Source organism: Pleuronectes platessa, chromosome 15 (assembly GCF_947347685.1).
Source record: "Pleuronectes platessa chromosome 15, fPlePla1.1, whole genome shotgun sequence".
Taxonomy (NCBI): domain Eukaryota; kingdom Metazoa; phylum Chordata; class Actinopteri; order Pleuronectiformes; family Pleuronectidae; genus Pleuronectes; species Pleuronectes platessa.
Genome location: NC_070640.1, coordinates 5,612,106 through 5,752,955, shown reverse-complemented (window position 1 = coordinate 5,752,955; position 140,850 = coordinate 5,612,106). Strand labels below are relative to the sequence as shown.

General features: G+C 42.3%; 13 protein-coding genes and 2 non-coding genes across 21 annotated transcripts; 4 read left to right on the top strand and 11 right to left on the bottom strand.

Moving 5' to 3' along the window:
- Positions 1 to 29,669: 29,669 nt before the first annotated feature.
- mettl27 (methyltransferase like 27) lies at positions 29,670 to 34,060 on the bottom strand. Of its 2 annotated transcripts, XM_053441338.1 has the most exons (7): positions 33,711 to 34,060; positions 32,152 to 32,206; positions 31,895 to 32,017; positions 31,589 to 31,717; positions 31,246 to 31,381; positions 30,695 to 30,790; positions 29,670 to 30,605 (listed from the first exon to the last, which is right to left on the bottom strand). In XM_053441338.1, the coding sequence occupies exons 3-7, from the start codon at positions 32,006 to 32,008 to the stop codon at positions 30,403 to 30,405; spliced, it is 678 nt and encodes a 225-aa protein (XP_053297313.1). In that variant the 5' UTR covers positions 32,009 to 32,017; positions 32,152 to 32,206; positions 33,711 to 34,060; the 3' UTR covers positions 29,670 to 30,402. The 2 variants fall into 2 exon arrangements, with proteins under 2 accessions (XP_053297313.1, XP_053297312.1); XM_053441337.1 differs by lacking the exon at positions 32,152 to 32,206 and having other exon boundaries at positions 33,711 to 34,058.
- On the top strand, positions 34,049 to 44,025 carry nf2b (NF2, moesin-ezrin-radixin like (MERLIN) tumor suppressor b). The gene is made up of 17 exons (XM_053441335.1): positions 34,049 to 34,397; positions 34,656 to 34,772; positions 35,959 to 36,084; positions 36,487 to 36,609; positions 36,736 to 36,819; positions 37,163 to 37,231; positions 37,346 to 37,428; positions 37,545 to 37,620; positions 37,720 to 37,857; positions 38,188 to 38,262; positions 38,351 to 38,464; positions 38,582 to 38,704; positions 38,805 to 39,022; positions 40,312 to 40,414; positions 40,620 to 40,750; positions 40,845 to 41,013; positions 41,861 to 44,025. The coding sequence occupies exons 2-17, from the start codon at positions 34,683 to 34,685 to the stop codon at positions 41,906 to 41,908; spliced, it is 1,770 nt and encodes a 589-aa protein (XP_053297310.1). The 5' UTR covers positions 34,049 to 34,397; positions 34,656 to 34,682; the 3' UTR covers positions 41,909 to 44,025.
- Positions 44,026 to 45,156: 1,131 nt separating this feature from the next.
- On the bottom strand, positions 45,157 to 49,749 carry LOC128456910 (uncharacterized). Its single transcript, XM_053441336.1, has 2 exons — positions 49,288 to 49,749; positions 45,157 to 46,790 (listed from the first exon to the last, which is right to left on the bottom strand). The coding sequence occupies exons 1-2, from the start codon at positions 49,747 to 49,749 to the stop codon at positions 45,786 to 45,788; spliced, it is 1,467 nt and encodes a 488-aa protein (XP_053297311.1). The 3' UTR covers positions 45,157 to 45,785.
- Positions 49,750 to 52,685: 2,936 nt separating this feature from the next.
- Positions 52,686 to 53,243, bottom strand: LOC128457369 (claudin-4). The gene has a single exon (XM_053442032.1). The coding sequence runs from the start codon at positions 53,241 to 53,243 to the stop codon at positions 52,686 to 52,688; it is 558 nt and encodes a 185-aa protein (XP_053298007.1).
- A 2,225-nt stretch (positions 53,244 to 55,468) lies between these two features.
- On the bottom strand, positions 55,469 to 63,295 carry LOC128457368 (uncharacterized). Its single transcript, XM_053442030.1, has 4 exons — positions 62,695 to 63,295; positions 60,401 to 60,968; positions 58,081 to 58,169; positions 55,469 to 56,210 (listed from the first exon to the last, which is right to left on the bottom strand). The coding sequence occupies exons 1-4, from the start codon at positions 63,168 to 63,170 to the stop codon at positions 55,469 to 55,471; spliced, it is 1,875 nt and encodes a 624-aa protein (XP_053298005.1). The 5' UTR covers positions 63,171 to 63,295.
- Positions 57,853 to 58,485, top strand: cldn29 (claudin 29). Its single transcript, XM_053441339.1, has one exon. It carries the CDS (start codon positions 57,853 to 57,855, stop codon positions 58,483 to 58,485), a length of 633 nt encoding a protein of 210 aa, XP_053297314.1.
- A 5,128-nt stretch (positions 63,296 to 68,423) lies between the features above and the next one.
- LOC128456908 (claudin-3-like) lies at positions 68,424 to 74,472 on the top strand. Its single transcript, XM_053441334.1, is given in 2 exon segments — positions 68,424 to 69,403; positions 72,715 to 74,472. Coding segments are annotated over 2 exon segments (1,149 nt in total). The 5' UTR covers positions 68,424 to 68,912; the 3' UTR covers positions 73,373 to 74,472.
- A 7,924-nt stretch (positions 74,473 to 82,396) lies between these two features.
- Positions 82,397 to 87,744, top strand: abhd11 (abhydrolase domain containing 11). The gene is made up of 6 exons (XM_053441725.1): positions 82,397 to 82,524; positions 83,804 to 83,939; positions 84,281 to 84,454; positions 84,587 to 84,757; positions 85,227 to 85,408; positions 85,547 to 87,744. The coding sequence occupies exons 1-6, from the start codon at positions 82,397 to 82,399 to the stop codon at positions 85,680 to 85,682; spliced, it is 927 nt and encodes a 308-aa protein (XP_053297700.1). The 3' UTR covers positions 85,683 to 87,744.
- On the bottom strand, positions 87,734 to 92,629 carry bicdl2l (bicaudal-D-related protein 2-like). The gene is made up of 6 exons (XM_053441724.1): positions 91,899 to 92,629; positions 91,466 to 91,585; positions 90,936 to 91,094; positions 90,285 to 90,376; positions 90,041 to 90,161; positions 87,734 to 88,672 (listed from the first exon to the last, which is right to left on the bottom strand). The coding sequence occupies exons 1-6, from the start codon at positions 92,445 to 92,447 to the stop codon at positions 88,322 to 88,324; spliced, it is 1,392 nt and encodes a 463-aa protein (XP_053297699.1). The 5' UTR covers positions 92,448 to 92,629; the 3' UTR covers positions 87,734 to 88,321.
- Positions 92,630 to 95,449: 2,820 nt separating this feature from the next.
- Positions 95,450 to 98,449, bottom strand: sumf2 (sulfatase modifying factor 2). Of its 6 annotated transcripts, none has more exons than XM_053441666.1 (9): positions 98,249 to 98,449; positions 98,016 to 98,193; positions 97,826 to 97,940; positions 96,900 to 96,944; positions 96,652 to 96,802; positions 96,486 to 96,541; positions 96,245 to 96,329; positions 95,928 to 96,069; positions 95,450 to 95,843 (listed from the first exon to the last, which is right to left on the bottom strand). In XM_053441666.1, the coding sequence occupies exons 1-9, from the start codon at positions 98,301 to 98,303 to the stop codon at positions 95,741 to 95,743; spliced, it is 930 nt and encodes a 309-aa protein (XP_053297641.1). In that variant the 5' UTR covers positions 98,304 to 98,449; the 3' UTR covers positions 95,450 to 95,740. The 6 variants fall into 6 exon arrangements, with proteins under 6 accessions (XP_053297641.1, XP_053297642.1, XP_053297643.1 ...); XM_053441667.1 differs by having other exon boundaries at positions 98,016 to 98,172; XM_053441668.1 differs by having other exon boundaries at positions 98,016 to 98,169.
- Positions 98,450 to 98,933: 484 nt separating this feature from the next.
- On the bottom strand, positions 98,934 to 105,263 carry cct6a (chaperonin containing TCP1, subunit 6A (zeta 1)). Its single transcript, XM_053441665.1, has 13 exons — positions 105,073 to 105,263; positions 104,382 to 104,445; positions 103,228 to 103,362; positions 102,915 to 103,088; positions 102,488 to 102,591; positions 102,108 to 102,378; positions 101,575 to 101,657; positions 100,934 to 101,030; positions 100,682 to 100,829; positions 99,964 to 100,097; positions 99,687 to 99,789; positions 99,426 to 99,498; positions 98,934 to 99,313 (listed from the first exon to the last, which is right to left on the bottom strand). The coding sequence occupies exons 1-13, from the start codon at positions 105,207 to 105,209 to the stop codon at positions 99,241 to 99,243; spliced, it is 1,596 nt and encodes a 531-aa protein (XP_053297640.1). The 5' UTR covers positions 105,210 to 105,263; the 3' UTR covers positions 98,934 to 99,240.
- On the bottom strand, positions 100,206 to 100,343 carry LOC128457674 (small nucleolar RNA SNORA22). Its single transcript, XR_008341959.1, has one exon. It is a non-coding gene; the product is annotated as a small nucleolar RNA SNORA22 (small nucleolar RNA).
- Positions 101,737 to 101,874, bottom strand: LOC128457673 (small nucleolar RNA SNORA22). The gene has a single exon (XR_008341958.1). It is a non-coding gene; the product is annotated as a small nucleolar RNA SNORA22 (small nucleolar RNA).
- Positions 105,264 to 106,236: 973 nt separating the features above from the next.
- Positions 106,237 to 114,151, bottom strand: LOC128457464 (protein NipSnap homolog 2). Its single transcript, XM_053442150.1, has 10 exons — positions 113,889 to 114,151; positions 112,315 to 112,442; positions 112,189 to 112,234; positions 111,984 to 112,078; positions 110,678 to 110,748; positions 109,887 to 110,027; positions 109,735 to 109,766; positions 109,137 to 109,231; positions 108,589 to 108,672; positions 106,237 to 107,500 (listed from the first exon to the last, which is right to left on the bottom strand). The coding sequence occupies exons 1-10, from the start codon at positions 113,978 to 113,980 to the stop codon at positions 107,436 to 107,438; spliced, it is 849 nt and encodes a 282-aa protein (XP_053298125.1). The 5' UTR covers positions 113,981 to 114,151; the 3' UTR covers positions 106,237 to 107,435.
- Positions 114,152 to 114,717: 566 nt separating this feature from the next.
- mrps17 (mitochondrial ribosomal protein S17) lies at positions 114,718 to 116,998 on the bottom strand. The gene is made up of 3 exons (XM_053441501.1): positions 116,893 to 116,998; positions 115,801 to 115,944; positions 114,718 to 115,223 (listed from the first exon to the last, which is right to left on the bottom strand). Exons 2-3 carry the CDS (start codon positions 115,921 to 115,923, stop codon positions 114,903 to 114,905), a joined length of 444 nt encoding a protein of 147 aa, XP_053297476.1. The 5' UTR covers positions 115,924 to 115,944; positions 116,893 to 116,998; the 3' UTR covers positions 114,718 to 114,902.
- Positions 116,999 to 140,850: the final 23,852 nt, after the last annotated feature.

Genomic DNA, 140,850 nt, shown 5'->3' with positions numbered 1-140,850 from the left:
CCTGCACGACAAGACAACGCAATCAAGCCGTATCTGCCAAATCAAACAAAACAGGTTGTTTACTAGATGACGCCGCCAACGATTCAGCATCAAAACGTGCAAAACTGTGCGATTCAGCCTCATCCCAGGAGTCTCTGATATGCACGATATCCGTTGGCTGATGGACGTCAAGATTAATCAAGTGATTCTCCGTCAGGGAGCTCTCGCCATGTCTTCCCCCATGTCCTGGATATGAGGCCGCTGCCGCCTGCCAGAAACAATGATAGATCCCAGCTGATCACTTGAATTAGTTCTGCAGGGAAACAGCAAGTCTCTGAATCGTCAAATCAACCACAAAAAACAACAACAGTCAAAATGGTTCAAAGAGAGATGAGTGTCGCCTCAAGAGGCAGCCACCAATAAACTGACTTCTGATCAGTTGTTTGTCTCACCCTGTGATACAGCTTGTTAATGCTTTGCTGATGCTGCTCAGTGTCACATTATTGGTGTCCTACTGAAGTCACCTTGGTTAAAGACAGGCAGGCAGCACACGGCTGTGATCTCTGCTGTCTCTCTCTCATCCATCAAGACTGTGTCTCTACTTCCTCAGCAGAGGCGCTGCACATCCTTACTGCTGCGCACCTTGACGCCTGTGCTGGAGGTCAACCTGGGTCAACCAGCTCGCTCCTTGGCAGGATGTCTGACCCCACCACCAGCTGCGTCGGTGGAACGGCTCTGGCAGAGGGAGGTGGACGCGTGTGGCCTTGATCTCGGCCACAAATTACGCTTTTGTCGGGCCAGAGTTGGAAACCTGTGCCATGCACGCCGCGCGCATCTGCAGCTGGACGCACAAGCATATACTACAAACGACAGCCACACAATCAAGTCCCCCACGTTGCAGTGAGATTAGGATGTCAAAGAACTCATGCGTGTGTTACCCCTCACCCCCCCAAACATGCTCACACACACACCATCCATTATGCGCACGTACATTCACCTCACCACCCACAGGCGGGTCTCCTCCAGGGAATCAGATGGTGCTTGTGTGAGAGAGGTGGCGGATTTGACCACTGTGCAGTAACTATGGAGTTTGGGAGGAACTGGGAAACAGAGTGAAAACAATGGGGCTGTATTCTGCAGCCGGTCCACATTGATCAGAACCAGTGTGTGCGCGCAGCGGAGACACCGAGCGTGATGTATGGTGGCGCGCTTTACTTCCCGCTGCGTGTTGAGACAATTATCCTGTAATTACACGCATGGCGCGCGTGTGATGGACCTATAATCACCTAATCACACCGATCAAACCCACAAGGCGCGCACCGACGCGCGGTAACGCACACGCGCAGCTGGAGGCAGGTTTTCCGGAGCAGTTGATGGAAACTAAATGTGGACAGACACGGGCATCATTATGTTGTCATGTTGTCACCCGCTGCAACAACACGGCCCATCAGCACACACACACACACACAGGTATATTTACACATAAGCACACGCACACGCATATTCACACGGATTACAACAGGTGCATTCGCCTGCGCGGCGGCGCTGCGGCCGTCGGCGGCACCGACAGACGCATGGGCGGTAATCACCTTTACCACCTTTTGCACGTCTGTCCAGAGGTGTCACACTCATCAACCGACGGGTGCGAGCCATTACCTGCCTGTGAAACTGACCGCTCCCCCGCTGTGAGATTCACCCCCGCTCCGTTACACCACCGGATCTGGCGGAGACGCTGAGGGTGCTGCGAATTGCCAAGATGGGTTTAGTCCGTTCGCATCCGTCCTGTGCGCCCGAGGAGTCCGTCCGACCGCCAAAGATGGACTCATTCAGTCTCTGTGCTGGACTTCACCCGTGCGTCAATGTGCTCCACACTTTTCAGACAGTTGCATCAAAAAATATCAACTGGTTAGACGAGGAGGAGGAGGAGGAGGAGGAGGTGGAGGAGGTGGAGGAAGAGGAGGAGGAGGATGGTGGTGGAGGTGATGAAGAGATTCTATCCGTATCAGCTGAAGTCCAGATCCACATGAATGGCCTCCCATCCGCTACATCTCATGTCTCATCGCCGTATCTTGAGGATTTGAGGTGTTGTTGAGATGGAGCAGTGTGGAGCCAAATCCTCGTCCAGACGCCACCCAGCCGCCCACGGGTCTGGGTCTGTAAGAACTGCTGCTGCTGCTGCTGGAGATGATGCTGCTGCTGTCTCTCGCTTCTTATGACAATGATAACAGGATTTAAATTCAGAGGAAGCTTTGAGCGTTCACACAGCGGAGGGATGGTGAGGGAAGAGGTCTCCTCTCCTGGTGCGCCCACCTCCGGTGCTTTAATTTCGGCTGCTGCCGTTGGCAGAGTGAACTCATGTACCGTGGACCATGCACGGCAGCGGAGGTGCGACTGTGTGGGTGAGCGCGAAATATGCGACGCTCAACGGGAGCTGCCCTCCTTGCAGGAGTGTGTGTGTGTGTGAGAGAGAGATGGAGTGAGAGAGAGAGAGAGAGAGAGAGAGAGAGAGAGAGAGAGAGAGAGAGAGAGAGAGAGAGAGAGAGAGAGGAGGAGGAGGAGGAGGATGTGAGGTCCGAGTAATTAAGGTCTCCAGGTTTCAACGGATCACTGAAGCCACAACAACTCCCTTGGGGAGTGTGTTTGTGTGTGTGTGTGTGTGCGTTTGTGTGTGGGCGGGTGTTTGTGTTTGTGTGTGTGATCCAGGTATTACTCATGTTGTGGGGACCTACATCTGTTCGATGTTCAGGTGAAGACATGTTGCAATATTAGGTTTAGGTTAAAGTTAGTCTTAGGTCAGCGTTTAGGTTAAGGTTAGGTTTGTGTGTGAGTGTCAGTGTGAGTGTGTGTTTGTGTGTGTGTGTTTATGTGTGTGTTTGTGTGTGTGTGTGTGTGTGTGTGGGTGTGTATGAGTGTGTGAGTGTGATTATTAAAGCCCATTCCTTACAGATTTCAGAGTCATCGATGACCAATCATGGTGCTCAGGAAATGACATCAGCCGCAGTACTTAAATGATGCAGAGCAAGTACCCCCCCCCCCCCTCTCTCTCCCCTCCCCTCCACCATCCCAAATTTCTTTTCAGCCTCTCTGTGGATTGAAGGAACTCAAACCTCTTTTTCCACCACTGTTGTCAGACGTCCTCTCCCCTCCTGTTAGCTCCTCACCAGGCTGCCAGTGGGTTTCCCTCTCTGATTAGAGAACCCCATCACTATCTCATTTACATTGCCCCCTTATAATTGCAGCCTACGTGTGAAGCACCAGTTATCCACCAGTGGGACCGCAGCAGCCCAATTGCAGTATTCGCCTTGATGTTGCTGCTGCGCCATTATAATTAAATGTGGTTGCAGCAACTTGGGCCTTTAACCACCCAGTCTAATCTGCTGATGTGAAGGGTTAACACACTGTGTGTGCGCCTGGGAGGTGTAACAGTGTGGTGTGCTACCATGCAGGCTACTGCCACTGGGAGCGGAGGCATCACTGAAAAGTAAAGATAACAGTCTTGAACGTTTCACCCTGGCGCTCTAACAGCATTGTATATTATCAAATGAGTCAAACCAAGGATTAGAGCAGACTTTCTTAATATTCATGAGAAACTTGGATCAATCTGAGAATCAAGGTTGTTAAATATGCAATTTAATGTTCTTATAAATCATGTCGGAGAGGAAGAGCGTCCTCTGACCACACGTGTGTCTCTGGTGCTGGATTTCTGGCGCTGTCCGTGGTGCTGAAGGCTTTTCTTCTGCAGAGGCAGGACAAACGAAGGTCAGCACAACTAGGATCTATTGATTCCTTGATATTACACTCAAAAGAACATGAATCTGCAACCCATTTGTTGATCAGTTATTAATTAAGTAACGTTTTAAACAAAACTATACCTTACATTTGCTGGTTCATTTATGGAATTCTCTATAAATGCTTCTCAGATGACAAAATAGGTTTGACCCAGATTTGATGCACACCAAACACTGTCATCCAGCCCACATACCATGTGGAATGATGGCACATGGGTGGTGTGATCCTGTTTGCAAGATCTGGGCCACAAGTGAGCCATAGCAATGGAGCATGTCGACAATAGGTGCGAAATTTGGCAGGAATTCGTTTTGTGCTATTTGGGCCTCGCCTGGAGCCAGACTAAATGTTTGCCAAAAAAGGCCCATATTGGTTTTGGCATATTTTGGCCACATTTGCGATTTAAAAGTCAAGGCAATATCAGGCTCCCATCCATTTTGTCTGGGCCACAAGAAGGGCAGAAGTGCTGCATCATTGCCTGAAATGGCCCACACCTGTCTGGGTGAGAGGCTTCGTGTGTAGTTTGCAATGCATGTAATGAAATTAAATGTGAAGACGGACACAGCTGTGTGGTGGGTATCTGGTGGTGAATTGAGCTCAAATTTCTCAGGTGTTGAGAAATCTAATTTATCAAGTTGCTTTTTGCTGCTGTGGGGGGTGTTGGTCACACTCGGGCTGCAAACACAGAATGTTTGCAGTTCATTCACGAGAAAAACACAATTATACAATAAGAATAAGAATAAGAATTATAATTATAACACAATATCAACAGCTTTTCTTTGTGTTTCCTTCAATACAAACCTCTCCGCTGAGTCAAAGAACTGATTCACTGTGTGCTGCCGTTCTCCGCTGAATACACTTCACCCTGGGTATTACATGGATTGTACATTCACAATCGGAACCTGCTAAGTGACCTGAGAGAATTGACGATCGGTAAAAAAACCTCCGTCTTCTCAAATACAAAGAGCGGAGTCGTGGGAGGAAGTGTAAACCATAAAATAGAGCCACAGGGACACGAATAACATGGACTCTGACCCCACAAAACAAATCAATACAGGGAGTCATGTCGACAATCAAAAGTGGCTGCTCCGGTTTTCCTCCCTGTAACGTTTGCTCTGTCAAACCATTTATTGCAACGCTAATAGAGATATGCTTTCATCCTGCCCCCTGAGCTTTAATCACTAAATCAATGAGCCTGGAGTGACAGAGTTAATACTCAGGATTTTTATAATTGGATTGTTGACAGAGAAGCGCACAGCAACATATAAGTGAAGGGCATGAGACACAGAGAGTTGAATCTGAACACCGGAACACCAAAAGACTCAAATTCATTCACGGGATAAATACAATTTTAAATAAATTAAACGATCCACGTTCAAATAGAGAGAGAAATATGTGGTAGAATATTGTGAAGCGGAAAGAGGCATAATGAGATTTATAGATTGAAAGAGTCTCTGTTGAGGTCACAGTGCGCAGCAGGTACATTAGCATTTCAAAGTTCATGTTCTGATATGGCAATTTATATCCTCCGTGAAAGGTGATGATAATGTGCTGTTTTAATAGCCTCCTTCCGGGTGGTGCATTTATCAAAATGAAAGGATCATCTTGAAGTTTGTGTTAAGATGATGAAACTCAAATTGGGGATGTAAGGAAATCAAGTGTAGTGTTCTGTATCAATACTGCAAAGATGAAGAAGACACTATCGCTCAGGGTACGTCGGATATTGAGTATAAATTCTGTATCCTTTGTAAAGTTACAGCTGGAAGAGAGGTGGTGCCTCGGTCACGTTTCCTGCTCCCTCGTGAAGTGGAAGCACCGGAGCCATGGGAACACGAGGAAGCCGATCACGGTCTCTGATCACGACCCTGCTGCGTAACGCATTCAACATCTCATCAAATCCAGCCTTATTTTCATTAGCATTTAAATATGGTCATCATGAATTCCACTCCACGTCCCTGCCGAGCTGATTCCAAGTCCCGCAGAAACGAAGGCTTTCGATGTGAGACAGAAAAACAGGATCCCGACAATCGCTGAAAATTGAATAAAGAGCAGGTTAATTCACATTCAGCCACGTGGCAGAGATTGTGAACAGGAGGAGACAGTAAAACAATCAGCAGGTGTGTTTGACATACAATGACTCAGTGCTCAGCGAGTGAGGCAGAGACCAAGTGAATAAGAAACAGACGGAGTGAAATCGGAGGAAAGCAGGTGAATGCTGGAGGTGAAAAATACATAAACATACATTGTGAGGTTCAAGAGTGCAAGGCCTGAATTTCCAACCCCCCTGTTATTCAATCACAACCACTCAAAGGTCAAGCAGCTAAACAATAAGCCTGGTACATGTGCGAAAAATATTTTTTAAAACTGTTTCCCCCCCCCCCCACACACACACACACACACACACACACACACACACACTAGTGAATATGTGTCCTGTATAATAGACAGTACCTTGAGGAGCTGGGGGGGAAATCTTAAAGTTCCTCTCAGGAAGGTTATATCTGCAACACCCAATGAATAATGCAACACTAGCTGGATTTAACACCAAGACCTTTGGAAAGAGTGTGTGTGTGTGTGTTTGTGTGTTTGTGTGTTTGTGTGCGTGTGTGTGTGTGTGTGTGTGTGTGAGAGAGAGAGAGTTATAAATTGGTCAGCTACTTGCATATGTGGTGACAATGTGGTCACATTGGATCAGAAGATGGAAGTTGTGAGTCATTTTACAAAAATAAATAAAATTGAGGCCATCATTAGTTAATTTGTGGTACATTTTTGCCAAAAATTAAAACATATTTTTAGAGCACTAAACTATTGGAAAATAAATGTCCAGGGGTGAGTTACATGTGGCAAAAATACAATTAAAATGTTCTGCGATGTTAATGAAATAATCATGAGCTTTGATGGGGCTGGAAATTAAACAAAGGGCAAGATAGTGAAAAGCTGTAGAAACTTTTGCAGATGTTTAAGATGTTTAACAGAACTTTCAGTACTTTTATCTGTGTTTTCTTGAGACAGATATGATCCTTTAAAAGCAGTGGAATCTGATCATCATACATTATGGAGAGTATTATATCAGTGGACAGTGGAAGACAGTGTAGTTTCTAAAAGAAGACGGTCAAAACTTCCTTCAGGAAATGAGTGTGTCCTCATTCCAGCTTGAATACAAATAGAATAAAGTATATTATATAAGGATTATACCGGGATATTTGTCATATTCAGAGACATCCTCTTTTATTCCGGTTCCAATCAGCTCCCTTATTTCATTTCCTTTTGAAAAAGTTTTGGAAAATAGAGAAATCGGTTTTATGGTCTCATTTTCAATGCTTCACACTTGAGTGTTTTAAGCTGAAAACTAAATGATATGACTGCGCTCTGATGAAATACATTAACGCTGGTTTTTAAAATTGGATTTCTTTTTACATTTATAGAAAATCTACATTCATGGCTCATAACACCACCGAACAGTCATGGAGCTTTCGGGGCCAGTGCTCGTGTATAGCCAGTCATTTGGAACATCTCTACGTCATTACATCTATACATATATTAAAAAAATTACTCTAATCAAAGGCGTTCTCTCACTACCAGCAACCACTGGGGAATGAGTCCCAGTCCCGTCTCCCATCACTGTTCTCAAGGCATCTTTTGAATTTCCAGGAGGAGGCACATCACCAAAACCTTGGAGTGAAATTGTTGTTAAGTATATTTGATGTAATAATTTTTACACTATAGTGCTGCACATTAAAAGTGTTTGGATGAGAAGGCTGCAGCGAGGACACAGGAAGTGCCTTGGAGAAACTCAGTGAGGCTTCACCTGCTCAGTGTTCGGAAGCCGTCAGCCGAGTCACTGTAGTAAAATGTGTCCGACAGCTTGTAACGACATAAGGTGTTTTAGCTTCAGTACAGTCTGTTGCCCCTGTTCTCTACAGACCATGACATTTAGAATTACTGCCATTAGCAACAGGTGCAGAACTGCTAACCGTTTAGCTTTGCACCGCGACCACCCTGACAACCTGCCGGTACCTGCTGGAGACATGATGGATGTCTTCTCAAAGTGTAACAGCACTCACTTCCATTTGGAGATTAGTTGGTGACTCATCATCTCCCAGAAATAGATTGATACACTCAGGAGCACAGACACACACACACACACACACACACACACACACAAGAATGCATGCACATGAACACTGTATTCCAATATATCATACTTGTCAGTCAGTGTCAGTGTCATTATGGATGTGACAGATCCAAAGAGCCATCTTAATATCCACTGCAAATTTAATTATCTAGCGGCGGTTTGGTAAATTTAAAGCTCATTTTATGCTCAAGTCTCAGAACGGTCAACAGGAGACGTTAAACCCTGAGAGAATTGAATATTCACTGAGTTTCGGGAAAAGTCTGAGTGCGATATTTTGGTGTAAACGTGATTTCAGAATCTCCCTCTAACCGAGATATAAATATAAGCATGAAAACACTTAATTGTAATGCATAGGATATCATCTATAGGAGCCTTATTTCGAATACTCGATATCAGCTGAACCTCAGCAGACACACACACACACACACACACACACATACACACACCCACACTCAGACAGCATGAATAAATCTCACACCTTGGTAGGTTTAAGCTGCTCTACACTGCTTTCTCTTCTGAGCCAGGCAGCTGCCAGTCCATCATCCCTCCAGACACCTCCATTGAGCAGCAGCAGTTTCTCTCTTATCTTGTCTGGTTCCAAATGGTTTGAGTTCGAATCGGGCTGAATTTATATCCAACAGGCACACGGTGCGTGGACAGAGTCAGCAAACTGATGAAAAACACTTCACCCGACGGATTCAAGTGTCTGTGAATTCTCTGTGTATCTTTGTGTACAACTGTATGAAAAGCGACAGAGGAGGCACACAACCGAGCCTGATTAGATTTAGGCTGTGGAAAAGGGTAAATACAAAATCAAAGCGAGATGCGAAAAAATGAATAACTAAACGCATCAGCGAGATGAGCTCAAGTTGAGAGGGCAGCGGTGTTATCAGCAAGTGTACGAGTGGGGGTTCTTTAAAGTCCAGCACCACAAACAAATACACAAGTAAAAGTCATCACATAGACTTTATTTCCTGCAGACTTCAAACCCTTGTCTTACCCTAATGCAAACCAATTACCTCATCCTAACTCTAACCTTAAACTAAACCCAAAGTTAAACCAGCTCCTTCAAACTTGTCTTCTAACCCTAACCTAATAATGTAATGATGACGTTATGGGGACTTGTTTTTTGTCCCCGCAAGGAAGACAAGTCCCCATAATGTGACTGTGTAAACAGATTGAGGTCCCCACATCATGAGTAATACCTGGACTACACACACACATATTCTTACACTTCTGTATAAGTGAGGACTCTCATTGGCATAATGCATTCCCTAGCCCCTTACCCTAACCTTAACTATCACACCAAATTCCCTTAACTTACTCCTAATTTCACCTCTAACCCTAAAAGCCAGTCTAAACCCTCATTCAGCCCAAAGAATGTCCTCAGTCTGTAAGTCCTGTGCTCAAATGGTCCTCACAAAGATATAAGTACACACGCACACACACTCCCCACATGCTGGTAACGGACCCAAATGAGGTTTAATTAAAACACGATTCAATTAGTTTTAATTCATGATATGGAAATGCTGCTGACGCTCTCCGAGAAAGTCTGAGGGATCAAATTAACAGGATTACAAGTTCATCCGAGCTCCAAACTTCATGACTCACAAAGTAAACAAAAGATTCCCAGTAAACAATGGTGTGCGATTAGAGCTGGCCACAAACAAACCTCTGCCTATCTGCACAAAATAAAGCATCAGGCTAATCGGACGCATTGAACAATTACAATAAAATGGATTTTTGTATTGTTTACCAAAAGATATTTGTTGTTTATTTGTGTATTAATTTGTTGTTATTCTGAAAATCAACTGCATCTCAACAGAAAAACCCTTTGTTCTAAAACTGATGATTCCTATCATATGAAAACACAATGTCAACAAATGTGTAGTTGCAGCGGCCTTTATCACTATATCATTTTTTTGTATAGCCCCGTGTATGATAGACTAAATCAATGAAATGTATGAAATGTTTATTCTGCCAATATACTTTTATTGCAGGGACATTCTCATGTGACAGGATCTACAGGTTAAACAAAATGTATAAAGCAGCTTTGTGCCAGAGGCCTTTTATTTCAACAGATACATATCACAGAACGACTGCCCGGACAAGATTGTACTTTATCTCAGACATTCAGATCTGTCCTCTGCAGCTCCGAGTCCTTTGGGTTGAATATAAATGGGCAATACATTTTGTCTTCATCGCCACAGCTCCTGCAGCCGCACGTCACAGCGTCTGGAGACTATCCCAGGTGAAGAGCATCCCCTGCAGCTAATAATTCCCTTGTCAATAATGCATGAAGTCACATAAATCACAATGCGTCTGTTTATCTGGCCTCTTCAAGGTCGTTCCTCCTCTTCCTCGCCTTCATCTTCTCATCTATTTCTCATCCTCCACCCGGTGTTTCTTCCCCGCCGTGGCTGTCAGAGCATTACCCCTCATCACCCGTTCATTCCAGCGCCTCCTAATGTCTCCCAACTCATACTCAATCATATGAATAAGTGATGACCATCTTGGCGTGATTGTAAGTTAGTTTGTTTACTCGGAGACAAGCTCAGGCTGCAGAGAATCAAACAATCTCTGCTCTGCTGAAGGGCAATATTGTGCACACTGCACACCCGCAAACGCACACACATGCGCTCCATTGTATACACACACGCACACAATGCACGCACGCAACAGTGCAGCTACACCCCCTGAATCCCTGCTGAGCCATCACAAGTCACGGCTCTCTAAAATTAAATAACATAAAATCAGGTTACAGGGAATGAAACATCGCGGAGGAGCAGGAGGAGGAGAGGATGGAAGGATTGTGTAGGGACAGTGAGGAGGACGAGAGCAGCGATTTAGATTAAAGGTGAAAGAAAGGTCGTGGAGAGAAGGACGGGAGACAAGGGGGGGGGGGGGTAAAGTTAGGGAGCGAAGACAGGAGACGAGCAGGTTGAAGTAAACAAACAACAGCCGGGCCAGGAGGAGCGTATGTGTGCGTGTGTGTGTGTGTGTGTGTGTGTGTTTGTGTGTGTGTGTGTGTGTGCCTCTGTGTGACCCTGTGCAGCATATCGTCGTCTTTTGTAAAACCAAAAATAAAACCCCCTGAATGGAACATGCTTTTTGTGGTGCTCCTTCATGTGCTGCCAGCTCATCAGACTCAAGCGACAGGAATATTCAACTCAGCTACCATGGGGATTACCATGGCAACATACTATTAGCTTTCTGAGTCACTTTGCCCATTGGACCAAAGTCGGGGCTGAAACCGAATCTAATTCCTATGACAACGTTACCGAGCGTTCTGCAGTGAACGCTGCACCTCAGACAGGAAGCGTTCGTTTCATCAACTTTCTCTCCGAAGGGGCCACGACAACACGGCTGTCGCAAAGCAGAGAATGTTTTTGCAGCCGCACCAGTGCCCTCCAGATTTCCCTGAGTAATGCTCATCCTCTCAGGCTATGAAGTGTCCTATAAAGTCCCGGCTACAGCAGGTGAATAGAACCCCCCGGTGTTTCCTCAGGTATTAATATCCCCCCTGGGACGGAGCACTAAACTGCAGACGGAGGCAGACGGCCATGGAGGGGATCCTAATCTGAACTCGGGCAGTAAATCAACCCCTGATCGAGGCCCAAGGAGGTTGAGACCAGAGAGAGTGATGGGACCCCTCCACCTCCAGCCACCCGTCGACCCCCCCCCCCCATCAATTTGCCCCTTTTCCAACCACTTTCCTACACATGCACACCTCCTCCGCAAGTCTCCTCACGCTCCTCATCTCAACCCAGTGCACATGCCTTGGATTTCATTTAATTCCTTTACCTCAACTCTCCCTCCATCAACCCATTTTTCGCACTCCATCATAGGCAGTTGCAGTTCCCGTCTTCTGTGTCTCCCCCGATGCCTCCCTCATCCTCTCCTCTCTCACCTCCTGCTGGCAAACTCCCCGGAGATGCGGAAAAGGAGGTCAGCTTTGTCACAACATAGGTTCACATTTCATTGCCACAGCGTGGGGGCTGCCAGCATGCGGGATTGATGGTTTTCGGGGTTTTCCGCTGGCGAGGGATGAATACAATGGAAGCCAATGATAGCAGGTAGGAAGTAAAGAAGGGTGAGATTCAAATGTACAGTTTGTGGGAGATTAACTTCAGCAACAGCAAGAAACACCAGATCTCAACATAAAGACAAGGCAGAGGGGAAAGTCTTACAGACGCCTGAGGGGGAAACTTCACCTTTCTCACTAAAATGCAAAGCCCAGTAAAAAAATGTGTTGCTTAAAGCGTAATCTTACTTAATTCGCTCACTCTCTGATTCATGTCTTTCGATTTACAAAATCTAAAAGCAGCTTTAACAGATGTTTTCTGCCAACTTGTAGGAAGAAAAACGACTTCATTTACATTTTACTGACATATTAGCTCCCCAACCCTATAATAATAAGATAATTTATTCATATGTTTCTGGGTCTGCTCTATGCTTTAGCTGTGCGTGTCATCATGTCCCTGCTTATATTTAAACATGAAACTCTTTCATTTAATGTTCTGCCCGCGTTGACCAGGAGACTATATCCCAGTGGGACCCTCGTGTTTAATTAAAGGATGCATTTTTAAAAAGTGTTTTTATCCATCTGATGGATTTCAATCAAATATTTAGACTCTTTCAGCTCCGCTTTGGTCCCGACTCATGAGGGAAATATCTTCCTCTTTACATCTAAATGCACCGAGATGTTCCTCGACCGGCTGTAATCTTGCTTGTTTGTTGTTTGGTGCTGGAACAGATGCAGACTGAAAACAAGAATGATAAGGGTGCGTGAATAAGTGAGTGAATTAGCCGGCTTAAAAACCAAAACAAAGAACTGAAAGAGGATAAAACGCTCCGCAAAGCTGCATAAGAATACACAATTTGACCCATATTCACTATAAAATATAGTTTAACGCAGCTTAAAGAATTAAAAACACTTAATTAAGCCTCACTATACTCTGAGACGCTGACATCCGCTGTTGAAGTCATTGAGCTGCGTGTCACAAGTGTTTGTATATTTCCTCCCTGGTGCTTTGTTTCATATCCTTTTTTGATGTTTACTCAAACAGTGTCTCTTTGAACTGAATTGAAGGAGGCAGAGATAATGAACAAGTTGTAGGTGGTGTGTGATTCATTAATACTAATGAGTAAAGCATAGATCGGCAGCATCAAGAGGGAGATGAGACGCACACACGCACGCACAGACACACACACACACACACACACACACGGACGCACACAGGATTCAGAGAGTAACTGAATCTTGTTTGAACTGGAGCAATGGGCAAAGGTCTCTATCGGATGCCAGTTTAATGCCCGATAATAAACTCGCCAGTCTATTTGTCAGTGATGCCCTCATCACCCCACTTTAATTGTTCTCTTCCCAAACAACTAACACACGCCTCTTCCGCCTGCGTCTCATCACAGCAGCAATAACGTCTGACCACCAAGTCTGGTCACCACATCTGTTTGTATTGTCGTGTTCACAGTGAAATTAAGTAAAAGTAAAAAAATGTAAAAGTGGATGTCTGTGTTGACATTGAACTTTGCCTCCTCCTACACGTGACCATCTGTCAGCAGCTGGTGAGGGATAAACAACCATACATGTACCAGCCCCTCTACAGATGCTCACATACACTCGGATTCTCCTGTTACATGCAATTAAATACACATGAAGTGACAGATTTGTGTCCTTCTGTCTTAGAGAAGATAATGAAATGCACCTAAATTACTTGGCCAGTCAATTAACTTTTCTTTTTTTCTTTTTTTTGCTGGAACCAGATGTCAAACCTCCCCATTAGCACATGGGAACGGAAAGAGGAGCGAGCCTCATGTTGTCTATACGTGCGCTGGATGCAGATGACAAAGACTGTGGCACATCAACAGGATGAGGTGAAGGTGGTCAGGGACAGGCTCACCTTGAGGCTGGACAGCCAATCAGAGAGCAGGATGTGTGTTGCAACAGCTCCACAATAACACCTCTAAACAAACCAGCACATCATACATGAACTTCACACACTCACATGTACAAAAACACACACACACACACACCACAAATACACACACACAGACAAACAGCTGGTGTCCCTTTGTTTCTTTTATTCAGTCAGTAAAAAAGCTCTGAGAAGCTCAGCTAGAAACACGGCAAATGAGAAGACTGAGAGTACCGATCGATTTCCTGCAACTTTCAACGTGTGTGTGTCTGTATGTGTGTGTGTCTGTGTGTGTGTGTGTGTGTGTGTGTGTGTGTGTGACTGACGGTACGTATTCATGTCTGCTCGCACAGTATTGATTCTGCAACGGGACGATCAAAGACATGCGGGAAGAAAGATTTCTGGAGAGCAATTAAAGGCCAGTTTGTGTCACTCAGTGGGTCCACAAGGAGCTTCACCCTCTTGCTGAACGTTATCTCCGTTTCTTTAATATTCAATCGCTCTTTTCATGTGGGGCCGACACAGGGAGAACATGAAAGACGGCTCGGATGAATGACACGATGAGGGGCAAGAGCGAGAGAGCGAGACATCAATCACTTTTTCTTTTTTTTTTCTAAGGCTTAAATGGATGATGGGAGACAGAGGAGACGTCCGCACGTTTTTTTCTGCAATTACAATGTCAATGGTGCTGTGAATGGAAATAATGAGTATTGTGTAAACTCGTTTTTTCATTTCCTCCGTCTTTGTCTGCTTATTAACTTCATCATGAAAGGGAGAGTGTGAGTCAGCGATATAATGGGATCTGAATTTGGTGGAAACGATAAGCGTGTGGATTGAGATTTGGGAAATATAAAACAAGGCCCGGCTGAACGTGTCTCTGTGCATGTGTGGTTGTTTGTGAATTTGTATGTTTGCCCTCTGCCCGTTTGTGTGTGTGTGTGTGTGTGTGTGTGTGTACACATAATGTGATTCAGGACCACATCAGCAGAAGGTCGGAGGGATGAAGGGCGTACTTAATATGGAGAGGTGCTCTTCATTAACATGAGAGCAAACTGTGAAGGAACAAGAGCACCTCTAGGTGTAACTCTCCTTACAGGCAATTTCACTCACTCATATTTAATCTTGTACATTCGTGTTATACGTTAGTGAGCAGAGAATAGAGCTGGAATAGTTGGAGTTTCCACAGTGTGTGGCACAAGTTGTGATAAGTGGCTCACAGGTTTCACTGTTCACCGCAGCGTTTCCAAGCTGCTTAATGAGGGATGTGCCCGAGGTGGATTATTAGGCTCAGCACACAGCACAAATAATTCATACTGTTAAATAATCTGTGAGGACTCCATACCTGGGTAACTTGGTTGAAATGCAGCTAACGAGCCTGAAAGACTTGACACATTTCACGTTGTTAATTTGGTCATAAACCATGGTGGTGTAGTGGTGTGTTGACCAGTTCATATATTCTGTCCCGATTCTGGAAATAAGTGACAGAAAAACCAACAGATAATTTTAAGGGGATGTTATGTCTGCCGAGGAGGTTTGGTTTTCACCCCTTCTCTTTTACTTTTACTTAAGCCAAACTCCTGCAAAGACTAACACTAGACTTGGTGGAAGTTAGTGTTAAAGGGACGGTTCACCCAAAAGTAACTGCAGCCAGTTCTCCCAGGAGCCGCAACAGTAAGTAGGAGGAAAAGGCAAATAAAGAAAAAACATGGTGTAAATGATGCGGTTTCGAGTTGTAATTTTTCCTGTTGTTTTTTTACGTTGGAAGTTGGAGTCACCAGTTATTTCAATTTTATTAGATTTGGCTGAAACTGGAATCAAACACTTCACCCACCTCGCCATCGACATAGTGGTGGGTGGATAATGAGGGAATTTTTCATTTTTGGGTGAACTATCCCGTTAAGGGTCAGGGAAGAACTCATTAAATGTTGGAGCAGCTCCAGGATGTTTTTCGAATGCACTTTCTTTTACATTGTAGGTCTTCTCAGAGAATAGTTCATAGATCGTGATGAAATAAATCCAACATTCTTAGGGGACTGATATTTTTGAGTGTGTGCACCAGATCCAGTGCATTTAAATGTGGTTTCATAAAGGGTCTGTTGGGACTTGGCGGAGGTATGCACTCGACTCTGTGACGTTCTAATTTAAATTACAATGGCGACTATGACCAGTTGCCTAGTGAATCAGTCCTCAATAAGGATTCCTTCACCAAGGCTCAACAGCCCCTTTAAATTCTGCCCTAGATCTCTCATGTTTGTTTGGACATAGTTCTAATTATTGGAGATACATATAAACTGTTGATTCCCTTCTGAATCCACATGATCTCAGCTACATATTGGTGGGAGTCACAGGTTTGTAGCATACAGCAAGTGAAAAGAATCTCATCCTCATAGATGTCTGTCCCCAACATGTGCCTGATGTGTTTCACCAAGATTCACGAAATAAAAACATGTAAAAAAAAAGGCTGCATCTCTGAATGTTAAAGTGATAAAAAGTTAAACTGGGCCTTGATGTAATGGGTTCTTTCTCAGCCCATGTCCCATCCTTGCACCAAGTTCTGTTGAGATCCATTTTGTAGATTTTGTGTAATCCTGCTGACAAACAAACAAACCAATGGAAGATGGTGAAAATTGAACCTCCGTGGTGGAGGTCATCATAAAACAAGTAATGAGAACAATTTGTCCAGTCGCAGCAATATCTTGGGAAGGTCATGCAGCCACTTTCTCAGCTGAGTTTGGTCGAATTGTTGCATCTGCCGTGAGGAGACCGGGGACCGGCGGAGATCATCGTGTAATTGAAATGTCACCGATTCAATCTCTGCACAAAGTAACCAACTTGCTCTGAAGTCATGAGTCCTGTCAAAGTTCACTTTAATATGACACTTAACTCTTGTTTTAAAACGGGCAAGAGCATCTGCTGTGGCTGTGAGGAAGGAACAATGGTATTTCTCAAAAGGGGGATTCGACTCGACAGTGTGTTGACGTCGTGTTTGCAGATTCAAAGTATTTAACAGACAAATAAGCCACAACTGGGGGTTTAGACTGAAACCAGTGAACAGCTTGTCAGAATATTCTCTTCGACACACAACACAAATCTACAAGCTCGCACACACACATAGACAAACACCTTTACAAACTCATACTCACACACACACACAGACATACATGCACTCGCCAGAGGCAGTGTTTGCTAATTACTGACAGGAGGGGTCTCAAGGGGACGAGGAAAAAGAGAAGTGCCCCTCGGACCTGTTGTGCCCTCCAGCGTTGTTGGACCTGCGGTTCTCCCACTTAATCACCATTGCTGCCAGCTGCTCACGTGACCAGGGAGGAAGTAGGCCATAGCAGAGGAGCAAGAGAAACCGCTGGAGTGTGCATGGAGGTGTGTGTGTGTTTGTGAGAGAGAGAGAGAGAGAGAGAGAGAGAGAGAGAGAGAGAGAGAGAGAGAGAGAGAGAGAGAGAGAGAGAGAGAGAGAGAGAGAGGGGGGAAAACACATATTAGCATACTTACACTTAAAACCCTAATATCTAAATATACATACACTAACAAGAAGACTGCCAAATCTCAGATGATGAAATGAACAGCCTGAGGATTTTGGAGGTTGAGCCAAAACAAACACACACACACACACACACACACACACACACACACACACAGTTGCATCTATTAAAATCTGCAACTTGGAGAATTTTATCGTTCTATACAAATAAATATAAGTCTATATTGAATCCTCTAACATCACAAATACAAACAAAGATAAAAAAACTAAAACAAGGACAGATCCATCACACACTTTCGCCTCTCACAACAGATCTGTGCTTTGTTGTTCTGTGCAACATATGTCACTTTGCTCTTACCTCTGCTGACTCATCTCCTTCAAATTGTTCTTTGCTTCTGCTCAATCAGGTTTTCTGGCTAAACAACTGGGACTCTGACTCCCAGGTAGCAAAGGTGGAGCTAATGGAGTCGCTCCTTAATGGGATTGGATGAGATTATGTGAACATTATCATTTATAAACCGTTTAACAGGTTAAAGAATAGTAACTGTTGTTGGCCGTGGAATCAAAGGTGGCATTTCATCTTGTATGGTTCATTGTTCACCAACTATTAGCCGCCTTTCGCCCATTAGACGTCCAATCAATCGTTTTACTCTTGTCATCAAGATAGAGTGCTCCACTTAAAAGCTTCATCGCCCAACGTGGGGCTCGAACGCACGACCCTGAGATTAAGACTCTCATTCTCTACCGAACTGAGCTAGCCAGGCCACTTTCATCAGAAAGATCAGATCTCACAAGAAAGTTGTTTTTAGCTATAAGTATCTGTCTTTCATCAACAGAAGATATTAACCCATGCCCTAAACATCTTTGACCACATGTTGCGGTAACTGAGCTAGCAGGACTACTCAGCATACGTCTTTGTCCACATGAGCAAGAACATCCTTACCATGCTCTGGGAAAACGTCCAATGTGTTACAGTGTTTACTCTTAGCATCACTACTTCACTAGGATAGAATGCTCCTCTTAAAAATGTCATTGCCCAACATGGGGCTCGAACCCACGGCCCTGAGATTAAGAGTCTCATGCTCTACCGTACTGAGCTAGCCGAGCTTCTTCCATCAAAAAGAAATGCTCACAGGACACATTTCCAATTATAAATATCCATCATCAACCAACAGAAAATCAATACCCAAACAATTCTAGAAAGACCTTTTACAAAATCACTATGTTTACCAGACAAAATGATTCTCAGATGGCATCAGTAAACATGTGATGAACTGAAATTGAGATTCCTCATCATCTCGTGGTGCGACAGTATCCTGTCCGATTGATCCATCGCCAAATCAACACTGTCACCTCATGTTGATGAGCTGCATTACAGAAAAACAGGAGGACTCAACCTTCACATGCAGAAGGCTTCCCATACAGATGAGAATCGATCTAATAATATTTGTTAAATAGATCACAAGCGCACACAGAGAGAGAGAGAGAGAGAGAGAGAGAGAGAGAGAGAGAGAGAGAGAGAGAGATCACCATTTACCAAGTTAAGTGAAGTCGGTTAATTCCGAACATGCCCTGAGGGCTACTTTCAAAGAGTGACCTGCAGTTCACAGATACTATAAAGTTTTTTGAGAAATCGATGTTGGGGGGGGGTCTAGAACAACAGGGGTGCCCAAACATTAATTCACAAACACACACAAAGACAATCACGCACACAAGTTGGATCAATATCTTGTTTGACATCGCCTTCACCAGATCTGCGGAGCAAAGCAAAAACGCCGTGTGACACTCCAATCGCTGAGAGGTGACAGCGACTGTGATCACGAGCTTATGGAGGAAAATTTTCGAAAATGTCCCTAAAAATATGATGCCACAGCAAAGTGTTTGTTCAAATAGACAGGAAACTAATGCAAAGGATCAGACAAAGCTCATATGTGTGTGTGGGTGCGGGTGTGATTCCATTGTTTTCCATCATTCGAGATTTAATTGTCGCATCCTCTTTGTCCTCTGCAATGTTTTGATGACAGAATCAGTGCCACCAGCTGCTTATCTCAACGCTCTCAACTCCAAACATTTGCATAATTGTGTGTAGCAATGGGTGGAAACTTGTCTTCATTTGCATTTTCTTCTGACCATTCTCAGAAAATCTGCCACAATGAGAAGGAGCTATGCCTCTAGAAGAAGACGCCCCACACGGCGCCACTGGATGAAAGTCCAACATATGGGAACAACTTTTACAGCAACTTCTTCTCCATGGCGTTGACCCACAGACCGTGCGCACTCTTCAGGGCACAACTACAAACAAGTAGGAATCATGTTTGATTCCATATCTGTGAACTTGTAGCAAGAAGTCTATCAGGCATGCAGTGAATGGGAAGCTGCCAGTGCTCCGTGTTTCTCCAGATGGTTATTGGAACTAGCTTCAGGGAAACACCTTGAGAGGCGTCGGAGAAGAAGAAGAAGAAGAAGAAGAAGAAGAAGAAGAAGAAGAAGAAGAAGAAGGTCAAACATGTGAGACTGACCACTTAAAAAATATTGGTTTTGCCTGAACCCAGTTTTAGTTACACATCACGAGGAGCAGTGTCAAAGTGACACAACATTTCTAAGATAACTGACATCACAAAAGAATGAATCGCTCACGACAGTACAACTGCAGCTATGACTGTCTCCTGAATTCTCCTCATCAGCATGAAATTGTCCCCACATTTACAAATTTATTGCGAAAATATAATAATTGCAAACTTAATCCCATTCACTTCAATTCCACTACTGAGTCAAACTAAAACTTTTGGTTATGATATATTTCAACAGCGTAATGGATAAAACGTGTTTCGGAAGACAAATCCTCTGTAACTGAATAAAGCCCACACAGAATACCTGTATTGCAGAATGATTGGATTTTGAGAGGCTGATTGGCTTGATTCAATTTGTGCAGGGGGTTTCCCAGACGGCTGCTGTGCTGCAGCCGACACCGATGGTGACTGATCACAAAGAAAGGCCTTTTTACAACACAGTGTCTCGAGGCACCGGCACGTGTGAAGCTTTGGGGAGAAAAAAGTTGGGTTTTAATGTGTGTGGGCCTGTGTGTGCGTGTGTGTATATATTTGTGTGTGCAGGCCTGTGTGTGTGTGTGTAGTAGCCCGGCTCTCAGCGCTTTTTTTTCCCTCCCCAGTGTTGCATGGATTTGCATCTCATTGACAAAGTAACGCGGCAACAGAAGCCACTTTCTTTTGCGAGTTGCACCAAAAAGCCTCGGTAACGACCCGTTTGAACCAAAATAAAAGCATCTCTACCCCCGGTTATTCTCACTGCGTCAAGTCAAATGGAAAGAATAAACCGTGATAGATGAAGTTCTCATTTTTCTGGCTGGTTTGTCCCTTCCCAGGCAACACAGTGTTTGTAACAAAAGAAGTAGCCATAAATAGATCTCTCTCTCTCCGCAAAGAAAGGAGCATATGGATAAAACACAAACACACAGCTACACTCACTTTTAAAATAAAAGCTCTAGAATGTGTCAGACTGCATCTGTCACCTCTTCCGTGCAGTCAACTGTGGCCAGATGCTAACAGATTAGGGAGGCCCTGACCTTGGCAGGTAGACTAATGGTTTCACATACAGATACACAGGTACAGTATATACAGGGTGAGCACACATACCCTTAAACATGTGTGTGTGTGTGCTTGGGTATACACATCTAAAGAGGCAACCATCCTCGGCTCAGCGGCTGATCAGGCATTGATTGATCAATCACCATCCATTCATCAATTATCTATATTGCTTTTTACTGTAAAGGTCAAGGAGCTGGGCTGTAGCCAATCCCAGCTGATATTGGACGAGAGGCGTGCTACAGCCTGGACAGGTCGTCAGCCCACCACAGGGCCCACGTACAGACACAAACAACCATTCACATTCACACCACTGGTGAATTTAGAGTGACTGACTGACCTTACCCCAATCTGCATGTCCTTGGACTGTGGGAGGAAGGTGGAGCAAATGCAGAAAACTCACTCAGGCAAGATGTAAACTCTACACCCGGGACAAACTGGAGGTGAAACCAGGAACCTTTTTGGGAATCAGCAACAAAGAATACATCTCTGTATCATACCATCAAACTGAATAGAGTTGTTCTGCAGATCACGGCTGCACACATAGGTTGGTCTGAGGGTAACTTCTAAGGGAGGTCATTTTAAACTTGGTCCGTCACCTTCAATTCATCACATGAAACACTAAATGTCATTGAGTATTTAGTTTTCACAGATAACCACAGAAACGCTAAGGAGGGCAGAGATCTTTTTGGTCGAGTTTGACAAATAAAACTGAGCATGATAACTTTAAGGAATTTAAAGGCTAAACGTGAACTGACAGATCATTCTGAGAACACATCTGAATCAGGTGCTTCTGCAGTGCACACCTGCTGAGAACTGGCCTTCCAGCATGTGTCAGGTCGAATGCTGCAAAACAAGAATGAATGAAATCATTTCAGTAATGAGGTGCATTCTCTGGATGGTGTAAAGGTTACATCATGCATTATAGGAAAGTAAAGAGATTTAAAGAAAAGGTGTATTTCCGGGCGGCACAGTGGACAAGTGGTTGGCAATCTGCCTGCCAACCAGGGTCTTTCTGTGGAGTTTCATGTTTTCCTTGTGTCTGTGCGGGTTCTTTCCAGGTAGTCCAGTTCTCTCCCACAGTCCAAAGGCATGCATATTTGGTTAACATGTGACCATGAACGTGGATTGTTGTTGTTGGCCCTGCGATGTGCTGGTGGCCTGTCCAGCCTGTATTCTGCTCCTCGCCAAATGTCAGCTGGGATTGGCTCCACTCCCCCTGCATGCTTCAAAGAATAAGCAGTATGGAGGATGGATGGTCTTTCTTTCCCACACATGGATGAGAAGTTTATGTATTAAGTGTGGAGCTGGAGCCAGAAAAGCTAAAACAAATCTAACAAAGCAAAACAGCAAACTTCCTGGAGGCTTCCCAGTGAGGCACAGTCACCAGTGCTTTGCTGAGTGATGGGACAAACTGCAGCTCCAGGATGTAACACCACAATAAAGTCATGAATTGTTTTGGCATTGCTGCTTGTGTGTGTGTGTGTGTAATTATGTCAGGCTCCATCTCCCAGTGATTCTGTGAAGTGGTTTCCTTGTAGAGAAAAGCTCTCATTGTGTATTCACACTCACTGAGCCGAAACACAACTGAACGGTGGATATTACCCATGATCCCCGGCTTCCTGAACCAGGACAGCTGCAGCTGTAACAAATCCACCAAACTCTGTTAAGAATTCTTCATATCTTAAAAGTTTATTTTCCTTGCTGAATATTAGAGATTGAATATGGAAGTTACATAGAGCCAGAACAGACATTCAGGGTGAGGAGTGGGAATGAAAAGAGGAAACATCTCTCTATTTCTTGAAAATGTATTTTTCAAAATGTGTGGATCCCTATAGCACTGAGCTATTTACCCAGAGCTAGATTTGATTTGTGAGTGTGTATATAATATGAGCCCTGAATCAGTCAACACTAATGTCATCATCATTGTGGAAGAAGAATGATCTTTTTCTTCCTCCTTATTTAGGAGACAAACATGACAAAGTGAAGTTATACGTTTACAGTTTTAGGGGATTTTGTTTCTTGATTTATTTGGACCAGAAATAAAGCCAAAGCAAACACAAAATATAAGTCAGAGATTAAGTGTGAGACATTTGGGTGAAATATTGGCCCAACAACCTTAACTGGATGAGCATGAATGAGGACAAGTCTGCCGAGGCCTTTTCCTATTGTTCTTTAAAGCAAAGCCCAATTGCTGTAAGAGTAGATCACAGGATTACATTCAGCTCTGTCTCAGTTTCTCTCTGAGGCATTCATTCATTCCCTGCCAAGTTCACCAGAGTGATACCGAGCAGGGAAGCGTCTCGCTTTCAGCTGCAGCCGAACAGTTAGCCATGGAAGGATCAATATCTCAGAAGAAGCAAGACGTTGTGTCGATCCCTAGGTACCAGGTACTTTGCTTCTTCCCAAGGCACAATTCTGTTGGAATAAAAATGTCCTCGTCCGGTGTTGTGTAAACGCAAATATATTGAGACCCCTTATTTTAGTGGATGACAACCCCTGACACCACACTGTCCCTCCTCCTCCACATGCCGTGCACTCATGGAAAGAATTGGGTTTGCACTCTTGCTTTTTGCTGAGATGAGGCCTCCAGCATCCAATTATTTCAGTCCTTTAAATGCAGTCACAGCAAAACCCCTTTCAAATGCCTATTCTCTCTCTCTCTCTCTGGGTGTAGGATGTGATTTCATGTCTTTGTAGCCGCCCCCCCTCCAGTCAGCGTGGATTCGGATGCAATTCATAATTTCTGAATGTACCCCTGCCCCATCTATATGACACTAATCTGAGTGCCAGATGGCATGGGGACAGTTCACAGCGGAAACAGGTGGGAGAAACTCTCTCTCAGTTTCCTGATTTAAACAGGTAGCAAACTCATCTCCTGGCGGAAAGGATTTTTTGCTGAATAATACTCTCATAATTCTGATACTCCTGTGGTTGCTGGACATCCCGCTGTGATGAGTCCCTGTGAGGAAAGCCCCCCCCATTTACTTATCTTCCTCACCCCTCTTTTGTGTGTAATAATAATCTCGGCTGAGCGGCTCCATCATTGCCACTGAGACAGTTAATGCAGGAGAAAGGCCCTTTAAGTGATTCTCTAAATGGGGGATGCGGTTCTCACCCATTCTGCTTTCTCTGCCTCTGTCCTTTTTTATATATTTATATTTACTGCACCACTGCTCCTCTTTGTTTTGTGTCTGCTAATGTGTTAGAGTTTAGAGATTCCATTAGCCTGCTGCATTCATATTAAAAACAGTCCAGGCACTATCAGCCAATCACTGAAGCGAGTTGAACATAGATGTGAGGTATGATGGTAGTTTTCTGAACAGGGCTTTAGAATTAGAAAGAAACCGATGCTCATTGTGTCTCTAAGAACAGACCAACAAACCCTATCATCCAGGAAACAGTTGTGAGTATAGCAGCCATCAGCAGTGATAAACCTCCGGGCCGAGGTCCAAATAGAAAGAAATCATGTCTGTGAATTATATCCCTACAGTCAAGAAGTGGTCGGAAAGCTGATTCAACACTCCTGCTCCAGCTTATCAAAGAGAATTCGATCTTCTGGTGCTCTCACTTTGGTTTGATGTAGGTGCCCCCTGCAGGTATCTCATGCCTCGGCCCCCAAACACAGTTGAGATAAGCAGATTTTCTCCAAAATAAAGAAAAATATGCATGAAATATGCTTTTAAGTGTCAGTTGAAGATTAATAAGAGAATGCTGCAATGCATATGAGGAGATACGCAGTTTGTCAATGACTGACGGAACAAGATCAACAACATAGTCTCGTCCATTGTAACTGGCATTAATCCAGACTGGATTACAAAACCAGTAAGAGGCATTATTTCTAAACGCTCTGCTGCTTCCTATTAGTTATCAGTTAGCCGCATTACACAAAAGCTAGTGGAAGGATTACCGTGAAATTAAGTGTAAGGATGTGGTGTTGGATCAGGGAAAAACCCATTACATTTTTGTGCGGCTCTGGATAAATGCTTCTCAACATGGCGAGATAGAGCATCAACCCTGGCAGAGCTCTGCACTCTCAGAGCACCCTTTTAGTTTCCAGCTGTGTTTGTCTGTTTGTTATTCAGCAGGACCACACAAAAACAAACCAATTATCAAATTATGTGGGGGGGTCGGCCATGACCTGTGGAAGAGCCCATTGGATTTTGGATGGATCCGGATAAAGAGGCATGAGGCACATGTTTTCAGCACCTATACCATGACCTGGATGACTGAGAAGCTCCACAGACATGTCGTTACTATCTCCTCTATTGTGCAAAGGGTCCATGTGGAACAAACACTCTGAACTATGCCTGGTGAGAGAGAAAGGTGGAAAAAACCCATGATGTGTACAGAGACACTTAAGAAAAGGGGACTTCTTGACATGGATGGGCCGAATGGATGCCAGAACGGTTGTGTTGCTGCAGCCATGCTGGGACTCTAAAGGGAAAGATAACTTTGTTTGGTTTGCAGATGATGAAACTGTGGCCTGGGCATCGTCTCAGCATTGTTGCCCAGGATGTGATAGAGGGGGGGAAGTGCAGTGGCTAATGGAGAACACATTACAACAGGTACCTGTGGTGTGCAGATAATGGATGGGCTGAAGGAGTCAGGCCACAGCAGAGGATACAAACATCGTGCTGTGAAGACCAAGCTTCTTACAGGGAGCCATTAACATCTGGATAGACAGGGGCAGGTGGACGGTCAAGTTCACCCACAACCTTAAGTTTGCCCCCAAACTGAAGACCTTCCTGTGCTGCTACCTGGGGGGTTGTCTGCACCAGGGTTTTTACTTTTCACAGACTTCAGACTTGGTTTTACCCAAAGGCTGAATCCATTATTCAGGGTGTGCAGAGCGCCACGTTGCTGCAGCCATACGTGGACGTTTTGGGGTGAGACTCCCCACAGTGGGGGCACAGCCGCCTTGTGTGATGAATCAATGGCCTTGGAACTTCCTCTGCGTTGACTGAATTAAAGCTGCGAATTAATTATCAGGCTTTGGGGGGCAATAATACCTAATTACACTCTATCAGTGGTGTGAGAAAAAAAAGGTGCAATTAGTTCATCTCAGCTCATCTTGCTACTGCACTTCAAGGAATTCATTTCACAGCAATGCAGCTTGGAAATTATAAAACCATAACCATTGTGTTTTAAATCTTTTATATTATTACTGTGTCTTCGCTTCCTTTCCTTTTCTACTTATAAGATGGATCTAGATGGACAACCTGCCAAGTGAAAAAAAAACATTTATGTTGCAACTGTAGTTAAAGTGATAAAGATAAAGATAAAGATAAAGATAAAGATAAGATAAAGATAAAGTAGCTTTATTGTCAATTTCTTCACATGTTCAAGACATACAAGGAATCGATAGGACCTTTCCCACTCTCCCACGATGAAACATATAAAGTGCACAGGCACAACAGATAAGACAAGACATTTCCTAATACTAAGTAAATGACATGAACAATATAAAAATGACATGAACAATATAATTAAAGAGAGACATTTAAAGTGTGTAAACTGTAAATCAGTAACATTCACATCAAGAGAAGAGTCTTTGGCCCAAACCGAAATATCACAGCAGCTGTTGGATGGATTGCCATGAAATATTGGACAGACTCTCCCGTTTCCCAGATGATGGGTCATTATAATTCGTCTGCCAAAGTGCGGCCTCAAGAGATACTCAGAAATACAAAGTATGCAAAGCTGAAAGAGCAAAAAATGTGTGTGGAAAATACCTGAAAGGAGGGTATTGAAAGTCTGCGGGCAAAAGAGAAAGTAGAGCCCAGTTTTTCCACTTCAGTGACACCCACACAACTCCAGAGCCCCTCTTCCTCCATTTGTTCCAGGCTCGTGCTCCGAGGTAGCTTTGTATTCCAGATTGTTATGGCCACGTCTGCATATCATAAAAACAAAGCACTACCCCCCCGGAGCAGGAGCGAAAGGAATTTTCTTCAGAACTTAATTTTAATCCTGCGGTGGAAACGCAGAGGTTCCTTGTTCCTGAGGAAAGATTCTGCAGTGGAAATGCAGCTATTGTCACCTGCACTGTGCAGCTGTGCACGTGTTACTACATTTTCTCACTTGTGCTGAGTAAACACCAGTGTGTCAAACTGGTTATCTGACACCTAACAACACACTCTATACAGTCGCCTTAATTTCTGCACCAAATCTGTCAAGGTTGTTTGTTGTAAAACTGCTGAAGACACATATTAATCTTCAGTGGTTTTACAACTATGTCCAGAGTAGATAGAATAGAATAGAAAGCCATTGACAATGTATTATAACCAAATGTATAGTAACACTCCACCTGGTGCATAAGGAACACAAGATATAACACCTTTCATACCACGGATAAATGATAACATAATAACATAATTATAAAGTGCCATTTATCCTCTTATCCTAAAGTGCATAGATCGCACGTGATTATTGCGCAGTCCACAATATAAGAGCCCCGAGCCGCCATCTTTGAAGTACTCTCACAAACACAAACCTCTTGATAATACAACTTGACAACACAGATGTCATCATAGACACACAGACCCTCATTATTCAGAGTCATTATTTCCTAGGCTATTTATTCCTTTTCTTTTTATCAGAACATGACCAACTACAGGACCAATCAAAATCAGAACATGACCAACCAACTTGTGCTCCAGCTGTCATGCTACCTGCTTTGGCTCCAGCCCTGCACCTCAAACCACATCCGGCACCGCAGGTACTTCACCATCACCAGTAAAATGTGAGGAGATGCTGTTTGCTGCTCGACTTGCTGCGCTGGATATTCCAGACACATCCTATCCGGAGCAGGAGTAACAGAGCACAGTGGTTCATAAAACAGTCTCCTGACTCGACTGGAGATGCTAATGAGCAAACCTGGTCGTGTTTCACAGGCTGTGTGGAGGAACTTTTATTTCTACTCGATCGGGGAGTCCCGGAATGATCATTCCCTGCCCAGGTGTCACAGAAGGACGCTTTATCACCAACTGCAGCCGCACTGTGAACTGATGCAACCCCTTCTTTTACGGTTTCACCATCCCGACATTATTCCTTCCTTCTGCCGAGACAAGCAGAGAGAGTCAGCTGAATATCTGTTTGAAACTGAAGAATGGTGGCTGCTCACAACTGACATTTATATATCTCCCAAGAGAGACATTTTAAATATAATGACATTAAAGAATTATGAGCCATTTCCTCTAAATGGTTTAGTTTAACCTTTTTTTTCTATTAAGAAAATAAAATCTGGGACAAACAATCTTGGGCTAAAGGGGCAGAGGAGATAATAAGATTCGGTTGTACGATTAAATAAAACATGTTTAAACCTTATGTTTCATATATGACATAATATCATAACCAGATTTTACAGAATAGAATAGAACGTATTATTCCAGACGCCAAAATAAGAGAATTGGATTTCTATCCCTGGATAAAAAGCGGGGATCTGCATCACAGAATATGAGGTAAGCCTGGAGAGATAAAGACGTGAAACAAAACAAATCTTATACACTATTTGAAAAGGGCCCTTCCATTCAGCAAAGTTCCCAGACAGTCAAAGTCCAGAGCTGGAAACCGTCCATGGTTATCTGAGGGAAGTAAAGTTCAACCAAAACATTTCAAAGACCCATCAACTCCTCGATGATGAAAGATCTGGAGAGTTTTAACTGTCAGAAAAGGAGGTGGAGGAGTCCGAGGAATTTGAGGTTAGAGAAGGAGTGAGAGGTCTGATGGGAATCAACACGAGGTGGAACTATGAGAGCCCTGAGGCGAGGTCTGTAAAATCTGCTGAAGGAAACTCGGAGGACGATCTACCCAGCGGATATAACTGGAGCGTTGGAGCATCATCTTCAAAGAGTCTTTACCAGAAAAACCCAAGAACGTTCCGATGCAGGGAAACATGGTGAAGCAGGTTAGAAGCGTCCAGCTGCTGAATCTGGAGCAGATTCCCACAAAGAGGTCGATTTAACGCAACTTATTCTATAGATTCTGAAGTCTAACTTTGTTCACCCTGCGTTTACATCTGCGTTTGTTTGTTTGATTGTTTGATTGGTTGATTGTTAGCAGGATTAAGCAGAAACTAGTCAACCTTTTTCCATGACATTTTGTAGAGAGGTGGGACGTGACCCCATGAGGAAGACATTAAATCTGGGTGCAGTTCTGAAACAGGGAATGAATCCAGGACATTTTTTTATTTTGTTTGAACATTGCGAGATTTTGAGTTTTTCAACACTTCTCAGAGGATAATTCATGGATGTTAATGAAAAATGAGACTCGTTTAAGGGACTGATATTAATGACAGTTATTTGCCGCAGATCCAAATTAAATATCTGAATCTAGTGAATTTAAATGTCTTTTTATAAGGGGACTACTGGGCCTTCTTTGGTGGAGGTATACACTCTATTGAGTCCCATTTTAGTTTTATTTATAAAAAAGTTAAGGATTTTTATTTCACCTTTTTTAGCCTGTTTATGTGCTGCTGCATATTTACATCAAAATATTTGATCATGTCTTAAAACAATAAAACCCTGAAAAAGACAAAAGCGGCTGCCACACCTGTATAAATATCGACGCTTTAAAATAGAATATAATAATGTATAAATAGCTTTTAATAAAAACAAGAGGGCTATGATTTAAGTGACACTCAACCTGAATCTCTGTGCATGAATCATATTCACAATCATTAACCAGTTGCTTGATTAATACACTGCAGATATTAAAACATTAAAGACGAAGCGTACACATAAATTATATTTTCATTTATTACACACGTCCAAGCAATTGATCTCAATTAGTAAGACTTCTCTGCATATCTGCAAACACCAGTTTCACTGCAACAAGCTCATTCAGGTAACATGGATATTGTTAAACATAACAACTGAGACAAATCTACAGGAGGCTCCTTTCTGGGGCAACATCCTCATTCTCTGATATTTATGGCTGCACGTTTGTAGATTACATTATCTGGCCGTTCTCTTTTTTATTAAACCGCAGTGTCTACGTGCAAAGACCTATTATGGTAATAAGACAAAGGAGGTAATTTGAAGGCTGGAGTCAGATACTGTGCCTCGGTTTAACACCTAGTTAATTGAGCTTACTGGTATATTACAGAAGATCTTAATAACGTTTCTGATATACGGAGGTCATTTCTGAATCACCTTGCTCAGCCCATTCTGAACCAGACCAGCTACAACATCTTTACTGTCCTGTCCACTTCTCTCATAGAGAGTTTGTGCTGGTGGTGCAGGAATGTGTTACGTTATGGGAAATCCTGATGAAAAATATGTTTAAAGGATAATAATCATGAAGTTTCACATCCTCAGGTTTGGGTCTAAAAAAAAAATATTGTAATACATGCGTTTGGGTGAAATTCATTATTTCATTATTGGAATATTTGGTATCTTTGTGAGTAATTTAATTTTGTACTGGACTGTTAAGAACTCATACAGTGTTGTAGAATGTTTGCTGGGTACTGTGTTAGATTTTCTTATAGAGGTACACAACACCAGATACGTAGCGCCCCTCCTTCTCTGACACAGACCTCTCCCAGTCTTTCACCTCAATCACCTCCACACAAATCCACAGCCCCTCTTCTTCCATCTGCTTCAGCTCGCGGTCCAGGGCGCCTTTGTATTCCAGATTGTCAATGTTGCTTCTGGTCGTCATGCAAACGTAGCCACCTAGTGGACGCAGGCGAAAGTGCAGCGGTGCTGTTGAGGGATTCAAACTCAACAGGAGATACTGACACAACAAAAAACTAAAATCTCACCTGGTTTAGTGGCTTTGCAGAGATCTCTGACCACAGCCACGGGGGCGTGACCACCACAGAGCGCTCCAACCATCAGAACCGCATCAAATGAATCCGCTGGACGAGGAGCAGAGAAGCGGAAGAAGAGCTCATTAAGAGATAAACATATTTAAAATGTTGTGTCTTTATATACTGAAAATGCTAAAGACTGAAATTAAATATGGGTTTTCCCCCCAAAACAACTGAAGTCGATAAGATAGACTCTGCCCAATAAACTACGGCAGGCTGGGACCGGAGCTTCCTTTAAATCAAAGCTTAAATCAGAATTGTATCGTACTTCATTTCACCTATTTTACTTAATTATAGTTTTCTTTGTTGTATTGTGAGGCCATGCTTAAATTTCTGTCACATATTTAGAGTTTTTGTTATTTTTCCAGTGATATATAAATAAAGATATAATAATAATAACAATAATAACAAAAACACACCACAAAAACTGGATGAAACCACCTTTTCCTGTATTTAATCACAGTGGTCAACGAACCATGTGGATTAATGCACCATTAAATTACCCCAGTGGACCGGCAGTGGCTCGTCGCCCAGCAGTGACTGCTTCAGCTCCTGGTACAAACCAGTCCCTCTGGCCAACTCCAGCATCGTCTCGCTTCCATCAACACCCACAAATCCTCCAAATCCATGTTTCTTCAACTGTAAGACAGAGACTGCTTGTTATTTTATCACACAGGTCAATTGAACATGGAAACTGAAACAAATTACAACAAGACAGAAACGGTCTGAATTAAAAGTTTTGATCCGAACAGTTATAATACAAAAAAAGACAATGATGTCCTTGTAGAATATCGTATAATGTATTTCTGTGTCAAGACTAGTTTGTTCTCAGTCTAGTGAGTTTACCTGCTTGGCCACTAGTCCTGTCCCACAGGCCACATCCAACAAGACAGCTTTTTCCCGGTCACCGCTGAAATGCTTGGAGATGCTGTCTGCTGCGAGGGTCGGTGCACGGTATTCAAGAACAGCCACATCCTACAAAGAAATATGTTTGAATTGAGAACTGAGGCTTTGAGTGCACAGGAGAAAAGTAAACATGAAGTACATGGATATTTTGGATGGAAGTTTTTTTTTCTCTTAGCCTTGTTTTCAACCATCACCATTGCCAATATTTTGTGCATATCAAATTGTATGTTTCCTCAGTCATCTCACTTTGTCATAGTTCTCTGCCCAGGAGCTGTAGAAGTCCACCTCGTATGCAGCGTTATCATGAGCGGATAAGACGACTGCTTTCACGTCTTCGAATGTGTTGCTGCCAGCCGACATCTCGTAAAACTGTTCAACGGACAAAAGAAAAGAGCAATCGGCAAAATAATCAAGTTATAAAGCAATATGACAACAGGTATCAGAATCAGATATCACTTATCAAAGAGTGTACTGTTTGATGGCGAATGAAAATTACAGCTCACTTTGCTTCTTTCGTCTCCTACGTTCGTTTTGTGATGTCATGTTTTTGCCAAACAACTACAAAGAGATGCAAGACATATGAGTTTGGTACGACACAATCTGAACACAGATAGAAAGAAATATTAACCATAAACGCAAAGTGAGCACAAATAAGCTCAAAACGATCACAAAGAGAATCAGGGAAACAACCACAGAGTCTCGAAATAAGTAAATATTTGAAACAAAAGTAGCAAAGTCATTACTGAAAGGTCTGCAGAAATGAAAACAACTCAAATTGATGGAAAACATCCACAAAAAGACTTAAAATGAGTCCAGACATGAAACAAGTAAAAATACACATCAAAGGAAAAAGAGGAGGAGTAGTGTGATGGAAATAGGGAAATACAAGAGGCTGGAACACCAAATTTGTCTTTGTGTATTTAATAAAGGCTTTCTGCAGAGAGGATCCACACGGAGAGTCACAGGGATCTCAGGGTGAAGATGCAGGATAGTCAAATGCAAGGATCTTATATAGGAGGACTAGGGCTGTCTCTCAAAACCAGTTCACACTGTTTCTGTAGGTGCAGGTTGAGAGAGGAATCTACAGGCAACTGATCTACATATGTTTCATTTGGAGACAAGCAGTCATACATTCAGTTCTTTGGAGAGTAAATAAGTGATAAAATGGGTGTGACAGTTTTCAGGTCCTACACAGTTCAGACCATAAAACAGCTCAGGTCATTGAGTATATGGACAGGTTTTATATGTATGTAGATATAGGTCATACAACTTACTTTTCAACTACAACATAGGTTTCAACCACACTTAGTTATTTTTCACTACAGTAGAAAGAAACAACTAAAAAGATGCAAAACAAGTTTTAAAGAATGAAGTCACAAACTGCTCCTATGTAGATTAGGTTCTCGTGTGTGTGCTCAGGTGCAGGACCTCTCATGATGCATCCATGTGCCAAACTAAACAACAACTCTGACCTTCTCCTTATTTGTTCTGGCAAATCAAATGACTTTGTTTGAATTGTTCCACTAACCTTCACATTGATCTAATATCCAAACTATATAAAGTCCTTCAAAGACGATGAGAATAAACAGGTGAAAATGGTCAAGTTCAGTTTTCTTTATGTATTGCAACGAAGTTATTAGTAAACTATTACAACTTATTGAAAAACCTCACAACCGTGAACGACTAGTAAATCAGGGCTGTGGGGTTTTATTCACACATTCATATATTTCTATATTTCTTATATAATTATGGTATCTATTATTAGCTTACTGGTGCCTATTTTTAACTCCTGAAGGTATATTAGCAATTTCCCCATTGTGGGACTTCTAAAGGATTATCTTAACTTGTCTTATCTTAAAACAGCATTCAAGCACACAACTAACAGATTAATAGTAAAAAGTGAAGAAGCGCGAGTAGCTTAAAAAACAAGATTCTATCAGAAGTGGCACATGCAGTTTGATCTGATCTTGTCTGAGCTGTCACATGGTTTTGAAATCAACAGGCAGCTGCACGTGAGGCGACAGGAAGCCTCGTGCAGGAGGTAAATAGTCCCGAGTGTTACCTTCAGGAGCTGCTTCTGTCTTCTGGAGATTTCAAAACACAAGATGACAGGGAGACGATGCACGCAGGAAAAAAAAGTCCCAAAATTCCTGCAGACCAGGAAGCGTGGATTCAGGATTCACTGTTCCCTCGGTTCAGACTGTCAGGGAACTGATCTGCTTCTTCTGTCTTTCCTAACAACTTGCGCTCCTGTCAGACATGTCGTTTCCTGCAGCTGCATTCACGGCCATCACACTTGTTATCTTTAATAATATATAAAACTCGTTAAAGAGCAACATTTCCTGAAGTTACGGACGCAGCGTCCAAATTCACGCACATGCGCAGTCGCCGCTTCCCAGGCTGCAGTTCCTGTTCCCACCTGCAGGGTCAAAACAAAAAGTCTCCTGGAAAGTCCTGCGGAGCTAACAAGCTAAAACCCCCCCGTTGCCGACCGACCTGGGGACATTGTCTCCGTGTCTCTGTGTGAGGAAAAAGGTTTTAACGCACAGTGTCGGTTCGCTCGGCGGGTTCCAACATGGAGAATCCCAAGTTACGCGCTTTCTACAACTTGTTTTGGTGCGTTTTCGTAGCCTAGCCGCGAAGCTAGCACCCGTTAGCTTAGCATCGCTCTGCCCCCCCAACAACAGAAAAGCAGCCCAGCCTCATCCGAGCCTCGTTGGACGGCAGAAGTTTCCCACTTTACTCCCTGGTAACTGGCCTCATGCGCTTTTTCTACTTATATTAAAATACACCTTGAGTTGAACAAAGAATGAACTTATGTTTCTGTATTTATTCGTGTTGCCTGGTGGGTGATGTCCACCATCCACTGACATGTCCCTGTGAGGACAGACGCTCCCTCCTGAAGTTTAAAACTGTCAACATGTGATTTATCAGCAGCCTCCACCTCTGTTCTGGTTCGATGTTGTGTTTGTATTCCCTGAAAAGCATTGTTGATATTTCTCCACAGGTTTATTTGGACAGCTAAACCCTCAAAATGTCAATCCTGGGTTTAAAGAAGAAACAGCCCAAGACTTTCAAAGTCAAAGTTATCACCATGGACGCCGAGATGGAGTTCAGCTGTGAGGTGAGGATATATGATAGGAAACGATCACCTGTCTGTGTGTGGTCGATCATTTCCATATCCAGATCAATAAATAAACACATATCGTTGGAGTCATTAAAGTTTATTTTATAGAGCACCTTTCATAGAACAGACTCACAAAGTGTTTCACAAAACTCTGAAAAGAGCTGTTAAAAAACATTTAGAGCCCAAACAAAACTAAATCCATGGCACCAGACATAACAATGTGAACCAAAGGCAAGTTTGAATGTCCTGAAATGTCCTACACATTTAATAATATAACAGCACTGTGCACGGGTTCTAGGCACTAAGACTAAAGTGAGAGCTCTTTCATAGTTTGTACCTCCGCCAAAGAAGTGTCCACCCATCTGTCTGCTTGTTGGTTTGGTTATAAGCAAGTTTACACAAAAACAACACTGCAGATTACCACGAAACATGTTGAAAAGATGCAGCACGAGTGTGGGAGGAAACTATCAATATCACTGTAGATCCAGGAATTTGTATCACCCTTTTTAACTATTCAATATGGTTTCTGACCGAATTCCCCGAGCATATTGAGGGGCAGCTTGACACAGCTCTGCTATAATAACTTTTTATAGCACATCATTCCCACACGGCTGGGCTTCTGTATCTTGCCCAAGGGCACTTAGGCATGTGGAGCCACAGATTGGACCACTCACCCTCCGGTTAGTGGACAGCCAGCTCTCCCACAGAGGCCTTGTTTCCATGTCCAGATCAATGTATAACTATATTATGTGCATGCATTTGTAAGATTGGAACCATTTATTGGTCCACATTAAGTTTGGAATGTCCTGCACATTTGATGATATGAACAGCACAGTGCAAAGGTTTTAGGCATTTAAACTGAAGTGAGGCTTCTTGTGTAGTTTTGGTTGCAGAAGTCTTCCTTCACAAAAGCCACAATATATCTCATACGATGTGCAAAACACAGTGTGTCTGCCTTCCCCCTGTATTTACTGTACGATTTTGACTAAGGTGTAATCACTGTTCATGTTGATAGTGAGGACTTCACTCCCCCAACCAGCACCCTGCAGGAAAACTCAGTCATTTGAAGTTTACGTTGAAAGTGACATTCTTTTTGTTTGAGTTATTAGTAGAAACAAGTCAACACGTTACCTTCCAGCCTTTCAACTCACTGGTCTCTTTGCTGCTCTCTGTTTTGTTTCAGGTGAAGTGGAAAGGTAAAGACTTGTTCGACCTGGTGTGTCGCACTGTCGGGTTGAGGGAGACCTGGTTCTTTGGACTCAGATACACAGTGAAGGACACGTACGCCTGGCTGAAACCAGACAAACGGGTGAGTAGTAATTTTGGATTCTAGGACTGTAACTGAAGATTGTTTTTCATAATCATTGAAATCCATGGATAATTTTTCTAATCCAACAATGAATCCGTTTAAACTATAAAATGCCTCTAATATTTTCCCAGGTTAAAAGCCGACATCTTCGAAATGTTTTGTTCAATGCTTGTCAGTTTACAATGCTGAGCAGCCAGAGGGGGGTAATCTTATTTAATTGATCTCTTGAATTATGGATCAATTGTCAGTAAATCAAGTAATTGTTCTGCGTGATGCTCATATTTAATTCCAGATACTGATCAGGACATGAAATTCTGGCTTTTGTGAGACTGTAGCCTAATAAAAAATACATTCTTATTTCCCTTTGATCTACCGCCGCTTTTTGTTTATTTGTTCATCAAGGTCTTGGACCAGGAGGTTCCCAAAGACTCTCCCATAACATTTAGTTTCCTCGCCAAATTCTTCCCAGAAAAAGTAGAAGAGGAACTGGTCCAAGAAATTACTCAGCACCTCTTCTTCTTACAGGTAATTTAATCATTTAATTTAAATAACTTTTGGTCTTATATATGCAAACTCTCCTTGAGATGCACATGTTTTAGAAAATGAAATAATTTAAATTGGTCCAACATGTGGTCATGTTCTTTTTTTTAGGTGAAAAAACAGATACTGGATGAAGAGATATTCTGTTCCCCTGAAGCATCTGTTCTTCTGGCATCATACGCTGTCCAAGCCAAGGTAAGAGATCCGTGCAAGGTTATGGAAAGTTAATGATCCATTATTATCATTTGAATTCTGGCTGCATATTAGAAATTCTTGTCTCACTTACATCTCAAAACATTTAGTCAATTGAAGTCCAGCTGTAATTCACGGATCTTCAGTGATCTCTCATTAAAATGTCTAAAAATCACTAGACCTGTTGTTTCTTATGTTGACTCGTGTATTTAAATTATCCAAAAATGTTTCTAACAATGTTCAAACCCAGTGTTGTGCTCAGCTCGACTTGTATATATTTAAAGTTTTGCAAATGTGCAGCATTAACACCCATATTTCTCTTTCTTCCCCTCAATCTCAATCACAGTACGGCGACTATGACCCAAACTTTCACAAGCCGGGCTTCCTAGCACAAGATGAGCTTCTGCCTAAAAGGGTGAGTTTACATGACTATATTCACATTTGACTATCCACAAAATGACTGCTTGTGTATATTATCTAAGGTTTTTGCCTGTGATCCTTTGTGTGTGTGTGTGTGTGTATATCTCAGGTTCTGATGCAATATCAAATGACAGCTGACATGTGGGAGGAGAAGATCACAGCTTGGTACGCGGAGCACAGAGGCATCGCCAGGTAAGAAATGACCCAGGAGGCAAGTTAACGCACTTACGAACGATGAAGTCGGTGTGTGATGAATGTATTATTGCTGAATGTGTCTTCTCCTATTTATTCTGACATCGTCCTTACAGGGACGAGGCAGAGATGGAATACCTGAAGATCGCTCAGGACCTTGAGATGTATGGTGTCAGCTACTTTGCCATCACTGTGAGTGTGACTCACTGAACCTCGAGGTTCATTCGGTAAATAAAACATTGTGTTATGAAAAATACAATCTTAAAAATGACTTGCATGTTACATTGATAGCAAAATAAAAGGGACACCGACCTGTTGCTTGGAGTGGATGCTCAGGGTCTTCACATCTACAGCCCCAACAGTAAACTCAACCCGAACAAGTCCTTTCCCTGGAGCGACATCCGCAACATCTCTTACAGTGAAAAGGAGGTAAATCAACTCAGACAGACAGTTGACACTTTTGAATTTTTTCCTGCCTGTCACTGGGAGAAGTAGAAAATGAGACATCCTGCTGCTGAAAGGGTTTTACCAGTTTAAGCAGATTGGAATTTCATTTTCAGGACATATGTTGCAAAGATGATATTTTTTATGCTACACTACAAAATAAATACATAATGGAAGGTGCTATTTATTTATTTATTTTTCTTCACTCATCACTATCATGCAGACAAGTATAGATGTTTGTGAAACTTGTAACTCAGTCAGCCACTTAGCTATACTGTTGAAAAGGCACAAATGTTTAACTTTCCAATGTTGCAGTTCACAATCAAACCCCTGGACAAGAAGAAAGAGGTCTTCAAGTTCTACTCATCTCAACTACGTGTGAACAAGCTGGTTGGTTGACCTGTTCGTTCATGTATAACAATTATAACAGAGTTACATTAATGTTTTATGAAGTAACACATTGCTGCTCTGTGTTTAGATCCTGCAGCTGTGCATCGGTAACCATGATCTATTCATGAGGAGAAGGAAGGTGGACTCTATTGAAGTGCAGCAGATGAAAGCTCAAGCTAAAGAGGAGAAGGCCCGAAAAAAGGTCAGCGTGCTCTCCACTCCACTGGACTAATAAATGGGAAAGGCTGTACACTGTGCATACACAAACTGCAGTCATGATGATTTGATCAGGGTTAATTGTATTTAATGTGCTTTCTAGATGGAGCGTCAGATCCTGGCACGGGAAAAACAGATGAGGGAGGAAGCGGAACGTGCAAAAGAGGAGATGGAACGAAGACTTTTCCAGCTACAAGACGAGGCGCGACTTTCCAACGAGGCACTGGTGAGAGATTTGTCCTGGACATGAAATAATAGCTGAGCATAATGCTGAGCCCTGATTTCCACCATTAATCCTTTTGAATGTTTCAATTCATTTTCCCCAGCTGCGATCTGAGGAGACCGCGGACCTGCTGGCAGAGAAGGCCCAGATAGCCGAAGAGGAGGCGAAGCTCCTGGCCCACAAGGCTGCAGATGCTGAGCATGAGAGACAGAGGTTAGAGGTCACCGCCATGAAGACCAAGGAGGAGAAAAGACTGATGGAGCAGAAGATGAGGGAGGCAGAGCAGCTGGCTGTCAAACTGGTGGAGCAGTCCGAGAGGAGGTATGGTATCAGTTTATCATTACCTCACTTTGCTATGAAGACATGAAATGTAGTTGTTTTAAGATAATTAAACATAATCAGTAATTACACAGAAGAAGCAAATAAACAAGTGGATTTGTAAAAATGTAAAAATATTCTATAAAATATGAAGAGAAGTTTACAATCAAATGAGATAAAGTTTTAAATATTTATCTCTTATGTAATATAAAACCTGGTTTAATCTTGATTTCTCCAGGAGAATAACCGATAACGATTAACCTATTTTTCTAAGCCTGCATGTGAACGACTAAAGACTGCAAATGGGGAAAGTTACAGTGGAGCCGCTTTGTCTGTGATGAAAATGTGACCATTTGTTAAATTCAGACCATGAGGAAAAGCTTTGCTCTGTCTGTCTGTCTGTCTGTCTGTCTGTCTGTCTGTCTGTCTGTCTGTCTGTGTGTCTGTCTCTCTGTCTCTCTGTCTCTCTGTCTGTCTGTCTGTCTGTCTGTCTGTCTGTCTGTCTGTCTGTGTGTCTGTCTGTCTGTCTGTCTGTCTGTCTGTCTCTCTGTCTCTCTGTCTCTCTGTCTGTCTGTCTGTCTTCTTAATGCGTCCGACTGCTCCAGCTCAGACACACACATCATAGAAAGTAAGGATGTCACGACAGAGTCTTTTATCTTTTATCGGTGGCAGGGGAGGAATCTAATGACTGACTTGCAGTAAGTACTTGCAGATTTACAACAAGGAGGTTACTGCAGTGCATGTAAACACATTCCCGGATTACCCAGGTCAGCTTGTGTCTCTGAATGCCGGGCAGTGAGTGAACTCCTCAGAATCAAGTTTTATTTCACATATTTTCGTTCCTTTTCAAAACCTGGCGTCGACATTACCCACAATGCAACTTCACCACTAAAAGGCCAGTCAAAAATTCAGTAAGAAATGTATTTCGTAATTCTAGAAGTGATGATGACCAGACTACAGAGGTACACCCACAAAAATGTCTATGTATATTGAATTTTCTATTTTTCTTTCCTTTCTAAAGAAATCGCATCCAATTTTAAATAGTATCCCACAAACCAATGGTTTATTTTACTTATTTATGTTCTACATTTTCAAATTTTAAGTATGTGGCATTTTCCTCCTCTGATCACAAGTAGGACACGTTTCCTTGTGTCAGCTCTGTGTCACAGCCTCCTACAGCAGATGTAGTGTAAAATGTAATTCTAGTTGTCTAGTAAAATGTATTTACTGTTGCTTAATACAAGTCTTACTGTGTTTCAGAAGCCTCGAACTAACCAAACCTCTGTTTCCAGGTTGAAGGAGTCAGATCATCTGAAACAGGACCTGACGGAGGCGAAGGACGCAGAGCGGAGAGCCAAGCAGAAGCTGCTGGACATCACCAAAACCACTTACCCTGTAAGTGATGGAGGACACTCTGTCAAGCCTTTGTTATTTTATCTTTGTGGATTATGCTTATTGTTTAGACACTTATCACCGTATATGTGTGAAATGCAAGTTAACTTTGTTCCTTTGTGTGTCAACAGATAGTAATGTGTGTCAAATGTCAATTTACCTTCATGACTTTATGCACATACTTGACACGTGTTTGACTTTTCTCCAGCTCATACCAGCGTACTCTGCTCCACCTGCTCCTCCCGAAGCAGCCGACTTCTCCTACGAGTCAGCATCCACACGTCTCGACTTCAAGGACTCTGACATGAAACGTCTGTCCATGGAGATTGAGAGAGAGAGGTGAGCTGGAGTTTAACCCCCCCCCGCAGCAACACTTTGGAAATAGAGTTCTGGCTGCGCCTCCTTATCATTGTAATATCTGCCGTTAATACAGGCTGGAGTATATGGAGAAGAGCAAACACCTGCAGGATCAGCTGAAGGAGCTAAAGACAGAGATCGAGTCTCTGAAGCTGGAGGAGCAGCAGCAGCAGGCCGGACTCTACAGCCTCCAGAGTGAGGCGAGGGGATACGCTCAGGAGCCCGTCTACTTACCTCACAGCAACGTATGTACCACCCCGTCACCACACCCTCTTCTTAGTGCTATTAGTACTCACTATTTGAGCTAGTGGTCAATAGAAGTACTAATTGTTCTCCTGTCTATCGTTTCATAATAACGGGTTCACAAGAAGAATGCAGTTAATGTCTGACTGCAGTGTAACATTAGACTTCATGTTTGTAGTACTGAAAATATCCCTCTTATATTAAAATAAGAAAAACTGCCATTTTTATTATTTACACTATCAGTGCATCTGTTTTGACAGAGCTAAGCTGTTGAATATCCTGTTGTACTATTGTTTTTTTGTAACAATAGGAAAGGATTAAAAGCATTAAGAAGATTAGACAACAGGTCACTAATATAAAAGTATGACAGCTGAAATGCGTAAAAAAAGAATAAAACATTTGAAAATCTTTACAATAGTCATTCAGATCACAGTCAGGATAAAAAGAAAAACGTAACCAACTTGAATTGTCAAAGGTTAAAGAGCTTTAAAAAGCTGAAGGTGAATTCAGACGTCAAGAGACTTATACAAATGTGAGTCCAGAGAGATTAAAAGAGGATAAAGAGCTCGTCAGCCCTTCTCTCCTCAGGGAGGTCGTTCAAAAGAGACGCCGACAGAAAAGGCTCGATCGATAACGTGAATCCTGTAGTGACGGTTTCAAAGGCTTCTGAATGAAGTTTAAACATGTGAAATGAAAGATATGAATCACATCAGTAGTTATCAATAACCATCTAACTACATGTACATTTCTTGTCTTCGAGTTTCTCCTCGTATCATAAAAAGCACATTTCTTCACACTGATTTCCGCCTCGTGTTCTCTTCTCTCATTAGTCCTGTTTTTGTTTTACAGAGAAACTCTGCGTACATGTCTCAGATGGCCTACTTTGAAGAAGTCTGATCCTAGACCTGCTCAGATGACGAGGGACGAGGACACCGGCTGATTCACTATTTTCTATTTTTCTTCATCTGTTTTTTTTACCTGGCTGAAACTAACAGACACAAACATACACGCATGTAGACTATGTGTTTCTGAGACACTAAATCCTCAACAGCAAAGCGTCCGTCAGCCACGCTCATCTGTTGCCACCTGATTCACTACGGCACCTTTAATATTTCTTTCATATGCAAAACACATGACGGTGTGAGCCATGTATCTCCCACTGATTCAGTATTTGGTGCTGAAGATGGATTTATGAGTGGGTTTTTATTTGATGATGTTTTTTGTGTGGTTTTAAGGGATACTCCGATATAGACTCTGGCCTTAGTGACACATTACACAGCGATGCCTTAACAACACGATGTGACAGGGATTCTTTTCAGAAACTGGCTTTACATCCTTTCTTAGGTGTTATTCAGTGACTGGTCATTTCATGGTGGAGACAATTTCAAATAGTTACAAATAACCAGAGGATTTTGTGCATATGTTATATTTTGGTCATTTTCTTTCATACCAGAACAGTGTTTCTCAAACATTTCTGATTCTGCCTATAACAAGCCACGGTTGAAGTTATCTTTGAAAACTAAATATACATGAACTAGAATATCTGCCAAGGTATCGGTCCTCTCAATGTGGCTGAATCTTTTCATCAAGACCCATGAAGTGCACTGGGAACTCTGGGGAAATATATTTCTGAACAACGCCTTATTTTGCAAATGTTAAAAGAGTGAAATATAGGATTCCTGGATCTGGGTACTTCATTGACCCATGTCTCATCCTTATACCGAGTTTCATGAATACGACGTTCTATAGATTCTACGTAATCCAACCAACAAACAAGTGGGCAGTGGTGAAAACAGAAGCTCCTTGGCAGATGTGTGGGTAACTCCTACTCAGTGATAACTAATAGGAGCTTGTCCATATTTTTTGAGTGTGTGTGTTTGGAGGAACAGTGTCAAGAGGTGACGACTCCATAAAAATGTTGATTTCAGTGTTTTGATGTTTGAATTTATTAGTTTTTTTGCTGTTTCTGTCACAAAGGTCATGAACGGCCTTTATTGAAAACAGCAAACTGGTGCCTTCGTTTCTAGTTTCTAGTGCTTCTTCATGGTAGTTAACATACGTGTAATATACTACTACAAGCTTGAGCTCTGCCATTTCAAGTCTTTATTTTTTTGTACTCTAGACTGTTGATGTGCCTTGAACTTTATTTTTTACGGTTGTGATTGGAGTTGCTGAGGTTTTATTTGATATCTTGCTCTTGTGTCTCAGCTTCACAGATTCTATAAGGTTCAGTTTGACGACCGCCTTATTTTCTAATTCTATTTTTTCTCTCAGGGTTTGAGTTGGAGACAATCACTGCAGATAGATTCTCGTTTTTCCCCTGAGATTAACACTATGAGATCCATTAATGTTTGATCTTTTTGTGAACCGGCGATTTGATTTAACTTGGATATCAGTGATTCACATGTTCCATATTTCTGCCAGTAGAGTGTGTGTTTGGTTTCATAAAGATGTGAGTGAACCTTTTCTCTACGAAACTCACTCATCACATTCTTAAAAAGGGAGCGGCTGGTCGCCAAATGTTTCTGACAGAGATTCTACGTTTTTTTTAATTGGAGACTGACGTCGCTCTGGACTAAACATTCATCACTGATTGGTTCATTATTGCCCACATGACGGCGTTATCATTGAGTAAGGCTTACTTTTCTATTGTGTGGGACGTTCAAGTAGAAATGTTGTTTTCTTTCTAACACATTGTTCTTCAGTTTGCATTTTAAACATATTTATTTGTGCTATAAATCCTTTAATAACATCACACGTGTTCTTGAGGATTATCTTTGTTGGGAACTTGTAAATAATGTTTGTTTTCTTGTTCTAAAATGGGATTGAAGTCGCATCTGAATACATGTTGTGGGTTTCTTTTGAAGTGATAAAAGAAATGATGCAAGTTCATATGATTTTTAACCTTTATTATATTTAGTTATTTCATAGCAGCAGTGATTGTACATGTCTGTGTGTGTCTGTGTTGAATGAGTTTGTCTCATTGATGTTTATAAAATCCTTCTTGCTTCCTATCGCGTCTGTAAAATGCAGTTTTTTTCAAATACAGAGCAAACTACCACATCCTCCAAGTATTTCATCTTTACTGAAAAACCTTTGTAAAAACTCAAAACCTGAACCCGAATATGCATCAAAGAACATATTAACTTACACAGCGGATAAACTGGATCCTGACCAGTAGGTTTGGTCACTTGGATAAAAGGGTAAAAACTTTGTGTCAGACTCTTGACAACTAATTTACATTCATAACAATCAATCATGCTGCAGTATTAAATCTACAGGTGAACTGGCACACAAGTGCATTACTCAGACTTATTTTGAAAACACACACTATCTTTTAAGACGAAATGTTTAACTTCAATTGCAACAGTTAAATTATTACAACATGTTTTTAATTTACTACCTCAAGCAACTATTCACGAGCCAAATGGATGCAAGCTGTCAAACATGACTATTTAAATTACAAAGGAGAATTAGGAGCATTTTTTATTTACAACTATTTTGTATTTTGTAAATGTCTAAAAGCAGACAAAATCAAAACATTCCAACTTCAAAATACCCAGTTTGTCTGAAGGACAAAGGCAAGGATGAAGCTCATCATCCAGGAGAAGGATGAGACAGATCCGTCTCTGACCACAAGATGGAGGTGTCTCTCAAAACTACCTGATAAGCAAAGGTTTCAGTGCAGTCAAGTGCTTTACCCAGTATCAGTCATCAAAAATGTCTTATTTGTTTATTTTACTCAATACACATGTGAATGTCTCCTATTCTTTTAGTTTTTTCTCTCCTTTAGTTTTTATATTTTACAGTATGAAGTAAATAAACATAATTCATAGAGGTTTAAGTTGTGTATCTATCTCACAATGGACTGTGTATTTTGCATTTTGACGACAAGCAGCGTTGGATTATGACTCAATGGTGATGCTGCTACATCTTCTCACTGAAACCTATGTTCAATTCTTTTCAAACACATGGTTCCCTCCCTCCTCCAACACTTCACAGCTCCTCTGTGAGCGCACTCTCTGTCAAACCTGTTAGTCCTGTGGGTTTAAATAGCCAGGAAGTGGACTGAGAGTCCAGAGGGGGATCTGTAATGTTTGCAGATACTAGTAGTTAAAAATAAAAAGGGCTGTGAGTCAACCTGATCACGTTGCAGTCGTTTATTGGCAAGTAAAAGTACAAATAAAACATAAAATTACATTTCACACCAAAAAGTTTCACATCTAAATCTTTAGAAAAAAAACTCACATGAATAATAACAATTTTATCGCCTGAAACTAAACTTCATTTGTAACAAGTGGAGTCTGTCATCGAGGGGTCGCTCATCAACTGAGCACAGACATCGATTGCTGCTTCCTTGATAGTTTTGCATTCAGGCTGCGTCAGGTCAAACAAACAAACAAACTAAATGTCTGAGTAAAAAACATTTATACAGATGGATTTATCTTCTTCAAGTGCGTTTAAGGAGTGAGATAAAATCTGTTAACTTTTCAAACTTCACACGTAAACATCCATGACGGTGACTTTAAATTCACGAAGCTTGTTTTTCTAACAATAAGACAAATGTAACTTCACACACGCTTGTTTTAGTTCAGGTTTAGAGGAGGTGACCTGCTCTCCAGCACTTTCCCCTTTTTTCACTTCAATCAAAACAACATGATGAAGGACAAACACTATTCTATCTCATCTAACGTCAGTGTCACAGGTGAACATCTAAATCACTCTTAGTAAAGATACTATAGTTGCATTGTGTATGAATGTATTTCAGTTCATATTATAGGTATGTTCTTGCTGGATTTGAGGATTCATCCGGATTTTCACTCTTTGCCGATAAAGTCTCGTCCAGTTCGGCTCGTTTCAGCTGAGACTTGGTCGACAGCGCCTCGCTCTCTTCAGATTTTGTCGACTCCGGCCTCTTCATCTGAGATTTGGTTGATGGCGCCCAGGATCTTTCGGACTCGTTCCTGGAGCCATGCTCTGGCCCGTCTTCCCAGGGAGGCCTCTTGTGCAGCTGAGACTTTGTGGACGTCCCCTCGGAGCTTTGGGAGCGGGGAAACGCTGCTGCGACGGGCAGGGCCTTCTCCGACGGCCCCCGTGTTGGGCTGAGGACCCTGCTGGACCCGTTGGAGGAGCGGACCACCAGGTAGCGGACTGAGGGGCTCTTGTCTGTCTCACTGGGTTTGAGGGGGCACGCTGAGCTGATGAACAAACCCCCTCCCAGAATGAGCAGGACGGACGCCCCCCAGCCGATGTAGATACAGGCTCCAATCTCCCGCCGCTGAGCATCATTGGAGGCGCTGTAGAACTTCTTGACCACGGCCCCAGCTGCCCAAGACGTGGGAATCAAACACAGAAGCCCTGTGGCGATCAACACTCCCCCTGCCCCCAAGGCCACCTTGCCCTTAATGCCGCCATCTTCCTCATCCAGGAAGCGAGTGCACTTCCCCCCAATGAAGGCCAGTAGGAGGCCTGCACCGCCTGTGACGATGGCGAGGACGGTGAGGGCCCGGGCGGCTTGCAGGTCACCGCTGAGAGCGAGGAGGGAGTCGTACGGCTTGCACGACATCTGCCCCGTGCTCTGGACCACACAGGTCATCCAGATGCCCTCCCAGATGGTCTGGGAGGTGACTATGGTGCTGCCCACGAAGGCGGTGACCCTCCACATGGGCAGTAAGCAGCTGATGATGACCCCCGCCCAACCCAGGAGGCAGAGGGTGGCGGCCAGCAGCTGCATCCCCGTGGAAGCCATGGTGCTGAGGAGGAGGGAAGATCTCTGGAGCTGCTGGAGAAATATTCCTCACAGATGTTTTGACTCGTGCTTCCACCCCCGGTCTCTCTGGTCACTTCTCCTCTCTCTCGTATCTCCCTCTGAGTTTCTCTTTGTCAACCTGTGATGTGGCAGTTTTCATTTGCCTCCATGTCCCCGTCTCTCTGACTCTTTCTCTTGTCGGCCTAGTGTCCACCAGCGTTAACTTGACACCAGGTGTGTCTCAGTCCTGCCTCGGTTCATTTGTTTACACTCTACTGTCCCTCCCCCCTTCACATCCCTGACTACTGTCCTCTCCTCCCCCTCTCCGCCGCTCCCTCCTCTCCCTCCTCTCTTTATTTTCCTACCTGAGAATGCTCTGCCTCTTCTGTCACCTGAGCGGCTGCCTGCGTGCTTCTGGCTACAGGTGTGGATGCACCACCTAGACTACAGGGACGAGGAAGGGGAGGAGGTTGTCAGACAAAAAAAGGAGGAGGGCGCGAGCTGAGAGGCCGTGGCATCATCTCCTCCCCCCCGCCCTTGTTACCTTTGTTTCAACAGATTATTTCAGGACAAAGCAGGAGGAACAATAACAAAGAACTTTACACATGTTTATATGTTTCGCTCTCGTGTCTTGATCCCGTCACAGACCACCTCTCTGCTGAAACGCTCAACTGAGCCAAAAGTAATAATGAGAGTTGTCATTTGTTCCAAAGATGAATAAACGTGAGCTCAGCACTCAGTGTGTGTGTTTGTGTGTGTCTGTGTGTCTGTGTGTGTGTGTGTGTGTGTGTGTGTGTGTGTGTGTGTGTGTGTGTGTGTGTGTGTGTGTGTGTGTGTGTGTGTGTGTGTGTGTGTGTGTGTGTGTGGAATGTGTTTCTGTAACAAAATAAAGGAGAGAAATGTAGAACACAATAAACCAGTTTCATTCTAGCAGCATCCACAGTGCAGAAAAACCTGTTTCAAACATGCAAAACCCTCGCCCCACTCACACAAAAAAGCACACAAACACACGCACTTACACACACGCACGCACACATTTACAAACCTTAATCAGGCTAAAAATAATCTTTAATCTCGCCATCCTTGTAGCTTCGGGGGAAAGTTTTTGGTGTCATTCTTTTTCTATTTTACGCATTACATAAAACAAATATGTTGGCCTGATAGCGGGATATACGAAAATATCATTATATTATTATTATTATTATTATTATTATTAATATTATTATTAGTAGTAGTAGTATTATTAATGTTATTATAGTCAACCTACAACCACAAAGAGTCTTTTAATAAGTCTTTAATATATGTTTTATTATTTTCACATGAATTAAATTATAACTTCTCAAAAAAGCATATTTTTCCATCTTGTATTTTTATCTTTATTTTATTTGTTTTTTAATTTATTTTCATTTCCAACCTTCACTTGTGTTTTTCTAAAATAGTTGTTTGCCTAAAATTGTAAATAACACATCAATAAACATTTAAAACCAATCAAAGCCGCTTTACTTTGTAATGAAATATTTATTAAACTTGAACACAAAAATATGATGACTTCAAGTAGGGTGTTACATTTCTGTCTGGAAAATGGATTTTAGTCTGTTAGATATAAATAAGAGGGAATAATACATATACACAAACACTGTTTATCATTCAGAGTGACAGTTATCTGGAGCACAGGTTCCTCAGCAGGAAGAACACGATGTCACACAGCCCGTTAGTACGGATTCTTCCAAGTACACTTGAAAAACCTGATTCTTGGCATTTGTCACTATAACTGTTCCTCTCACTGGGAAACGTAATCTCTGATGCGTCTTCAAGATGATCTACAACAGTACAACAATTCACATGACAACAGCACACAAACAAAATTTGAAGAAAACGCCAGAAAACAACGTGAATCTGTCTCCTCATCATCAATAATGAGTTGGTTTGATGGAGGAAGAGGATCCAGGGTATCAGGCTGAGTAGCAGCACTGGAAGATTTCACATGTAAATACACAGTAATGCAGTATTTAACACACATGTTCTGAGCCTCACGTGTCACAGGGTACATGTAATGTGAGTATTTGGGACTGATAAACAAGATAAACCAAAAATAGTAAAGTTAATCTGTAAAGTAAATCTGTACGAAAATGTACCAAATAAACAGTAAAATAGAAAGACATTGAATAATCTCATATAGGAAATCAAAAACTACACATTTAACAGTATGCACAGTTTTTAAGAAGGTTTACTTTTTCTAGTCACATACTGCAAACGCTCCAAGCTCTGTTCTGAATGGTGGAACTTGGCTCTTCCTCGTGGGACAAACAGGAGGTGAAAGGTCCATTGATTCTCTGTTTTATCTCCTGCTGACGCTCTAGACGTAGGCCCTGCTGCTCTCCACAGAGCGAGCCTTGGCGTATTTCGCGTTGTACTCGTTTTCCTCTCTAGGGGGACAGGAGCTGCAGAGGAGGCCCCCACCCAAGAACAGCAGCCCTGCAGTGGCCCAGCCGACGTAGAGCGAGGCCCCCAGCTCCCTCCTCTGAGCGTCGATGAGGAGGGGGTTGTAGAAATCCTGAATGACGGTGTGCGCGGTCCAGCAGACGGGGATAAGCACCAGGACCCCAGCGATGAGGAAGAGGATCCCGGCAGCGATGGCCACTTTGCTCTTTACCATTTCCCCCGACACAAAGCTGGTGCACTTGCCCCCGACCACCGACAGAAGGATCCCAAAGACCCCGATGATGATGGCGAGGACGACCAGTGCTCTGGCAGCCTGCAGGTCTCGGGGCAAGGCCAGGAGGGAGTCATAGACCTTGCACTGCATCTGGCCTGTGCTCTGCGTCACACAGTTCATCCACAATCCTTCCCAGATCACCTGGGAAGTGACGATGTTGGCGCCAATGAACGCCGTTACTTTCCACGTGGGGAGAGCGCAGATGACGATGTTCCCTATGAAGCCGATGAAGGCCAAGGCCATACCCAGGTTCTGTCTTCCAGCAGACACCATGCTGAGGCTCCGTGGATCTCTCCAAACCGGCCGGAGCTGCAGAGAGACGGGGCCTACTCAGGAGTGAGGGAGCTGAAGGAGCAGTTTGTGGTATGTATTGTCCACTCAGAGGGGAGTTGGACTGCAGCCCACTTACGGGTTTTCTTTACAGTCCAGAGGAGGAGTTTGGTGGCGCGGCCTCTGAGCTGAAACTGGTTTGTGAAGACATCTCGCCAGACCAGAATGCTTCACAACTGCAGAGTTTCACAGACACACACAGGAAGAAAAAACTCTTTATCGTACAAACATGGTTCTTCTGTTAAATCTAAAAAAGTCTTATCACTGAGGGTATTTGCTTGGATGGCACTAATTAAATGAAGTACTCATTTTCTACTTTATACTGAATCACTTCGGAAGAAAATCCATCCAGTCGTGATTGATTATTTCACTCAGCCTCTGGAATAAGTTGTCGGCTTCTTTCCCATCCCAGGCCAACTTTGAATTTTTTATAAATACTTTCTAGGTGCAAAGATAAATGTATCAATGTTTAAATTAATCCTTTTATCTCAGACACTCTCTTTTCTCAGGAATCTTTCAAATATTGTTATTTCGATGTTCCACCTTCACAATATTCACTTTGGCTTCTTTCTCTTGAATAAGCCCGTCCTCTCGTCTCATGTCCCTGATGTGTTTGACAGATTAAAGTTCCCTGCTCAGACCCTGATTGTGTCCCCAGAGGCTGATTATACAGCTCTACCCATCACACTCTGAGCTGTGTTCAGGGGGTTAAAGTCTCACACTCGAGTTATGAGCTCTCACTCCCACTCGGTGCACGAGTAAATATCCTGGGGCTGTTTGATCTCATGACATCAAACATGACAGCTGCTGTGTGGTGCAGGAGGAAGGTTGGGATCTACAGGGGGAGGAGGCCAAGACGGTTTGTCCGTTTGAGATGTTTGCTTGTGACTGAAACCAGGATCAGGATGTCACAGAGAGCGACTCCCAGCGGGAGAGCAACTGGAAACACAAAGATTTTTCTACAGAAAGCTGCAGACTCAGAAATCTGTCACGAGCTGTATTTAAAAGTTTTGAATGTATAGATAAGTTGAAGTCACAAATTCATAATGAAAATGCGTCCCTTCGTGTATAATGTTTGTTTATAGAGGTTGTCGTATATTCAGCTCTAACATGGTGATATATACCATGAGGATATGTTAGATGTTGTATGTTATAAACTTAGCTACAGGAACTTTCAAACAATGGCAAGATACCGTTCGCAGGAAGTGTTACTCCAGATGTTGGGGCCATTTGCCCCATCCTTGGAATGATCTTTGACCTATTGTATAGTATCTGACATGCTAAGGGAGGAGCAAAGATTAAGTGGTTGACTTCAACTTGAAGTTACTAAAAACATGTCCAAATTTTGACATAGACCCTATGTGCTACGTCATTTTATCTATAGTTCTGTGGTAAACAACTCCTCTTTAAAAGGGCTTGCCTGGCGGAGAGCGAGCCAGATTTTCACTATCTGGCCTTTGTGATTTCTCCGGGCATACCATGGTGTCCGTCTGACTTGTATACTCTTGTGTAATAAATATTATACTTGTAAGTACTGGGTCCGCTGAGAATTCATTCAACACCGACCTCGACAAGACTCTTCTGCTTCAAAAATACTACAAGGTCTAGGATGTTATTGGTAGAAAAAGAATGAAACCATCGCCTTGTAACCTGACGAGTCACTATCAGTGTCTTTATCCGTCAGAAATGTTCAAATCTCACACACAGACTCACACACACACACGCACGCACACACACATATGTCCTCTGTTTTCAGAGGATTATTTTTTCCTTAGTTTTCCTTGCATTTGTTCGGTGCAAGTGAAAACATGGTTTGGGTCTCTGACCATTGAGGCCAAACAACCACATTCACACAAATCAAAAGTGGAAAAATTACTTTGAATGTGCAACTGCTTTAAGAAACTTTATCAAGGGCCCGAAAGTTTTAGATTGCATGTGGTAATATCATGTCATTTCATCTTAGTCAAAAAGAAAAGTCAATTTATAACCTAATTTAAAGGTTCAGTGTGTAGAATTTAGTGACATCTGGTGGTGAAGTTGCGTGTTGCACCTGAATACCCCTCACCTCACTAATTTCCAGATACACAATACGTAAAGGTTTTTCTTTATGTCACTGATACATTGTTTTGTTTCCACCATCAAAAGAGGATTGTAATTCTCCTTCACATTGAACTATTAGAGATCTGCCTGCTCCGCCTCCGACTTTAACAATCCACACTTACACAGCAGCAGAGCAACAACTAATTAAATATCCGCAGTGAATTATTACTTTTGATATTCTTGGTAGGTTGTTAGACAAAAGAACTATGTGATTGCATTTCTCTTTTTGAGGTCCTGTTTAAACAAGTACTTTGGTTAAATTCAAAGTTGTGTTTTGTTATGACATCACACGACATAAAGTTGAACAAGGATATGCAAAAGTGAACTGAACAAAGGTGTGTATTCAAACACCTCAGAGCCAGATCCATATCAGGTTTTTCAGGCTTTTATACATATTAAAATGACCAACACATTTTTCTCTCACTTCCATTTTATCATCTGTTTAAAAATACAAATATACAAAATAATACAAAGATATAAACCTGTGTGTGGGAGTGTGTAAAAAGTGACTATTCTTGCAGCATTCATTTGTGCAAAATAAACAAGTCACATAAACTCATATAGCTGAGCTGATCAGTTTCTACAGTGTCACATTATACAACTATTAGCTTAACTAGACTTTTTCCTTCAACGTAAACCAACACATTTATTATTTTACACCAATTTCTAAACTTAAGGTTGAAAATTTTAAAACTCAAACAATGTCCATCACAGTGAACACAGCACTGTACATGTTTACAGTGTGTATTTGATCATGTTCTTCATTCTTCTCCTCTTCCTCAGCACCTGTAGGTGCTGCACAATATTCCTCCTCCAATGACGAGCAGAGCTCCAGACACCCAGCCCACATATATGGAGGCCCCGAGCTCCCCCCTCCTCTCAGTGGTGGCCAGTGGGTTGTAGAAACCTGTGATGATGCTGTGGGCCGTCCAGCTGACAGGGATCAGACACAGGAGACCAGCTATTATGAAGACCACACCCCCAGACGTGCCGATGTTGGCTTTGTTCCGCCAGTCGTCACGAAAGAAGTTGGTGCAGCTCGCCCCGACCACGGTGAGCCCAATGGCCGCCACGCTGACAGCGATGGACACACAGATCAGAGCCCTGGAGGCCTGCAGTCCCTGTGGTAGAGCCAGAACCGAGTCATAAGCTTTACACTGCAGGTGTCCGGTGCTCTGGATCACACAGTTCATCCACAAACCTTCCCAGAAGACCTGAGCGGTGACGATGTTCGCTCCCACAAAGGCTGTCACCTTCCACATGGGCAGGCAGCAGATGAGGATGGTGCCCAGGAAGCCGATGATTGCCAAACAAAAACCAACAAGCTGTGTGCGCATGTTGCCAGAAAACAAATCCAAGGCATGAATTTGAAGTTAACCACAATGTCAAAGACACCAACAAAACAAACCCACAGCGGAGCAGTTCAGTCGAGCAGTAAATCCTTTGGACCGAAAGTTTTCCCTCGGTTGTAAAAGCAGCTGGTTGTGTTTTGCTGTTTTGCGCTGCAGGTATGAGGTGGAAGAGAAACAGGGAGGGGACTGGTTAGTTTGCAGATCAGGTTTCCTGCTTGTCCTGATTACAGCTCACTCTGAATGAACAGGAGACGAAAGCTGTTAACAAAAGCCATCATGTGAGAAGAACGGCTTTGTGATCCAGAGCTGAAGGCTTCGGGTTTTTTACTTTCAATCGACTGAAACTAACATTTTAACCATTCAACGTCAAACAGTTTCTGTATAAAGCATCTTAACTGTAAGAAAGCACTGAGTGGTGGTAAGTTTACTATGGGATCAAATGAGGGTTTGTGTGTGCTTATAAAAAAAGTTATGTAGGTGTAGAAATATCTTTTGTATGTGTAAGAGATTTGTAGTTGTGTAAATATTCTGTACTTATGTAAACATTTTTTAAATTTTAGGAATTTTTGTGTATGCTTTACAGTTTTACAGCTATATTTACAATTTGTAGCTGTACAATTATATTGTTGATGCATGAATAAAGATATGTAGCTCAAGAAATATTTTGTAAATGTATAAAAACTTTTTTGAGCTATAGAGATATTTTGTACACGTTATATTTTGTGTAATTCAAACGCATGCAGGAACAAATTCAACAGTGATGTTTCACAAAGTGAAGGACAGCTACAATCCTCTGGCTTAGTCGAGCCAATCAGCACGTAGCCACATGAACTCAGATTTCAAACTGTCCTATCAGGGGGAAGAGGACCCACCTGAGACCCAACCTAGGTGATGACCTAACGTTAGCCTAGCCATCATGCTAACCAGTGCTACAAGGTTAACCAGGCAAGGAGAGACACTCATTACAAACCATTTAGCTCAGCCCTCGGCCCTACAGCTCATGTTGTGCAGCTATTGGAAGAAAGTTAATAAAGCTAAACTCTGCCTAAAGCAAAGATTATTAGTAACACCAGCATTTAGCAGTGTCAACTTTTATAATTAGGTCCCAACCTTTTATGCTTTAACTGTGCGATGCAGTTTTGTTATCAAACCCTGATTATACAGAGAGAAACTGGAGTAATAGATGTTGTCTGTTCTGTAAATATAAAGCCAGGAGCTGGTTAGCTTAGCCTAAAGACGGGACGTTAACAATTCCCTTAATGAAATGTTCTTCGTTTAGAACGTAAGGTTCCCATGTTTAGGTTCATACAACTCACCAGAAAGAAAATTGTTTAGGCCGTGTCTGCTCGACCCAAAGCTGCTCCTGTCGGGATCGTCCCTCAAACATGAGCTTTATCTGCAACTCCTCACTAAAACTGTTTAAAGTGTCCATATTAGGCCATATTTATTTTAGAAAGTACCATTCCTCTCCACCTTGTGTTTTACCAGGTTTCTCATTTCCTCTACTCTTGAAATGCTTTAGCACCGAGCCATTTTCTAAGTGTTTTTATGTAGCAAGCTGCATTATCAGTCAGATCTTCAGTAAATCATGCTAGTTCAAGTTAAGGATTTGTAGAGTTGCAGAAATTGGTCTCTCCCACAGACATTTAGGCAAAGAGAAAAGTGGTGGATTCAGTTTAGCCATAACACACACCAGTGGCCAAGGGATGAAATTTGTGCAATGTGACTTAAAGTGTCATTAAATGGGACATAATGCCCTCAAGGTCTAAAATTAAACATTTTAAAGTAAAGGACTTTCAGCAAGTTAGAAATTATAAATGTACTTGTCACTAGATTCCAGCCTAGTCACTTATAAATCAAGCATGTAGAAAGTTTCACAGCTCCTGGCCTAACTTTTGAGAAGTAGTTAAATAAATCCTGGATTAAAAGTTGCTGAATCAGTCACACCCCAAATAAGCTGCTTAAAAATCAAGAGACCATTAACCTTCTTAAACTGGATGAGGCCGATTCACCCCAAGAAGAGTCAAGGCCAATCCACCATTTGTCAACCACCACGCAAACAAGAACCTTGGGGTCATGAGAACTTTTATTAAAATAGAGCAGTAAAAACACAATAAAAAAAGTTAACACTTAAAAAACAAGCAAATTTACTTCAAATAGTCCAGTCTCCTGGTGGAAACAAGTGCAGAGCTGAATTTCCTGCAGTCATCTCAAACGTAGGCTCCTCCACTAGCTGCTGAGCGCGGGGCTGAGTATTTCGCAGAGTATCTGTCGTCCTTGCGCTTTGGACACTGACAGCACAGAAGTGCCCCCCCAATGAGAAGGAGTCCAGCAGATCCCCAGCCGATGAACAGCGACGCTCCCAGCTCCCTCCTCTGCGCGTCATTCATAATGGGGTTGTAGAAGTTCCTGATGACCTCGTTGGCAGACCACGACACAGGGATCAGGCACAGGGCACCGCCGACGATGAAGAACACCCCCGCAGTGATGGCCACCCTGCTCTTGGCAATCTCGTCCTCTAGGCAGTTGGTGCACTTTCCGCCTGCGATGGAGAGCAGGAGTCCCATGAGGGAGATCAGGATGGAGATGACGATCAGGGCCCGGGCGGCCTGCAGGTCTCGGGGCAGGGCCAGCATGGAGTCGTAGACCTTGCACTGCATCTGGCCGGTGCTCTGCTTCACACAGTTCATCCAGAGGCCCTCCCAGAAGACCTGCGCGGTCACGATGTTGTTCCCGATGAAGGCCGACACCTTCCACATCGGCAGGGCGCAGATGACGATGGTTCCCAGAAACCCAATGGTCGCCAGGAACACGCCAAGGATCTCAAGACCTGCAGCTGCCATGTTAGTGTCAAGTTGTAAAGAAGCAGTATGGCAGCCGAGCAATGAAATACAAATGGTGGCTCCCCTCCTGCAGCTTTTATACCTGGTGTCCATGCTGTTCCCTGATTGGCTGTTCAAAATGATCCAAACTGAAAACACCTGTGGTGATCAAGGCTGCACCAATCACACACAGGTTGACGTTAAACTGAAGTTAAGGTTTGAGGGTTTTGCTTCTGTTCTGAACTATATTGTGATACTTTACAAATAGTAATGAATCAATTTTACTACATCTCTAAATTACCAATTCACATTCCTGTTTATTAATCAGAATTGGGTTTTATTGCGAGGCTTATTCTGTGGTTTATTTGTGCAAGTATAATTATTAAAAAAAGGAATAAAATAAAAATACAATAATTATTAATCTAAATGTATTTTCTTTCTTCACTCTTTAACTTATTTTGTTAACCCATATATGTTTTCAAAATATTTATTGATTAAAGTATTTTATTTTAATTCTTGAGTTGAATTGATATCAATTTATGTAAAACATGGAAACTGATGCATTTCCACCTGAACCATGTGAAGAGATGAGACATGAGAGGATGAAGTTTATTTTCACTTCAGGATTCTACATTTTACAACAACACATTAAACAACATTCTCCCTTTTCTCCACAATGAAGTTTCTGAAGGAGCTTTTTGTGACCACTACTGCTGCTGATGATGATGATCTCCTTATTTCAGTTTCCTTCACCAGAGCAGGAATCAAGCTGAGTGTCTCCACCTGTGGTAATTAGTCAGTGAGATCAGCTGTGTGTGTGTGTGTGTGTGTGTGTGTGTGTGTGCGTGAGTGAGAAGTGCATGCGTGCGTACTTGCGAAAGAGAGAGAGAGAGAGAGAGAATTTATCTTTAGATAAATTAAATTAGAAGTTCAAATCTTGAAGGGACACTCTTCATTGTATAGATGGAACATTTATTTTACAAAAATATCCCTTCAGTATTTGCACATTAAACATTAAATGAATAAGTTATATAACATAAAGAAGTCTAAAAGTTATAATATTTTATTGAACCATTTATCCATCTCTATAAGCTATTTCCTTTGACAATGCATTTCTTGTGTAGCTATATCTACACAAGAAATGCATTGTCACGTTTGGTTATAAATTTTAACAATGAATCCATTATTTTAAAACTGGGAGAAGTTTATCCTAGCTGTAAAGTTTACTAGTTATTCTAACAGTTACAGTAAAGATTAGCACTACATCCTGAATTCCCTCGTTTTTCCTACTTGCTCAGCTCCACAGTCTTTCTACACATTCTCTGACAACTACAGAAGTCGGCCTCTGACTGGAAATCCCTGTTCGACCGTCTGACATGATTTTATGAACCCATTATCGTGTGACCTGCCTTGTTTGCGAAGGACTTTGAAGTTAATGTTTTACAATAAATCTTCCTTTTCCATTATGTTAGATTTTCAACTTTTGCCTTTTGACTGAACCTCAGTATGAAAGCGTCTTCTCTTCCTCGGAGCTGTGCTGAGGCACCAGAGGGCCTCTTTGTTGCACAGAGACACCTCTGAACTCAAAGGCAGCCTGATGGATGTTCACACTGTATCTGAGCAATGGAGCCAGAGCCCACCCAGAGGAGGGGGCTTCTCAGGGGGCATCTGTGGATCATATAAAACTTCCCCACGGTCAGAGAGATTTTAGTTGCCAGCACGAGAAAAGAACTGTGACAGCGATTAAGAAGGGAACTCGAGCTGAAGCTGTAATGCCATCTTTAGGGTTGCAGATCCTGGGCGTCGGGCTGGCGGTGCTCGGATGGATAGGAAACATCCTCATCTGCATGCTGCCCCTGTGGAAGGTGTCCGCTTTCATCGGGAACAACATCGTGGTGGCTCAGACCATTTGGGAGGGCCTGTGGATGACCTGCGTGGTGCAGAGTACGGGCCAGATGCAGTGCAAGGTCTACGACTCCCTGCTGGCCCTGCCCCCTGACCTCCAGGCTGCCCGGGCCATGGTGGTCATCGCCATCCTCTTCTCGCTGTTTGGCATCCTGCTCTCCGTGGTTGGCGGGAAGTGCACCACCTGCGTCGGGGACAAATCAGCAAAAGCCAGGGTGGCCATCGCAGCGGGGGTTTTCTTCATCCTGAGCGGGGCTCTGTGTCTGGTGACCGTGTCTCTGCCTGCTAACACCGTCATTAAGGACTTCTACAACCCCTTGGTCCCCGATGCCCAGAGGAGAGAGCTGGGGGCTTGCTTGTACGTGGGCTGGGGAGCTTCAGGACTGTTGCTGGTCGGTGGCGCTCTGCTCTGCTGCCAGTGCCCGTCGGGTGGAGACCGCTACAGTGGAGCAAAGTACTCGCCGCCCAAATCCACGACGCCTGGGAAAGAATTTGTCTGAGCCGGCAGCTTCTGTCGAGAAGCGCCTGACTGTACATACAGTACAAACCTATTACTGTTAAAACGTTTGATTTGCATTTGTCATTAACTTCTTAAAACTAACAAACTGTGGCCTCTTGTTTCTGAGAGACTCAAAGGTATGAGCCATGTTAGATAAATGCATCATTGAGTTAAGACTGGAGTTCTGGAGTCACTGCTTTGTGTAATAGTTTTAATATTATTTCAGACTCTGCTGAAATAAAGCACTTCAGGAAAAAAACGAATGTGATCACCTTGTCAAATGTATTTTGTTTTTTACATTCATGTACTAAACTGTATTTTTTTGTCAGAAAAGTTTTTTTTAAATTATGCCTGATTTTATGGAATACAACGAAGTACATGTTCAGTCCAGTACTATGAGAAATAAAGCAAATTTGAGATACATCCCATGAATTATTATTTCTTATTTGACAGAGATACTTATCAGTAAATGTTTATACTCAAACCTACACTCAGCTTATAAAAGGATTCAATGCTTTGTTACTTTGTGGGTTTTTTACTTTAATTCTCGAGGTAAATCTGTGATTTGTGCTATTTTAACTCAATAAGTAAAATTGACTTGAATATATAAAGCAGTTAATTTCAGCTGCACCTGGACCAACAGCTAATCAAATATCTTTATAAATTTAATATTAACGGTGTCCATTCTTTGTGATTGGTGATTTTATTTTGATGCTTTACACTTCACATATTCAAATATTCTTTTACCAACAAACAAACGTAGTATATGTAGTATTGTTACTTTTACCAAAGTAAAGGCTCAGTGGTCAAAATGTAAAGAAAGACACAATGGAGGGAAAATTACAGTGGTGTATTGTTTTTTCTTTTCAGGCCGATTTCAACTGAAAATGTCTGTAGACAAAAAGAAACCCCTTTAACGAGGTTAAGGATATTTCATCTTGACAGGACTTGGCAGATGTTCTCTTTCTGGGCAAAGTGTAAATATCCATTCACCCCAAGGTGTAAGACAGTTCCTTAGCAACATGAGTCCGAGCATGTGCAGTGCTATGTTCTCTCAGGCAGTGACGTCCATTGGACTCACGGCACAAACTGTAAATAACTGTCCTGAGAGAAGGGCAGTAGATTACAGCGCGGCAAACATCTCAACCAAATACATTTAACTCCCACGGGTCCACTCCTCTGGATTCCTGAATGCCTTATCATGGTTAGTGAGAGGAGCAGTTTCAGTTGAGAGCAGGTGCAGAGGGAACAAGAGAAGGACGACATGAAGGGTGTGAATCAAAGACTCTTTATTTCTGACATTTAAAAGACAGGCAGAGATCTTTGTATCATTAAAAACAACATAACAAAGTTTTTCAAGTGAACATCGTCTCATATCAAAATGAACTTTTTTTTTATAGTAAATTCAAATTGTTGGGTTTTCACATCATCTCTGGGCAGCAAGTTGTGTAATAGTTGAAATGAATTTGTTAGATAAAGAACACGTCTGTATACATTACACATCTAGTGCATCAGTTCCTCAGTCTCAAAAGCAAAAGCAGGTATTGTGATATATTCATAATGAAGTATTGGATCAGAGAAATGTCACAAGTTTTCAGTCATTAAAGCTTAAAACAGACAGTGAAAAATAATATTTATGTATTTCCTCCTCGTGAAACCTGGGAATCAGCCATATAGTCATTCAGGCTTTTCTTGACAATATATAAAGTTTAGAGTGTTGTGTTAAATCAATTAATGAAATATTCAGTAAAGTTATAGAAGAAATCATGATTGTTCCAGTATAAACACAGTGAAATGTAATTTAGTTCCTTTTTACCACTTCGCTATTAGCCCAAACATTTCTAAGCACATACACGGTTGTTGGTAGATGTAGTTGGGGACCCCCTCTGCAGCCGCTGCAGCGGAAACACTCACACATAGTCCACGTTGGAAGCTACGGTTCTTGCAGGGGCGAACTTGGCAGGTATGTAGGGTCTCTCATCTCTTGGAGGGCAGTTGTTGCACAGCAGGCCCCCCCCCAGCAGCAGCAGCCCAGCAGAGCCCCAGCCGATATAAAGGCCGGCTCCGAGCTCCCTCCTCTGAGCCGCGATCACCAGCGGGTTATAAAAGTCCCTGATCACTGCGTGAGCTGACCACGACACCGGGATCATGACCAGCATGGCTGCTATGATGAAGACCACACCTGACACAATGCAGGCTTTGGCTTTGGCCACCTCGTTCTCCATGCAGTTTGTGCACTTCCCTCCAACCACGGACATGAGGACACCGAAAACGCCGACCATCACGGAGATGATCACCATGGCCCTGGCAGCCTGCAGGTCTTGCGGCAGGGCCAGCATGGAGTCGTACACCTTACACTGCATCTGGCCCGTGCTCTGCACCACGCAGGTCATCCACAGGCCTTCCCAGATCACCTGAGCCGTGACGATGTTGGCACCGACGAATGCAGTGACTCTCCACATGGGCAGGGCGCACGTGATGATGCTCCCCAGCCAGCCGATGAAGGCCAGCAGTACACCCATCAGCTGGAGGCCTTGAGAAGCCATGCTATGACCGCAAAGCCACAACCCAACTTCTACTCTTGAAAACTGGAAGAAAAAGAGGATGCTGTTACAAAAATGTCCACGACTTGAAGATGAATGGATTCTGACCGCATAAAATCACTGAAGGCTTTAAGGGTTCGGTCTCACACGCCGCTGCTTGAGGAAAGGTTTGCTGTGCTGTGATGCACTGAGGTCCAACTGTGAGATGATAGCAGCAGCCGCTGTGGTTCAAACTTTCAGGGAGGAGATTCTGAGCTCCGGTCAAAGGGAGAGGCCTGCTACCTGATATCCACAACCCTTGTTTTTCTCTGCTCATTGTTCCCACACATACAAGCTTTGTTACCTCAAGCAAGGCTTCAAGATTGGGAACAATGGCTCCAGATCCCACCTGTGCTCTCTCACAAGCACACACACACACACACACACACACACACACACACACACACACACACACACACACACACACACACACAAGAGAGAGAGAGAGCGGGACCCTATCATAAACCTTGAGCAAACAAAAACTCTGGGTTTGGGTCTTTGCAATGGAAATTGAAAAACAACTTTGTTTTTAGTTAGGTCTTTTTTCTCAGATATGGTTTGTACTTATGCATTTTAAGGGACATTATAATTTGGTCCACTAATGGAGTAAAGTTCTATCCCAAGAAGAAGAATTATTTTATTCACAATACGAGAAAATTAGTTAAAACCCTAATTCCAGATTCATGATTTTATCAAAGGGACGTGATTATTTCCTGGCATTTCAGTATTTTCTCTTCGCAAATGTTTTTTTTTTCCTCCTGTGAGTCCATGTTAAGTGCAAATACTTCTGCCTGTAGGCTCCCAGTTTAAACAAAGACCAGCCATCCTGCCTCTTTTTCTGCCACACCTAAACCTGATCTACAAGAAAGTTAAACAAAAGATGCTTCTCAAACGCCGCAAGGGTGAGGATCTTTGTTCTAGAATGTGAGAGGTGAACATATACGTCTCTGCAGGTGGAAGAAGTAGAAGTTATATTAAAACACAATAAATACCCACTTTAGGACCAATGAATTGAAAATTGAATTGAATAAATTGAGATGAACACAGCGGCCGTGTGAAAATAAGAAAGGAAGCGTGAGAGATCTCAGATTTGTAAACAAATATTTATTTACAGTATAACCATCACATCATGATTCTCATAGAAATATAAAAAACAACCCACACAAACATGGCAAAAAAGCGAGGATTTTCAGAATAAGGTTATAAAATATTTATACAAACAAGAAAATGTTTCTAAGGCCATACACACATACAATGAACTGTGTTAAAATATAAAACCGAGTTTCCTCTGTGGGTGTGGTTCCTTTCCTGCTTTTATTTTCCTTCAAACGTGCTCATGAGGAGTAACTTCTTGATCAAGAAACATCCTGAATGATCGACACTCACAACCCAGTAGCACCAGTGTTTTTGTCCCTTTATACAGTTCTCCAGTTTTTGGAAACCACTGATTTCTAGACCAGACTCAAACGTAGTCTTTCCCGGATGTCGGTGCTGAGGCATCAGATCTGGCAGCTTTGTACTTTGCAGTGTACCCTTCCTCCTTTTTGGGGCAGTTGGCGCACAGCATCCCCCCTCCAATCAGCATCAGAGCGGCCGCCCCCCATCCAATGTAGAGCGCAGCACCCAGCTCTCTCTTCTGGGCGCTGATCATTAGCGGGTTGTAGAAGTTTTGGATGATGGTGTGGGCCGTCCAGCACACAGGGATGAGGCAGAGGACCCCAGCTACAATGAACATGACCCCAGCGGCAATGCCCACCTTGACCTTGGATGTCGGATCAGCCACACAGTTGGTGCACTGCCCCCCGGCGACAGAGAGCAGGATGGCCAAGACTCCCACCACGATGGCGAGGATGGTCAGGGCCCTGGCAGCCTGGAGGTCGGAGCTGAGGGCCAGCATGGAGTCGTACACCTTACACTGCATCTGTCCTGTGCTCTGGTGCACACAGCTCATCCAAATACCTTCCCAGCTGGTCTGCGAAGTGACGATGTTGCTGCCAATGAAAGCGGTCACCTTCCACATGGGGAGAGCACACACAACGATGGCACCGATCCAGCCTATGAGCCCCAGGGCCGAGCCTAGAATTTGAAACCCGGCAGACACCATGGTTGATTTGTTCGGGCCTTGCAGTGACGTAAGCCTGTGGGTTGTTTGTCTTCTTTCTGCAGTGGAGCCTCCGGTCCGTCAGGTGAGTTTAGCTGAATGGGAGAGGAATCAGGGGAGAGCAGGTACATATTGGTGAGGAGGAGGGGCCGTGGAAGCAAACACTTCAGCGTCATCACTCCCTGTTCTTCAGGTCCAACCCCAAACTCAACAAACACATAACCTGTTTACCCTCCCCCCCAACCGTGTCATTCAAAGAATTCTTGTGAAACGGCTTTGCATGAAGCACCACACACACACACAGCAAAACACATCATTGAAACACCATACAAGCATCTTTTCCAAGAGAAGTTGATGATGACTTTTGTATTATCAAATTCCTTCATAATTCCCCCCCACGTCTCGAGTTTCACCTGCAGTAAATTGGAGGGTGGAGTCCTGATTGAGACGCTTTAAATGGTACCTCTGACGAAGACATCCCATTGACCAAATATGGTGTTGCGCTCAGAGTTGTCGCCTTATTAAAAAAAAAAACTATGACTAACATGCTCCAGACACCAAAATAGAAATCAAGACCAATTTGACTCATCCAAGTTACGTAGACATGTACCTTTGTGCTCTGTGACAAACACATCCTCAGATGGGTACCTGACTCCAAGGGTTCCTCTCTGGTTAAAGTCACGGAACAATGTCAGTTCAATGTCAATTAAGTTAAATCATCATATATCGTGCTTTAAGCCACAAACAGGCCGACTGGGCCATGTGCTTCCAAGACTCCAATGGAAAGTGAGGAAACCCAAGTGATTTAGTCTGGAGATGGCTTCAAGAATAATGCAACAAGCAGCCACAACCTCACAAAGGCTGGACAACTGACTTGAAGGCCTAATTGACTTATTCATTAGATCACAACTTAAAACATGACATAATTTAGTCACAAAGTGTGGTGGGTCTTTTTTCAGTCGTACTTAGCAGTCTGAAAGTCTGAATATGTGACACACTGCAGACGGGCAGTTTATGTTGAAATAACATTGATTATTCTCTTATAACAGCTGTAAGGAGATAACATTTTTGTGGACTCATGTCATAACTTTTAGGAGAAACATTGTCTTCACCTCCAATAACTCCTCAAATAGATGATTTGTTAATTTACTAACTTTTTATAGACAATGTCCTCTCGTTAAAATGTGTTCAGGGTATTATATATATATAAAACTTTATACATCATATATAAAACTGAGGCATTCAACGGTCTTCAGTCTACTCATGTGTACACAGGGGGAGGGGGGGGGGGGGGGAGCCTCGCTCACACACTGAGTCACATTCCTGCAATAAAGTGTTTCATTAAGGCGACAAAGCAGTGTGTGAGTCATGTGACCCCAGCTCTGATGTAACGCAGGTCGGTCAACAAGAAATCAGGCACGGTCACATGATCCACAAGTTCAAAGCCTTAAAACGTTTAATTTGGTTATTGTATTCCTGTAAGAAACAGGATTATGTTTCCCCCCCCAAAAAACAGAAATAAGCAGTAGATGTTTTTCTTCTGATGTTCCCTCTCTGTGTGTGAGTCCTGTGAATCGGACTGAAGCCTGATTGTGTGAACACACAGTCGGTGTTTTGTTCACAGGAGATCACAGGAAAACAGCGTGTACGGAATATTGGTGGCGTGGGGAAGGGTGACACGCAGGGGTCAGTGTGAGTGAAAGAGATGTGATAATAACACACATTTGACAGGTCTGGATTTTATAACCTCATCCCCTTGATATCAAATTAGATCTCTGGAGCTCCTCTCTCTGCTGTTCTGCCTTCGGCCCAGCGGGAGGCAGCAGCTGCTTCTCCGTGTGTCGGAATCGGCCCTGAGTTTCGCCGGGACGAGTCACTTCTGGGTTTGTGTGTGACTCACAGGGTGCAGAGATAGAGACTAATAAACCAGAAGGACATTTTAAATGTTATCTTTTGCTTTCTGTTTATAAACGCTTCACCATAGACGCCCCGTGATGGAGAAACTCATGTGTTTTTATACACAAAGAGAAAGAAGAATGTCTGTTGTGAAAGTGGGGCCTCCCCATGGACACAAGAGCGTTTAACAGCAGCTTTTAATGTTTCTATAAACCTCCACGCAGCCTTTAAACCCAAGGTTTTTAAACCATTTCAGTGGAGTGATACTGAATAAGTAACTAAGAGTCATCCTGTATCAACACTGACCCAATAAAAGCTTCCAGGAAAATCTGGGATTGTTCAAAAGATAGGAATGGGATCTTGACGTAGATGTATTTATGTGGTGCTTTAATTAAGATTAAGATGCATTTATCTGTCCCAAACACATGCACAGACTTGCACAGGCACACTCATGCAGGTAGGGAAATTTAACCTGTGCTTTTGACCCATCTGGTGCAGGACACACAGAGCAGTGAGAGACCATGTACGTCACCCGGGGAGCAGATGTTGGGGGAGTAAGGTGCCTTGCTCAGGGGCACTAGACAGGGTAGGGGGAATCCTATTGGATTTTTGGACAGATCAATCCAGGTTCGTCTTTTTGTTGTTTCTCCGTGGAGTCGAACCAGAGACCTTTTCTGCCCATAGTCCAAGTTTCTGCCACTAGTCCACCGCCTCTTCAGTATAAAACATTATACACACATATATTGTCTGAGAGACATTATAGTGTCACTAACTCATCTTGATTGACAGATTAAGAGCTTGATATCTTTAATATGATCCAAGAGGAGGAGCCTGAGTTTCTATGGATCATAGCATTATTTATTGTTTAAACTTCCTCCTCTCTCCATCTATTATTCTACATCCATCCATTCCTCTGTTAGCAGAAGAGAACATACAAACGTCTTATAAAACGGCGGGATTCTAACTAGGAACCTTCTTTCTGTGAGGCAACACAGTGCTAGAACCACTGCTCCACCGTGCCATATAGCATTTAGTTTGACAGGGTTCCAAAATGTCCAAGTAATTAACTGCTTAACGGAGTTTCATTATTATTTAGGTCTATTTAGACGGTACTATTGATTGGAATAAATTGTAGTTCACATCCAGTGTTGTAAATAGTACTTCAATAATTTTATATTGAATAAGAATCAAATTAATATTACGCTTTAATCAATAAATACAAGTATTAATAACTAAATGTTTTTTTAATGTTTAAAGTTGTTGTGTTTCACAGTTTAATTATTATGTTCTGGATCATGACAGATGGTAAAGGTGTATTCCAGTTTGTATGTAGGTTAGTATGATCAGTGTGTTGGCAGCGGGTTGCAAACTCCTGCACATATGTTATCTGAATTCCTCTTGGCAGAAGACCAAAGAGATAAACCTGTTATTCACTCAGTCGTACACCCTCAGATTTACAGTCCCCAGTGAGTGTTTCTATGCATGTGAGCATGAGGAAGAGATGTCACTATCACAGAGAGTAAACAACAGGTAAACGGATAATCGGGCTGAAACTCATACGTCAGCTCGTGTGACAGATTCTGAAAATGACGATGCAATACATAAGTGTATGGATCTTTCCTCGGCTGTGCAGTATTTGAGTCGCTCATCTAGTCGCCCTCCTTGGATGAACTGATAAGAAGATATTTGTAAAAGGTCAAGGTCACGTTAAAAAATGTTTGGTCACAGGAAATGTAACTAAATCTGTCTAATTGGATGAAATAACAGAAAAATGGCGTTCTATATCCAAAAGGTCAAAGGTCAACCTCAATGTGGCATCAGGATTAAAGGCTACAACTCAGAGGGGGAGATTGTGAATCCCACTTAGACAACGAGGAACGAGACACAATTCTCTTACAGTATTGTCACACTTTAAGGTCAGGATCCTCTGATGAGATCAAGGCAACAATGCATTATTTAAAGCAATCAGGCCAATATTCATGCAGCAGTACAGGATACAGCTTGATCAAGGTTACATTGTATGAGATTCAATCATAATCCATCAAAGGGGAAATTAACATGATCATATTGTGGTCAAAATGTTACATTTCCCGTACAGACCTTATTTTTGCATCGTGACTGTTCTACACACTCATGATACAGTAATCATGTATAAGTGAAAGTGGGCTCTCTCTTTTGCAACTGTCCTGATAAAATGAAATATTTATTATCTTCAGCGGACGAAACAGAGAGATCCAACACAGCTGAAAGTCAAATATCAAAGTTTAATTTGACAGCTGGCCAGGAATACGATGCAGAATGAGAGGCTGTACACGCTGTGTTTAGTTTATAAGATAATACGTTTGTGTTTTCACTTTATGCACCAAACTGGAGATCACACTGTAGAAGTGCTGCAAGAACTGAAACATCAAATAGTTATTGTTTAATAGTGCAAACAAAGAATTAGATAGCGTTGTGGTCAGATATGATTTGAGTTAGTATTAGATTGCTTGTTTCCTTCCTTAATACAAGCTAATCTCAATGAACTGACTTTATCTTATCGTGGTCACTGGGCTGGCCATTGTTCCTCAGACGTGTTTGAGTAATACTGAATAATATAATAATGATAACATTGATGTGATAATGAGAGCAGGTAGAGCAATGGCCCGAGCTCAAGAGGAGCCACACGTTAATGTGAGGCCTGTGTCTCAGAGCAAAACACTGGGTTCACTGAGCTCCACTGATAACAGGACATTCCTCACATTTTAGCTGGTTGTTGTATTCAGGTTTTATATTTACTCTGCCTGTGGAGCCTGGTTAATCAAAGACAGCGTTGTGTAAAGATGTCCTGAAAAGCACACGTATACTGTACTTCATGTCATAATTGATCCCGAGCATGAAAACCAAGAGGGAGTTTCAGTACGCAGTTAAAATAACTGCAGGTGATTCAAAGAGGCAACACGTCTATAAAGACATATTCTCCACATTTGTAGTTTGTCATTAACTCAGATTTTTACAGGACATTTCCTGCACGGCCCAGTGGAGGTGGAATGAGGAGATGGAATATTTCGACTATGAAAACATGACCAATCACAACAAAACAGAAATAAAACTGGAAACCAGAACCCCTCAAGGTTGATCTGTGCTGAATTCCTTGTTTTTCCTTCTCGTGTGTCCAGATCCACACACACACACACTTCTTTTTTGAATATACTTGTTTGCATATCCATTACAGTCTCATGTGGTCTGCTATCAACCACATAACAAGCTCTGCCCTGGTCACTCATTACCTACTGACAGTCATAAAGCAGACACTCCCAGCCGCTACCACGGGCAAAAGGTTAACCCATAAAAAGACTCTTCATTTGAAAAAAGAGCACGCAAACAAGCAGTTGCACACCCAGGTGGTAAATGGGGTCAACGGCCAGGTCGCACCTGATTGGTTTGGTTTGGTGAGTGATGTCATGTCTTAGGAGGGCCCGGCCAGTAATCTATAAAACGATAAGGGTTACTGACGCCTTAAAAGCAGAAGAACACAGGAAACCAGGATCCGAGCGCGCACGTACACGCAGGGGAGAGTCTGTGGAGGAAGCGGACTGTGAAAAATCAACACTTCACTGGAATCAGGAGTAGCTGCAGTAGCTACAACTTGAGGAGGAGGCGCACCCAGTGGAGAGAAGGGCTGACAAAGAGGAGCTCAAAGGGCAAAATCAACACAGCCTTCAAGTGTTTGTCGAAAAACAAAAGTCGGAAAAGGAAGCAGGGAAATCTGAGAGCAGGAGAAATTTAAATTTACAGGAGCTGAAGAGGAGAGAAAGAACAAACAAAGGAGCTCTAGATTCACCGAGGGGACGTTTGTCTGGACGCACGATGGTGTCTTCTGCACTTGAAGTGGTCGGAGTCGCCCTGGCGGTGCTCGGCTGGGCGCTGAGTGTGGTCAGCTGCGCTCTGCCTATGTGGAGGGTGTCCGCTTTCATCGGCGCCAACATCGTCACGGCCCAGGTGTACTGGGAGGGCCTGTGGATGAGCTGCGTGTTCCAGAGCACGGGGCAGATGCAGTGCAAGGTGTACGACTCCATGCTGGCCCTGCCTCAGGACCTGCAGGCGGCCAGGGCGCTCACCGTCGTCTCCATCATCGTGGGCGTGGTGGCCCTCCTCATCTCCATATTTGGAGCAAAGTGCACCAACTGCATCGAGGACGAGGGGGTTAAAGCCAGGGTGATGGCCGGTTCTGGGGGGGCGTTCATCATAGCATCTCTGGCCCAGCTAGTGCCCGTTTCCTGGTCGGCACACACCATCGTGGTCGAGTTCTACAGTCCGCTCATCCTCTCTGGACAGAAGATGGAGATCGGAGCGGCGCTGTATCTGGGCTGGGCCTCTGCTGCCCTGCTCATGGGCGGAGGGTGCATTCTCTGCTGCAGTTGTCCCCCACAGGAAGAGAAACCAACGAGATACAGCGTGCACCCCCAGAGTCGTGTGGCATATTCTGCGGCACCGAGGTCGGTGGCTCAGAGCTTCAACAGGAAGGACTATGTGTGAGCAGAGACCGATGAGGGATTATTATTCATACTTTATTTTCGCGTGTGTCCTGCTTATTTGTACATGTTCGGGAAATGTGTATCAAAAAGTAACCAATTGATTATTGCATTAACTGGAACCAGCTTTTCACCAGAGAAGAGCTTAGCAGATGTTTTTTATTGCCGATCAAAAATGTTTGCTTATATTTTTGAAAGTGTTTGTTTTTTGAGAACGCGGTTGTATGTCAGAGTTCAGCAAATTTGTGTTCATAAACATTTGGACCCATTATTGATATTTCTCCTGTGTACATATTAAGCATCATTCTGTCAACTGCTGTTAAGCAAACAGTAGTTGAGTTTTATTTACAGATATTTGGATTTTTCTTGCAAAGCACAGACAGAGGCTTAGTCACAGATGTGAGAACCGGGAAAAATGGAGTTGACGTCTCCGGTGCAAGGTCAAAATGGCTGAGTTCACTGTAGAAAGAAGGAGGGAAGTTCAAATCAAGTGAAATGTCAGTGATTGTGTTTGTTTCCCCTTCGTCACGTTGTTCCCATTGCTGTGTTTAGACATTTTCTACAAAGGTTAAAACGTTTGTGTTGCATGTCTTCTGTTGTGTTAACATTGTAAAGACTTTTATTCAAATGTTTGAGGCGTCGGGCTTCATGAATGAAAGTGTTTTATTTTTTCTTCTTGTTTCAGATCTACTGAATTTATTAAAATAATTTAAATAACACAAAACACTGTAGTAGTGATTTCCTCACCGTGACATGTCGGCCTAACTTACACTGGCTGATCTTAACAATGATTGAAACGATCATTAAATGACAGCAAAGGCACACACGATGAATAGTGGTAAGGTTTTGACTCAATAAGTTGTATCAATATTTTTGGCGGTAATGCACCTTGGTGTTGGCTGCCACCCACCAATAAACCGGAAGAAGAAGAAGAGGAAATTCAAAGGAACATGGTCATCATAGTTATGGAAAATGAACTGTAAGATATAATGAGCACATAGAAAAAACTGAATTTAAGTTGCTCTGAAGTTCTCCGGTTTTTAAACTGTACAATTATTTAAATCGACATTCTGAAGAAGAGTTACTGGTGTCGAGGTGAATAGGTTTAAGTTAGTGACACCTAATGCCAGTGAACAGAAACCTGATGCAGTGGTATGAACAGGAAGTCCCTTCTGTTTGCTGACCTAATACTGAAGCACTGATACCAACTTCTTCCTGATTTGAATAGTCAAAACTCTCTGTGGGTTTTGGCAGGTGTGATGTTGATATGACCTATTTCTGCCCGTCTGAAATACATAATAAAAATAATAAATAGTGTGTATTATTGTTCTATCAAATGTGCATCACGTTATTATAGATAGGCCTAATTTGAATTACTTGAAGTACTGCTTGGTAGCAAGTACCTTAAATTAAGTACAGCAAATGAGGAAAATATTCCCAGTTACTTTCCATCACTGGTGACATCACCATTTGTACCCATGATTAATAGATGGGTTATAGATATTCGCCTTCATCCCGTCACAATGATGATCATTTATATGGTTCAATGTGTAAATCCCTGTTGAAGCAGTTGGTCAGTGCCGGGGAAGTGAAGCAGGGAACCTACAGGTTATTGTTCTTATCGCAATCAACTGATGTTGTTACATAAACACACTGAGGTGAAGATACTCATGATAGAACGACAACAGAGGCTCCCTGCTGTTTGGCCCCAGGGTTTGTTTGTGTGAGAGTTTATAGCTTTGTTATAACTGTTTTATGCTTCACACCTTGAATGTGAGGACATTTATCTTAATTTTACAGAAACTCTCCCTCACAGTTTAGGAGTTATGTAGATTTTTCCATGTATTGTCCTGGTTATTAGACTGTTCTGGTCCTGATTATAAAGTGGTAAAGAAAAATTCTAATTCTTTATAGTAAATAATGTCAGTAAATATAGTTCTTTAGGATCGTGTCCTGAAAATATCAAGTTTGAAATGTTTTTAACTTAGTTTGCACAGAATTCTCTTTTAACAAATGCCTTTTGTTTTCCATTACACTTTTTTGCCATTGATTCCTGGAAGATTCTGCTGTGTGCCTTTGAGTATATGTTTTAGTATCATGTGTGTATATTAAACTTTTTTAATTTCATTTGGTGCCATTTTGACAGGGACAAGAATTTGTATCTTAATTGGAACTCTCTAGTTGTATAAAGGATACATAAAAAAAAAAAAATATATCAAAATGCAATAACTATGGTTTAAAAAAAAAAAAATGGTATTTTATTTAAAACTTGTTATTCTCTCACTGCCTTATTTATTTATAAATATCTGCAAAGCCTCCTTCGAACGATCCACTCAGACAGGAGCTGTGTGAGCTCAGAGTTTAACCGATACTGAGACGATCACGTTGTCTGTGTGCCTAAGGTGTCTGAAAACCGACCTATTATGTTTTCTCCCTGCTCATATTTGCTCAGGGGCAGTTATTCCGGTTTCCAGCCGAGCTTTGGGATCGTTTTTCCTCCCACTGAATCCCATCAAGTGGAACCAGGAAGTAACAAAGGATCAGTGGTATCAGGGAGCCGGAGTGTGTGTGTGTTTGCAGCAGTGTGTTCCTCTCTGGTCTCCACTGTGTGTAGCTCGTCTACTTCCCTCAGGTCCCACCTTATCCCTACCATCTTACTTACTTCAGACCACACCTTGATTTTACTCATCACAGTTTTATCAACCTGCATCACACAAATCAAGGGCTTTTTCGGAAGAAGCAGCCGTCTTATCAACCACCATTAACCACAAACACACACACACACAAACACACACACACACAAACATACACAAACACACAAACACAAACACAATAAGACACTCCCTCCCTCCCATCCATACCTCCTCACCTGTTTCCAGATCCCCTCCTCCACTGTGTATGCACAGAGGTGTTCTTGTGTGTGTGTGTGTGTGTGTGTGTGTGTGTGTGTGTGTGTGTGTGTGTGTGTGTGTGTGAAGGCGGCCTCCTGCTGACATCATCACCATGGGACTCCTCCTTGCTCCACTGACATATAAAGGATCTCTTGTTTCCGTGGAAGCATCTCTACATCCCACACAGGTGCTCCTACAGCTCACTGATCCACGGAGCAGGAGACTGTTCTCAGCGTTAGTCCTCAGACGTTGAGCCATCATGTCGATGGGCATGGAGATCGTGGGCATCGCCCTTGGAGTCATCGGGTTCATCATCACCATTGTGACGTGCGCCCTGCCGATGTGGAAGGTGACGGCCTTCATCGGCGCCAACATCGTCACGGCTCAGACCATCTGGGAGGGATTGTGGATGACCTGTGTCATCCAGAGCACCGGCCAGATGCAGTGCAAGATGTACGACTCGATGCTGGCCCTGACCTCGGACCTGCAGGCCTCCAGGGCCATGATCATCATCTCCATCATCCTCGGGGTGCTGGGGGTCCTGATCTCCATCGTCGGAGCGAAGTGCACAAACTGCATCGAAGACGAGGCGTCCAAGTCCAAAGTGATGATCATCTCGGGAATCTTCTTCATCCTCGGCGGCCTTCTGGTCCTCATTCCGGTCTCCTGGTCGGCCAGCGTCATCGTCAGGAATTTCTACAACCCCCTGATGATCGACGCACAGAGGAGGGAGATGGGGGCATCTCTCTACATCGGCTGGGGCGCCGCCGTGCTGCTCCTGATTGGCGGGGCCATGCTGTGCACAAGCTGCCCGCCCAAAGAGAAGAAGTACAAGCCCCCCCGCATGGCGTACACTGCCCCACGCAGCACCAGCGCAGGGTACGAGAGGAAAGACTATGTTTGAACTGCTCTCAAATGTTTGTCAGGTTGATTTGAGAAGTAGTAAAAAATATTTGTTGCACATGAGTGTTTTTTGTTTCCTTATCTGGGACCACAAGGTGAATCCCACAAAAGACTCCGACATGAAGACGTATCTACACATATTGATCTTTCAGCTTTGCTTTAAGTTGACATGTTTCTTGTTTTGAGGTGTATCGTGCTGGAGATGCTCTAATGTTGAGCCTGCGGACACGAGAGCCTGATGGTTTCCTATTTACTTTATTCTTTGAAAATGTGTTGTTTCTTTGCCAATGTAATATTTATACTAAAGCTTCTGTGGCATTATGTGAATGTGAAAACTATGTGCAGCTTGTGTGTGTGGCTCGGCCGTTGGTCGGCCGGTGTCGTGTTTCACTGAAACTTCCAGTTTAAGTTCTGTGTGACAATGACAAGGAAGAGACAGCTCTCATTTTACATGGATTTGCTTGTGTGATTGCTTAGTGCGTGTGTGTGTATGTGTGTCTATGTGTGTGTGTGTGTGTGTGTGTGTGTGTGTGTGTGTTTTGCATGTAATATTTGCTTAGGTGAGTTTCTGCCTAGACTGAAACTGAAGACGGGTTCCGGTTTTGGCCCAAGGAAACAACTTCATCTTCTTCCACACACAGACTGTTCCAGGTGGCTGTTTGACTTCATATGTTTTTTGTTTGTATCTGTGAGTTTGTGCATTTTACATTTCTGTGACAAAATGTATTTCAAAATGTATTTTATCATTATATTATTCAAGTGAGTGTCTGTGTTTCAAATAGATTTTTATCGATGTGTCTGAATTTCAAAACTTTTATAGCTTTTTATAATATTTTAGATTATAGACGATGGCCTATACAGCCCTGTGTAGGTAAAACAAAGACACTGTGCGTGTGTGTATGTGTGTGTGTGTGTGTGTGAGTGAGAGAGAGAGAGAGACCCTGAGGGAACATGACCGCAGCTGTTGAGCTGTTGCAGGATGTGTGTCTCCAGATCAGCAGGATGTGTTTTGTGTGCCTAAAGCTCCTCAAACACTTTGCCATGATTGTGATTAATTGTTTAAAGTTGTGTTTGAATTCCAAAATAAATGTTGTCTCGAGACAGAGGTGTTTTTCTTTTGCCTTTACTCAGGACTGAAGTTAAGAAACACCAACAACATAAAAAAAAAGACCCTATTAAAAGTAGGGTTTCTTTGTTAAGCCGCAGTGATACAGTGGAATTCATCAGTTTAGTCCCAGTCATCCTCAATGTTAAGGTGTGACAGGCGCCATAGGTTTTATAGGGAAGGAAAGGAAAGGACGAGTCGTCACAGTAGCTCCACTGAAGTGTCATCAGGAAGTTAAACCTCAACAAACAAAAAAAAAGATACTGTAGCTGTGTCCAAGGTTCAGACGCCTCATCCTAGAAATCGGGTTTATGAAGGTGTGGCCTCTGTCCAACAAGATGTCCTCAGAGGCTGAACCGAAATGAGACGGTCTGGTCAATGTAGGATTTGTGTCACCAGCTTGGTCCCCACTTACCCACGGGTCGTTAGCTTCTTCTTAGGTCTGCACTTACTGCAGTGTGTCTCCCCCCCCCCCCCCCCCCCCCCCCCCACCCCCTGTATAGTTAGCTCATTAGCCTCGTCACCAGCCACCAGCCACAATGACAGGCTGGCTTGAGAAGGACCAGACCGTGAGATCCTTGGTTGCTCTGGAATGGAAGGAGCCATTTGGAATGGGACGGGCCTATCGCGCACAAAAAAACTTGAAAGAATGTTTTTAATGACGAAAAAAAACTGTCTCTCTTTTCCACATTGGCTTCAATAAGTTCAGATGGCATCTTATCTTTACAGAGACTTGTTCTGAATGACGATCTTCAACATCTACTGCTACTATCTACCACTCGTGCTTTATTTTGCAGATTGTCAGACTGCTTCGTTATTATTATATTTACACAGACGTGTAGGATTGTTTGGCCGTGGTGGATGTGTGAGATCTACTCAGTGCTATTTTAGTTTGAATTGCTCTGACTACATGATGCCAGAATGATTAGATTTGATCAAATTCAGTTTTGCATTTTGCTGCATAACAAACATTTAAAGTAATTTATTTCTGGCTCAATGCCCTGATTTGTCCTTTTGCCATGTGGCAACAGTTAAACTTTGTCATACATAGTCACATTCACACATCATATATACAAACACCTCTGTGTATATATAAACTAGGACGTTGACACCCACAATAAGAACCACACAGTTAACTCTATAGTAATATTTACTGTGTTGTCAACACCCTTATTTTTCTGTAAATAAAGCTCAGTGTGGCCGTTTTGAATTTGTTTCTGTATTCCTGACACAGACTTTGTGTTTATTCAATAGATCTGAACAATTGAAACTATCAAGTCAATAACAGTCATCATGTTTACAACTGGGACGTTTAATATTTAACCCTTGACTTTCTGGTTTTTAACTCGATGTAGATATATTACACTTACTTATATGTAAATATTTTGCTGTCTTAATATCCAGAGCATGGCGTTTCACTATGAGATCAGGACTTATTGATTTCATGTTCAGATTTCCTTATCCCTTCACTCAAAACCCAGCACTCGCACACCAACATGTGCCCCTGCTTGTGCTTATATCTGCGCTTGAACTCAGATATTTTTGTTGCTTGGAAAGTTTTCCTGCACTCCACTCCAGTTCTTCTCCTCGCGGTCACGCTGCTTCCGCGCACAACTGAAACATTCGCTCTCAGATTTCTGAAGCGCAGGAAATCCGTCCAAGCAAGTGCAAGCGCACAGTCTGAGCACAAGCAGGGGCGAGATGGTGCGAGTGCTGGTTTTTGAGTGAAAGCAAAAAGAAATCTGCCTCTGAAATCAAGAAAGTGAAAGATCATGCTCTTGACTGAAGACAGTGATACTTAATGATGAGACTGGATTTGACGTGATGAGGAGCGGTAAGTCAAAAAGTAGCAAGCACCCTGCTGAGCTACTGATGTACCAGGGGGATGTAAATGAATGACGATAAAGACGTTTGGTAAATAATAAATATTCAAACTTAAAGGTTCATTCTGTTGCGTCTCTATTGGTTTCGGTAAGAAAACCCATAAGTTTACCAAGATTACCCTCATTAATGCGGGGGGGGGGGGGGGGTGTCAGATGTCAGAACACATGAAGCACTAATTCATCACATTTCACAGCCTTATCTGTAGAGACGTGCAGCAAAGGTACTTTATCAGCCCCAAGTTCAGTGTCAACAGGTTCACCCCCCCCCCCCCCACACACACACACACAACCCTGTACTCAGAGGACCATGATCAAGCTGGGTGTGTGAGTGGAATTTGACCAATTCAATGGAGACATAACTGTCAAAACGATGATGATGTATAACAACAATATTTTGGAAAACACACTTGTGAATAAATCATCCAGCAGCAGTTTATTTATTTGTTCTAAGCTGAGCAGTGTCTTTTTTTCTTGTTGTCTTTGTTTGAGAGAGAACAAGACGCCGCATTCCAGTGAATTATAATTTTGTTCTCAACAACTCCCTCCTCAACAGAGCTCTTCAGCTGTAAAACCTAAAAATACCCTGAACAATCATGGGCCCGCTGCTTTATAAAGGCAGCATAAAAACAGACGGGTCATAAAACATCCGGTTTAGAAGAAACAGGTAAAATACATTTGTGTATAAATACAAGTGCTCAGTAAAAGTTATAAAGAAGTCAGTTATAAATTCTTCTTTGAGTCGTGGAACTGACTCTTATCTGCATAGATAACTGGTGAATATCAGGTTTGGATGCTTTCACACCACCAGACATTTATCTCAAAAAAATTGTATACAGACACCAGAGGTCATGTTTGTTAAATGTATTGATTAATCAAAAACAAAGCATATATCAAACTAGGATACAATAAATCCATTATTAGCTGCAGTCTTATTAATATGGCAGCATGTCAGAGTTAACTTCAGTCAACTATTAGTTTGGGAATATTTAAAACCTGAATACTGAATAGACTGAATAGACTGAATAACCCGGGGGAAAATAGATTATGTTCAGAATCAATAAAACTCAACTTATCATGACTGTAATTTAACAACGCGTCCTAATTACATCGATAGGAAACGTAGCTGCGGGGTTACTCAATGATGTTCAGCGCCGGATGTCGACGGGAGCAGGCGAGTAGCGTGACAGCAAATAAAAGCAAAAGGTCAAGAAAACGTTGTGACAAGTCAGTGCAGAGAATCAGGACCACTGATCTCTCACACATGTCCCAGATAGCACATCTGAGAGGCGACACGTGAAGTGGACAGGTAGTGGATTTCTGTCCAACAGGATGACGACCAAACAGCAAAGTCCGCCGGGTTCCTGATAGAGACACTAGAAACTACAATCCCACGTTATCGCTGTTTTTTTAACCGCATTGCCAGATTGGCTGTAAAGTTGTGTAAAGCTGATAAAGTATCTACTGCAAACACTTTAGTAGACCGGTGCAGGTAAATATGTTTTACACTTGTAATTATTATTCTTTTAAAAAATAACTACAATTCTAGTATTTTTTTAAGTTTACTCACAGATTACTTGATATACAGCTCTCATCTTTTGATACAGGACACATACACGTGCAGTAATTCATAATAAAGATAATACTTTGCCCATCCTGTTGCAAAGCCCCTGCTGATTCAAGATGTCTGCTCCTCGTCATGATGTGTTTGTTTCTGACTGAAAGTCAAAAAGTCTAAATCCCAAACCTAGAAGATTGTTTATCATTGTTTAATATGTTTTGTCTTTGTGTTTGTGTATTGAATGAAGTATTTGAACTTGCAGATTTCGGCCGCCCAAAAAATGTGGAGCTCAGGCTGCAGCGTCTCAGAGTCACACCTCCACAAATTCCATGAGAAACCTTTTCAAGTTCAAAGTCAGTATATTCAATCAAAACCAGATAACTGGAGTCAAACAACAGGAACACGACCCGAGCCTCCATGGATACCAGAGAGTTAAAGAAGGTCTAAGAGATGGATCGTCCTCTGCTGTGAGTGTTCACGGTTCAGTGAAGGTAAATGAGACGTCAGCACTGTGACCCCAGAGGTCGACAACAAGGACTGAACCATGTCTGCAGTTGGAACTGATGCCTTGAAAATGGAAAACATTTCTTTCCTCTCGGATCATTTTGTTTATCAGGCGGCTTCGAGCTGAGGTCTGAGACTTAGCGAGTCATCAAACCATTTATATCTAAATACTGATAAGTCTGAGCTGTTGAGAAAAGCCCAAAACACGACTAATTAGAGGGAAATATGTCGATATCACTATGTGGATAAACAACATATAATGTCTGGCTCCCTTAACTTGTTTTTGTTTGAACTTTCTAGAGTCAAAGCAAAAAGAAAAAAGTGGTTTTGACAAATAAATGTAGAAAAGTTTGCTGAAACAGAACAGACGGAAATTTATGTCATGGAGACCTTATTAGTGAAGTGCAGGATATTTATATTTTTAGAATGTGCATCATAAACCTCAATGTATTGCTTTTATTAAAAAGAAAATCTCAATATTTCTTCATGAATTATCAACAGGGTCTTTTTGAAACCCCTGTAACATTTTAATTATTTTCCTTATATAGTATGTTTATTTTATGGTTAAAAAACTGGTAAAATCTGTAAGTTTTAAATAGAAATAGCATAGATATATAAATATATGTCCAACTTATAATATTACATAATTCATTGACTGCAGACAGTGATGACTGATGAAAGTGAATGAAAAACTCCACATCAGAAACCTTGTGGTGGCAGTTTTTTGTTTTGTTTATTTGGTTCAAGGAGAACTGGAGCTGTGACAGGGATTGTAAAGCAATAGAAAGTGCACACTCATCTGTGAATGCTCTATTCTTCTCTCAGTCGGGCCTGAGCTCCCTTGGGCCTCTGTCTCATGCCTTCACTATGGCAACAGCTCGCAGCGTGCTTTATCCCAGCAGACTTGTCTCCCATAGCAATGCATGTTTTTCAGATGCAGTGTGGGAGGCCAGGTTGTCTGGGATGATACACAGGGGGTTTGTTTTCATGTTCCTGAGATGAGAGGCAACATTTAACACGACTTGTTGAGGGAGAGTAACTGGCGATGTGTAGTTTGTTGAACTGCACAGTGCAGGAGGAGGAGCACATGTAAACAAACGTCCTGGAAGCTGATCACCTCACTGAGATACTTTGGCACTCTTCTGCTTTGAAGACTCAAGAGAGCCTCAGATTCAGGAAGCTCGATTTAATTTTGAGCTGTACAGTTAATTTTTAGGCCCTTCAATCAAAGTGAGGATGATTATAGGTTGTTCTTTTGAGTCCACTTGCCGACAGTGTTTTACAATTCTCGGCACGTACTTTGTTCAAAGTATCTATGAGAACTTGTCACAGTTCTTCTGTTTTGGGGTTTTTGTACTCTTCATCTCCCAGACTAACTCTGTGATGTTGGGATCAGGGTTTACCTGTGCCTGTCGCTCCTCTTCTATTCACTGTTAATATCTACTTGGTAATGCCTGACAAACAAAATGTATTCTATAGTGTCTAAACCTTTGGCACAGTAGAACTATTGAAGATATGAAATTAAGTAGAGCTGTGTAGAACTGATAACTTACAACTAATTAAAGTTCATAAGACTGAACCTGCAAAATGTAATAATGTGGAACTGAGACCAGGAAGTAATTAAATAAACCACTGAAAAACAGCTGAAGTATAATTTAAAGTATTGACATTAAACTTAAATTGCTTATATAGTCAACTGGTGACGTAGAGTTCCACAAAGAAGAACCATCACAGGTTTGATTAAGGTCTTTTATAAATGTCCCCATTGTTCATTTACTGAAAGCTGCTCTCTGATGGAGCAGCTCTATGCAAAACAATAAGGAAAAAAACCTTAATGTGACGCTATGGCACCACCAAGTGGCTCGGACTACAATCACATTGAATATCACTGTGTTGAGAAAAATAAAAGTGAACAAGGGGAGGCCTGACAGACAGTAGGGCCTGGCACCCGGCACCGGCCAGGCAGTCTGTGCACAGGCTTTGCTGCGGCTTACAGGAGATCTGCTGTTCTGTTTGTGGAGTCTGGTTGATGGGCACTTGCTGGTGGAGGAATAAAGGATGGAGGGGAACCGGCTGGGGCTGAAGCCACTTCAGGTCTCTGAAGAGGGGCACAGTCGAGATCCTGGTCCACTCCGACACACTGAGGCTCTGTAGGATACAAAGAAAGGTTTTTCTGAGAAGATGTATGTGGAGTTTAAAATCCTCAGCAGGCTGTCGGCCTAGTCACACAATATGTATTACTTGTTACTTGAATGTAAGAAACTTGACCTTTAGTGATTCAGAGACTCTTTTCAAACATGTTAAGACGCTGTAAAAACGTTTCTTTAATGTTGAATCAACTTCAACCACAAAGAAACTTTTCATGTTTAATTGACAAACATTTCTGCCTGTAAACACACAGAAATACAATATAAAGTAGTTAGAAAAGAAAAGATCTGAATGATACAATAAACATCCCAGAGATCACTTAACAAACAAGACAATAACACTTTTATTAGACGAACAACAAACAAACTAATCAGTTCTTATCATTCTATTTCTCAGACTTTGAGCAGAGTGCTCCTCCAGTAGTGAAACATGTTCTCAAACAAATGTCTAGAAGAACAAGAAGTAAAGCGACAGCTGGACTCTGGGAAGGTTCACAGGAGAGAAGAGTCTAAGATCTGCTGCTTGTTTGGAGTCAGAGCTGCTGCTGGACCTGATGCGGTGATGCCATTTCTCCACAGGGGGGCGGTATGACTTCTACTCCTCCGTATTTATGGGCGGAAAGACGGAATTCACACATCAATTAAAAAGTGCTGAATGAAAGATTGGAGACTTTCTGTCTTTGATTATATTTTTACATGATCAATTATCCATTTAATTCTCACTCCTATCTATGGAATTCAATGGCTAATTTGCAATGCATTCCACTGTATATATTATGTTTCAATTGTTTATATCATCTCTATTATATTTACCAATGCCAATTTTTTGACTATCCCTGTTACTGAACCACAGCAAATCTCCTTATTGTGGGACGAAGAAAGGATCATTTTATCTTTTCTCAGTAGCAGTAACTGATGATCACAGTCATTGCTGACAATACTATGTTATTATATTATGTAGTAAGTCATAATAATGAGATATTTAGTCATTTTAATGAGTGATTCACTATTTTAAAAAAGTTTCTCACTATAACGACTTAACAGGATCTTCTTTTTTTTAATCTATGGGCTTCCATACATATGATTATGTAAAATATACATAAATTCAGCTCATCGTTCTGCATCTTAACATAGGCTGCTTTCATTGAGGGTATAAACATGTATAGCTGTATATCTGAAGGATCAAACTATTTATAAATACTAAATCACTAGTGGTGGCCAAATGCATTTTGGGGTACTTGCACTCAACTTGAGTAGTTCTACTTTATTCTTCTACATTCATTACATTTATTTATGACTTTATTTATCAGAATCAGAATCAGAATTATTTGTATTGCCATGTATATTTGCACATACAGGAAATTCCCTTGGTGTGGTTTATGCACTGTACAAACAACAATATAAAAGCAAAAATATATGAGCTTATCTTGAATAATCAGTAAATGCTATGATATTTTATCAACAAATGAATTATGATAATTACGCAAGGTTATCAGTAATACTGTTTCGATGGACTTGTTGACTGGTTAATATTGCATAACAATTCATCATCTATAAGTACTTCCTCAGCCCCAATGAACATTAATAGAGACTAATTTGTTTTTTGTCTCTCAGTTATAGTTTACGGCGCCTGACACCAGGAGCCTGACAGACCGAACCCAGGGCCCTAATACCACTCGATGTGTGTGCGTGCCACGTCATCACGCAGCCTCACCATCAGCTGTTGACACCGTGTATCCTCAGCCTCCGGACACCGGGTCTCCGCCGTCACCGTCTCCGCGTCTGAGCCCCTCATGTAGTTTGTGGACCGGCCGGTACCGGAGCTGCCATGAGCGCGTTGTGTCGCCTGATCCAGAGAGCGCTGCCTGGCGGCGGAGCGTGTCGCCGGCTCTTCCCCGGGCAGCAGCAGCCCGTCTGCGGGGCTGCTCTCACGGTGCGGACCGCCAGCTCATCCAGGTACCCTCGCTAGCTTCCCCGGCTAACCGATGCCCTCTGCCCGCCTGAGGTGCAGCGTGGTGCCGCGGCGCCGGACTGACATCACAACCCCCCTTCCGTCTTCTCCTAATAACACGAGCAGTTGTTTACCGTTAGAAACAGACGCCATGTCGTATCATTGCGTCTTTATTTACCGGTAACTTCCCGGAGCTTACATGAATGACATTCAGACGCTTGGTTAGCATCCCGGTGAATGAGTCGAGCTTAGATAACGTCGATAACTCGACGGACGCTTCCTTTGTTTAACTAAAACAATTACTTATAAAAATAAAGCGTTGAGTGCTGGTACGTAAAGATAATTCATGCTATGCTACATGTGTGCTAAATGTACATTTTATTTTTATTAGGTAAGCCATGGCCGTGTTAACCTCCTGAGGGGGCCAGGGGTAAACAAATGTCACTGGGCCCCCATTGATTTCCACCATATAGGATCATTCATCATTTAATTTAACACCTATAAAACCTGCCTGTAATCTAGAGCTGAATTATAAGTCGATCAATGCTGTTACGAATAGATTGTTTATGCTTTGCTACATGTATGCTAAGTGTTCTGTGCATTTTTATTAGGGAAAACAGGGCCGGGTTAACCTCATAAGGGGGCCGGGGCAAAAAAAATGAAGTAGTCCCCCGTTCATCTCCGCTACACATGATCGTCATTTCCTTACACAACATGAAACCAGCCAGTTATCTAGAGCTGAACATAGTAATCTGTGTGTCAATACACAAATTGATCAGAAAGGTAAATGTCGGAACCCAGCCTTCTTTTCTTATGTGATGGAATTATGCTACCTCGCCTGAAGATTTCTTTGTGTTTATTACTTGATAAAACACAATAAAACTTCAACGAGTTAGGTCAATATATAAAAAAACAACGATAAAGGTAATAAAGGTAAATATTTCTAAGCTTAAACTCTTACTTAAAAAATGATGTATTCGTCCTTTAGTTGAGAAAAAATATTTCTGAGCAAATAACACATCATTGATCAATGCTGCCACTTTTTCTCTTTGAATCAAACCCCTTTTATCTCCCTTATTAATATGTCCTGCACATTTGTCTTCACTGAGAGAAGAAGCAGGCGACTCTTCCTTTTCACTCCTGAATTAAATCAGTTTTCACAGTGTTTTCCCACTTCGACGTGTCACTGGAGCCTCTGAACATGTGACGCAATTCACAGCACAGACGTGGAGTCGGGGAGAGTTGAGCTAATCAACATGTTTCTTTTGGTTTTATTTCCCACAGCCCAGTCAACTTGACCTACGATGTCTTTGACGGGAAGGGAGAGAGCACTCCCCTGGTGTTTCTTCACGGCCTTTTTGGCAGCAAATCAAACTTCCACTCAATAGCCAAGTCCTTGGTTCAGCGGACGGGCCGAAAGGTAATGCAGCGATGAAGACACCTGATGCTGTTCTGTCATAACAACTAAAACAATTCGAGTTGGTTCTGAAGCAGCCTGAGAATGGCTCTCTAACAAAAGCGTGTTGTGTGTCTGTGTGTTGCCTGTCATTCGATACAACCCCCTGTCACTCTGTGCTGTTGTAATACAATTCTGAGATGATCTTTTGCCTCCTTAAAGAACCTCATCACCTCATGTGAACAATACAGCTTTTGTCTCTTATGTCTCTTTCCTGAGCCACAGCCCAAAACATTTTTTTGTCACCACCCTGTTGTCTCCTTCCCGCCTTTTCCAAGTGTCCTAACTCTCCTCTGACCAGTTAGGTGCTGACCGTAGATGCACGTAACCATGGCAACAGCCCTCACAGCCCGGAGCTGACCTATGAGGCGATGGCCGGTGATTTGAAACACCTCCTCGCTCAGCTGCACATCGAGAAGTGCGTCCTCATTGGCCACAGCATGGGAGGGAAGACGGCCATGACGATGGCCATCACACAGGTTAGCAGTTGAGAAATGTCAGCATGAATTAATCAGGGCGCCACAGTCCCCTCGCTGGATGTCACCTGACCTTTAGCAGAATCTGAAATTAATATTTTCTGCTGCTCTCCATGTGTGTCTCTCTGCTTGTAGCCTGGTCTAGTTGAGCGGCTGGTGGTTGTGGACATCAGTCCAGCCCAGACAACCACACGCACCAACTTCCGTTATTACATCCAGGCCTTGCAGAAGGTGAAGATCTCCAGTGACATCCCGCGCTCCACCGCCAGACGGATGGCTGAGGACCAGCTGCGCAGTTTAGTAAAGGTCAGGAGAGTCTTTGATTGAATGTAAAGCATATCTATGGAAGTTTGTCTGAAATAAGTCAGGAAAGTGCTTTTTGGGAAAAAAAATTCCTTTATCTGACTGTAAACCTGCTTTAGCTGATGTTACTGCCTGATGCAGCAAGGATAAGTTATTTGACACGGTTGTGAACTTCTCAAGTTAAAGTTGATGTGACCATGTAGCTGCTAAAAGCTCATTTTCATTTTGAGCTAGTCACTGACTGTCTGTCTGCAGTGCGATTCTGAACAGATCATGTAAGAACATTTTTTAAAGCTTATTCACGGACTGTTGTGGTGATAATAAACCAAAGCATTGATTTAATGGACCGTAAAACCAAAGCTTGTGAAACTGTGTGAAAAAGTAAATTGAACCATATGAACAATAACAAATATTGATTACATCTGTTTTAAAGTCGAACTCTGACCCCGAAAACTGTTCTTCCATCCATCAGGAGCACTCGGTGCGTCAGTTCCTGCTGACTAACCTGGTGGAGCAGAACGGACACTATGCTTGGAGGGTCAACTTGTCGGCCATCTCGGAGCACCTTGATAAACTTATGAGTTTCCCCAGCTTCAACACAGTCTATGAGGGACCCACCCTGTTTCTGGGTGGAGCCAGTTCAGCTTATATCAGGTATAAACGACCAAAGACCTTCTATTTGTTATGTGTGTAAAATATCATAAAGTAAACCCTAACCTTAACTCTCCTACACTACTTAGTCTTACCCGATATTCTCTTTCCTCCTCTTTCTTGTCTTCGCCCTCGATCCAGTTCCGACGATTACCCAGAAATCCAGAGGCTGTTCCCTATGGCCGACATCCAGTACATCCCAGACGCCAGCCACTGGATCCACGCGGATAAACCCTTAGACTTCATCAGCTCCATCAGCTCCTTCCTGCAGTCCTAGCTGCCTCCCGTCAACACCTCAGAACGGTTTCTGTTAACGCTTGGCGCCTCTGAGCGTCCACTCACTGAAAACGAAAGGTGAGAATTCCGCAGCTTCAGCGAGAGCGAGCGGAATCACTGTTAATCCCTAAACCTGCAACCACTGGACCAAGCTCGCTCTCTTACAGCTGTCAGTTCTTTTACCAGCGTCAAATGATGTGCAGTGTAGCGTCAAGTAGGCATAACTTTAGTTTTACCCGATTGGCTGGTGTCTAGATTTTTAGATCCATGGAAGACGATAGCAAGGAAAGTATGTTGAATTTAACATATTTAACATAATAGGGCTGTTTTGGAGGTGATACTAATCCAAAGAAACTCTCATTTGCACAGTGCTTTCTTTTGTTTCGACTCATTTATGCCAGTATAAAAGAAAAGAGGATTTAGACCGAGTACAATGTGGGACGACTGAAGTGGACCAGCAGTGAGACGGTTGGATAAGAAGGTTGAGGAGCTCCTCTTGGAGATAGATGAAGTGGGAGATTGGTTTCATGTGTCAGGAGGATCCAGCTCTTCACTGGGGCTGTAATACAGACATGATGTTTTGTTGTAGAAATGTAATTATGGTGATATATTCAGTATTTTGAACAGGATTTACGATTTTTCCACCTCCTCTGTGGGGGTTTTCTTGTCTTATTAAGGAGTGTGGTCTTTTCGGTTGAGAGCAGCACTCACTGATTTCAATCCTGCGCCCGCACTCAAATATCCGCTGCTTGCGTTTAGAGTACCTGCTCTCCTGCTTCAGCTCAAACTGAAAGACCACACTCTTGATTAAAGATGGAGAAAGCAAAACTCATGCTTCTCCTGTGTGCGTCTGCCGGATGAGAGAGATGGGAATATTACAGTTCGCTTACTCTGACTCAACTCGAGCTTATCGGGAGCACTGGTTATATTTTTAACGGCTGCGTAACCATCTATGAAAACCCAAGCTGAAACGCTCAGAAGCAGCAAAGTCACAATCTGTTTCCTGAATATCTCAGGTTACAACTGGATATGCTTCTTATTATACTCTCATACTATTCTGTCTGTGTGGCGGTGCGCTGTGGTAAAGTTGTTGTGTCAGCATTTGTTCAGTCCGATCCGTGTTTTGATGAAACATCTTTTCCTGATTTATTAACTGTATCTCTCTTTATCTTTACAACTAAGGCGCAAAGCTATATGGGTAATATCCCACAGATATATGCTGCAACTGTGACCGTCGTTATGTAATCCTGACAGTGTTCGTCTCTTCTGTTTCATTTGTTTTGAACCGTACAGTCCAGTAGTAAAACTGCCATCAGTATGAATAAGCAGGGTGTTGTAAATTTGTGCCTCTTTTGTCGAGAGCTATTTTTTCCATTTCTGAAAAACTTGATAAAGAGAAAACATTTTATTTTACGATGTTAACTTTCAGGCTTGAGATTGGCAGCTGGGTTGCCGGTTGTGTGTGTGTGTGAATTTCTCACAAGGAAGTCTTAACAAGTGAGGGTGTACCCCTTCACAACGTTAGACGTTTACTGCCGTTGATGTTTAATGTGAATATGAAAGTCTAATGGGCTTTGAATCATCCGAATGACGTTGAGCGAAAATCCTCGTTTCTTTTTATAAATCTCCAGGTAGTGGAGAAACCCCTTCACCCTCCTCAGCCGCAGCAGTGTGGGGGGGGGGGGGGGGGGGGGGTCGGTGGTTGTACTGACATTTGAATGCACGTCCTGCTTCAGCGTCTGTAGCGTTAAAGTGGGACGAGAACATATGAAAGAGGAACTTGTGTCAGCGATGTAGGAAATCAAATGACTTCGGTAACACGAGAAACAGTTTGAAGACTGTGATCGTGTGTTTAGCTGTGCGCATGCCTTCTCTATTGTCATCAGCTGTGACTGTACTGTGCTATGTACGTCTGTTTGTTTCACATTATGGCATATGAGTATTTTATTATGTACAAGATGCATATAGGAGTGGATTATATATACATTTATATATGTATGTATATATTATCGTAAATGTACTAAATGATATTCTACAATAAAATGGCAAACATCTGCAACAAAGTTTATTTTCTTCTTTTGAATATTGAAAATGCAGCAGGCGAAGGTGCAGAGACGAAGGATTAGAGTTGATATGTTGAGAGATTCTTACAAAATAAACTGCCGTGTCACTGAGACATTCTTTTACAATACAGCAAAACAGTATTCAGGAGATAGTGTAAAGCGTTCAAGTGTTAACAGTATTAAACAGATACATGGCTCATTTCAAATATATAAATTACATTAGGCAAAGATCCAAAGCGGGTGCTCCCAGGATAACTATAGTTTGTGCCGGATAATGTTTTTCTTACTTCTCTTAAAATGTTCAATAGAAAAAATCCACAATCCATGAACATGTAAATATTGCTCATATCGAAAGGTAATGGAAGCTCTGTGTCCACAGCTTTAAGTTTCCACATCGCACTTCTATAAGCTGTCAGAGAGTGCTGCTCGTCTCACACTCAGATCTAAAGTGAGCAGAGACACACTTTCCCCCTTCAGACGGCTGCACACACACAGAACACATCTGTGGTTGGAGGAAGAGTCAAATGTCAGACACCACAGTTGTGTATCAGAGTGAATGTACCGACTCATCACGGTTTCAATCGAGACACACGGCCTGGAACCCGTCGTCATGGCCCCGCTCTGAATCCGGCCCCGCTGCGTCTCGAGGGTTCTTGCCCCTCCTCAGCTTGTCCATCCAGTTGCGACGAGTGAAGCTCGGAGAAGCCGTGCTGGGAGGTGGAGCAGGGGGCTCCACAGCTCTGGGGATGAAGATTTGGTTTGTGTTGGTTGTGTGAGGCATGGCCGCAGACGGAGGGACAATGGTCGGCCGCTGGACGTTTGGTCGGTTCCTCCTCAGGATGCCCAGGGTTCGGGACTGCTTCCTCTGGGACTGCTCCGCCTGCTGCTGACTCTGCAGCTGCTGCTGGAGGATCCGCTGAACATCCTCCTGTGGTGAGAAAGGAAAAGGACGTCAGAACACGGAGAATATGGATTCTTTGGGAGGAAATATGGAGAATAAATTGATGATGAGGCACAAGGGATGGTACAAAAATGAATAGGGGGATAAAGAGTGATCAGCAAAGGGGAAAGTGATGTATTTTTCTTTTTTGTTGACCGGAGGAAAATCTGATTCCTTCAGTATAAGAGAGGAGGTCTCTTTGATCCAAATACAAATTTAAGCCTTCGATTGTACAACGAATTAAAAAAACGGGTTGTATTATGCAAACTGTCATAAAACCTGTCTTGTAGGTCTGGTGTAGGGTCTTGTATTTTTTCAAGATAAACTAGTTTACATCTGAAGCAGCCTCTACAGTACTCACAAGTAAAATTACATGGCGCCGGTTCAACAATGAAAATGAGCACGGTGCTAAGAACATGTGCATGAGCCTGAGGCCAAAACAATGTCTACGGATTCCAGCTGCCATGAGTTGACACACTGCAAGTTCTGGATGACATTTTAATTGTAGTGTGTGTGTGTGTGTGTGTTTGACACATTCCAGGTTCTGAAAGAAACGTGTAATTAGCACTGTCCTTTTCTCAAGTGTTTGTGTCCTACTTCTCTAGACTAACATGTTCAAATGTTCCCATCGACTCTGTTTGGCTCAGTTTACACCTCTCTGTCACTTTATTCGTGTGTTGTTATGCCTCCGCCCGGCAACACCTTGGCCGGAGGCCTTCTACCCGCCCATCCATCCCATTGTCACGATCTCAATATCTCTGTTAGGGAGGGTGGGCATTTGGCCTCTATAGACAAGAAAGTGAAAGTGTGAAATGGGGGAAGACATGAAGCAAAGGGCCGGGGTGGAGGTGAAGGCTCCATGAATATCTTTAAATTTGGCAAAAACACTGATTAGAATATCGAGGTCAAAGGTCAAAGTATCTGTGAAATAACAAAACAAATTTTTGACCGATCATCCACCATCTGTATACCGCTTATTCTTTGAGGTTATGGGAGGAGCCAATCACAGCTGAGATCGAACGGGAGGAGGGGAACGCCCTGGGCAGGTCGCCAGCGAATCACAGACACACAACAATCAGAGACAAACAACCATTCAGGCAATTTAGAGGCTCCACTCCAGCTAACCCCAGTTCTTTATGTCTTTGGACTGTGGGAGGAGCTGGAGAAAACCCCCACAGACACAGGGAGGACATCAGACTCTGGTCGAACAATCTTGCTGTGAGGCGACAACGTTAACCACTGCACCACTGTGTCAGTTTTGGGCCATAACTCAAGAACTCCTATGCTTATTATCAAATAATACTTGTCAGACTTGGATGTTGTATCTGAGCGAGGTTGAACTGGGGTCAGGTTTACCTTCCAGGCGTCGACCTCCAGCGACAGCTCCAGACGTTTCTGCACGGCCTCCAGCAGCTGGTTGTTCAGCAGCATCATCTCCGTCTTGCTCCGCAGCAGCTCGGCCTCCATCGCCTTCTTCCTGAGTAGCGGAACAGAGAGAATGACACATTGCTTAAAAAAAAAATCCTACCTCTCAACTTCCTTTTTACCGCCCTTAAATCTTGACTCATCTGGTATTTAGAGGAGATGACTGTGTACTCACTTCTCCATGGCGTCGTCTCTGTCCCGCAGCGCCTGCTCAAGAATGGCACTGTCCTCTCCTCCTCTTCCTCTTCCTCCTCCAGATCTGAACCCCTGAAGGGACGAGCAAGCAGAGGCCGCCGGTTATGTTTTGTCCCAACTTTAACCTCAGTGACTGAAACCTCTCTTATCTCAAATCTAGTCCCTCCATCGCTCACACACCTCGTGACTTTAACTCCAAAAAAACCTGCTGTAAATACCAGAAAGGCTTAGATCACAGATACTGTCCCTCGGGAACTTGTCCGACCACATAGCTGAGAGTGGAGACATCAGTGAATCAGGGAAACAATGAGGAATGCTTCATTCTGAGAACACGGGTGTCTGTCACATGTGTATTAACATCTACAGACTACCTTTAACTTCCTTTCTGATACTGTAGTCATGAAAGCATCTTGAAATATGGCAGCTGCAGTATCAAGTAAATAAAGTCCGATTTTTTGATAACAACCAAACACTTGTTCTTCTCAATAACTATCGACCTTTGTCCCCTGCGCTGTGTAAGAACAACAAGTCTTGTGCAAAGCAAACATTCCTCTGAGTGAAAGTCCCACTGAAATCCACTCCGACTGAGATTGCAGGGGAATGGTGAGGGTGAGGTGGGTGTTGTCCTGACCTGCTTGGTGTGGCTGATGGCCAGACTTCTGGCCACATTCTGCAGCTGGATCAGGGCACTGTCCAGGCCGTTGTCCCTCTGAGACGGGTCGGGGGGGCTGGACTTCTGCTCCGTGAGCGAGTTCAGCAGCCGCACAGCGGACAGGATCTCCTCTGTGACCTGGGACAGAAATGACCAGAGAGAATTTACAACAATCCAGTGTGTGTGTTTGTGTTTGTGTTGTAGGTGTTGTCCAGGTATTACTCATGTTGTCGGAACCTAAATCTGTTATACAGTCATATTATTATAATGTTAATCATTATATGTTAAGTTGAGGATGTGTTTAAAGGTTAAGGTTGGTCTGGGGTTTGGTTTGGGCAGATTTTAACCCTCTGAAGTCATGGAGACACTTTTATGTGTGTGTTTGTGAGTGTGTGTGTGTGTGTGTGTGTGTGTGTGTGTGTGTGTGTGTGTGTGTGTGTGTGTGTGTGTGTGTGTGTGTGTGTGTGTGTGTGTGTGTGTGTGTGTGTGTGTGTGTGTGTGACCCTTACCCTCTCTCTGCCTTGACTCCAGCCTCTCCCTGACCTGTTCTCATGGAGTTTGTCCACCTGAGCCTTCAGCTTGATGCTTCGTCTGCGGGACAGCTCCACTTCTCTGCGCACTTCGTTCAGCTGCACACAACAAGCATCACATCATGTCAGCAAACTGCGCCACCATTTGTTTTGCAGGTAGTTGCAGGCCCTCACTGTCAAAGCACAACCTCGGCAGTTTGTTTTGCAGAGTGTAAATAGAAACTGCTTTATCTGGATTCCAGGGTGAAACTGTGGAGGAGAAATCCAGTCGCACCGGCTGAGAGGTTGTTGCTCAGCACTGCAGAAGTGAATGCATTCATAGACACAACGATCACATTCACCCTCCACTTGGTACATTAATGTGCATGCAATCTCTCTCTCTTATTTTGACATTCGAAGACTGCTGTCCTACCGTGGCTGAGACATGTCCCAGTGTCCTGCGCCTGCTGAGAGGTTTGTTGCTGTTCAGCAGGTCCGGTAAAGTCCCATCGACGAAGCTCATCTGCGAGGAGCTCCCACCTTCACTGCTGGAGGGTCTCGACCCTGAGGAGTTTGTCGTCCCCTCTGTGGTCAGTTCCCCTTGACTGTCCTTCTCCTCAGACTGAGAGGAGCTGCTGTCCTCGTCAGCCAGCTCCTCATCGCCCACTTCTTTCAAACTCAGCCCACTGATGAGGCATGTGTTGAGCCGCATGTCTGCACAGTTCCCCTCTCCCAGGTCGGCAGAGACCAGATCCTCCTGCTCTGCGTCCGCCTCAGGTTCCAGTGGATCATGTGGCTCTGTCATGATCACTAGACCTTTGGGATCAACGGGCAGAACTATTGGTCGGTAAGATGTTCTGATCCTGAGTGAGCCCTGCTGTCTGTCCTCCACTCTGTTCAGGGACGAGTGGAGCTGCTCGCTGGTGGTGACTCGAGGTTTCAGCTTCTCGTTGAGGGCTGAGAACGACTGAGAGAAGTCCATGGTCTGCCGGGTAGAAGTCAATCAAACCATCTGCAGTGCAGGGTGGAAGACAAGAGAATCAGGCTGGAGGGAGGGTGACTGGCTGAATGTCTCCAAACTGGTTTTTCCTGACATACGTGCGTCTTCAGAGCTGCGTGGCATGATGTGATGTCACAGGAGGCTGTGGCTTCGTGTGGGCCTGGGTTCCTTCCTCCTTTTGAGTCACTACACAAACATGTGACGGGCAAACATACCAGAGCGGCATGGCAACAAAGGTGCGCTGCTTTTATTTATAATCTTTTATGACAATCGAACTGTCAAGGCTTGACGCACGATACCTGATTTAGACTGCATGTACTATCAAGAAGCTTGAACACACAAAGCACAGGGCTGAAGATGGTGAACAGAGAAAACAAACAAACATTATATTTATACTCAGTGTCAAAGGCAAGAGGTCACTTATTCCTGACTCTTCAAAATAAAAGTCAAAACCACACAGCTGACTGAAAGGCTCTGGTGACATATCCTGACATTTTCATTGTTCGGTCATTTGGGGTGACAGACCTCCTACGTGTTGAGAGATGAGCCCCTGACACACATACACATCCTATTTTAGAAGTGATCACAGTGAAGGGGAAAAAGTTACATAACACAACTTTTCATTGGGGATGTGCGTCATGTGTTTTGTCCTTGTGTGTTGTTGTCTGTGATATTTGTGTCAGTCTCACTTATTTAGTTTATTTTTTGTCTTAGCTGCCCAGAGACCACGGTTGTAAGGATTCTTTCTACAGAATATGTTCACATTTAGTATTTTATGCTATTTCCCCATCAAATTGACAAATGTAATAAATAAACCCCAAGGCCCAACAGCTTCACCAAATTAAAAACACTCATAGAAATGAGTTCCCTAAATGTAGTTTTTTTTCATCAAGATCCACAAATAATAATCTGAGAAGTTGGGAAAATTCAATCACCCTATTTGGCTATATTAAGTAAAGTGAAGGAGAATACCTGGATCCGTAAACAAAGGCCCGACAGTCCCCTTATGAAAACACATTTATATTCACTAGATCCAGATTTCTATTTGGATCTTCAACAAACTTCCCCACATTGATAATTATCAGTCTCCTTAACCTGCCTGAAACAAGATCCATGAATTATTCTCAACAGAAAATGTTGAAAAACATCGATCATCTCTCAATGTTAAAGAAAGACAAGAGAAATCCCTCCGGCTCAGATTCACACTGACATATAATGGGTTCTTCCTTTGGTCCCCCCCCCCCCCCCCCCCCCCCCCCCCCCCCCGCCCTTCCACTAAATCTCATTGAAATCCAAACAAACAAAAAAACAAAGGTGAAAACACAAGCTCTTTGGAAGAGATCACGAATGCAGTAAAACAGAAATAGCCCTTTTCATCATCAAATTAATTCATCTATTTCTCTATTCTCGTTTGTGTTCTGTTCTTCATTCACTGGCTCATGTCTTGTTTTGACAGAATAATTTGCATGCAGATGGGAGTTGTTTTAAAGGCTGTGGCCGAGGTATAATAACTAACATACACCACAATTACCAAGTTGTTCTTCCCTCTTTCAGAGATAATGATACATGACGTGATGTCCAACCAGTTTGAAGATGTCAGGTCACGTTAGAACCGGCTCCTCTCACGTTCCCCCCTCCCACCCCCCACCCGGCTGTACACATGCTGTTATTTAATTAAAAAATTACACTCCTGGTTTTTGGTATTGATGCAGCAGGAAGTGTTTTCCTTCTCACGTCCGTCTTGCAGCCATTTGCCAGAATTGTTTTGTCCTGAACACGGTGTCTCTCTGCAGGAAGTGGGTCACTGCTTCATTACGACTCAGGCAGGTGGACTCTTCACTGTTGATTGTTGCTTTGTCACGTTGGAAGACTTTACATCAAAACAGGTAAAACCACAGCTTGTTCCAGGTTTAATAGATTGCATCTATTATCTATTATTAATCTTCAGGTAATAAAACACGTGTCAACAAGTCATTCAGTCTCAAATCTTCAGGGTCTTTATTAATGAAACCACTGGAATGAGACCGTTTTCACTCTCTCAGTAATCATTTAATTATTAAACAGGTGGAGATGGAAAATATATCAAAAAGAGAATTAAAAAAAGTTGATTTATATATTCAAAACAATGAATTCCCCTGTTTGTCTTATTTTATTTCAACTTAATATCAGCATTTAATTTACTCTTAAAACATATTTTTAAAAGTCTCTTTGTCTTGTGAATGAACCTTGTTGTTGAGAAACTTTCTAACATTGCATCAGCCAGTGAGAGCAGTGCTTCACGCCTGGAGGCTGCTCTGATGCAGCAGAGAAGCAGAGAGACATGTACGGCCTGATATGAAGTAGTGATCCATATTCTGTATGATTTACAAACTAGTTCTGTTAAATTACTGTCCTCCAGAAAGAAACAGCCAGTCCTGGTTCTGGCGAGTGTAAATATTTCACAACTAAAAGATTATTCAGTTTCCCCAACCACAAACCTCTCTCAGTGTTACTGCTTGTGTGTTCGGCTCAAAACTATTTGATCGTTTCATAAGAAGAGAAATAAAGGCTTGGCTTTTCTCAGTTACTTGATACTTGAACAAAGCTCTGGGGAAATGTCTGAGATGTTATTAAACAGAATCAGTGGTAACGAGCAGGGGGGGGGGGGGGGGGGGGGGACACGTGACACGGAGGGAAACAGAAAGACAAAGACGGGATTAGACGAGGCTTTCAGCAAAGCAACAGAATCCACTTTACTCTCCAGTCACATAAAAAGACCCAACGAGAGACAGATCCCAGGATGTGGAGGAGGACCATCAACGTCCCAGTGTCCCAGTTCATCCATTCAAACGCTTTCACCAACTCCTTTAACTGCTCAGCAGCAGAGATTTGTATTTTGAAGTTAGCACCACTACGGAATGAAAACAGTGAGAAGGGACTTTTTTGGAAAATTATTTAATGCTTGATATTATGTATCAGTGTGTTTGTATTCAAAGAAATCGATGTTCTCCACAGGAGAAATACAGTTTATTATCACACTATAGTGTATGATATAGGATATTTCTCCTGCCAGCCCCCTTTCTAAAATATCCAGAAAATATCTGAGTGAGCCTGAATGAGTTTACAGCAGGAAAACTCACATTGAGCAAGCTCATGTTGGAAATGGCTTAAGTCTGTATTGGTCCTGTCACTTTTTCTTGCTGTTTCTCAACTTGAAAGTCATAAGATCCATAAATCAGATTAACAGCTGAATTCAAAGGAATATAATTTTCCTGAATCTTTTTGAATTCCTGTTCCTACAGCTCGGCTTTGTCTTGTTTCTTCCCTTGTTCCTGTGCGTGGTCGGCAGCACACCTGAATCCCAGGTTATCGGAGGCAGAGTCAGGAGTGTTGCCCATCCTGCAGGACAAACCATCACAACCATCAGACACCCAGCACAGCTGCAGACTGGGAGATCTCAGAAACACTGTAATAATAACCCACCTGGTTGTGATTCGAGCCTTGTGATTGGCTGAGCCGTCCACCGTGTCGATCCAGGAGGCACCGCGCAGCACAAACGACGGACTCGTTCCGGGAAAAGGAGTTGATGTCCATTCCCACGCGTTTCCCATCATGTCATAAAGTCCTGCAGAAAGAAATCAACTGAGCTGTTATAATATTGTTATAATAACCAAATATCATTTGTTTTTCATACATTTCTTTAACATCTCTTTCCGTCTATTGCTCTCAACTCAATCATCTGCGTCTGTTCCAAAATAACAGTTCTGTAACATCATCTATTTTAATAAAGGCATATTTACCATAGCTGTTCTGAGGAGGAAATGCAGTGACTGGTGAAATCCCGTGATATCCATCCTCCGCAGTGTCTCCATCTGGAAATGATCCCTACACCACACAGAAAACACACTAGTTACTTATTGCAAAGTTTATATGCATGTGAATGAGAGATTCAATATGTGATTTGTTGGGCAGAGAGGTTCTTATATATATATAGATAGTCTGCCAATGCTGATTCACTATGTATAACTGTAGTGGGCTGACCTGCCACAGGTTGGTTCTGTTGGCCTGGAACTTGTTTCCCCACGGATAAGTTCGACCTGAAGCACAACAGGCGGGAAAGACGTGAGGACAGATTCAATGTATAATAAAAATTTTTATTTACTCTTTTTAATGAATGACAATTCTTAGTTTCCTGTGTGAAGTGTACCTTGCAGCCCCCCACGTGCAGCCCACTCCCACTCCTCCTCAGTTGGCAGTCTCTTGCCCTTCCACCGGCAGAAGGCCTGGGCATCGTTCCAGCTCACCTGAACCACTGGGAAGTCCAGGCGCTCCCGAATCCCCGACCCGGGTCCTGCAGGCTGAGCAGCAGAGAGTCAGATGGGGGAGAGGGAGCCGATAGAGGCGTGATCACAGAAAATGAAATTGAAAATGAAAGTGCAAAACACTGGACCTCACCTGTCTCCAGAACACCCGCTCTACAGGCATCCACCAGGGAGCAGACTAGAGGGGAAACAGAAGAGTAGAAGATACTGACATGGTTGTGTTATAATAGTTTATATCAAAATTAGATCAGGGTTTGTTGACACACACATGAAAAGATAAAGCCTAACATTTAGTGTTTCAAATATAATTGGACAGATGCACATGAAGTCAAATACAAATCCTAATATTTAATTAACCATACATGCAAATCTACTCAAATTAAAGCTGAGACTGGATTATTTAATATAACATTGATTAGGAGGTTATTTTTTCACCCTTGTTGGTTTGTTTGTTTTTCAGATGTCTCAAAAACAACTGAGCAGATATTTCACGAAACTTTGTGGAATGATGGCACATGGATCAAAAAATTATCTTTGAAAGGCTCAGTGTGTAAACTGAAATATAAAATTATCCTTGTGTTTTATCTAAATTGTTTTTTTTCTTTACCCTACAATGGGCCCTTTATATTTAAATACTTTATATTTACAGCAGGAGCAGAGGCAGCCATGTTTTTTTACAGTAGCCCAAACTGGACAAATTAAACATCTTTTGAGTTTTTATGACAACTGAAGCTACCACAGGTTCTCTCTCATGTTTGGAAAGGGGGGAGGGGGGGGGGGGGTGTTCAGCTGCATAGTGAAACTTCACCACTAGATGTCCACCACCACTAAGTTCTACACACTGAACCTTTAAGTTTTGGTTACCACAAATAAACAGATCCAAGTATTTTTCCACTTTATTTAACAATGCAAGGGTTCCCCCCACATGCATGTATCTCGATGAAGGAAAATGCAAATTTAGGAAACTAAATTCTTTAGAGGCTTATGAGCCATTGTAATTTCAGATTAAAACGCAGGACACGTCCAAATACTTATATCGTGTATGTATCATCCCAGTACCTCAATTTTCTGTGTGACTTTACTCTTCAGCTCCTCAGTCACAAAGTCCTGAAACACGAAGCTCCAGCCGAACGTCTCAGCCTCGGTTTTGTATTTCTGCGCTCGGACAAAGTCTCTGTGGAGAATCAAGGACGTTAACACTGAACTTATTGTTCCAGTCGCTGTGAGCTGAGCTTTGAGTTCTGATCACCTGAAGTCAGTGTTGGTGACTGGAAACTGGTCCACTTGAAAAGGTCCCAGCTCAACCTCCTTGGTGTCTGATTCTCCATCCCTCCCATCAGCTGCTCTGGTTCCCATCAACATCTGTCCCCCGGGTAGAGTCACCATCTCTGCTGCTGCTGCTGCTGCTGGGTCAGGGAGGAAGTTCACTTCGAATCATGATCAGTGGAATATGTGATTTAAAGCCTTTAAGTGAGTTCTCACCTGCAACCGTCACTAACACCACAGCAGAGATCCACGACGCTACTTTAACCTTCATGTTCAATTAGCTTCACTCAGCAATCATCCATCTAACGATCCGCTTTGAAAGAAAGAAGAAACAACGAGCGATTCTTCACATCGACGAGTTCATGCTTCGTTGCTCGTCGGACAGATGTGATGGTGACACTGGAGGGGGTGCAACGATCAACAGGTTCCGTGCAAGAACATTGGTTCCGCTGTACATTAGGACTGAATGTTCTGTGTATTGCAAGAAGGTACAAAATATAAAAGCTTATAATTAACACTTAAGATTGATGTATTAAATTTATTTAATGGAGTATTTACATTAAGCATATTCAACAGTTATCGCAGTGTGCACTATATATTAAATGCTAGTGTATTTGTATGTAACCCAATACACTAACTTTTTAATATCTAATATTGTATCGGTAACTTAATCTTTAATCAAAATTATTCTGTAAATAATACCTCAGATCTACATTGGTTTATGACATTTATAAATTTTCTCTGGAACATAGTAAAACAAAACAAAGCGCGTAAACAGTTCTACATCTGATGGTGTTACTGTTGTAAAGTTTAGTCTGGATCATAACACAGATGAACTCTCTATAAGAAACAACCCGTTGTGTATTATTTAATTCATTCTCCATTGAAACACAGACAGATCTCAGGAGCCAGGAAAACTTTTAATGGGCAGAAACAAAACTGAGTGGCAGCGGTGGTCAGTGCTTTTACAAAAAAAAATCTCCATAAATAAATCAATCAGAGGGAGGCATTAACAAATCCATGTAAATCAAACTGCAACACAATGGTTTCTGACGGACACCGATGGACGCAGTGGTGTAGACAGCAGGCGGCCCATCAGACTGGGGTTCTTCAGAGTGCCATGAGCGGGAACACGTCGACTGAACCGCCAGGAAAGGATCCATCCCTGTGAATGTGTGATAAACAGCTGCGACTTCTCCACTTGACCTTTAACCTCTGAGAGAAGACATTCCAGCTCGCATGATCTCATCTACCAACAGAATGTTGCTGGCAATCACCGTGCTGTTGAGAAGAAAAAGCACACAAATGTATTGAAGAGCAAACAATGCAGGATACATCTTTTTTTTTTTTAATGATCCACTGGTCGTGTATAGTTCAGAAATTCAAATCTCACCATGAATGGAGAAGCTGTTTCTTGACACTGTAATTATCCCATACGCCTGCTTCTCCTGCCACCATGGGCTCCCCTGAAAACAACAAGTAAAGGTTGTGATACATTTGAATCAACCTCGAACAGCATTAAAAAAAGAAAAAAATGAATCAGACTCAATATACAAACAAGAGATGATGAAATAACAGTATTTATTGCTGTGATGAATTGTGTTTGGAAACAGAGAGACAGGAATTTCCAGTAACAGTGTGTGGAGGTTCTGACCTGTGCTGAGGTCAACGCCAACGAGCTGACCAGACTCTTTGTATTCCGTCTGCAGCTTCAGCACAGTCTCCATTGGGTCGTAGCCGGAGTTCTGGGCTAAAACCTACAACAGAGGAAGCATAACTGACATCAACAGAGGTTCAAGTAGTATGAACTCTGACATGACAACTCAGTTTCGCGATTTTTTCCTGTCAAACGATGGAGACCAGAAATGATATCAGCAGGTCGACAGAGAAGTGTGTTTCTGATTGGGTGGGGGGGGGGGGGGAGAAATCACCTTAGGGATGACTAGGAGAGCATCTGCAAATGCTTGGACCCCCAGCTGAGCTCTGCCCTTCACATTTGGCTTGTGTTTTACCAGAGCGTCGGCCACAGCCACCTCGAACGCACCTGCACCGGACACGACGCATCCTGAGGAGTCAAAGATGAAGAGGATTTTCAGAGGGGAGAAAAGTATGAATGCCTCAGATCAGTGTGTTTAAAAGGAAATTAATCAGTAGTTAAAATAAACATTGGCAAATTTGTTCTGATCAACTGAATACATGTAGGGGAGACTGCAACTCTCCTAATGCAGAGGAAAAAGACCAGAGTCACTGTAGCACAGACGTAAAAGACCAGGGAGAACCATGATAGCATCCCTGGGTGTTCGCTGTGCAAATGAGATCAATAGCATTTGACCAAAAAAGAAAAAAATAAGAAGATAAACTGATATATACTATTGATGTTAGTGTTGTGATACAGTCAAAATAAGACTGTCACAATAAAATAAGCTGAATAAAGAGAAACAAGTGGACCTAGCAATACTGTGAAAACATAAATACAAATCAGGCAATGAATGTGCCAGAGTGGAGTCTTGAATCTTGATTTTAACACTGCAAACTAAATGTTGAACTGCACCCTGTGGGCAAAACAACATTTGTAACAGACACTTAGGCTGAAACAAAATCGTGTGTCAAAAGAAATTCGTGGTAAAACAGAGGTTTGAGGTGTTTTACCATCTTCTATGGCGTTCTTAACAGCCCGCAGACCATCCCGGACGGCATCTTTGATCTGCGTGAGGGTGTGTTTGTTGGGTCCCTTCACCAGCAGGGTAACGGAGAGGGGGTTCTTACACTTCTCGATAAACGTGAACTTCGACTCTCCCTGCAAACAAGATTCAGGAGGATTAACAGCTCTGCCTGGATATGTTGAACGACTAAAATACACACAAACCAACTATTAAGGTGCAACATAACATTGATACTCACCAGTGTGTGTTCATAGACCAACCCAGCATATCCCAAGCACTCGGGAGTGAGGTCATCGACCGAATTCATGGCAATGCCACCACAGGCGAGGGTGAGCCTGCCGAGAGAACAAAAATCTATAATAATAATAAATACAACAACATGATGCTGCTGAGAACATTGTCGGCCAAACTAAAGCAGCTATAGAAAGATGTAGTCATCTGCAATAAGAGGCTGAGGGCTAATGAAGATGCTGCAACTCTGCTTCTGTCAAAAGGGGACTGCTCAAAGTTTGTTCACTGCAATATTATAGGTATTTGATCTTCTTGATTCAAAGAGTAAAAGAAGTAAACATGATATATACTTTGAAGTTAGAGTCATGAAGTAAAAGTAGCAAACCGGATTAAATCCAACACGTGCAGTTGTGGGTTTCCTCCATCAGTCGCATGATACATTTCCATTTTGTTTTTTTCCCCCCATGTTATAAGCTGGAGCTCTACGGATAGAATAAGGAGCTGGTTTTGCTGGGTTCTGACAGGCTGAAGAGCACCCCCTTGTGGATTAGCTGAATCAAACTGTTCCTTTTTGTAAGGCACGTTCTAAATGCTATTTTTTTGGTCAGCTAAAAATAAACAGCATTGTACAATAAATAGGATTATTACCTCTCCATGTTCCTCCTCTTAGCTCTGCGCAGAGCTACAATGCCTTCCTTGGCCATGGCATCCAGGGAGAATGGGTCAATTCCCTAAACAAGAGAAATAACTTCAATCAACCAATGATGTAAGACGATCCATTCAATAATAACTCACTGTTTACTCCTGTAAAATTATTCTGATCCGTTGAATACATGTAGTAGAGGAATGGGCTCTTCTAATGCAGAGGTACAGATCAGAGTTACTGTAGCACAGATGCAAAAAGACCAGGGGGAACCACATTAGCACCCCTGGGTGTTCACTGTGCATTCAATGACCGATCATGAAAAGATTCAGGTTTAGTGTAACTCAATATTAAAATCCTTTAAGAATTCCTAAATCATCTGACCAGTAAAGTCCAAGTAAACATCTAGAAATCCAGAGTTAGTCAACCACACCGTAGCCATAATGGATTATTGGTTTAAATGGTTACACATTCCAAAACGATGTGACATCACATCATTGCTTCGACTTTCAGATCACTGTGGATCCCTCGAGCATACCTTCTGGTTAAGGACGACAAATCCCTTCTCCCCATTGGGACAGACACTTTTCTTTAGGGCAATGATCTTCTGCACTCGATCCTCGATGAACTTCCTCTCGGCAGCTACAAGCTTCTCCCGGTCGCCTGCGCTCTTGTAGAAGAAGCCGGAGTTGACTTCCGTCTTTTCATACTCCAAAGAGACATTGCAGGTCAGCACGAAGGCATCCTCCACCCTCTTCTTCATGTCGGGGTGTCGGGCCCCGTGGTCCAAAACCAAACCTCTGATCAGTCTGAGAAAGAAGGAAAATAAGACAATTAGATATCTGGGGACCCTGACCAGTACTGCACCATGAGTTAGAGGAAGAGTTTCCTCTTGCTCCAAGTTGTTCTTAAACTCACTGTGTGTCACAGTCGGTCTTGTGCTTCATCTCCATGATTTCCACCATATACAGGTCAATAGGCTCGTTGGGTTTAGCAATAGCCAGCACAGCATCTACTACAGCCTGAAGAGGGGTAGAAATAGATTTAATAAAACAATAAAAGAAAAGCAATAATTAACTCAATGCAGTAGGACCGTTTAAAATGGAAAAATACAGAACTAAATGTCACTGGACATGTAATAGATTTACATTTTAAGAGTTGATGAAAATTAATCTTTAGGGAAGGACTAAATGGTTCTCAAAAGGCAGAGAGATGCTTGTTTGGCTTATTTGACTGACTAAGTATCTAGGCTACAGAAGCTTATGATATATATAGGATCATTTGAATTTGAAGTCAAACTGAGCCTCAGCTCTCGTGTGCAGAGGGTCAGACCCTCACGTCTCACCTCAGTGAGCAGATCGGCCAGCTCTGCGTGGACCTTGGTCCTGAGAGAGGTCTGCGCTACGTGGATGAGTGTCTCTCTGTCCATTTCCCGAGTCACCTTCAACTCTTCAAGAACAGCCAAGGCTTTCTCTTTTGCTGCCTCAAAGCCCTCAGCAATGATTCTTGGATGAAGACCCTGCAGGAAGAAAAAAAAGAGGGACTCTGGTTTGAAATACTCAAAATAGATTTTGAAGACACAAGTAAAAATTACATTCTGGGTGGGAAACCAGCCAGACCTGAGACCTTTAAGGTTTTTGAGGTCTTTCTGTTTTTACCTCTGACACGTAGAGATCAGCCTGCTTCAGCAGTTCACCGATGATGAGGACATTGGAGGTTGTTCCATCTCCTGTAATGTCATCCTGCGCTGTGGCAACCTTTGCAATCAGTGATGCTGTCGGGTGCTGAATTTGCTGTAAAGGCAGGAAAACAAACAGTTAAAAGCAGAATTGCCGTTTATGGTGATTATGCAAAGCTCCTTCACCGTCCACCTGGAACAAACTTGTCCAGGTAACGCCTGCGATCAGTGAACTACAACTTGCAGCACTCCGAGCTGAGACTTAGTTAATATTAATAATCATAATGATAAATGACACAATTTATTTTAGGTTGATTCTTGCTCCTGAGTGAAAGTTGATGTTTTGTGAAAAGAGAACGACAAACTATTAACTACACAGCAAAACCCATTAAATCACAACATAAATGGGTGTTTTTATAGAGCCGTTTTCAGACATGAACTCTGGAGCACGTCTGAACAATCGGGTCTTTCTGCCTTTCAGACATGAAGAATGCACCAGGAGATTTTCATCGTGGATGCGTTAACACAAACCTCCGGAGTGTTCAGAGGTGCACAACATGCAGGGACAGGATGTCACGCTGCAGAGCTCAGGTGTTTTTAGGGCCATTATCACTCAAAGCTTTTTAATATCTTATTTCCTCAGTGTCTCTACTACATATATGGCTTCTCTTTTTCATTGAGGACTTCTTTGTTTTCTTATTGTCTATCAGTTCAGATTCTTAAGTGTGAGAAACTCCATCAACACACCCTCTCCCTCGTGGTGAATCCTCCAGAGGATCTCATGCTGTTCTCTAACATGGGCTCACCCTGGTGTTTAACTAGGAGGTTAGCAGGAGAACACCTTCAGAAAGTCCAGAGCCTCTGAGTCAGTGAATTGTTTTCTCCAGAGTTCAGTCCATGTCTGAAAGCAGCTTTATTTAGCTACTGATAACAATTATCAATAATCATTTAATTTGTATATCTTTTCTACAGACATAAAACAGTCAGAACCTAATAATACTGCATTAAGATTCCCAGGGGAAATAGTCGGATATTTAATCATGAACAGGGATACAATTATAATCATTTATAAGTACGCATGCACATAAGTGGGTGTGGTCAGCTTCAAACAATACTGTGACAGCCCTTTCTTACCATCTCGTGTAACAAGACGTTTCCATCTTTGGTCAGCTTGATGTCTCCTGCACCAGACACCAGCCTGAGGATCAGACAGGCGGGGTTAGGGTTAGAGTTTAGATCGAGCACCGAGCGGAGCCACGGCCGGTTCACCGCAGCCCGATGTGGGCTAATAAGCTAACGGGCAACTGATCATCTGCTGCGGTGGAAGCTGTATCACAGAGGGGGTTAGAAACCTTAGCGACAGGCATGGTGGATAATTAGCTGTTATTAACCATAAACACCTCAAATACACACAATCAACTAACAACCGAGTAGTTAATTAATTCGTTAATATCTCATGTTGTTATAGAAGCTAGCTAACCGCTTACAGACATTCATTGTCAATCGCAGTTAGCATCATTGGCTAACAGCGTGATGCTAACGGTAGCTTGGTGGATGCCAAAGCCGATTGTGACGATGACTGGGCAGGGCAACGTGCCCCGGGAAAATATGTATAGCCATCGGGGGCCTCGGCTAACTCAACCCGTAGTGAAGTACCCTACAGCGGGGGTGATTAGGAGGTACCCCCGGGGAGGTGGAGGATGATCGAATCAACATGTTCTCAAATCAACTGTGCAACCGGGTGGGGAACTTTTGATGCTAACGCTAGCAGCTAGTGGGTTAGCTTAACCCGCGTGCTGCACAAAGAGCTGCGCCATCAACTCACATCTTCATGGTCCCCTTCGGCCCCAGGTTGCTCTTCAGCACGTCCTGCAGCCCGCGGGCGGCGCTGATGTTGACCGCTAAGGCGGCCTGGGCCCGGGCCACCTCCGCTTTGGGGTTGAGAGCTTTCACGGCAGTCATGGTGAGGAGCGAGTGAGAAGGAGCCGCTGAGTGTGAGTCCGCACTAGTCGGGCCCGGACACTCCAGAGAGAGGAAGCGGCTTCCAGAAGAGTCCAACACGTGCTCTGCTGCTGCCTTCACGGACCCGTCTGAGCTCCGACTTCCTGCTACTCACTCAGCTTCCCCTGTTTAACACCAGTGCTTCTTGTATTTTAAGATAATTTTAAATACATAAAACCTCACTACTTAACCAAGAATATTTTAGCAATACTATTTTAGCATCCATTAATGCTCCCTCCCTTTACATTGATCAGAGCCATACAAATACGACACTCAGTGAAGGCAGCATGCGTCACACCCCAGACGGCGTGAAGACGTCACATCCATAAAGACAGCCTTGTGAATCTGCTACTTCTTTCAGAACATCTATTTGTGTTATAACGGTTTAATTATAGAAAATGTCATTATTGTCTGAAGTTTATGGATTTTGAACAACAAACAAAAACTGGGACATGAGGAAAACACTGTGCTTTTTGATTCTAACTATTGGTCGATTATACAAAATGAACTCATACTCTCTGCTCAGGAGCACTGGCTGGTTTGTGGTTGCCGCCTGCAGAAGTGAAACTGACATGTACAGCGACTGTCAGAAAAAACCTCCAGCCATGACTGACTGTGATGTGAGGAAGAGAGCTACAGCCTCCTATGGTTCACTCCTGGATCTGAACATGTTTGAGGATGAAGTTTATCCTTAAAGCTTAAAAGTAATTTAAGCATCATGGCTGTACTAAAGTCAGGTGTGGTTGTATAAAGAGAGACAGTCACTGGTCCCAGTGGATGAGTTGAACACAGGACTTTCCCCAACAAGACTTGGGTTTGTGTCACATTTTCTTTTTCTGTTATTTTCACTTTACAGCTGCAGTTTGTTTACCTCCAAGCAACTAATCTATACGATCAGGTTGTTTTCTGACAGAGAGCTGAAATCAGGATATACAGGACTTAACAATGTAATTTAACACAAACAATGAAAGAATAAAGAGTCCTGGACTTTTAGATTTTCATTAGAACTTTAATTCAATATGTACAACTAATCTTAACGAGCACTGCATTTCACTTTCACCACTCTGAGATATTACTCCTCTCCTGTCCTCGTGTTTGTCAACATACGAACACCCCACCTCATATATACAGGATCGGCCATATCTCTGGCTTGGTTCATAAGTGTATCTATATATCTATGATCTGACCATTAAACAAAAACCATGAATCTCAGCAAACAGTCAACCGCTTGACATTAATCCGTTACTTGATATAGGAAAAGGCCAAACTAGCCAGTGAACAGAAGTTTGAACTGTGATACTGATCAGTTCTGGTGAGATCAAAAAGACTTGAATCATTTTAATAAATCACGTTTTCCACCCTCGCCACAGCTGAAAGTTACAGAGTGGCTTGACTTTGATGTTGGAGATGTGGTCGGATTAACAGAGGAGGCACAAACAGAGAAAACGTCTCCTGGCTCTGCACAACATAACCTCAAAATCTGGACACTTGAAAAACAAAACAAAACCACTGGCGCACACAGTAATCAGTCATGTAAGACACTAACTCTAACAATCAGTGTTACTAATCATACAACACTGATTTGTAAACAACACACTCCTGTTTGTTAAACTGAATAACTGTAACTTTTTACTAGACTCATCCCGTTAATATTGACAGTGAAGTACCGGAGGCAGTTTGATTTTATCTTGGGAGTGCAACAGGGCTCTTACCAAGTCAGGCTACGTATACATCTTGTGAAACATCAATTTATGAAGATGACCAGCATTACAACTGCTAAACCGATTTAGTCACTTCTCTTCCCTCACACTCAAATCACTGGTGAGTATTTTCTTGGGATCATCGTAAAAGAAAAAAACACAAATAGGACAATAAATTATGGAGATTTTGAGAAAGAGGAGCGTGTCAGATTAGACCCATTAAATGAAATGATGCATTAAATGATCAGTAATTCAGTAACAAACAGTTAAAGATGATAAATAAATTCAAGCGCATCATCAAAATCAGACATTCTAGGCTCAAGCAGGAAAAGAAGAGCAAAGAAAGAGAGGAAACAAAAACTGAAACAACGTGTTGATGCTACATGCACATCCCTGGCAGTGCACGCTCCGACGGCTGGATACGCTCTCTACAGATCTGTGGGCGGTAGTCGTAGTGGCTGCTGAGAGGTTTTCTCTGTGATTCTGGTTACTTCAAGGGTGAAGTCTTCATTGGAATCATGATCCTGGACTCCATGTGCTGAATAAGAGGGACTGTGGATGGGGAGGAAACATGATTAGCAACAGATCTCTGTTATGCTTAGAAAATCATAATCAAAGAAATTATATTGCACTGTAGTGACCTGGAGAAACAAAGAAATGCTGCTGTACTAAAAAATCTGTATGTTTACTTCTGCAACAAACTGTCTCTTGTACTGTTTGCACTTTATCACTTTAATCACTACGTTTACACTTTTAGAGAACCTTATGCTGCTGTACTAAAAAATGCTGTATGTTTACTTAGTATTAGGAAATGTCTTGTGTTATCTGTTGTGCCTGTGCACTTTATATGTTTCACTGTGGGAGAGTGGGAAACGTCGTATCGATTCCTTGTATGTTCTGAACATGTTAAGGAATTGACAATAAAGCTACTTTATCTTTATCTTTTATCTTTAAACAACATATGTGTTTCTATGCTGACATTTTATGAAAAAAATTTTTTTTACATGGGAATAATATAAGAATCCCATATTGCACCAACTAGTCTGGACTCAAGCTCAGTCCGATAAATGAAACTTGGTGTTCAGGTCCAACCTCATAGTTAATTCAGTTGCACCATCTAAGTGTCAGTCTTCTTCTGACCCAGTCTTCTTCTGACCCAGTCTTCTTCTGACCCAGTCTTCTTCTCACCATATTTGTCATTTGAATAGTGAGACCCAATATCTGAGTATTTTTTACCAAGAGCTAATTGTTCAGTTTTGAGTCAAAGCCACAGGAGAAACTTCGGAATCCCTTTTAGTAAAATGCAAATAAAATGCAAAGACAGGATCTTCTTAACTGTTTAAAAAATATTGTAGAAAATACAAAGCACTGTAAAAAAAAAAAAAAAACAGGCCTATGTCTGAAAATGCCATTCCAGTTATTTTCTAATAGAATAAGAATATCACAACATAGTAAATATACACAAGATCATAATGTAAAAGAGGCAAACTGATGTTTAATACAGTAAACTCTGATCCACTGTTCCTGCTCTTCACACATGCAACACGATCACCTCAATAACAAATGTTGTTGTTCTAAAACTACAATTGGCAACATATGTAAAAATACTGCACAGTGTTGTGAAAGAGTAAAGAACTCACCTGTGTAATAAACAACCTCGTCCCAGCCGTCACGCTGCCACGCTAAGTTTCTGGTGACTTCTCTGGACTGGAGGTCTTTGTAAGCTGAAAGAAAAAAAGATGCTTCCTGACTTGTGCAATAGTCATTTTCATTCCGTGCAATTTCAATATCACACTTGTACCATAAAATACACTTTTATATTCTGTTTACATTGTATATGATTTTCTAGTTTCATATTCGTATGTGTTTATATTGTATGTTTATTTATTTATTACTTTGGTGGATGCATCTGTTTTTTCTGTCCCCACAGAAAATGTCCCCATAGTGGGACTAATATAATCGTATCTTAGAAAATGTATATTTATATAGATCATTTCGATGAACTCAAAGTAGATCTGAATATTCAAACTGATAGAAAACTAGATAAAATGTGGAGAGACATTAAACCCAGTGAACATATAAGTATGTGTAATACAATCATGTCTTAGTATTGATAGAAGTTAACGTTTCTGTGTATTTTCTTGTATAAAAACATCACAAGTGTATTAAACTCATGAATGCTGCTCACCCCACAAGTGATGAACCGTGTACAGACTTCCTATCTGAGAGAAGAAGCCTCCCACCGCCTCATGGTTCTGCTGGCGGATGTCAATAGCTCGCGCCCTGCAGAGCACCAAAGACTTGTGTTAAACAAGAGGGAAAATATTTTTTTTATTGTACTGATTAATCCAACTCAGATTTGAATGAAACTGACATTCACCAATATCCCAATAATTTCTTTAGAAATTAGAGCATCAAATTTTGACGTTGCAACCTCAGAATTGTTCAAAACGTTTCAGAATGTTTGGTTTAATTACATTAAAAGGCAAATTTCACGTAATCATTATTGAGTTAATCAAATACACATACATATTAAATCCAGGGTAACAAGGTCAATTATGCCTGAGATTTACAAATGAAGTGCGATACATGTAGTCATGCTCAGGAGTCATGCATAGGTTTTGTTGTCAGAAAGTACCGTTGACTCATATTCATCTGCTACAATCTGTGAAACCAATAAAATAGTGAGGAGTTTTAAAAAGGGAAATACAGTGATACTGGTAGTTCCATAACTGTGAAAGTGCATGTACAATAAAATGAAAACGATTTAGAAGGTTTAGTCTTACCAGTAGTTTCCCCACTCAATCATAGTTCCAGGCTGAAAAAAGAAATTGAAGAGGTGATAGATGAGGAAAATAAGTTGTCAGACTGTTCGATGATGCAATAGAAATGAACACGTATTTATCTGAGGCTGGTAAATGTAAGAGAAGAGATTTACCCTGAGTTGGTACGATCTGAGCTCGTAGATGTTCGGCCCTGAACGAGGCACAGGTTCGTTCCAGAAACTGAACTCCAGCAGCAACTGGTTCCTACGAGACAGCAGCATCTTCCCCCTCTCTGTCCGGTAGTTAGTAAAGTCCTACAGCAACGACAAACAGGAACACGTTTACATTAATCCTGCTCAGATCACCAGCCCATAAAAACATCTGTAAAATATAAAAACTCTGTAGATCAAGACAGAACCAGTTAATACCAGCTCCAGCACACAAAACCACTTGTTAAATTATCTAATGTGTTTGATTGAAATACATATGAGGACATACTTCCACGAGATGATAAAAAGCCACAGAGTATTTTATATCTGCTTATTTTTTAATTAATTACATCTTCATTTTAAGTTTCCAGTAATAAGTCACATCAACATATTAAAGACACCTGAAACAGTTTTTAATTTACCAACGTTGTACTTGTTTTCATTCTGAAGTTTTCTCTTTATTTCTTAAAGTTTAAGGAAACACCAAAAGCAAAACAGAAAATCCATTTCTTGTGACCATTAAAGAAGAATACACCACACGGATCAGACAGGATTCGGTCCATTAACAACACTAAACCCAATTAACAGTCCACATTTCTCTAAAACAAAATTAGAGTCACACCAAACTGCTGAACAATCTCAAAAAAACAACTGCAAAATGCTCTTAGGGCATAATTTGATGGGTGCACTGTCAGAGGAGGTTGTCTACAGATCACCAGCCATCAGTTAACTGAACTAATCCGAGCACCCGTTACCTTATTCTGCTTGAGTTTGTTCATGACTTCTGTGAGAGCCGGGTATCCTCCCCGATATCTCCACAGGTGAACTAGAGTAGAAGGAGCAGAAGAGCCAAGGAGATTGCAGCCCTCAAATAGATCTGTGTGTCTGAAAATTCATTGGGCAGGACATTCTTTTCTCTAGATGACTGTTGATACTATGTTTTTATATATCTCTAGACTACCTGGCAGGTGGAGCTGGCATGAAGAGATTCAACCACGAATCTACTTCCAACACTTACATCTTGTTGAAAAGTCAACGTTGGAATTGAAATTGCATGACTGGTGTTCTACTCTATATAGTCTTCTATTCTTTTCATTTATAAGTAAATAGCCACTGTTGCTTTTCGTATCAATAAATATCTTTATAAAAGAGTGTGTGTTAAGTAAATGGGATTTATTGTACGGTTTTTGTTTTTGCTGTGGTATCGAGAATCTTGGAAATTTCATAGTTTCGATATCACCTACTAAATCTTTGCCTTCGTGACATCCCTATATTAAATGGATAAATAAATACTGAAAATTGTTTATTGTACATTATTTAATGTTCCCAACAGAGAGGACGCTGTTTTTATGGAAAATGGAACAAAACAAAATCTCTCAGAGCAAAGTACTGCATCCTGTGTGCATGTTTTATGAATGCAGCCTGTTGGATTATTGTCACTGAGGTTTCTGATAATAAAACACTAACTTTAGAGTCACAGCTGAGGAATGACAACAGTCACCACAAGAGGAGAACGGTGGAATACACACACAGCTATAAATAACTGCAATATAAAAGCTGTCAAAGTTCAGATTTGCAACACTGAGGAGGAAAACAACTGCAATGTTCCTATGAGACTTCTCTCTTTATATCCTTTGATTCCCTAAAAGGATAAAATATCCCAGTTCAAAAAACCCTTAAAACCTCAATTGATTTCCCAGCAGCAGCAGTAAACAACTGTAATGTTGTTGAGTAACATCCGAGGGTCAGTCAGGAAATAAAGTCGATTTTCAAGGTGACAGATTCCGTGTTTCAATAAATGTTCCCAGATCCCAACGGTCTTAACAATGCTTGAAAGTCCAATAAGTATTTTATTTTATTTATGCATATAACAATAATCCTCACATTTGAGGAATGATTGCAATTTTGTTTGTGTCAACTGCATATTCAGTTATAATTGTCAATTAATTTCCTCTTGAAGTGTTTTGTAATTCATGTTTTATATTTAGAAAATTTGAAGATTTATTATTGCAGGTATTTAAGAGTTTGATTAATGTAAACACGATAAATGTGTGGTCTTACCTGCCTGGTCCTGCTCTCCATACCATGTGTTCCAGGTGCCCACCAGCTCACAGGGTAATTCAGGGTTAGCGTGAATAGAAGGCAGGACGTCCTCACTGAGGATACACACATGAAAATAAATATACACTGTCAGTACAGTTTATAAAACCAGCGCTCTGACCAGCAGACAACTGCATGAAGTTGATTAAGGAACAGGGATTCTTACCAAAGTTCATTGTAATCATCAAGGCATTCAGGCTTGACATTGTGAACTGCAGGAAAACAACAAAATCAGAGTTGATACTTAAGCATCTATTCGATTTTTAAAGCTACAGTCATCTTGTTCACATACACTGTATTTTGTACAGATTGTTGTCTTCTTTCTTGGCGAGCAGATGAGAGTGAGCGTCTTTTCTGGGGTCGACCTTTCTCACAAACAGAGACTTGAACCAGCTGTCCTCACGCAGAACTGTAAAGCTCCTGTGGTGAAACACAAAGTACAGAAGTTGCAACCTGCACTGTGTTTAAAGACACAATAAAGAAATAAAACACAAAGCAGCAACAACATAAAGGTCTGTTATAGTACGTATAGTCGTTAAAGCTATTTGGCTCCTCAGTGCAATGTTGTCCTGTTTTTCTAATTGTACCTGGTCTGATGGGAACTAACTGTGTGATGACCTGATGTCTGTTGTTCTGATTTATTTTCGAGGCAGATAATTAGTCACAAGATGCATGTTTATTCCTTGTACGTGTTAAACAATATTAACTCAATGCAGATTTATCCAAATTGATGTATATGCCTGCTCAGTATAGAAATAATGACTGTCCATGATCAATACCCTACAGGACTATTTGCTGCACTGAATTTCTGTGGTTCGGAGTTCACAAAGTGCTCAGATTTACATTTTAATATAAATCACCATACAGATGAGTTATGAAATTATGTTATGTGATAAAATATAGATTGTGCACATGGTTGAGGATTTTAAAAACCTTCCAGCCTAAAAAATACAGTATATAAAACTTTACTTCTGCACATATGACGCTTGTTGGCTTGTGATAAAACGTGGAAAACAAGTAAAGTGATCAGTGCATAGAATAGATACCATGTGAAGTAATGACTACAACAAAAAGACAAAGACAAAGTGTGCAGCTCATTCATGACCAGGAGCTGCAGCTCAGAGGAGGCTGTAAGCTGAGAGAGCTGTAAGCTGAACATAATGCCCATAACAGGAGGATCAGTGGACGTGTCACACAGGAGCAGTGTTCAATTCCCTGCCGCTAAACTTTATTTAAAACTAATCCCTGCAGTATTTGTGCTAAAAAAATTATATATATATATATATATATATTATATATATATACACATATTTTTATGTATATATATAAATATATATATTTGAAAGTTTGGCAGGTGAAGGCAAACTAACTCAGTATTTCACAAGTTTTGTTATTGCAGTCGATTGAAGGTTAAACCTGCTGCAGCATGAAACAACACACACAAACCCACACACAAACACAAACACACACAGATACACACATACACACCCACATAATCAAAACGCTTCACTGCAGAGACTTGCATGTTGAGCTTGAAGTCTGAGACACACACACACACTTGTTATATTGTGTTATTGTTGCACCTGGCGGCCGTAAACCTTATTTTCCTGTCACGATGAAGAAGTAAACAACTTTCTGACCCTGCAGGTTGACAGTTAGCATTAGCATTAGCTGGGGGCGGGTTAGCGAGTTATGAGGCTAGCTCCAGCCAACTCCACAGCACGCGCAACAGGGCTGAGCCGCCATAGCATTAGCTTGGCCACCTAGCATGTCGGACTTTTTTTTGTGTGTCACTGACTCAAACCGTGTTTATAATGCAGTCCCACGGCTGCAGTGCTCACTTCCCCGGCGTGTTAAAACTCTCACCTCGCTGCCACAGCGACAAGTCCGCTGGCAAGGAGCCCGTGTTTGGTCCGAGTGAGGCCGCAGCCGACTCTCTGAAGGACTCGGGTGGCCATCTTTACTGGGATCACTGATGGAGGAGGGTTGACCCGGGTCAGAGAGCAGGCTGGACCCGGGTCAGAGAGCAGGTCGGACCCGTGTTAGAGAGCAGGCTGGTACCGGGTCAAAGAGAAGGCTGGTCCTGGGTCAGAGAGCAGGCTGGTCCCGTGTTAGAGAGAAGGCTGGTCCTGGGTCAGTGAACTGTGGGTGATCAGAGTCTCTGGAGGAGTGATGGGGATGAAGTGATATTGATCACTTCTATTTTACTTATAAATAAAACTTTTTATTCTACACAAAGTCCATGAACATGTTCATAACTGTATTTACTTGGACAATAATAGTAGATTGTTAACCTGATTAATGCAACAGTCTAAATAAGACACTGAATATGAAGGTCACAATAATAGTCAGAATAAGCAGTAATCACTCCGTCAATTTAGTGTGTGTACTAAATCCATCACTTTTGTACTCATTGGGCTGAACAAGCTGTAAATGTCAATAGCTCATGTAAATATAATCAAAATAATGTATTTTTCAGAGAAACATCAATAGTTGAATTATTGGTCTCCATGTAAACATAGAACAGTTAACGATGAAATGTAAGGAATCATAGGACTTTCTGAATTAACATCTGTAACAGAACACCAAGAAAAAAACAGCAGCATCACTGATGTTGATAAAAAAAGTGTGTTTTGTTTTATTGTGACTTATTGCTGTCTTTCAAATCCCCATCTTTAGTCTGAGAGCAGAAATGCACATGTATTTTGTAATTTTATTGTGTGACTTCAAACTACCTGAGCAGGCAGCATGTACACTGTATTCAGGCCTTCTTACTTCATATATTATATGACAAGATTATTGTTTTAAAGATTAATATTTACATGAACACCTGAAACATGTTTGAACTAACATTAACACACACAAGAACATAGTTTTCTATCACGGTGCTGGAGTTGCCGGTGGCTGGGACTCGGTTCCACTGGTGGGGGCGGCAGAGATGTTCAGCTCCTGCAGTTTTTCCGATAACGTTGTCTCGCCGTCCGGGCCGAGGTCAGTCAGAGGCTCCAGGAACTCGTCTCCTGCTACACTCTTTCCTGTCAGTGGGTCGACCACCCGACCCACTTTATACACTATCTCAGCCAGTTCGTGCTTCACGTGTTTGGACCTGGCCTCGGGCAGAGCCTTGAGGAGGACGATGTCTCCCACGGTGCACTGTCGCAGAGCATCATGGGCAAAGTAAGTCTTCCTCTTGTTGTAGAACTACGGGCAGAAAAGACATCGTTAGACTTGTTTAAATATGTAATCGCTGCACAGGACTCAATCGTTAATCAGAAAATCAATAACATTTGGTTCTACACCATAAAGTTGTGTATTTCATGTTCCATTTCATTATTATATGAAACTGAGAATAGAACAACAAGGCTTTGGCATTACTTGCTTAAAGAGGAAAATAGTCTAATCAAACTTAGGACTGGATCCGGTGATATAAATCATTTCTAATCAAGTACCAATAATATAATGATTAATGTTCAAACTTAGTGTATTTTTGAAAGTGAAACGTGTTTATGAGTGTTATTTCTATTCCATGTCTGTTAATCTATGGGCTGAGACACAGTTGTATTAACAGTATTATTAGTAGGAGGTGTTGAGAGGTATTTTTTGGGGAAGGCAAATACTCCTGAACCTGCTGTGAGCAAGTGATGGGTTTTCAAGAAACAGAATAAAATAGAAGATGAACAGGACAAAGAAACAATCATATTTAGTCTTTCATTGTGTGGGAAGTAACAACCATGTCACCAGTCCCTCCCGTGTGTATAAGCAGTGAATGATGACTCACCTTGAGCAGGTAAGGATCCAGCACCAGGCGTGTGACTCTCACTTTGGCAGTTTTGGCCATCTTGGTCCCTATTACTCTGCCGATGATCCACTTGGCGTGGACCGAAGCCTGCTTGACCGACATTCTGGAAAACACTATTTTACCCTGTAGCACAGAAGACAAAGAAAACAAGCCGATCAGCTGAGGGGCTTGGATGTTATGAGATCACAGTAATTGGTTAATTACTCTATCCAGTTCTGAAAGAAGTACTGTAATCCGATCCTTTAAAAGAACCGATATCGAAATATAATAGTACTCCATTACAAGTACATGGCCTGCATTAAAAGTTTTCAACCTGCAGTGGAATGACAGTATTATACAGCATGTGTGGTTACTAGATTGTTAATAATGAAGCATCACTGTGTTCACTGCCTCTAACAGTTGTTGCTGCTTTAAGAGGAAATGTTTTTTAACAAGTCCAGAGGTTTCCAACCAAAGAGTCACAAGATAAATACAGTTTAAACACATTTCTGTTGCAGGTTTCTGACTTTTTTCTAATATTATGTAAAGTATTATATCATTAAACCTGTTTTATCCTTTGGGTCCAAAGGTATTACTGAGAAGTTAAGAGAGTAAAAATATTTAACAACACATATCTGAATAATCCAACATCACCATATTTGTTTGGCAAAATCTTGGCTGAATAGCGAGTCCTGACCCTACCACTTAAAATCAATATAATGAAGTAGAAATTATCACGATATACTAGTGAAATGGAAATGTTGCAGTACAGGTTCACTTAAATGCAATACTAGGAGTAAATATACTCAGTAATTCTCCACCACTGCCTCTAGTAGATCTGGGATTTAAAGCGATTTAAGAACTAAACCTTAAAACGACAGTACTACATTACTTGTAGTATCACGAGTGTAAAGCAGAGACCTTTCATTACATTTTGAAGTAACGTGTCAGAATTGTTATGAATGAAGGGGAGAAGACAAGCAGCAACATTAAGCTTCACCGAAATACTGCGGATACAAGCTGCAAATACTTTAAATCACATGAACACAGACCAGCAGAGAAATTAATATACACATACAAAAATACACTCACCAACAACAGAATGTAGGACAAACGCTAAAAGGTCAAAATCCCTCAGTGAAGCTGCTCCTCCATGCTGCGACGGATCGGCCTGTTTTGATGACGTCAACTACGGCCAGTGACAGGGTACAAAAAGGAGCGAAGCTGAAAGCGGGTGTTTTATTTTGGCGTTTTTAAATTAAAGTTGAAGCTGAATTTAAGTTTAACTTGTGATTTAAAAATAATACGATAGATCATTACGACATCTCATGTTATTTGTAAAATCTGTAACTGGTAGACAAAATAATTAGAGCTGTAAATATAATAAAATGCATATGTTTTGTGTTAAAAGAATGTAATCAGTATCAGTATATATATCTATAAATTAATATAAATCAAATATATATATATTTATTTTAAACATTTGATGTTAATTTAATTAAGGTACACGTTGATGGTTTGGAGTTCTTTTATGATGGGATATTACAAAAAAAAATATATTTTTGCCACAAGATGGCAGCAGAGAAGAAAATAGGAGAGGAGAAGATTTAAAATAAGAATTTGAGTGAAGACAATATAATGTCAATACGTGTAAATGTAAAACTGACACTGACCAGCAGGTTGTTCCCATCGCTCCACCTGATGACAATGTTCACATGCTGATATTTGACAGGTATAATTTACACCGACTCTAAATTAGTGAACAGTGGTTAGACCCCACAGGACAAGGTTCTGGGTTCGAACCCCAGTTTGAACTGAGCCTCTCTGTGAGGAGTTTGCATGTTCTCTCTCTGTGGCTGCGTGGGATCCCTGCAGGTGCTCTGGTTTCCTCCCACAGTCCAAAGCAGCTGAGGTGAAGATGCTGACATGTTTTCGCAGAAAACACAAAGTCCAGGTCAGGCCGGATTGTCATTAAATGAGAAACTCACATTTTGATGATAAAAACCAAGGGTTCCCAAAACGTCATGAATGAACTGGAATCATGAACGTGACGTCCCTGGAGCCACGAGTATCAGTGGGCCACGTTTCCCTGTGAGAGCTTCCTCCTTGAATGAGTAAAAGTGACTTGAATCAAGTGATAAAATGATCCTGTTATCTTAAGAAAGCAACAGTTGTGACGAGGTAATTATCCTGCTCTCTCTGGAGGAAAAGCTCTTTTGTTTTCTTAACCGGCCATTAGGAGAAAACAAAACATGATGATGAGATAACACAATAGAAAATGACATCCTTTGACATCCATATGGTTGAAATTATTGCGCCTTCTTTAATATTGATTTCTTTACGCCCCAGTTAATAGCTCATCCAGTCATTTGGCATTGATAATAACTATTCTGATGTCCTCTACGGCAGATACAGGTAGAAGACGTGAATTCATACAGCACCACATTAGCAGTCCTGTCCCGGAGCAGGAGTTGGCTGTGACTCAGCAGCGACCACATGCAGACCGAGCTGGTCTTAATCAGAGCCACGTTGTAGTAAAGCACAGGTCTGGGTCTCTGTTTCCCATTTAAGGCAGTGCAGCGTTGGTGCACCGCTGCCAGAATTACAGCATTCGACCACTTTAGTTTCTTTCCTTCGAGAACCCTGAGAGAACTCGCATAGTGGCAGCAACTGTTTTCATACGTGTTCTCACATACATATGATCTGATGATGCAAACACTGGCTGCCTCACGTCAGGCAACATACAGTCATGGGAGTATAGACTTGTATTATTTAAAAAAGCACAGTCCCACCAGAAGGTCTTATCAAATCTGTGGTTACGCCTGCGAGTGCAAATCACATGGTATCAGTGGCCACTTTCAAATATTTACCCACAGATAATCACATTCATACCAAATTGCAAACGCAGCCCGTGTTTTCTTTTATTAGAGAGTTGACACGCTCGGTTATCAGCTCTGAATCATGTGAAACCCGCGGCGGCCGTGACACAAGACAGAGGCCCGATAGCACATAGACGCTGTGATCACACATGTGTGTGTTTTCTATGATAACACACTGACCCCTTAATCAGCAACTCCTACATTTTCAGATTAACCACAGCGGACGTTGGTTTACATCTTCTCGTGTAAGTTATTGGTCCCCAGATATGACATTTTTCTAAAAGATTAGACGATTTAGCTCGAGTGTTTGTGTCCGACTTGGAGTATAACCGAATTAAAATCAGCCTGGAGGACCTGTGCATGGGGTCGTTTTCAAGCTGGGAAAAGTTAGGGGACTGTTTTGTGGAAACACTGACTGGGTTTGGTTCTGAGAGAATGTGTTGTTGTTTTCTCAGTACAAATTAAAAAAAATAAAAAGGCCACAGTATCCCACACACTGATGAGCAGAAATGTTTCTCCGGTCGTGAACTGCACTTCCACGAAATCTTTACTAATGAATCTTTACAGAATTGACAGGTTGAGATTAGAGCCATGGTTGGATTTGGTTGTGTGATGTTTAAAAGTAAAAGTTTTTATTCGGGTTCCAACTGGGAATGAGCATAAAGGTGGAGCAAACCACAAACCATCAACATGGATACATCAAAGTATAGTTTTAGTTTCATACATTTTGATTTTACACAATGTAAATACAAAGTGTATGAATCAAATATTAAAATATGCTTGGGATGTTGTAGAAACCAGTAATGGCTTATATGATTATACGAAAAGCTCACCCAAATAAAACAAACAAATGATATACAGAACGTACACAATCTTCAATACAGGTTATATAATAATATAAAAAGAAAATTGGACATATATGACACAGAGGAATCCGATAAATGTGTGTTTCGTTCCATGAGATCACTCGAAGATATTTAATAGAAAATTAATGCAAAGTTAGATGATGATTCACAGACCTTCTCCTTATATGATCATTATGAAACTGGGAATTGTTTCCAAAACACAATGAGGTAACTCTGAGTTTGTAGATTTCACTTTGAAAACATATGCATAGATTGAACATGTTAATGTCAATATTCTGTAACGATAAGCTTAAAACGTACCTATCCCCATACAATACTGCGGTATTATAAATATGGATAAATTAAGCAATACAACAATATAATGATAAGAAACAATTGTGTAGAAAACCTCCTATAAAATCTGTTTTCTCTTCTTGCCTCCCTGGGCTTTCTAAGAACTCAGTGTCCTTCACTCGTCTGAAGAAGTTTGAGGCTCGACTACCTCACACACCTGCACACCTGCTAACAGCTGTAAAAAGTGAGTTCAACTAAGAAAGAGAATAGTTAGAAAAGAAGTCTTGTTCTTTTCTCTTTCTCTCTTTCTTTTGGCTGATAAAGTTGTGAGTTAAAAGTTTAGAGCGAGATAGCACGGCGATGGCAGTGAGAGGCGAGGGAGGGCGAGGCCCAGTGAGGCCCTGTGAGCAGGAAGAGGCTTGGCAGCTCGAGCGCTTGTGTTCGACTTGCGAGGGCAGTGAGTCACACCGTCTGCCAGGCTGATGTGTTTGTTTTCCCAGTGGATCGGCCGTGTGGGTCAATGAAAGTGTTCCCCCTCTTGGGCTGCAGCCAAGCTTCAAACAGAGCTGGTGATGATTAGACAGAGAGGATTATCCTGTCCGTCTCTGACTATCTGTGCACGTCCTCTCCTCTTTTGTTCTCTTCAGTGCAGATACAGTGCAAAGTGTTGCTCTAATGTCACTTACAGAGCACTTGACTCGGAGATTACCGAGTTAGTCATGTTTTCTGAGCAGAGGGTTCACGGAGCCACGGGACTAAAGCAACATGTTCGCCAGGCTTGAATAATGGAGTTTGTGCTTGTGGTTTGATTCCATTGTTCAGCGTGCCTGTTTTCAGTTATTCCTCTCCATTGAAGTGCACTTTCATTTCACCTCCATTAGGACTGAAAAACTCCAACATGCAAAACATTGACCTCGATGCACGATTCTGCAGATGAGTAGTAATAAGCTCGTAAACTTGGTTCAGGTTTGACAATCATCAACAGACATGAAGAAGTTGGACATTTTGCATTATTCTCTTGCAGGTTTGGATTCAAGCCACACAGCATCATTATTATAAGCATGACGGAGTGGTTTTTAAAACGGTTCATTGCAGCAGGAATAAAATAACTTTAACGTAATGGGATCTTTCCTGAACTACTATACCACATCTATCCATCCAGTTTCATATAAATCCCTTCAGTGGTTTCTGTATAATCTTGCTCACAAGCAAACCGACAAACACATGAGGTTTAAAACGTGAACGCCCTCAGGTGAGTGAGTTCATCAGACCTCTGTAGATCCCTTCACTCGTTTCTGCCTGAGACTAGTAGCTCAGTCGCTTAACAAACCTGATGCATTGTGGGTAATATAGGTAGCAGAAGAATGCATGGAATAAAACATGATTTAATCTCTGGTTCTGCTGTATTAAATTAATCCTTAAGTCTGTGTATTCCTTTAATGTTGTGGTGAAGGACTAATCTTCCATCAGGAGACACTTCCCTACATCCAGTTAGGACAGTTATTAATTCCTCTCATATGTATAAACATCATCAAAGTTGTTCCCGTGCTGTAAAACTGTTGTATCTATGAATCCTGTAAATATGTAAGTTTGATGATCAGTCTCTTGGTTCACACACACACACACACACACACACACACACACACACACACACACACACACACACACACACACACACACACACACACACACACACACACACACACACACACACACACACACACACACACACACACACGACTCCTCCCTCAGCAACTATTTGATCGAGACCGAGGTGAGAATTTAAAAAGCCTGAGAGCTCCACTCCTCGACGGTGCGACACTGTCACAACACATGAGACCCTGTCTGCTCCACTTCCATCACATTACTAAGTGTGTTCTCACCCCCCCCCCCTTGTCACAGCTAACAACAATAATTAAAAGTGGCCGTTTATTCCATATTTTGCATGCAGTGAGTGACCGTGAGGCGAATGTGTTACTGTGCTCTGTTTACTCTGGTGTGCGCCGGCCGGCCGTCTGCATCCTGACAGACGTGCAGCTATTACATCAACATCCAACACCGGGTCCTCTGGAGCATAAATCATCGAGTATTAGCAAAAATAATATGAAGCTCTTTTGGATCACACGCTGAGAAACGAGCCGTGTGTGTGTTTTGACTTTTCAGAAGTGTTTGGATTTGAACACTCAAACTCCAGTGTCTGTGCAGAGTCATTAATTTAATGTAGCTGTACTTTATATTTTCATCTGCTCAGTTATATTATCTTACATTTGTGCAAAGTAGGAATTACTTTCAACTTTCTCAAAGTAAGAAATGAACTGGAAACGAAGACTGAAAATACATAAGATACATCATAAATTAAAATAGTCCAGCTGCAGGTACAGTGACAGTTTGTTAGTCAGTGGAGGAAGCAAATGGTTACTCATTATCAGGCTCATGAAGGGGACTGATATCTATGAGTGTGTGTTGCAGCTTGATTGAATTGAAAGGACTGTTGGGCCTCGGCTGAGGTGTGTTCTCTACTGAGTGCTATTCTAGCTCTTTCAGTTGTTTTGAAAAACAAATGTGACAATTTAAGTACAGTATAGAACACATTATCTTAGGTTTAAGTCTAGTTCTATCACATCTCAATGGTCCTAGTCCTACAGTGTCATTTCTGCAGACTCAGGCCTTGTGTTAACCGCTCTTCCTTAAACTGTCTCTGCATGGTCTGAGTTAAACTCATCGTTATTATCAGACACAATGAAAAGAGTGAAACATGTTCATACTGTTGTGTGTATTATAAATGGAATATAAGCACAAACGAACATGTCCTGGTTGAGTTGGAGACAGCAAGGCAGCTGAGTCGTGTTCGGTGCCATATGTCCTATAGCAAATGCACATTGAACATTAAAGTAGGTCATGTGTAACAATGTGGTATCACTTTGGCTAATGTGCTGTAAATTAAACATCCAAGTGGGGAGGGATTCAGAGATATTCCCCGGGTGGTGACATCATCTCTTCCTGTCTCCGCTGCCAGCCCCCTGACCTTGTGCAGTGCCTGTTGAAAGCGAATACTCCGGCATCGAACAGCCGGGCCCTCTCCACGCCGCACGATGGGGCGTACGTTAATATCCTTGTTGTTACCTGTGGTAGAAACACAAGAGATACAGTATTCCCATTCGAGCCGTGTGTCATAGCCCTGAGGAGAGCTTCAGTTTAAGACTCATGGTCAAACACGTTGATTGGGTTTCTGAAGCCTGTCTTTCTACAGCGGTGTAATCTCACATACACACCGGCAGCATAAAGGGAGTGAAACCAATACATTGGTCTCCATCTAAATCTAACAGCAAACAGATCCTCGAATTGTTCTCGTCCATGTTGAAAACATTATTCAAAAGTGCAGAGTTAGAAAAATGAATGTGAACCCCGAGGCTAATGACATCAACGAGAGCTAATTGGATTCAGCAGTTAACAAAACCTGGAGACCGGCCAGCAGAACTCGATCTGAGGTGTGAGTCTGATTAACTTTGACTCATGAACAATACTCACACATTTTTTTTAAAGATATTTCTCAAGCATTTTTCGACCCTTGTTGACAGTGTGGAATCGAACCCGCGGCCTCTGCAGGAGTCAAACCTCCCACACTCACAGATTTTGAGTGTCTGCTGAGCATCTGTTGAATGTGAGATCTCAGGAGAATTAGAATCAAGAACTGTTGGTTTGTGTAAAGATGCAGAGGTTTACAAAGTCCTATCTAGGAGTGTAGATTGTCATTGATCCAAATGGTTTTTAACATTGTTTGTGTCTGTACTAGGGACTTAGATGACGGTTGTGGATCCTCCAGGAGAATCTATCCTGGCTTTTAAAACAAGGATTCAAAGACGAGGATCCAAAGCAGGTCAGACTGCTGATATGTGCTTAAGAGAACAACTCAACAGTGCTTTTTAGAGGCGGTGGACTAGTGGCAGAAACTTGGACTATGGGCAGAAAAGGTCTCTGGTTCGTCTCCACGGAGAAACAACGAAAAGACGAACCTGGATTGATCTGTCCAAAAATCCAAGAGGATTCTCCCTACCCTGTCTAGTGCCCCTGAGCAAGGCACCTTGCTCCCCCAACATCTGCTCCCCGGGCACCGTACATGGTTGCTCACTGCTCTGTGTGTCCTGCACCAGATGGGTTAAAAGCAGAGGTTAAATTTCCCCTACAATTGCATGAGTGTGCCTGTGCATGTCTGTGCATGTGTTTGGGACGAATAAATGCATCTTAATCTCATCACCCTCCTCCGAGTCATCAGGGCAGAAACTAAAGCAGGAGAAAAAACCTGCTAGCAGAAAGTTAAAGTGCTGCAATACTGTGCACAACTGTGTATCTAACATTGAATGAATAGATCTATGGGAAATTGAGACGTTAAAAACTGCATTGATTTTATTTAAATCGGCAATAACTGGCGTTGTGGAGGCAGCAGGAACAAGGAACACAACAGATGAATCTGATCCATGTCAAATATTCCCTCTGTTTGTTTGTCTCCACTGACTCCTGAGGGAAACACCTGACTCTTCAGCTGCCAGCTGTTTCACCATGTTCACCAGGTAACAGCCAACACTGTCACTCTGCTGTTTGGCCGCCTGCTCAGCGAGAACAAGCTCCAGCTGAACAACTACACTACGAGAACGAGGAGAGTGAAAGCAAACAGCCTCAATGTTTTGTGTTTGTGTGAATCTCAATTTGAAAGTTGTGATTATGGATTTGATGGAACACTGGTTTGTCCTGAATCTGGCTCGCCAATGGAATCTGTTCTGACAAAACCCAAACGCACCACAGCTTCATCCCATGTGAAAGAGCAACATACAAACTTTTCAGAGACACCTTTCAAGTTGACATGGGTCTGATACTCACAGGGTCGGTTTCCTTTAAGAGTCACCAGGAATCCCAGCCGCCATCCTGAGAATCCCTATTATTAAACCAGCAGAGAGAAACCTGATTGAATTAAGCAGCGAGGGAGGCAGAATACCACGGACGTTTCCCACAGTGAAGTGAGGTCATGGTTTTGGCTGGAGGTCTACAGGGACCTCCACAGATAATGAAGCTGTATCTCTGATCCCCATGAAAAGACAAGTCGCCACTGATTTCGTTACCAGTCAAATAATTCTCCTCTGGAGGATGTTTACAGAGCAGCATGTTGGACCCAGATTAGCAATCACTGCAAAAGAACAGTTTTTATCTCTTAAATCAAGTTTTTACAGCTGTATCGAACTCTGATGACGTGATGTCAGGAAAACTATTTATGTTTACATGTTAAGAAAACAATGCAATTCCCCCTGTATTGCATCAGTTTAGAGCAAACATGGTCTGGATCTGTTTCCACTGGTGACAGGAAGTGGCCAGAGGCATCATCTCATGTCTACTTTTCTAAGATTTCTTCGAATGAATTTAAGATTAACTGATCAGATTATGCTGGTTGAAGGTCAAAGGTCACGATGACCTCATATAAGTCGGGGAAATAAATGTGTGTAGACTTAAACTGCACTGGTCCGTGTAAGAATACAACAAGATGCAGTCATTCTAGTTCTTCTAACATCAAGAGTAAATTTTGGTTCATGAGTTATTGAAAAACTGCCAATATCAACAAAAACCAAGATGCTACTTCAGACAACTACAAATTACAGATAATGGAACATATTTTCTTCTAATAATTGTATAAAAGTGTTTATAATGTTGAATCAGCCATGTTTTCACTTTCTCCCCTATTTCTTAAGCCCAGCTTGTTCTAGTTTGCCCTCACTATTCATACTGATGAGAGCAAACCAAGTATTACAAACTCTTCTCTGTGTAATGTAATAGAACAACAGTCTCAGCAGTAAAAATGAATTTGAATGAGCAGCTCTCAAACTGATCTTTAAGTGGACCGGCCACTCAGAGCCAACACCTCCACCGAGGCCGAAATCCTGGTTCCACCTCTTAATCCGCATCTGAACCCAAATTGATTGACAGGACCAGGACCTGGAGAAAATTAATGTGATAGGTTTAGCATAAACTTGAGTGTATCTGTTATAAAGGAACAAGAAATAGTTAAAGTATCTGGGAAACAGCTTCAGGTCCGTCTGTTGTGATGGTTTCTGTCTGTAAACGGGAAAAATAACAATAATAGCAAATCGTCTCCATGGCCACTGTCGACCACCAGAATCTCCCCAAAACAACTCTCCCCCGACTTTACGTGTAACTCTGTGAGTCAAACCACGGTTTCCAGCCAACGAGGGGGATTCTGTCACCCTGTATGATTAATGGCTCAGCCAACCAGAGAGCGCAGATATAAAAAGATTAGAGTAACTTCATTAGTTTTTATTTTCTCTCTTGCTTCTAAGAAACAGCCGTCAGCACTGCTCATACTTTCAGCATTTAGGTCACAGCCACAGCTGCCAAACTGTCTCAACTCAATATTTATATCGCGGCCGTCTGATTGCGCCTGATTCTATGTATGGTCAGGAGGAGAGGACATATCGCAGGTATGCGCCACAAGCAGAGCTCATAAATCCTGCTGCCAAGGCTGTGAGTGGCAGCTCGCTCCAAACGCCTCGTGTCTCTCTCTCCCCTCCCTGCTGCTCTCTTTCAATCTGCCTCGTTTTCACTCTCTCTCTCTTTCTCTCTCTCTCTCCCTCTCTCTCTCTGCGAAGTGATTAAACTCTCCTGTTGCATTTTGGACGCGAGTCAGAGATCAGACCCTTTACCGTCATGGCTGTGGCATGTGTTGGCAGCACGCGCCGCTCAGCTCTGCACAGACATCCATGTGTAGACAAGTGAGTTCTGTGTTTACACTCTCAGTCTCGGGGTTCAGACAATCAGACTGGAGAGAGATAATTGTAATTGCTGCATTAAGTCATCTGACAAGCCAATGAATCTATTCTGGTAGGCACAAATCTAACCGGCTTTTTGAACGGAGTCACTAGTCGACTGCCTTTGTTCACTGGTCTCCTGAGGGGAAAAAAGCAAACTACGGACAAATAACAGCAATTGATCTAAATAACCTTTTGTCTCTTTATGGCTACACAAAAACTATTTTTCTGCTTATTGATCAACTTTCCCTTCTACAAAACGTCTTCACAGGTTTTTTCAGAACTGTTTTTTTATTTTTTTTTCATTCTGACTGACCTCCAGTTGCTTTTTGGCTTTTGGTTTAATTGTTGAAGATCATTTAAATCATTAACTATATTGGGTTTTTCCACATTTAACATAGTTCTCATCCACAAGCGGAGGCTCTGATAATTAGAATGGGAGTCAGAAGCAACAGTCCTCTTTTGAACCACATCTTAATTCACCGGATCTAGATTTTATTTGGATCTTCACCAAACTGCACACACTTACACGATTAACTATGTCTTCTTCTTTTTTTAATGCCATGAAAGCATAACCTAGATATATATTCGTGGATAAAGGCAACTAGAGCCTGACCGATATGGATTTTTGGAAAAGGTTCCAATACTGATATTAGGCAGTAAAAAATGTCCAGTAATGATAAATAGGCTGATATTTAAATATGGAAAATAACTGCCGATGATTCCTAAGATGTCATTAGCAAAGTCATTTGACAGAATAATGTAATTGTGGCTTGATACTTTTTTATTCAAACCATAATATAATAATTTTATATACAAATAACACAAATACCACCAAATATATGGAGTTTTCTTTAAGTAAATGTATAAATGCATCTTCTCTTCTCTTTGTTTATTCTCTAGAATTAACATTTTCATATCGGAAAACATAAACGCAGATCCCGATATCTGAAAGATTCATATCTGCAAGATTCATATTTGCAGAGTTTATTGGCCAATCATTGAGTCAGTCAGGTTCTACTGAAGTTTAGTTTTGTTTTGAACATAGAGATAAAACAATTCCTCTGTCTTCATCCGAAAGTCATATAAGAATATTTTTTGAGGAGTTCCCTCTTGCTTTGTTGACAGATCCTAAATAAAACCCAATGATGTGGAGGCCTATTACTGTATCTTGCACTGTGCATTCAAACGTAAAAACGTCTCTGTATATGGCCAGAGGAACAGTTTTGATAACACACGTTCTGCTCTCCCTGTAACTGCGGACTCTGTGGTCTCATACTCAAACCAAGTGTTCAAGTCCCAGCTTCTTATCGCCGTGATTAATGTCGTCTGAATGCCACCGCTGCAGTGGACAGGTGGAGCGGCCGGTGGGTCCGTCCAGACGTGACGAAACACAGTCACACACACTCAGTCTCTCACCGTATCACGTCCAGTGGGTCGAGACCGATCCCATTACTCAAACACACCACACACATTACCTACACACTTGGCCTGACACATTTGAGTTGGCTGTGAAGCCTGTTTTCATTTCTGTTTCATTGTTGCCTTAACTACAATGAGAAGACTTGACTTCTGATAGGAACACATTAGAGGAAAAGGCTCGAGTGAACGAGTTGAATGTGACCGAGGTGAGAAAGACTTGATACTGAATAAATGTAACTTAGGTAACTTGGATCAACCACAGCTTCAGTCCTGACTGTGGTCCTGCAGACAGAGGGAAGGTGAAATGAAGACAATGAAGACAACTTCATCACTTACTTTAAAACATGTCCTTTTACAAGAAAGTTTATGGTCCATACTAATGATACCGTTTGATCCTGTCTGAAATAAAACAGCTTCAGTGTGATAAGAAGGACATAAAATTATCTTTGTGGTCTTTGCTTGTTCCATTAGCGACTGAGACGCACTGACTTCATCTTTTGGGGGGGGGGGGGGGGGGGGGGGGGGGGTGTCATGTCGTCCATCTTTAAATACAGTCTATGGTCTGTACTTATGATACCGTTTGATCCTGTCTGAAATAAAACAGCTTCAGTGTGATAAGGACATAAAATGATCTTTGTGGTCTTTGTTTGTTCCATTGGCGACTGAGACACACTGACTTCATCTTTTGGGGGGGGATGTCATGTCGTCCATCTTTATATACACTCTATGGTCTACACTAATGATAATGAATGTAATGTCAGTAAAGTCTTTGTACAATGTCTCTTTGTGCAGCAACTGAGAGATTCTACTGATTTCTCTTCTGATGGTTCTTTAGCTTCATGCTATTTTAAATTAGTGTGTGGGGTCAAACCTGTGCTGTTACACAAGCCATTATGCATCTGTATGTACTGTATCATGTATCTCGACAGGCTACTGATTGATGACTTGATTATGAGCTCTAATTTATGACCTGATGATTCTTATAAACTCGGTGCTGCGACATACTGACCAGACACGTCCTGGTGCTGTAATGAAACTGCTCGCTGAAATAAGGCTGTTAACATCTGGTGAACTCAACACCTCCGACGATCCAGGTTCAAGATTTAAACTCTCTTTGTGTAAGTATCTTTATACAGTGTATAAAGTGTTAACCCACTACATGACAGCTGAGATGAGGCCAAATCATCTTAATCGTCCCCTGATGGCTGCACTAGAGGTTTTAAAGCAAGTCTCCTCCATGTTTGTGGATAGGACAAAATAAAATGTAAAACTTCACTGATTTGGTTTTAACTACTTATTTTATGCTTTAAAAATGGGGAGAAACTTCAGGACGACAACTAAGACCGACTCGCGATTGGTCGAGCTTGATCATCGGCCTGGACCTCGATACCACTAGAACGGGAGGAAGTGGAGACGCGTCACTGGTTCTTCATCAGAAACCATTTCAGTCTCTCTGCTAATGAAACAATATCAATATCACTCCTAAACAATAAATAAAAGCACTGCTTCTTCTGGTTTATCTGCCATCGCCCATCTTTCATAAAGTGCATGAAAGTTTTTCTTTGCTCTCACATATGCATGGAAAATGTAATTTTTTGTCCTCATGGTCCAAATACGAGCAGAACAGGGATTGAAAACCAAACTGGACTCACATGTTGCTCATGTCCTGGAGAACATGTTGGGAACCTGTCACCTTGTAGCATCACGCCGCTCTCTGACCTCTTCCTGATGCCTCTGTGTTCATACCCTGGAAGAACATGAAGCCAACACAGATTTAAAAAAGAACATCATGAATCATTTTCTACACTGGACCCTCCACTATGAGTAATTGCTGGCTATCACATGTCAGAAGTCGGCCTCCTTATGCCTGTAAAATGGTCTGTTTGAGTGCATTTCCTGTAGCTGGTACAATTATGTTCTCACTCCTCATGAACTCCACCTCAGTTCTCTTGGAAAAGGACCAAGAGCTTTGTTTTCAGGTGGTCAGGGAGTCGAGTATGAAAACTCCAAACAGTGCACACACAACGTACGTTCATGCACTACACACACTCACTTGCTGACTGAATGTTGTCATTACAGCCTTAAACAAAGCCGTGGAATTGCAGTCATCCTCATCGTCGCATCACCAAACTCATCATCATCTCCCAGACTGTGACCAATCACAGAGGAACCGCAGAACCCCCAGAAGACAACAGTGGGAGCCTCAGGTTTTCAGCTTGCACGTTCAGGAGCGTTATCTGGAACGAGGAGATAGATGAGCCTGCTGTCCAATTGGCCCCCTCTGATGATCTCCGTGTGATAATCTCCTCCATCTGGGCGCCTCTGACCTGATGTTGAAGCGATGACAGCGAGGGGTGCATCATCAGGGTCCTCGGCCGCGTGACCCTCCACTTAACGGGAAGCTGAATGACCTCAGATGCAAGAACAGCTCTCCTATTGCTGGGATGTAGAATTTCATATTCAATCAGTCGGAGGGGCCACACGCCTGACCCACGCACAACCCTGGATGGATTACAGTTCTGGCACTGGCAGCATGTATAAGTCTGCAACTGTCTGTGGTGAAACAGGATGAAGGGCAGGGGGTTAAAAAGTGAAAACTTTAGGGTGGAGGGTGTAAAACTAAAGCAACATGTCGAAGGCAGATTGTGTCGATGTTTGTGGAGTCACACCAACGTTCTCCAAAACACGAATAAAGATTTTCATTTTGAAATTAAAGTAGCTTTGAAAGACATAATTGTAGAAAAATCCAGCTTTATCATCAGTTTACATGCACATTAATATTCCACTATGATTCCCAATAGGACAATAGTAAGTATGCTGACATCAGCCATATGCAGCACATTTGGATTTCAACATATGAGGAAATTAGACATCAACAGGTCAATGTCGAGTCAAGGGGGAGGTTTTGTTTGCAAATAATTCAATCTTCACCCAAGAAACATCACACAAGCAACAAGATAATAACGCAAAGGGTTGGAAGTAAAGTATAATGTTGGTAGAATATACCACCATGAGTATTTTCCAAATATTTGTCTTGATATATTATAGTATATTTAAGCTTGATATCTTTAAAGTTCATATCCCAGTCTGTGTTCAGCAGGGACCCTCACTTTTAAAACATCAGCCAGAGATGCAGGGGCCTCATCTTAACTAAGCAATACACACATAGTTGTATCCGTAATGTAAAATATGGACAAGAATTAATGTTGTGTTTCTCTTTTGTTTTATCAAAAATGATTTCAAATAATAGGCTATACTCCGACTTGTCTGTTGTTGGTAAGGTAGGAATGTGTGTGGTTCTGTGTGTGAGCCTGGCATCAAGTGAAGCACTGACGTCAGCCTTCCAGTTTAGTCGGCCTTAGGAGAAAGTTTTATGTAAAACATCTGAGACACACACACACACACACACACACACACACACACACACACACACACACACACACACACACACACACACACACACACACACACACACACACACACACACACACACACACACACACACACACACACACACACACACACACACACACACACACACACACACACACACACACACACACACACACACACACACACACACTTCATGTCCTTGTATGTGAAACCGTATCGGATATCTCAGGGAATTTATCTTGTGATTTATGCTGAGTTCACAGCCTCACTGCCGAGCATGTGTGACTTTGATTTCCCTCCACAATCACACTCGCCATCTCACTTGTGATCTCAAGTGTTCACAGTTGACACAAGACACTGCTGCTGATCCCTTACACACAAATACACACACACACACCCACACACACACACACACAACGTGCTCCGACCCCTCATCCCTCTCTGTGTGACCTCCAGCTGTTTCTCGTGTCCCTCATCTCTGAGTCCTTTCTTTTTTCTCCTCGCTGCGTTCTGATGGATGGCCCCTCCGCATGTTACAGTGCTGCAGTGTTTGTGTAAGGCGCTGCTCTTGATTTGGTGTTGTTTCAACTCTCGTGGGAGGAGAAGCCTCTCCCCTCCGTGCCGAGGGTCGTTATGAGTCATGGGAAGGGGCCTGCTTATAACAGGCGACATCCAAACGCATAACTCATCTGACGTCACACTGCTTCGCTGCATTTTGAGATATTAAACGTTTGTCTTTGGATATGTTACATGCGAGAGGAGAGAACACCTTTAAGGACTAAGCGTCTCCATTTACTCCTGATTTAACGACTTAATCAGGCCACTTAGGTAAACTGTCTTCAGTTTAAATAACCCCCATGTGGCATCAGTAATAACTGGATCATACCTCAACTTTCAATTAGGTAATTGTCAGTGGCTGTCAGTGCTTCAGTGTAGAAGCCAGTTTGCTTCTCCTGCTGCACATGGTTAAGAGTCCTCAGCCTCCAGCGCCACAACTGAGAGCTGCTCTGTTTGCTTTAATGGACCACAGAGGACTTTCACCAGGGGAGCTCGATGTGCGCAGAGGTTACTGCAAAGAGATCGAGACGCCCTGCAGCTCTGGATGAGCGTCCTGAAAGTTATTCAAATGACGAGCTTCTCTCTCCTGCTACAAACTGAACCAGTAAACACAGCTTTGTCATCCCAGTACGTGGATCCACCGAGGAGGTTACATGCCATGCGTCTGAAGTCACTTCATCAGTAGCATCATGTCAGTTGAAAGTCGAAAAATCATTTCACGTTGATCCTGAGGCGAATATTTTCCTTCGCAGTGATTTCCTTTAAACAGACAAACAAACAGAGTGTGATGAGATACACAGCCACACTGGAGGATGGGACGCTGCTGTGGTCAGTCGGACATCTTTACTCATGTCAGCCGCTTCGTGCTATCGTGCTTTACACGGTCCAGCCTCACTCATACTGCAAAATTGTTCAAACCAGTTCAGCCAACGTGACCGAACCCAACCTCAACCCGCATGTTGCCATGTTTTTATCCAAATCTGTCCCAGTGGGCTCTGGTTTGGTTTCCACACTCAATGGGAGAAGCCTGAATCACTGCAAGGTGGAGAAAACCAAAGACAATGGTCTTGACAGGAGAATTATTGTTTTTTTCAGAGCAACATTCAAATCCAGAATGTTGCATCCATTGATTCCCCAAGTTGACTTCAACTGCAGGCCTGCATTCATTATACATGCTTCAGGACACACATAGCATGAGACCACAGACTCACACGTTTTGTACCATAAACCAAACACATTTGTTTTTATATTTAGAAAAAGTTTTGAGATAAGAAGAGGTTTAATATCATCAGCGGCAGCATCTTAAGCAGAGTAGGGACTGGATCACTTACAGCAGATCCAGGGTCGGTTCTCTGTTCAAAATCAGTTCTTTACATTCATTACCAACTATGAAAAGTTGAACCATAAACTATGACACTGATATATTAAGCACACTTCATGTAAAGGCTCATATTCATATTCAAAAATCTTAGTACCTATGACCTGTCAACCTCACTGCTGATGCAACACATTAAACTCACATCCATAAACTGATCAAAAGGTAAATCAAACAAATCCTCTAGTTTTGTTTAACCAGTTAATCCATCACATTTCTAAATAGATCCCACCATGCAGTGAAAGATGATTTATTTCCATGGTACCAGCTTGTTAACGGGTGTGTCAGTGTGGGTGGGCTTGAGGCCTGTGGGCTTGAGGCCTATGGGCTTGAGGCCTGTGTGCTGCCATCAGAGATGTAAATCTATGGCATGGGTTAGCAGTGAAAGTCGATCCTACCCAGACCTCAAGCCTGACATTTACCAGCAGTCCAGTTCATTTATCAAGTCAAACCAGTGCCCGCCTGAGTCTGTCTGTCTGTTTTTCTGTCTGTCTCACTCCCTTTCTCCTTCTCTTGCTTTTTTCCTCTCTATCGCTCGCTTTCCCCTCTCTCCATCACCCAGAGGGGTAAATTACCAGTCTGGAGGGGGCGAGCAGTCTTCCAGCTCACACACGCCCATATATAGGCAGCAGACGTTAGGTAAACGCTAGGTAGACGTTAGGTAAACGCCCGAACAGGCACTACTCACTTGGCTTCTTCGTGTGTAACACTGATACGCTTCTCTGCGCTGGCACACGGCTCCGCAGGTTGTGTGGATGGATGTGGGAAGTGGACGGCAGGTGGATGAGAGAGCGGCTCTGTGTGTGTGTGTTTGTGTGCGTCGGTGTAGTAGTGACTGTCAAAGCAAATATAAATCACAACATTTACACACATTACCACACGGACGGCTGCAGTCATTTTAAGAATAACGCCTTAACTTTGCATAAAAAATGTTGGCAGCAGATCCTGCGTCTCTCTGCCCGTTTCTGAGAGTCGTTTTTTTTTTTTTTTTTGCCGAACACCGGCCAAATGCAGGCAACATGATGTCATGCCTGCATGTTTCCATGATAACAGTTACAGTACAGTAACAGTACAATGTTATTGGATCGCAAATATAAGAATCCATGATAATTATTTTAAGTCAAACCAGAGGAAATAGAATTCTTCGGAGGAAGAAGCACAGATCGACACTTTCATTTTACGTGTTCGTGCATTTTCTCACTTGTCTTAACTGAATACTTTCTTGCTGTGTCATCAGTGTTTTGTCAAAACAATTGAAAGCAGAAATCTATTTTGCTTCGTCACAGTTTCCAACATTTTATCGTAAATTAAAGACTGTTATTAGTCATTAATCTGTTTTTTTGTGACTTCGAGGGAAATGAACAAGTGTCTGTTTTCAAACTCTTTCCCATTCTCCTCCGTCAAAGTTACACATGACATGATGCAGATTGAGGTCCTGTCCATCACATCTTACAGTCTTCATCTCTCCAGACTTGCGTGGTGTTAGATTTTGGGCAGGAAGCCACATAAACATTAGAGCAGCATGAAAACGCCAAACAGGAAAAAACAAAAAAAAACTGCTCTTATTGACTAAGCTGAGTTAATGCGTCATTTTGTGTTTGCATGTGCAGGCGTCAGTGTAATTGTGTCACCATGAGGTGGAAACTTGTGCTCAGAATGAATAAACAGGTCTCAAAAGTGTCTTGTTTGAAAAGTTTGAAAAGTTTAACCACCAGACTGATACATAGAAAAAAACAGCTACACCCAATTTCAGTGACATATGGCCAATTAAAACCTTCTAGCTCTAAACTGTGGTCATTCCAAATTTGAAATAATTGACAATTATGTCTCTTGAGTATTTGACGAATTACTCTTTTGTCTTTTGTTTATTCTAAGTCTGGTCTTTCAAGCGCTAATGACCACAAGCTTAAAAGTCTCTTATAAGGTACATGTATTTTACCCTTCATTTTCCTCGGTATTATTTCACTGCATAACTATGTAGCTGCATCAAATGTGAGCACAAAGACCAGATCTGAAAACACAGCAATAAAACTACACTTTAAGACCAATTATGGGTTTTCAGGTAGCACTGCCTCTCTCCTTCATCGCTCCAACATACAAATGTAAATATACAGCTCGGCAGTGCAAAGCAAACACTCCGGCAGAAACACAAATATACGGATGATGCACTTGTTTACTAGTCGAGCCGTTTCTGACAAGAACTCAAGAGTTGTCTACAATTTTAGGTTATATTTTTACTCTTTTGTGCTTAGACCTCTTTTTGTGTGGGTTAATGCTGATATATCTGTATCTTGGCGGGGATTGGAGGAAGATATTGTTCGTCCAATGACATTGCAAGGGGTCCTTTTCTCCAACATGTCTAACTCTCAATGCAAGCGGCGTTTTGGCCCGATAGTTTCCTTCCTTATACAAACCTGGCGCACAGTTGAATCCCTTTCTAAGATATCCTGTAAATGGCACACATTCTCTCCAGTGTTCCACAACGAGAGGCTTATGATTGGGAGTAGACCAATCGTGGCATCTCCTTGGAGTAACAGTAATATCCGCTATTTGGGTGATATTTTTAGTGGTTCAGGTTTAGGTTCTTTTCAGGACCTGCGAGTCAATTTTGCCTTACCGGCCTTTTCTTTTTTCTTTTATTTACAACTTCGACATGCTCTTAGTGCACACAGCATTTCGCTACAGCAGGCTTTACCTGTTCATCCTCTTTATAGATTGGTTACTGCACGGACAGATAATAGGGGCTTGGTTTCAGAATTATACTCATTTTTCCTGGAATCTTCTTATTCTGACCTAGTGCTGGATAGGCTATGGAGGAGTGATCACCCTGATCTAGATCCAGATTTTGACTGGGAACAGGTGTGGACGAATATCAGGGAGGCTTCCCGCAACCCGGACCACCAACAAATTCATTTCAATTATGTCCATAGAACTTATCTCACACCACGTAGACTGCATGCTATGAAACTGATAAATGATCCGTCTTGCAGCCTCTGCAATTTAAATTCCCCTGGTACGTTCATTCATATGGTGTGGGAGTGTCCACCGGTCGAACAGTTTTGGATTAGGGTGGCCTCTAAACTATCAGATCTGACCTCTGTAGCTGTTCCAGCTACTATACCTGTCCTGCTACTGACTGACTTATCTGGACTTGGTCTATCGAGGGCTGTGAGGCGGGTTGTGCTTGCTGGTATTACAGCCGCTAAGAAGCTGGTCGCACTGCGGTGGAAGCCTCCCCACTCTCTTGTCATTAGACACTGGATGTTGAGTTTTTTGGATGTTGTGTATCTGGAGATGTCAACTGCCAGAATAAATGGTGCGAAGGAATCTACACTGAATGATTGGCGAGCTGTGGCCAACTCATTGAAAGATTTATTACAATGATCATGTCCTGAACCTGTGCAATTCTTAATGTTTTCTGTATGTGCATGTGGTTGCAGGATTCCTCTGTTTACTATTTTGCATGAATATAACTGGGGGGGTGGGGGGTGGCACCTTTTGTGTTTTATTTTATTTTATTTTATTTTGTGTCTGTTCTTCTTTTGATGTTTTGAATTCAGCGGCTGATGAGACCAGTAAATGTTGAAGGTCTTAGATTTTGTGTAATATTGTGCTTATGATAGATATTGCGGTAATATGTGCTGCTGAATCTTAACACTTTGTTGTATGTTATGTCTTTGTTGTTATTATCTGTTGTGTTATGCTAAATGTGTTAAATTCTGTCACATTTCAGTTAATCAATAAAAAAATATTTGATCACAAAAAAAAAAAAAGAGTTGTCTACATGATCACATCTCAGAAACATCTGCCACAATTCAGACTCTCGTGGAACTCTCACTGGCTTCTGCTGCTGCTTCTATTGTTTCCTGCTACATCTCGTGGCTGAGGTAGGAGTCCTCGTACGGGACTGAAAACTTCTGCCTGGTTTGGTAAAGGGGCATCGAGCTTTGGGTCATATGACTACAGGGGACATGATTTTATATTAAGAGGCCTTGTTCTCCACAGCGAGACGGTTCTGGGTTCTAACCTGATCATCGTCCGGGGTCTTTACATGTAGAGTTTGCATGTTCTTCCTGTTTCTTCCGACAGTACATAGACATGCTTAAGATAAATTAACTCTAAGATCGTCCAAAGGTGTGAGTTTGAATGATTAGGACTTAGATCCCGACCGATCCGATCGCTCAAACCAATTCAAATATAGTTTTATATTTGTCAGTGTTCATCCATTGATCTGTTTGTAAACCCAATATCAACAATGACAAACCACTTAATGATACTAATACTTTCCTTTATCGCTGTATGCATTATTTCATTCAGTGCCTCATGACTCCTCTTTCTCTCTCTCACACACACTCACACACACACACAAAACATTGTCATTATTGAACACATCTGTAAACTCAGACTGGGTCTTCATGGACAGAAATTACGTACATATTTATTTGCATATAGAGCCGGGAGGTACGATCCAATCACACTCTCAGGACGGATGGTAATACCTGGTCTGAACGGGCCCTAGGTCGACCCTGTGATGGACTCATGACCTGTGCAAAGTGAACCCTTCCTCTCGCCCTATGTCAGCTAGGACCGGTTCCTGCCACCCTCCAAGTATACACTGTGTAGTATGGATGGATACGTTTGTCCTCCTGAATGTCCTCTCATCAGCCATGGAGCTTTGGGCACTGCTCTCTCTGTAACATGGTTTCTCCTACTCTCACTCTCCCATCCTCACCAACTCTGTGTTTTGGTGCCATTAGCTCGTTTTCTTCATCTGTTTCCAGGCCCATTTCCACCAAACAAAGAAAATGCTTCAGAACGTGCCAGACTCCGACCTCAGCCCTCAGGAGCTGGGACAGGACCAGCCAGCCCAAACATGGAGAAAAAATCCCAGCGATACCACTGGTCCAAACAACAACAAAAGAAACAGTGATTGTTTCCAGGTATGCTGACCGGTGTGTGTCTCCACGACCGACTGGACTCACCCAGAGGTGACTCACTGGTAAAATGACCTCTCTGATCATGATGCGACTTAATCTTATTAAGAGAAAAATCTTTTCCATCTTTGCTTTTCCTTTTTCGGTTTTCTGTTCTTTTCTCTCTTCTGCAGAAGATGCTATGATCTGACTTCAAGGTCACATGAATTCACCTGATTCAGGTTTTCTTTTATTTGACCAGTCTGCTTTGACATGACTTCATTTAGTCTTAGAAACAATCTCTCTTGAGCCACATTACCTCTACTAGTACTGTTTATGTCTCCATCCATCATCTGTTTCTATGGGTTACACGTGAGCCTCACAATATTTATATTATGATTTCATTTTTAGCCATATATTCATATTTTAAAGCTGTATTTCATAAATACATACCATAGATTCATGAAGTAGCTCTTGAGTCACTCTTGTGTTTTCCTTCAACTCAAACATGACGCTGTTTGGAACTCCACCAGGAACTTCTGGCACCATGCCCTTTTTCTTTCTGAGGTGTCTGGAGAAACAGAAAAGGAGGGAACCCCAGTTTTTACAGTTCACAGACTCCCCTGTATCTCATACATGCTGCCCCCCCCCCCCCCCCCCCCCGTCTCTCGCTCCTTGCCCACCCTGCCTACTCCCTCCTTTTGGCAGTAGAGAACCAAATAAATGCAAGAGTCACTGGGGGGTTGGAACAACCTATTTGGTATAATGAGGTGATCCATTGTGCTTTCTCTGCCTCTTACCGTGTCTATCTTTCTACTGCGTGTCTCTTAGCCAATTACGCAGTGTCCTGTCTTGCATCCTGTCCCCCCCCCCCTGCTCCTTTTTTTTCTGCCCTCACTCATTTTCCCTCCTTCTTTCTGAAGGCCTCGTTGAGCCCCGATAGGCTTGCTGGGGATAAAACCTGGAGCTTTGGAGCAGAGAGGGACATTTGGGAGCAAGATGGCGAGAGGGACGGTGGCCATGTACCTACATGGAGTTCTTCTCCTGGCTCTGTGGAAACCGTCACTGCAAGGAGGTGGGTCCTCTTCACTGCCTGTGTGCTGCAGCACCTGTGCATCAGGTGTCACATTGAACTTATGCAGCAGTTTTAGTAGAAGAGGGATGCATGGTCCCAGATCCTATTTTCTTTACTGGTAGTTAATTCATTTTTATATTTATGTGTGATTGTGGGAGCTGCAGGAAATATGAAAGTGATCATGATGATGAGGTTTGTCTAACATTAGAAGGTATTTTCTGCTGCAGATTAATGATGATGATGATGATGAAAAGAAAATCCAATTGCAGATTTTTCCTAAAATGCAAACTGCAAGAAGTATTTGCAATGTTATTTGACACTATATATTAATCATTATTATTAGTTTTCATCGTTCCAATTCCTGCAGGTTTGTCTTCAGGTCTGTGAAGATGTTATGAATGAGTGCATGGATCTATTAACTCTGAATCAAAGGTCAAACTCATCTTCAGTCTCTCACCTTTTTACATTAATAATGTAACTGTGGAGCAAAACAAACACAGCTCGTGCTGGATGGGCTTTAACTCTTCAGGAACTCTGCCCACTCCACTCAGATTTCTTCTCTCTTGGTAATAAGCAGAACATGCCTCTGTTGACATTTCTGTTGAATGATTTCTAGTTTGGTGTTGCTGTAACTTTAAGATGTGATTTTACACAGAGCTACTCAGCATTCAGTTTCTGGAGTTTTACTGTAAAAGTAGAAAGTTCTCTGTGTCTTCGCAAAGCACAGGGATGTTTTTAATTACCTGTAGGTCTGTACAACAGAATTATGATAAAATCTGCACCTTTTAAAAAGCTTCACCTATGCCCATGTTCTCCAGACCTCCTCCACCCTGATGCTGTCTCTTCTGTTTAAGTTGATATCTGGTTGATGTGAGGAGAACGCCCTCAGTCTCCTCCTCGTTTTAATGGGTGCATTGTGGGTGGTTTGAATGGGTGTTTCAGGCTGTTGTGTAATTTCAATTCTCTGCACTGAAAACTAATTGCAGAGTGAGGAGACTTGTCATTGGTTGTTCATTTTATGAGATTTGGTTTAATTGAAACGGACTGAGTGAGTATTTGTACTTAGGTTTTTATATTTTTGAACAGTCATAGGTAAACTGAGAAATTACTGGCAAAGAATATTCGTGATAACATCAATGGGCAGATGTTGGATGAAGATGAAGACAGGAACAGAGATAGGGAGGAGACAGTGGAGCTGACAGCAGAGGAGAAGAGGGGAGAGAGGATGATATATATATATATATATATATATATATATATATATATATATATAAGGTCTCGAAATTTAAAACAAAGTATGATGTGATTACATAGTCGGCCACAAGGATGTCTATCTAATCTACACAACATATGCCCATCATCACTTGAAATCAAAATTAAAGACAGCACCAGGGAACCTTTAACCAGATTAAGAATAGAATATAACAGAAGTTACTGACCATCTTATTGGAATATTGTCCTAAGAGGTTGAGGGTTAAAGAAAGTTC

Excerpts from the sequence above, each read along its gene's own strand:
- abhd11 (XM_053441725.1), top strand. The coding sequence starts at position 82,397 with ATGAGCGCGTTGTGTCGCCTGATCCAGAGAGCGCTGCCTGGCGGCGGA. Across the intron at positions 82,525-83,803 it reads CGGACCGCCAGCTCATCCAG|CCCAGTCAACTTGACCTACG; the intron begins GTACCCTCGCTA and ends TATTTCCCACAG. Across the intron at positions 84,455-84,586 it reads TGACGATGGCCATCACACAG|CCTGGTCTAGTTGAGCGGCT; the intron begins GTTAGCAGTTGA and ends CTCTGCTTGTAG.
- LOC128457368 (XM_053442030.1), bottom strand. The coding sequence starts at position 63,170 with ATGGTGTCTGCCGGGTTTCAAATTCTAGGCTCGGCCCTGGGGCTCATA. Across the intron at positions 58,170-60,400 it reads TAGCTTCCAACGTGGACTAT|GTGGTGCACTTCCCGCCAAC; the intron begins GTGTGAGTGTTT and ends TCCCCGACGCAG. Across the intron at positions 56,211-58,080 it reads ATGGCCCGGGCAGCCTGGAG|CCAATCAGGGAACAGCATGG; the intron begins GTCAGGGGGCAG and ends CATTTTGAACAG.
- mettl27 (XM_053441338.1), bottom strand. The coding sequence starts at position 32,008 with ATGTCGGCTGGCAGCAACACATTCGAAGACGTGAAAGCAGTCGTCTTA. Across the intron at positions 31,382-31,588 it reads CAGGACTAGTGGCCAAGCAG|TTGAAGAAACATGGATTTGG; the intron begins GTAAACTCACTA and ends TCTGTCTTACAG. Across the intron at positions 30,606-30,694 it reads CTGCAAAGCCACTAAACCAG|GTGGCTACGTTTGCATGACG; the intron begins GTGAGATTTTAG and ends TGCGTCCACTAG.
- LOC128457464 (XM_053442150.1), bottom strand. The coding sequence starts at position 113,980 with ATGGCCACCCGAGTCCTTCAGAGAGTCGGCTGCGGCCTCACTCGGACC. Across the intron at positions 112,443-113,888 it reads CTTGTCGCTGTGGCAGCGAG|GAGCTTTACAGTTCTGCGTG; the intron begins GTGAGAGTTTTA and ends GTTTCACCACAG. Across the intron at positions 112,235-112,314 it reads CAATCTGTACAAAATACAGT|TTCACAATGTCAAGCCTGAA; the intron begins GTATGTGAACAA and ends GTTTTCCTGCAG.
- bicdl2l (XM_053441724.1), bottom strand. The coding sequence starts at position 92,447 with ATGGACTTCTCTCAGTCGTTCTCAGCCCTCAACGAGAAGCTGAAACCT. Across the intron at positions 91,095-91,465 it reads GGAGTCAAGGCAGAGAGAGG|GTCACAGAGGAGATCCTGTC; the intron begins GTAAGGGTCACA and ends TTTCTGTCCCAG. Across the intron at positions 88,673-90,040 it reads TGGAGGTCGACGCCTGGAAG|GAGGATGTTCAGCGGATCCT; the intron begins GTAAACCTGACC and ends TTCTCACCACAG.
- cldn29 (XM_053441339.1), top strand. The coding sequence starts at position 57,853 with ATGCCATCTTTAGGGTTGCAGATCCTGGGCGTCGGGCTGGCGGTGCTC.
- cct6a (XM_053441665.1), bottom strand. The coding sequence starts at position 105,209 with ATGACTGCCGTGAAAGCTCTCAACCCCAAAGCGGAGGTGGCCCGGGCC. Across the intron at positions 102,592-102,914 it reads TGGCCGATCTGCTCACTGAG|GCTGTAGTAGATGCTGTGCT; the intron begins GTGAGACGTGAG and ends ACCCCTCTTCAG. Across the intron at positions 100,830-100,933 it reads TGGTCTATGAACACACACTG|GGAGAGTCGAAGTTCACGTT; the intron begins GTGAGTATCAAT and ends TCTTGTTTGCAG.
- nf2b (XM_053441335.1), top strand. The coding sequence starts at position 34,683 with ATGTCAATCCTGGGTTTAAAGAAGAAACAGCCCAAGACTTTCAAAGTC. Across the intron at positions 34,773-35,958 it reads AGATGGAGTTCAGCTGTGAG|GTGAAGTGGAAAGGTAAAGA; the intron begins GTGAGGATATAT and ends GTTTTGTTTCAG. Across the intron at positions 37,232-37,345 it reads ATGAGCTTCTGCCTAAAAGG|GTTCTGATGCAATATCAAAT; the intron begins GTGAGTTTACAT and ends TGTATATCTCAG.
- LOC128457369 (XM_053442032.1), bottom strand. The coding sequence starts at position 53,243 with ATGCGCACACAGCTTGTTGGTTTTTGTTTGGCAATCATCGGCTTCCTG.
- LOC128456910 (XM_053441336.1), bottom strand. The coding sequence starts at position 49,749 with ATGGTGTCTGCTGGAAGACAGAACCTGGGTATGGCCTTGGCCTTCATC. Across the intron at positions 46,791-49,287 it reads ACAACCCCCTCCTCATCGAC|CTCCAGAGATCTTCCCTCCT; the intron begins GCTCAGAGGAGG and ends TTTCTCCAGCAG.
- mrps17 (XM_053441501.1), bottom strand. The coding sequence starts at position 115,923 with ATGTCGGTCAAGCAGGCTTCGGTCCACGCCAAGTGGATCATCGGCAGA. Across the intron at positions 115,224-115,800 it reads TGGATCCTTACCTGCTCAAG|TTCTACAACAAGAGGAAGAC; the intron begins GTGAGTCATCAT and ends TTCTGCCCGTAG.
- sumf2 (XM_053441666.1), bottom strand. The coding sequence starts at position 98,303 with ATGAAGGTTAAAGTAGCGTCGTGGATCTCTGCTGTGGTGTTAGTGACG. Across the intron at positions 96,945-97,825 it reads AAGTCACACAGAAAATTGAG|TCTGCTCCCTGGTGGATGCC; the intron begins GTACTGGGATGA and ends TTTCCCCTCTAG. Across the intron at positions 96,803-96,899 it reads AGCGGGTGTTCTGGAGACAG|CCTGCAGGACCCGGGTCGGG; the intron begins GTGAGGTCCAGT and ends TCTGCTGCTCAG.